The sequence below is a fragment of the Crinia signifera genome, chromosome 3, assembly GCF_055691185.1.
Source record: "Crinia signifera chromosome 3, ASM5569118v1, whole genome shotgun sequence".
NCBI classification, from domain to species: Eukaryota; Metazoa; Chordata; class Amphibia; order Anura; family Myobatrachidae; genus Crinia; species Crinia signifera.
In genome coordinates this window covers 179,040,960-179,185,138 of record NC_139219.1, presented here as the reverse complement: position 1 = coordinate 179,185,138, position 144,179 = coordinate 179,040,960, and positions in this window count along the sequence as shown.

Genomic DNA, 144,179 nt, shown 5'->3' with positions numbered 1-144,179 from the left:
TAATAGACTTGGATGTGGCTGAAGATGTTGATCAATGAAACTCAAATAGTCAATTGTGAAACTCACGAATAGCACTTTCAGACAGTGGCAGATCAATATTCGCCTGCCTGCAGACAGTTCCCCTTCACACAGGAGAGCAAACCAGGAGATTTGCTCTATTACACAGGTTTTTTCACCTGTGTGAAAGGATCGATCCGGAGGAACTTCTTCACCCGGGAATATCATTTTCTGTGTGAAATGGGTAGAAGAAGATATTTTTAAGATTACAGTATCTCTTATGTATTTGTCATCTGTTATTTGTTTGTTTGTTTGTTTGTCTGGTATGCATTTAGACACCATTGGACTGATTTGGACAAAACCAATGCCAGCTGGCTTGATTGGGTCCAGATTAGGTTCATGGCCACTAAATCCCCTAATCCAAACCCCATGAGGGTCCAGCCAATACACAGTGTGGGTCAAGGAAGCAAGATACAAACCCAAACAACACAGAGGATGGGAATGGAGGCAACAGGAAGGCCACATAATGATTGTTATATAGTTAGGGGAGCAGGGTCACAAGCAAAAAAGATAATATCATCACATGAGGGAGGTGTCAACAAGGACAGGGCTGCATGTAACAGTGGCACTGACATGATGTGAGGAGGGGAAGGAAGGTAGCAGGAAACCACATTTTGACAATTATATAGTGGGAGGAGCAGGGTTCCCAGCGGCAATGAGTATGTCAGGAGATGAGGAATTAGTCAGTGAGGACAAAGCTGCACATGACACGGAAGTGATATAATGTGAGGAGGGGAATGGAGGTAGCAGGAAGCTACAGACTGAGAGTTATATACTGGGAGGAGCAGGGTATCCATAGCCATGGTCTCTTTCAAATTTGTCATCTGTTATCTCTTACAGATTTGTCATCAGTGATTTGTCTATTTGTTTGTCCGGTATGCATTCGGACACTGTTCGATTTAGACGAAGGTGGCTTTATTGGGTCCAGATTGTGTTCACAGCCACAACGACATCAAATCCTGACCCCATGGGGGTCCAAAGGGGCCCAAAAAGGGGTAAGTCCAAATACAAGGTGGGTTAGGGAAGCAAGATATGGCAAAGTTGCATTACATATTAGGGGTAGAGGACATGGGGTTTAAGAAAAAAATGTGGTCAGATCCAGGAGCCGATCATAGAGAGGTGTATGACGGACACACTATGGGCATGGGAAGCATGGTCAGGGCCCTTCAGCTGGATTGATTTGGATGAGAATTTCAAAGCGGGATGGCAAATGGCCTGGGGTGCTTATTGAAGTGGCCAGGACCTCTGCCCGATGTAAAGTTAGTGTACGCTAGGCAGACCCGTGGAGCATGTTCTGAACCTGAGCAATGCCGGATACCTCAACTATTTTAAAATATTATCGAGTGTCTGATATGTTTGTAGAGTTCTTTAATCTTTTTAGCTCTCTTAATGCTACATCTTTTAGCTGCTGCTTAAATACATACAACCTGATAACATACCATACAGTTTGTAGTGCAACACATGTGGTCATATATTTTTAATTATATTTTGCCTGTAGCCTGCGTAAATCCCTTTGATTGTATTGAAGGACAAGATTCAAAAATAGAAAATGTGCAAAATGCATTATCTGGTTCATTTGTCCATGGTTATGTTGTTCTTTTTTTTTTTTTTTTTTTCAAATAGCCTGAGAATAACTGAAATTATTTGCTTAAACAAATAGAAGAATAAATGCAAACATGAAAGATATTTAGGGAAAACTCATTTGGACAAATCACAGTAAATACAAAGCTCTAATGGCATGAAAGCAATTCTGTTAAAATAAATAAAGGGATTGATTACTTGATGGGTTTCACAAATTCCAGGGCTCTACATTTTCAAATGCGCTACACATTTGTCCTCAACAGCAATGGACAAGGACAACAATTTAATTTCATAAAAATGTATTTGTCTCATACTTTGTTTAAAAGGGAACCTGTCAACACAAGTTAACATTTTCTGATTCAGTAGTGTAAGCAGGAGAAGTCAGGCTGGTTAAACCCTTTGGTATATTGCAGAAATGAAATAAGAAAAAACAACAATAGTTCCTACAGTAAATTCTGCAATGCTAAACTGGTTCACATAGGGCAACAAGACTGCACCGCTCATTTGGCTTGACATTGTTTTCTTTTTTATACATAAATCAGGGGAAGGGGTTTGGGATTTTAGTTCTGCACAAGATAAATGGGAAAAAGGTTTGTCGAAAATCCCCAATATTGAGTTACCGTGTTGAGATTACAGTTAATATGTAACTGGGGGTGCTGCCAAAGACAATAGTGGTCATACAAAAAACAGAAAAGAAAAGGATTGTCTTTGTTGCTGGCGCACTGAAGAAGAAGAGAAATTGTTTTGTATTAAAATTTAACTTTTAATTCTGTCAAATAAAAGAAAGCCATTAAGGTGAAATAATATTAACATACATGACTGACAAAAACATTGAACAATAATAAAAATGCACGTGCAGTATTTGTGTCGATAATCTGATATATAGTTCAAAATGTGAGTGTTATTGTTGGCAAGAAAAGTTCTTCACTATGGTACACAAAGTGCTCGGATCCGCAGTAAAGGTACACAAATATTTGCGGTCCAATATTAGATGTTATAGGTCGCTTGTGACAAAGGTCGTGTGGGTGGCCGGACGTTCAATCGTTGTCTGGCTCCTCTATTAGTTACGACTGTGTGGCAAGAAAAGTTCTTCACTATGGTACACAAAGTGCTCGGATCCGCAGTAAAGGTACACAAATATTTGCGGTCCAATATTAGATGTTATAGGTCGCTTGTGACAAAGGTCGTGTGGGTGGCCGGACGTTCAATCGCTGTCTGGCTCCTCTATTAGTTACGACTGTGTGTCTTGATAGTTAATTTATAGGATGGTTGATGTCCCGTGTTCAATATACAAGTCAAGCTTATGACAGTTTGATACGTGGAGTTATATATCTTATATAGACGTAAGATTTGTACGTATTTCAGCAGGTAGGTATAATTCTATGCCCTGCGTACATGAAATGTTAACAGGCTTATATTAAATCTTGTCTGATTGTAATTTCGATAATATGTTGCATGGGTGATCCATCAGTATGTATACTGGTTGGTCCCTCTATTCAACAATAGTTATATTGATATCTGTATACAATCAGGTCAATAGATATAACAGACAGATAAAATTATGTGGCCTGCATAGGTATTACTTGAACATATTGGGTACATAAATCATTAGTTGATTGCTGTTGATCGGCAAATTGGGAGAGAATTGTATGGGCGGTCTGGCAGTGTGTATACTGTCCAGATCCCTCTATAGTATTGAGATAAGATATTTTCGAATGGGCTGAGAAATATCTATGTATAGCTTATTTGAAGCACAGTCGTCACTATCAAGGATATCAAGAGCATATATAGCATTTATTTAAGCCACATTTATTTATTTGTAGCTATATTGGCTATAGTGATATTTTTTATTTTTTAGAGCGCGTTTAGCGTTCATATAGTCACAAGCGTACAAAAATGGATTTTTCAGAGCACGTTTAGCGTTCGTGTAGTTACAAGCGTGCAAAAAAGGGGGTTTAGCGTTTTGTTGGTCCAACAAATTGAATGGTGTGTATGTCACCCTAAAACTCTGCGGACATCAATTTACTTAATCAACTGGACCAGACAATTGCGGTACGTTATGTTTTATAAGAGCGTACCAATTTAGTGGGTATGATTTCAACACTCGTTTAGCAACATGCTTGTCAGTTTTGGAATAAATTTTTTATTAATTCAACAAATTGGCTAATGTGTATACCACCCCAAAATCAAACAGATATCGATTGGGTTGGTAGAGTATACCAATCAGGCAAGGCACATTGTATTTATGAGTCACAAACGTGCCGGAATAGGTTTTAACGTTTTTGTCAATACCAACAAATTGGATGGTGTGTGTGTCACCCTAGGGCTTTGCAAACGACAATTTGTTATATAAGCTAAACCGATCAAATAGGACACACTATATTTTATAAAGCGTACCAATATGGCGGGTGTGTGGCGTGCCCACTAACCCTATATAGTTTATAATGATCCAACAAATTGGATGGTGTGTATAACACCCCAAAACTGTGCGAGTCTCAATATGGGCAAGTGGACACAAAGATAAATAAAAGCTTGAGCCTTGCTACCATCAATTTATTTGATCAGCTGAACCGATCAAATTGGGACACATTTATATTTTACAGAGCGTATCAATATGGTGGGTATGTGGCGTGCCTGTTAACCCTATATGTGCCGGTTTTGGGGTGAATTTCATGTATTCGGTAATCCAACAAATTGGATCCTGTGTGTGGTACCCTAAAACTGTGCAAGTCTCAAATTAAATTGGTCAAACAGACCTAATCAAACAAAGCACATTGTGTTTATATGGGCAAGAGGGCACAGGAATAAGAGAAGTTCTATACCAACAGAAAATGGTGCATTGAGCTTATTGGTTTATCAGCCCTATTGCATAATTTTATAAGACCGTAGGCTGTAAATATATGCAAGATAGGTTATCTGAACACATAGGTGCTGTTTAGCCGATGGTTTTTAGCGTTTTACTGATCAGACAGATCGTATGGTATGTATGTTGCTACGATCTGTATAATACTGGCTGATTAGTCGTACATACGCTTAAAGCACATTATGTCTATGTGGTCAATAAATGGGGTAGAAGACATGAGATTGTTGCCCATAATACATACGCCAGGTTTTACTGGCTAAGGATATGCGGGGAGCAGGTTTTACACATATATTTGGATAAGGTGCCTCCAATCTTAGCGCATAACTAAAGTGTAGGCTTTATTGTCTGGGCGCTCGGCACATTAATAATAGCATTACGCTGAAATCAGTAGTATTGTTAATAAGGCGCCCGCTTCTGACTACAGTGCGCCGCCCGTCAGGTTACAGGCTGTAGGTCCTGCGTCAGGAGGTTAAGCACCGGCTTCGGTGTGCTATTCCTCCCGTCAGGTACTGATCGCAGCGTGTATTTAAGTTAGTGGACCAATAAATGGATGTAAACTCCAATATCTACCGCTCAATGTCTAATTTTCTACCTAAGCATTCAATACATCATTTTAACACATTATCATTAAATGAGCATTTGTATTATGTGAGACACATGTCAAACTGCACGTGCATACGGCCAACGCGCGTTTCACATAGGCTTTTTCAAGGCTGGATCAGAACAACCATGTCAGTGGGTATAAATCAAATGATTGAGCCAATCAGGTACTGGATTGCGGTCATCTGATGTTTTGTCAATCAGGACCTGCGATGATGTCGTTCTCCATGTCTCGTATTGGGCAAATTTGTGTATCTTGTGTTTATGTACATATTGTTGCCAGTCCATATATCTATTGTTAATAGAATGATGTTAGATGATCCCTGCGTGGCAGGTGTGAATTTAAAAACCGGATTCTAATTAATCATAAAGTAGATGGAAAAATATATACAGTATTCCGTGGGTATCTGACCTTGCAATAATTACATAAATAATATATAGTGATATAATTAATTATTTTTTAATTTTTAATAGTTTAAGAATTATATATTTATGTGTGATTTTTTATGTGATTTGTGTTTTTTGTTTTTGTTTTGTTATTTATTATTTATTTTTATTTTTCAGGATTGGAGTGAAAAAAGAAGAAGAAAAAGTGGGAATAACCACAGCAATAAGAAGGTGAGTATCAAACGTGAAAATAAAGTGGGGAGGGAAATAAAATCCCTGTGTTCTCCAATTGGTGGTCAGGAGATGAATTGAAGTACCATAAAATGGTGATGTGGGTCGTATGGTGATTAGTCATAAATACATGAAATATGAGAGTGGAGTGGAATAAAAAGTAAAAGAAAAAATGGATAAGGTGTAGGGAATAAGGTAATGGTATTGGACGTGATTGTATTAGTGAGAATGCCTGTGATAGGGTGATGAGGGATGGTTACGATTGTCATAACATTTTTAATTATGTGGTGGTCAGATAAACATGGATATAAATTATCAGAGATGATCTATAAATATGGTGAAAAGCTATTCGTTTCATTGAGTCCTGCCGGTTGCAGGCTATTCATCAAAAATATCATTTTTGTTTCCTGTTGGAGTAAGATCTTGTCAATGTCACCCCCGCGTGCATTCATTCTGATGTTTTTCATTCCAAAGGCTCTTAAATGCTTGGGGTCACTGTTGTGGACTTGTAAAAAGTGGTTGGCTATTGGTGTGAGGGTCTTGAATCTGAGTTTGTCTTGTTTGGAGTTTCTTATACTGCCAATATGCTCCAAGATTCTCACTTTCAGCTGTCGTTTAGTCTTGCCTATGTATATCTTTTTACATGGGCAGATCAGTTGGTAAACGACTCCCACAGTGGTGCAATCGATGTAAGTGTCGATTGTCCATTTCTTGTTATATCTGTCCACAAAGTGTGTAGTAGGTGTCATGTGTTGACATGCCTTGCATTGTCTGCATTGGTAAGAGCCTTTTTTGGCATATAGTGATTTTTCTTTTTTATACAGATGTGTCTACCGACAGCTGGGTTGTGTGAGACTCTACTAGCGTTGGATGTCTTTTTGCTAAATATGCATTACAGTGACAACACAACTAGAACACAGCAGGAGACTGTGCTGATTAGTTTGATGTGCAACACTTGCATAATTTTGTGCAACTGAGTCTCCGAATCTGTATATTAAGTTCAACAGTTGCGTCCTTTTACGTTGTTGCACATCTCAGCAATCATCGCATTAACCAGGTATGGGTCATTTGGGTTGACCCAATTTAGGTCGACATGCATTGGATTAGACCTGGGGTAGCCAACCCTAGTCCTCGAGAGCTACCAACAGTGCATGTTTTGCAGGTCTCCTCACAGAATCACAAGTGAGCTAATTAGCCCCATCTGTGTATCTTTTAAAATGTGTCAGTGATTAATGAGTGCAGCTGTGCAGCAGCTAGGTTGTCTGGAAAATGTGAACTGTTGGTAGCTCTCGAGGGCTAGGGTTGGCTACCACTGCTTTAGACCACTGAAGGTCGACAAGACTTATTTTGAAACCTGATATATGTCGACATGGCTAAAGTCAACAAGGTTGACAGTCAAAAATCGACATGAGTTTTTCAAGTTTTTTGTCCCAAATGTCCTCACATGGCTGGCTGCGATCAGCACATTTTTTTTATACTCCCACCATGCTGTAGTGGATGGTAGGACATGAAATACCACCTGCCGGCAAATGTCAGCTCACAAAAAAAAATGCGAAAAGTCATGTCGACCTTTTAACTATTGACATTGTCGACCAAATGCTTACATCAACCTTCCAACTCTGCTGACCTTAGCCACGTCGACCTATTTCAGGTGTCGACGTAAGCCCTGTTGACTTTCAGTGGTCAACCCAATGCATGTTGACCTAAATAGGGTTGACCTAATGACCCTTTTCCACATGTACCACCCATCCCATTGGAGCGATTTATGGATAGTGATGCATATGCAGTGGAACACCAAGTTTTTTTTAGAAAAAACATAATAGGAAAATAATGTATCCCCCCCCCCCCCCATATACATGCAGGTCAAGACCACTGGCGAATGACTCAAGCATAGGTCACATACATTTACACCCATATTTTTAACCATTTGTTCATTATTAGGCAACTGTTGTGATAAAAACATACAAAAAAATTCTCCATTAGTGGTGTTGGTGCTCATCATCTTTATTATGATTCTAATTTTGCATTTTCCCCCAGACCACCTGTAAGCTATATAGTTGTCTTTGGTGTATATGCATCAGTATCATGGTCTGCACTTGTTCACGATCATGCTGTTACTGCTCATAAACACGTTCTTACAGTACCCAGCCTATAAGGGCACACCCCTCTCTTTCCCTGTTAAACCACTTCATGCTCAGGCGGTGTGAGTGCCAGAATCACACAAATTAGCATTGGTCAATACACAGTACATACAGTAACATAGTAAATAAGGTTGAAAAAAAGACGTTAGTCCAGTGGTTCTCAACCTCGGTCCTCGGGACCCCTCAGTAGTTCGCGTTTTCCAAGGTAACCCAGCAGGTGCACAGGTGCACTCATTATTCACTGACACATTTTAAAAGATCCAAAGGTGGAGCTAATTACTTCACTTGTGATTGGAGACCTAGAAAATGTGAACTGTTGGGGGGTCCTGAGGACCGAGGTTAAGAACCACTGTGTTAGTCCATCGAGTTCAACCTATTTTACTTGTAACTACTGACTTGAGTAAGTCATATCTATAGGATTCCCTTAGTGGGCAAAAATGTATCCAGTTTTAATAGTCGTTGCTGTAACCAATCCCAATGGCAATGAGTTCCAGAATTTTACTGCTCTAATGGTAAAGAATCCTCGGTACTTATGTATTATCTGGGCGTCCATGTTAAATGCACCCCATTTTTTCATACCGCTACTATCCAACTACGCATGGAGTTGATTTTATATAGTGTGGCGAGTGCAGCGAGCCACTGTGCCCGAAGCGTGGTGAGCCCCGCGAGGGGACGCGGTCTCATAAGAAAAACGGGAGCCCAGATATTACATAAGTACCAAATTCTCTTCTTAACGCAGTACAGAATTTCTTTTCCTCAAGCTTCAGTACATGCCCGCGTGTCCTAAGTATTGGCCTGTTAGTGAACAAATGATCTCCCAGTTCCATATGATTCCCAATCCTGTATTTTAACATATAAATAAAGGAAAAAAAGAAAACTGCGCTTTGAGGGGCTCTCAGTTTTTATTTTTGTTTTAAAAAGCTGAAAGCCCCTCAGCATTCTCATTTTTTTTTGGTGGGGGGAAATTTTGAATAGACCTATTCCCGGAGACAGAGAGGCTGGAGGCATGGGCAGCAGTGCTGGCCATGCTCCTTCAGTTGTGGAAACGGAGATGTGGCCCTGCAGGAGTGAGACAACTTGTAGGCCACTACCCTGGTCACTAGGCCATATGCCCAATTCCATGCCCCACAAGTGCGAACGGCCTAGTGACCAGGGGCATGGCATAAAAGTTGTATAGTCCCAACCTGCAGATTTTAAAAAGTTGGGCGGTATGAAGAACCTACAGTACAGTATAGTAAGACATGTTAGGATGTGTACTTTCATAGCAGCTGGAGTGCAGCAGCTTGCCGGGAAATGGTTGTTAGGTCGACACAACTAAGGTCAACATACATTGGGTAGGCCACTTAAGGTCAACAGGCCTTAGGTCAACACAGATAAAAGTCAACATGCCTAGAGGTCGACAGGGTCATAAGGTTGACACATGCATTAGGTCGACAATGGCAAGGTTGACAGTCAACAGGTCGACATGGGTTTTCACCTTTTTTTGGAGCCAACATGTGCAGACAGGTGGTATTCCATGACCTTCCATCCACTAGGGCGTGGATGAAAAATAGAATAATGTGTTGAGCATAGTGAGGCACTGTGTCCATAACATGCTAGGGGGCGCGGTACACCCATACAGTGTCCATTAGGCATGTTGACATTTTGTCTGTATCGACCTACGGCCTGTCGACCTTCAGTGGTCAACTCAATGTATGTCGACCTTTATTTGGTCGATCTAATAACCTATATCCCAGATAGCCTACCCCCAGTCCTACATGAACTGCTTTATTGTGTTGTTTTGTTTTATCAGACCTCCCAGACTGAGTGCCAAATACACAAACTTGGCCAAATCGAATTATTTATTGCATCCAGAGATTTTGATAAACACCTGCTAGCACCCAGCCTGAAAATAATTTTAGTGTATTCTAAGAAATAACCAATATTCAATAAAAACTTAGAACATTAACAAGAATTAGAATCTATCTTCAACAAATGTGTGCCTATAGGACGGGGTCAGTAATGAAGTTTGTTTGAACGACGTGTACAATGTTAAATATATGAACAACTTCTATTATTATTTAATTCATTTCATATTGTTATTGTTTATCTCTGTCCTACACCTTCTCTGCATCTTTTATAGAGAAAATGGATAACAAAGTAATCATTTTGCTTTCACCACATGATTTATTTATCCTATTCTGACTACCTGCAGATGGTTCATTCATGTTTTTTCTGTCAAAATGTGTGTAAAATGATCTAAATACAACAAAACTAAATAATCTATATGCCATTAGCCAATACAACACTGCTGTAACTCCAGCCAGGGACAGCAGGTAACCAACAAAAATAATTCACTTTTCAGCTGTACCAAAAATTTCCCACCAACTGCCATAGCCACATAGGGTGTATACAACCAAATGCATTGCCTTACAGTATCAACACATTATAACAATATGACAATTGGAACACAAGAAGAATAAATTAATTAATTAATTGCGAACTTAGAAAATTAGATAGCACAAGAAAAAATATTGGTACTTGTTTCCTAGCACGGCCACCCCGATTTACATCGGGGTGGTCGTGTCGGAAAAATCGTGTCGATCACATCGCATGCGATTTGGTCGCATGCGATGCGATCGACGCGACCGACCCGATTTTTTGATTGAATGAAATGTAAATCGGGTCCCTGGGACCCGATTTTACATTGGATTCAATGTAAAATATTCCCAACCCCCCCAAATTTAACGGCGTAAACCCCACCCCACGATAGACGCCAACCCGAAGCGTGGCGAGCGCAGCGAGCCCGCGAGGGGCGGCGGTGCGCGTCCTCCGACCTTTTCATTCCCCTACTATCCACGTCGGCGTGGAGTTGAGAATAGAATAGTGTGGCGAGCGCAGCGAGCCACCGAGCCCGAAGCGTGGCGAGCGCAGCGAGCCCCGCGAGGGGACGCGTATACCTGTGAAGTTATACGCGTCCCCTCGCGGGGCTCGCGGGGCTCGCTGCGCTCGCCACGCTTCGGGCTCGGTGGCTCGCTGCGCTCGCCACACTATTCTATTCTCATCTCCACGCCGACGTGGATAGTAGGGGAATGAAAAGGTCGGAGGACGCGCACCGCCGCCCCTCGCGGGCTCGCTGCGCTCGCCACGCTTCGGGTTGGCGTCTATCGTGGGGTGACGACGGGGACATCTATAATGTGAAATGGGTCATATTGGCCCATTTCACATTTTTCACATTTTCTCACGATTTCAATGTTAAAAAATATTTTAACATTGAAGCCTATGGAAAAATCGGGGGCATCGCGTCGGGACCAATGTTAATGGTCCCGACCGACGCGATGCCCCCGATATTTTACCTTTCCTGACACGATTTCAATGTTAAAATATTTTATAACATTGAAGCCTATGGAAAAATCGTGGGCATCGCGTCGGTCGTGTCGGGACCAATGTTAATGGTCCAGACCGACGCGATGCCCCCGATATTGTGTCTTAGCCGGCAAAATGGACCTGATTTCAAAGGTACACGATCCACAAGATTGTGGCCGTGCTAGGAAACAAGTACCAAAATATTTTGCAATTTAGTTTAATTATGTTTTCAAGAAACCAATAAAGATATGTTTATTGCATGCAGAAATAGGCAGAATGCTGAATTTTTTGCCTTTGAATTTTAAGAAAAAACACAGATGACAAGAACCTATACTGTAAGTCAGCTTTTAGTGGTTTAGGCCAGGGTGCATCCTTGCTTGGAGAAAACTAAAGTGGAGAGAGATAAAGTAACAATCATCCAGCTGCTTACTGTAATTTTTGAAACACAGCTTGTAAGGGAGTTAGCAGCTGATTGGATGGTACATTGTCTATCTCTCTCTACTGTATCACTCTCCAAGCACTGATGCATGTGCCCCAATGCTGCAGTCTCCTTCGAGTTTGTTAGAGGTGTCGGTGGTTGCTAGGATCTGCTGTTCTCTAACAGAGGATGGCCAGTTGGCAATATGCACTACTGCACCAGTACACAACACCTGCCGGGAAGCTTGAATGTGCGCAATGCCCTCAATGATGTGTGCCCCTCCACCTTCTGAATGTTCTGCCAGGCTGCAGCACTGGAGTGTTGTGTTGTAGCTAAAATGGGATTAAAAATTGTGTCTGTGTGGGACGAAGGGTGGTGGGTGTTTGTACCATGAGGAGAAAGGACTGACTGCAGCTGCCTCTGTCCCCAGTCTAGCATACAGAAGAATGTGCTTGGATGGGGTAGAATGGCTGCTGTAGTATTGGCATTCAGTCCCTGCCAAAGTGCTGTGCTATGGGTGGCTTCCTGTTATTTTGTTCTGGATCCGCCCCTGATCTCACCTATACTATTACCGTTGCCGTAAGGTATTCTCATCTCTATCCTTTAATAGGTTTTGCCCTGCACTGGTACGTTTTACTACAAAGGGTGCATTATATGGGCCTTGAGACAACAGACATCTTTGTTAATTTCTACCCCATACTCACTTAGTTGTGGGCCACATTGATAATAATCATTTTGATCAGATAAGTCACCATAGATATACACTTGTATCCCTGACACATATCTTAGTTTCTAATTGCATCTATACATTATAGACATTTAGACATCCTTACTTCGTAATGGACCGTTCATATTGATATAGTTACTGAAGTAAGAATTTAAGTCTATATTGATACATCGTTAGTTATAGCCTATATAGTTAACATAGAGTTACCATGGCCCGGACTGTGGAACGGCATTTGCGTTCCACAAACCCGGAAGTCAGTTGCTGGAAATACACACGTGATGCCTGGAACGCAGCTTGCGGTCCATTCACTAGGAAACACGCACCGGACTCGATGTACGGCGCATAGCGCTGTAGAGTCGGTAAGAGGTGACACCTATGCTCCCCTTAGTCAACGGGCAGTTTTTAAGCACTTATATTAAATACTATGTTAGAATTTTTCCGTCTATACGTAGTAAATTCTAAGAATAGCTTGCACAGGAAACAGTATGGCCGCCATTTGGAACGCAGGGCGCAATTCCCATGCGTTCCACAACACTAATTAAGTATTTTATCACTATATATGTTATATTATAAGCTCACACACTTATAACACTATTATTTATATTGAAGACCACACCATGGGTATATTTAAACAATATATAAGGCCTTTTAAAACACTACAAGCACAATAGTAAAACCGCAATACTCATCATGCAATATGCTGCATATCGTAATGCCCTTTACACATCATGCCACACCCTGAAATGCATGTTACACATAATGCTACTCACCGTAATGCCCCTTACACATAATTCCACACACCGTAATGCACCTTACACATTATGCCACACATCGTAATGCCTGTTATATATGGGTTGTAGTTGGTTATAAAACTACAAAAACAATTAATAAATATACCAAAAAGATTTTATTTTGCAGACTCCACCGGTGCTGGCCTAAATCCACTACTGGGTCTCCAGGACCAATGTTATAGTAGTAGGAGTGGGTCGATCCGCACAAACAGTGCTGAAACATAAATTTAATTCAAAAACATCAAAATAACCAATATGTTGGACTACTTGAAAACAAATTTTTGTAGTCATGAATTGGTGCACCGCCCAACATTCAATAAATTTGATGAATATACAAGAATTTGTGTTCAAAGAAGCAAATGCAAGACAAATGTGCTTTTTGGGCGCAGTCTTAAAGAAACAATTATGGTTGTATAATGAGTAAATTTAAAACTTCATTTTTAATAGACTTGTATATATAAAAGAAAGAAAGCACATACCATATTTTTGTGAATTCAGCTCAATAGCCAAATTCCAACATTGATTTAATGAACATTACTTATTGACGCAAATCATACTCAAAAATTCAATTGATTAATTGGTAGGCAAAAATAAATATAGATTTAGTCCCAATTGTTCAAAAACACAGTAAATCTGTTTTTCAAAAACAGTAAATCTGCCTTGGCATTTGCATTAATTATGGGACTAGTTACTCCAGGTAGCTCCACACATCCAAATGTTTAAGACAACATGTATCAAAAGCAATAATTTCAATCATATTAGTGTAAATACCTTTCTGTTATTATCAACTGCCAAAGAAGAATAAAAAAGAGAATATGTTGGAGAATAAAGGCTCCTGCAGTAGGTGGCTCCTGAGCATCTGCTGTTTGAACACCAAATTGGTTATACAACACCAGCTATTCCCAAGGAGTCTCCTACTGGCATGGCCCATCATTTGTCTTGCATTTGCTTCTTTGCAAACAAATCCTTGTATAGGACCAGGGGCAGTATTTTCCCGGTGGGCTGGCTCATTTAAGTTAATATAAGGCCGCCACCCTCCCTTGCTGGGCTGCGGACCTCCATCTACGTGGTCAGCGGCCGCGGCCGCAGCACTATACCCACTTTTAAGAAGGCCGTGGCCAGTCCCTGCTCGCCCACAGTTAACCTCCAGTTATGATAAGCATAACTGTCAGGTAGAAGATGGAGCTGAGTGGGGGACATGAGAAATGGGGGACGGAGCTGCGGGACACAAGAAGCAGGGCACAGCGGCGTAAATATAGAGGGTGCAGTTGCTATGAGGCCCGGCAGGTTCGGGGGGGCCGCGGTCCCAGCAAGCTACCCCCTGCACCACCTCTACGGTAAATTAATGCTGACGCGGGCCCGGGGACACTACCCAGCCGCGGATAAGGGGGTCACTAACCTGCCGCGGATGCATACGGCCCGCGGCTCTGGGGACACAGTTCGCGGCCGCAGCTCTGGAGACACACTTCCTGGCCGCGGCTCCGGGTACACACTTCCTGGCCGCGGCTCCGGCGGGTACACACATCCCGGCCGCGGCACTAGTAACACTTGTGTGTGCGGCTCCAGGAGAGTCAGTTCTAGCCACCCCCTATGAGCAGCAGCGCAATGCCTGCCAGCCAGCACATTCTGCAGCAGGCCCCAAACAGGAGCAGTGCTGAGCTGGTTGGCAGTGGCAAGACAGGGACCCTGACCAAGAGCAGGGAGCGGGAGATGGCAGCAAACACCAGGGGTAAGCTGCTCTTTGTTGTTTGTGGTGGTGCCAGGATTAGTGGCTCCCTGGAGTCACTATTCATACAATGTGATATCAGTGTTCCTTGTCACAGGGGTGTGTAAACTATGTATACAGTAAGTATGCAGTCAGTATATAGATGTATGTATGGATGGGTGGACGTATGTACAGTATGTATGTGGGAAGCAGTGTATGGATGTATTTATGTATGTTAGAGGCAGGGTATGAACTTATGTATGTATGTATGAGGGAGGCAGTGTATACTGTATGTATGTATGTATGTATGTATGAGGGAGGCAGTGTATATGTATGTATGTATGTATGTATGTATGAGGGAGGCAGTGTATATGTATGTAGAGTATGTATGTATGAGGGAGGCAATGTATATGTATGTATGTATGTATGTATGTATGTATGTATGTATGTATGTATGAGGGAGGCAGTGTATATGTATGTATGTATGTATGTATGTATGAGGGAGGCAGTGTACTGTATATGTATGTATGTATGTATGTATGTATTTTGTATTGTAGAGGCAGTATATGGACGTTTGTATTTATGTATGATAAAATGATAAGCAACACGGCTCTAGACATGCCAACTCTAGTGAAGACCTGAGTTGGGGGGCCCTTAATTTTTTTTTTTTGCTATGGGGCCCACAAAGTTCTTGTTATTCCCCTGCAGGGAAGTCAGACGGAGCTGCTGAGGGCATTCTGGGAGCGGAGTGCAAGAACATGGCAAGCGGAGGGGGGACAGAACTACTCTAGTGAGAGCAAAGAGAGGGGAAAGGTTAAGCGGGGCGGGGGTGAGAAGGATGGAGCAGCTGCTTGCGGAGTGCAAGAGTAAGGCAATCGGGGGAGGGGGCGGAGGGCAGAAATACCGGGAGATGGAGATAAGTGAGGATAGATGGACAGAGCGGCAGAGTGCAGTGCGGGAACATGGCAAGCGGGGAAGCAGGGAGCTGCGGGAAACCAGACCCTCTGCCGGCCGGGAACAGAAAGGTGAGGCATTATCTCTACCTAGTCATACTCAGTCACCCACTGCCTCCCCGTCACCCATTCTCTGGCATTGCCTACTGCTTCTCCCTTACCCCCTATTGCAAGGCCTCTCCCATAAGAACTCCTGCTCTCCCCCCATGTCATGTCTGTAGGAAGAACTACTAGCCATGCCCCCACAGCTGTGAAAATGGGGCGTGACTGTAAAAATCCATAGACATGGTGTGATTTTAGCTATGGACGATTTTGACTATGCAATTTCCCTTGAATTACCTGGAACCCTGAACCTCTGATTTTGACTACTGTATATTTACTTTATTTACATGTAAGCAGCTACACATACGGCATTCTGTGTATAAGCACATGTCCTAGCAAGTACTTGTGGTTCTAAAGAGCTGGCATGCACCGTCAGGCATGGTTATGTTATTACTTCTAGTGGTTCAAAGGCCAGCATAACAAGCCACTAAAATGCGACCTGGGCAATCTTGGAAGTTTAGTACACCATAGAAAAAATATGATTTTAACATTTAATTTACTAACACATAGCAATTGCTCAGGGTTGTGAAAAGAAGATTCTTAGTGCTATAAATCCCAGATTTGTTCCTCAAGACTGGAGGCACATTTTATTCTCATGCCTTGAAAAACTCAAAAGAAACTCTAACCTCTGCTAATCAGACTTTGTACTACTACTACTACTACTACTACTACTACTACTCCTAATAATAATAATAATGATTATTATTATTATTATTATTAATAATAAAGTTGAAACTTAGAGCTTATTGTATTAAAGTAATTAGGTGTACTATATTCTGTTTGTTTTAGTACAATAAAGTAATTTGCAGAGTGAGAAAGATATATTGTTGATCATTAGTTCCTATCCAATATCCTTGCTTATTGCATAAGGTAAAACACAGACTTACTGTATTTTGCTACTCTTTTAGACTCGCTTTTATTTCTACAAGATTTAAGTGCTACATTATAAAAAGGTGAATTCTTAAAAATTATTTTATTAATAAAAAGGTTTATAATAATACAAAAAATACACTAAAGATTACCCAGAATGAAGGTCATTTTTGTAAATCCCCCTTTATTTTCTGAAAAGAAAGTAAAAGCATGCTAATTATATGACTTATTTTCTTCCCACAAACCTTCATTTCAGTTTACCTGCGCCAGCTGCAGATTTTGTAAAATGCCAAACTTCTGCGTTAAGTGCTGTAAATGTAATGTGGGCTGCCTAGTTGTCCTGATATTTGTGAACTTGTGAAGTTGCAAATCACAAACAAATGAAAGCATAACATATGTGCTTTAAAAATGTTTACACTGAAATTCTAAAGAATATATACATACAGTATATATATATATATATATATATATATATATATATAGAGAGAGAGAGAGAGAGAGAGAGAGAGTCGTAGTGTGCAGCACTCCAGCAAGAGTCGTCTGAGTATCAAAATAGCTTTATTAGAAACAACAACGTTTCAATATCCAATCGATATTGTCATCAGGTTAAAATACACCAAGTCAGTAGCGCACGCAGGGGGGGGTTCTGAGTACCCAGAAACCCCCCAGGAGTCTAAGGGCCCTCAGTTGAAAGCTCTCTTTCCATGGGTATACGAATTGTAAAAATCGTCCATTGGGAACCGGAGATATCTGACTTCAAAGCAGTGGTCACCATCCAAGCCTGTTAATTGTTATTCCCAGTCAGATATTTCAGGTTCTGTCTGACTTAGAGTTTTTTTAGGGTATATTCCAAAATCTGGGACTCTCCCCCTTTGATAGACACTAGTAGCTTGTATCTACTGTGCCCAGAACCAGAGATATCAGCCTTCCAGCAGCTGGTTACTGCTCCAGCTCCACACACCTGGTATGTAGTATTATATTCTCGTTGGCAGATTGCTCTGCCTCCTGAACTCTGATCCCCTAGTCCTCAGTACCATTTTGTAGGAGGGATTCTCTAGTTTTTAATTCCATTAAAATCTAAGAAATCTATTTCCGGGAACTGGAGATATTTGCAGTCAAGCAAGCTGTCCTCCCACCAGAGAATTATGAATAATAAGCCCACTCCACTATACACCCCTCCTCTGCGTATTAAGCATCTGTGGCAGTCCACCCCAGAGGTGTCCCTGTGCCCTCAAAGAAGGTAAATTGCAGCTAATGCTGCTCAGAGAAAGAACTGCATTTTTATAGAAACAGCAGGGCTGTGAGGGGTTAACAGACAGCTAGTGTCCCAGCTCCCCTGCACTTGTGACAGGAAACTGAGAGGTCAGAGGTGATCCCAGCAGCAAGGTGAGAGGGAGGAAGTGTGCAGAGAGTGAGAAGACATGCTGGGAGCAGGGTGAGACTCAGGCAGAGAGAGAAGGAGAAAGCCCAGCAGCGTGTGTGCAGTGAACAGAGAAGCTGTTCCCCTGTCCTGCACTGAAGAGGAGATCAGGTGCTGCTGAGAGGTCCCAGGCAGCGTTACTGGCCAGCAGAGAGAGACCCAGAGAGGAGTGAGACCCAGAGAGGAGTGAGACCCAGAGAGGAGTGAGAGACCCTGAAGAGTCATGACCAGCAGGAGCTGGCATCTGCAGCTGAGAGTTAAGGTATAGGAGCACCCCTACCCCCAGGCTGGCCTGCACCCCACATTGGCCCACTTTACCCAGCTATTGAAGTGGCTCTCCACTGCATAGGGGACAACTGTTATTTGGGTGCTGATCACCCTGCGACATTAGCAGCCCAGAGACACCTGCAATGCCCCTCTGGCTGCATGACAGATTTGCCACCACCGCCAAGCCTATATCTACAGCCTGTGTTGTATGTCTAGCAGGGAGTTGCCCTAGGTAACGGGGACTCGCCTGTACCCCGTTATAGGGGACCATTAATATTTTCTGGCCTTTATATAGTAGTGTGCACACTAAGGTAGGGCCTACCCTTGTACTTGTGAGGATCTTCCTTCGTGGGACCGTTTCTTCATTGACTGTTTTCCTTGCACCAGGGACTACAGTTCAGTATATACAGGGTGCAGTATAGTGTTATATGTGCAGTATAGTGTTATATGTGCAGTATATTATTCTAGTGAGGTCATATTATTGTCTTTAATATTGCTCTCTTTGATGTCATTGTCTTTGTGTTTTTTTATCTTTCTTATTGATGTTTGCATATGTGTAGGAGCATATCACAGCGACTAGTCCAGTTGTTTTTCTTTAATAAATATTTGTCGCTGCTAACCGAAGTAGCGTTGTCTTTTGTGGGTCCCTTGGGTTGTGCCGTTCCCTGCCACAGGTTCTCCAGCAGAAGCCGCCGCCGTCACCAGCTCCAGATTTAAGGTACGCCATCTTGCACCACACCGTACAGGGGCACTGTCACACTTGGCGTCTACTAACAGGATTGCACAAGACCCCTGTGAACGGCAAGATGTGGCGATCGCAGTACACAGAACCGCAGGAGATGCGAAGAACCGCCACTCCACCAGCGCAAGCCAATCAGAACTCGATTGGGGCCATCATTGGAGCGATGACCGAAATGACCAGGATGATCCGTCAGATGCGTCAGGAATGGGCGGAGGATGAAAAGGAAAGACAGCAACGTGAAGGTGGCAGAAGGCATAGACGGCAACAGAATCCCCAATGGAGGTCAGAACGACTACACACTGTGAGAAGGCACGGGAGAAGTAGTCCACCGGCAGTGTTCCAGAACGCCTCAAGAGCATCCGGTGTAACTCAGATGACCAATAGGCCGCGAACCGGCCCAAGAAGGATCACAGGTCGTGTCCTGTGGTTTGATGTGCCACGCGGATATGGATACATTAGACGTGCAGACAACGGGCGGAGCGTCTATGTCCATTACACCGCCATACAGAACGAAGACCCCCAGAATTGCTTCCGGAGCCTGAGCGATGGTGAAACCGTCGAATTTGAATTAACAAGCGGGAAGAAAGGCACCAAGGCCGCAAAAGTGACTGGGCCGAATGGAACGCCGGTGCTACGCAATAGACATGCCCCGGAACAACAGTGGCACTACCCGCACCGTAAAGAGCATCCACCCTACCACCAATATAGCGGAAGCAGAGTTGAACCGAGAACGGTCAAGCAGGAGAACGAAAGGGTCAACACCAACCCTCCTCGACCAGGACAGATGCCCCGCCCACCAGAACCTGACATCACGAGGGCAAGCGAGAAACCGGTCGCTTGGAGTGAGGCAGTCCACCAGAAGCAGCAAGCAGCGACTAGGCCTCAACTTGCAGAGCCAACAAGAGAGTACGTCCCCAGAATGGATGATGCCGATTATCGGGTGGCGAACCTAGGGCCAAGAATGGTAGACCAGCAGAGAAGCCCCGAGATCGTGGTTCAGATGGCTGTGATGCCAACGGTAGAGCCACCAGCAGCAGAACCAGTGGTGCCACAGCATAGATCCAAGGCCAAGGTAGAAGCACCAGAGAGAGAAGACAAGGCCAAGATCTGTTTCATCGGTGGGAAGCCGGTAACAAGTGGTGAATATACGACCATCTCAGGAGAGGAATTTGCCCTCAGAATCCAGCAAGCGATACAGAGGTCGAAGAAGCAAGACCGAGAGGCGAGACATGCCTAAAGATGCGTACATCGTGAGAGTGGGCGCCATCCATTGACAGCCTTGGAGAAGCTGGACCGCAGAGGGATGGAGGTCCTGTGGCAGAGGGATGGTTGACCTGGTGAGCCCACATTAGATATCAGGTGGCAGGAAGATAGTGATGCTTATAGTTGTTATTTAATGTATAATTGATCACACCTGTTTTCATTTAGCGTTTGAATGTTGTCATGGACATTGACAGGACTTTGTCAAGAACTTATTGGTCCGGGTAAGTTGCCTGCGGACAGGCAAATTTCCAGCAGGGAGGTGTGTGGCAGTCCACCCCAGAGGTGTCCCTGTGCCCTCAAAGAAGGTAAATTGCAGCTAATGCTGCTCAGAGAAAGAACTGCATTTTTATAGAAACAGCAGGGCTGTAAGGGGTTAACAGACAGCTAGTGTCCCAGCTCCCCTGCACTTGTGACAGGAAACTGAGAGGTCAGAGGTGATCCCAGCAGCAAGGTGAGAGGGAGGAAGTGTGCAGAGAGTGAGAAGACATGCTGGGAGCAGGGTGAGACTCAGGCAGAGAGAGAAGGAGAAAGCCCAGCAGCGTGTGTGCAGTGAACAGAGAAGCTGTTCCCCTGTCCTGCACTGAAGAGGAGATCAGGTGCTGCTGAGAGGTCCCAGGCAGCGTTACTGGCCAGCAGAGAGAGACCCAGAGAGGAGTGAGACCCAGAGAGGAGTGAGACCCAGAGAGGAGTGAGAGACCCTGAAGAGTCATGACCAGCAGGAGCTGGCATCTGCAGCTGAGAGTTAAGGTATAGGAGCACCCCTACCCCCAGGCTGGCCTGCACCCCACATTGGCCCACTTTACCCAGCTATTGAAGTGGCTCTCCACTGCATAGGGGACAACTGTTATTTGGGTGCTGATCACCCTGCGACATTAGCAGCCCAGAGACACCTGCAACGCCCCTCTGGCTGCATGACAGATTTGCCACCACCGCCAAGCCTATATCTACAGCCTGTGTTGTATGTCTAGCAGGGAGTTGCCCTAGGTAACGGGGACTCGCCTGTACCCCGTTATAGGGGACCATTAATATTTTCTGGCCTTTATATAGTAGTGTGCACACTAAGGTAGGGCCTACCCTTGTACTTGTGAGGATCTTCCTTCGTGGGACCGTTTCTTCATTGACTGTTTTCCTTGCACCAGGGACTACAGTTCAGTATATACAGGGTGCAGTATAGTGTTATATGTGCAGTATAGTGTTATATGTGCAGTATATTATTCTAGTGAGGTCATATTATTGTCTTTAATATTGCTCTCTTTGATGTCATTGTCTTTGTGTTTTTTTTTATCTTTCTTATTGATGTTTGCATATGTGTAGGAGCATATCACAGCGACTAGTCCAGTTGTTTTTCTTTAATAAATATTTGTCGCTGCTAACCGAAGTAGCGTTGTCTTTTGTGGGTCCCTTGGGTTGTGCCGTTCCCTGCCACAGGTTCTCCAGCAGAAGCCGCCGCCGTCACCAGCTCCAGATCTCTACCACCCTGTAAGTTGTGTATCAGGGCCCCTTCATTCAGCCCAATGCCCCTTTCTCCCACCCCATCTCCCACCATCTGTGCAGTAAAGGGGTAATTAGTGGAAATTACTAATCCAGGCCCTACATGCTGAGCGGTTGATATAATACCCCCTACCACCCGCGAGACATCGAAGCTTCCCCCACCCCTACCGCCCCCTATTATTATTATTATTATTATTATTTATATATATTTGGTCTATCTATAATACTTTAACTGACCCGGCATATACTGGGTCATCTAAGTGTAAATCTCTGTGCTTTGCTCCGCCCCTCTGGAAACCCCCTTCTGAAAATCCTGCGTTTGCCACTGCAAGTAACATTCACCTTTTTTTTTTTTTTAAACGTAATCTTTATTCAATTTTACATCGCATGTATATAAATGCCAATTACGGAAATTTGTACAACGTAAAGTTAATTTGGCAGGTTAATACATTTAATACAACACAATATTACAAAACCCGTCCCCCCCACCTCCCACCCCCCCGCCCCTCACCCCCCCCCCCCCCCCACCCCCCGCTTGGTTAGTCTGATATCCATACAGATCTTAATTATGCATTGTTTTCCCCGTTTCCTCTTCTTGGTCCTATCAGGGCGATGGGATTGGATACCATCCTCTGATACTATTATCGTAGCACGTTAGAAGTAGCGGCTCCACACCCACATTACTTTATATCTTCTACTGCATGAAATAAGTAATAGTAAATGTTTAACACCTAAATAAATCAAGTGAAGTGAAAGAAATATTAACTGTGTCTTTTTCTATCTTATTATCTGGATTTATTTATATATTCTGTATCTGTCTATTTTATATTTAATTTTTCTCTTTCTTCTCACCCCAGTCCTTGTTTCTATGTGTTTTGTTCCACTAAATCTATACGATTTATATAATATTAATAATTTAAACATTTGTGATTGTTTCCCGTGTCATTTTTGAACTTTATGTTCCTATATTAGGATATAATGCTTTTCACCGGTGCCAAATTTTATTGTGCTTATATATTACATTTCTATTAGTATACAAATATTTTTCATGCTTAAATGTGTAGTTAACCAGCCCCTTCCAACATGCTACATTGGGGCCTTCCTTTGCCATCCAGGACCTGGCAATTACTACCTTTGCCAGGGAGCAAAGGTTATTAATATATTGTCGATCACCGTGCTCCAACAATCTGATATCTAAAATATTTAACAGGCATCCTCTAGAGGTCATGACTTCTCTAGGTATTGTCATGAACCTGACTTGGTTCACAGTTATTTCCTGAGGTTTCTATGCCTGTTTGTTTCCTAGCTGCTGCTGTTGCAGCTGCTCTGCATTTTCAGTGATTAGAACTCCTGTGACGCTCCCTGAGTTCAGCACCAGTCACATGGTCCCAGGTAACTCAAGGCATACTTCCTGGTTCTGTCTGCTGCTGCAAGCTGCAGACAATCAAGCAATCACCTGGAGGAATATAAGCCAGCTTCCCAGAGTCCTCCTTGCCTTAAACAAATGTTCTTTCTGCTTCCTGTGTGGTTACCCCAGAGACAGAGAATTCCAAGGCTCCTGGCTATCCAGTCTCCAGCGATACGTTCTCCTAGTGTCCTGCTGCTACTTACCTGGTTCCGTTCATCTCCAGAGACTCCTGCTAATTCCATCACTGCGGTTGAGTGAGCAAGTTATCCCCTGCAGAGGATACCGCTGGCACTGGCTAGCAAATCCCCACTAGCTCCTAGGCTAGACCCCTTGGCTCCCAGGCCAAACTACCTTCAAACCCATCAGTGACTTTTTACCATCACAGTCCTGATCTGTCGACAGGCACTGTCTACCTCACAGTCGACACTCAGCTTCTGCCGTCTATCCCTGACTAACAACATCTGTGTCATCCCTGACGTCCATCAGTTGCTGCATCCCAGTATTGTCACATTATCGTCTGTTGTCGACATCCTGTGTCAACTGTTTTCCAAAGTGCCTCCAGAGACTCCGACATTCTCTCCTGGTTATCGACATCATAGACCAACGACTCCCAGGTCGTCATCTCCGGCTTCCAGGCCATCCTGCAGCTCCCAGGCTGCCAACTGTCATCACCGGCTCCCAGGCCATCTCGCAGCTCCCAGGCTGCCAACTACAACCTCGGCTCCCAGGCCGCCCCAGTGATCCCCAGTGATCCCCAGTGTCGGCTTCCAGGCCGCTCCAGTGATCCTTAAGTATTCCCCAGCGATCTCCAGTACTCCCTGTGTTCACCCTCGTGTCTTCTCCGGCTCCCAGGCCGCATCCCGTGGTACTCAGTCCCCTATACTGTGAACTGTCTGTTATATGCATCCCTCCGTACCCTCCGTGTTGCTGTCAAGCATTCAGTGCCATCGGTCACCATCGATGGTTTAAGTAACCCTCAACATCATTGCTCTAGAGACCCCAGAGTATCTAACCCTGCAAAAGCCACAGAGGAACCTGGGCAGAGGGCCGTGACCTGGTCGGCAGTTGCAGCTAAGTCCATATCCCCTTGCGGGGGTCCCTGGTGAATACCCTTGTCGGCTTAGACCCCGCGCCTCTGCTTTAGGTCTCAGCCAATCCTCTGTGTCCCCAGCAGGTCATCTTCCTCGATCCACCGTGCATGAGTTCCGACTACCTCAAACCTCCTTCGTCCTGCTACCCAGCGCCCTCCACTGGTCCACCACGGTCACAGCCGGGAACACAAGGAACCCCGGTGCTGACAGTTTGTTCAAGGCCGATGGACTCGGCTCACGACCCAAGTGTGGGACCAGCGGCTCTTCCAGATGTCTCCGCCCCTATGAAGATCCAAGAAGCCACTCAGCAGTGGATAACGAAGAGTCTCCAGGGAGTATCCACTCGATTGGACACTATACAGCAGTCGTTGACACCTCCTGCGTCGACTGTCCAAAAATGTTTTGCATCAACTGCTGTCACTTCCTGTTTGGACGATCTCCAGCAATTCCTGGGTACTTCTAGTCCTTGTTCCAAGTCAACTCCGGTTGTTCCAGTTTCCTGTCCCCGATCACCCATGAATTGTCCGCAGATTTCCCAGTTCCCTTGTCAAAGGGATTCTGAGCCTCTGAGTGTTCTTCATAGATTGTTGGAACAGCTGCAAAGTCTTCTGTCTACTATTATTCTGCTAATACCAGAGATTCTTCAGATTACACAAGTTACCGCAAGAAGTTCTGCGCGACCCACTGCAATTAAACAATCTCCTTTTATAAACTCCCTGAGAAATAATCCATTCTATTCCATGCAATGTGAAGACAAAGTCAGGAGATTCTCGCATCCCAAATGCTCGGAAGCTGAACGTCACCTTCGCAGACAGCTCCACCTATGCTTCTATTGTGGTAGTGCTAGTCACCTTATTAGAGACTGTAACCTCTGTACATCCAGGAAGGGTGACAAGCCTCAATGCCGCAGTGCTCTTATGCATAATACTTTTAAAACATCTGTATCTGTTTCTCCAGTTCCAGAAATGGCACCCAAGCCATTTACTCCAGGTCAGCCTTCTTCCTGTGCCATTATGTCTACACCCTGTGTAGTCCAGGTCCAAGATGGACCATCTGAATGTCCGGATTCAGTCCGTTCCGGTTCCAGCCCGGACTCTGCCTGTCCCAGTGTATATCAGCGTTCTCAATTTTCTGGAGTATCTAAACTTGAACAAGACCAGGCTCTCCAGGATCCATATATTAAGAGTCATCATATCTCCAGAAATAAAGATATTTCTAAACCCCGGTCCCTTGACTTAAAGATGGGTGTAATTTCACTCTGTCCTTCTGCAGGTCCTTTAAGAAATTCTAGTCCCATGGATGTACCAGCTAACATCACTTCTGTCCCTAAAGAGAAGTATACTGATCATTCAGAGTCTGCAATCTGTATTGGTTCTTCTGCTTTACATTATTTACAGGACTTTCTAACTGATACTTCCAAGAGAAAGGATCATATACGTCCATTAGAATTGGACTCAGATTCTGATTATGACCCAGTTCATGATGAAACTCCCTTCCCGGGAGGTTCTATCCTTCCCGACCATGTTTTTCTCCAGGAAGATATTCCAGTAAAATCAGTTTTTGTCAATGATGGATGGTCCACCTGTTCCGAAGATGAAAACCATGTTTTGCCTCAGGAAAAAATTAAATTGAATTCTACAAGTTGCTATCCAAAAGCCCCTGGCTATCTTACTAGATGCAACTTAAGCTATAGTGGAGTCCTAGCCTCAAGGGCCCGATCCTCCCGTCCCTGCCAAGTTCATTGGGGTGTTCGGAGTCCACCCCTAAAGGGGGAGGTACTGTCATGAACCTGACTTGGTTCACAGTTATTTCCTGAGGTTTCTATGCCTGTTTGTTTCCTAGCTGCTGCTGTTGCAGCTGCTCTGCATTTTTAGTGATTAGAACTCCTGTGACGCTCCCTGAGTTCAGCACCAGTCACATGGTCCCAGGTAACTCAAGGCATACTTCCTGGTTCTGTCTGCTGCTGCAAGCTGCAGACAATCAAGCAATCACCTGGAGGAATATAAGCCAGCTTCCCAGAGTCCTCCTTGCCTTGAACAAATGTTCTTTCTGCTTACCCCAGAGACAGAGAATTCCAAGGCTCCTGGCTATCCAGTCTCCAGCGATACGTTCTCCTAGTGTCCTGCTGCTACTTACCTGGTTCCGTTCATCTCCAGAGACTCCTGCTAATTCCATCACTGCGGTTGAGTGAGCAAGTTATCCCCTGCAGAGGATACCGCTGGCACTGGCTAGCAAATCCCCACTAGCTCCTAGGCTAGACCCCTTGGCTCCCAGGCCAAACTACCTTCAAACCCATCAGTGACTTTTTACCATCACAGTCCTGATCTGTCGACAGGCACTGTCTACCTCACAGTCGACACTCAGCTTCTGCCGTCTATCCCTGACTAACAACATCTGTGTCATCCCTGACGTCCATTAGTTGCTGCATCCCAGTATTGTCACATTATCGTCTGTTGTCGACATCCTGTGTCAACTGTTTTCCAAAGTGCCTCCAGAGACTCCGACATTCTCTCCTGGTTATCGACATCATAGACCAACGACTCCCAGGTCGTCATCTCCGGCTTCCAGGCCATCCTGCAGCTCCCAGGCTGCCAACTGTCATCACCGGCTCCCAGGCCATCTCGCAGCTCCCAGGCTGCCAACTACAACCTCGGCTCCCAGGCCGCCCCAGTGATCCCCAGTGATCCCCAGTGTCGGCTTCCAGGCCGCTTCAGCGATCTCCAGTGATCCTCAAGTATTCCCCAGCGATCTCCAGTACTCCCTGTGTTCACCCTCGTGTCTTCTCCGGCTCCCAGGCCGCATCCCGTGGTACTCAGTCCCCTATACTGTGAACTGTCTGTTATATGCATCCCTCCGTACCCTCCGTGTTGCTGTCAAGCATTCAGTGCCATCGGTCACCATCGATGGTTTAAGTAACCCTCAACATCATTGCTCTAGAGACCCCAGAGTATCTAACCCTGCAAAAGCCACAGAGGAACCTGGGCAGAGGGCCGCGACCTGGTCGGCAGTTGCAGCTAAGTCCATATCCCCTTGCGGGGGTCCCTGGTGAATACCCTTGTCGGCTTAGACCCCGCGCCTCTGCTTTAGGTCTCAGCCAATCCTCTGTGTCCCCAGCAGGTCATCTTCCTCGATCCACCGTGCATGAGTTCCGACTACCTCAAACCTCCTTCGTCCTGCTACCCAGCGCCCTCCACTGGTCCACCACGGTCACAGCCGGGAACACAAGGAACCCCGGTGCTGACAGGTATGCCCGAATCCACCAGTATTTGGACCACCTCCTCCCAGAAATCGACTATATACTTGCATTGCCACAAAAGATGAAAGAACGTGCCTTGGTTATTTTTACATTTAGGGCATGTTGCTGAGGCCAGGCCTTTGAATTTGACCAAGCGAGTGGCTGAGAGGTAGGCTCTATGAACATTCACCTTAAATAGACAGTGAAATCCACATCAGCTGGAGGCGTGTGCACGAGACTCGCGCCAAATGTGTCAATGGACAGCATCGGCGTTTGCCTCCGACACACGCCCAGTGGCGCAGATTGTATGACAACACCAAATACCATGGAAACCGCATAACATAAATGTCATGAAAACTAAAAAAAGGTCACACAACAAATAATAAATTAATATAAATACTTTTAAGGCAACAAGCAAGTAAGCATATGGTCGACATCAGGAGCTTGTTGACTCAAAACGACACAATGTCGATGAAAAACACAAAAAAAAATATATATAAAAAACAATAGTAAATGAAAAAAAATTAAATTATACCAGACACCAGAGGAAAATGGGAGAATCAAATATAAGAGAATATGATCAAAGTATATTAAATAAAGTAGCATGTAAAAAAAGTTAAACCATGTTGTAATCGAACTGTGGTAGAGGGAGTCAATTAAGGAGTGATGCAATGCCAGACTGCTCATTGAGCCCATTTGGAGTAAGGGTACCCAACCTTGCAATCCAGCGTGCCTCACATTTCAATAACATGAGTTTTCTATTGCCACCCCTAATAGGCACAGGTATGTGGTCTATCATGCGATATCTAATCGTGGCCAACCCATGTCTTGCCGTCATAAAGTGCCACGCCACCGGCTGATCACTCTGGCCGGTCGCTAAGGCTCCCTTAATGGCAGATCTATAGGCGGCCATCCTATCTTTGAAAGGTCTTTCAGTCTTGCCGATGTACGACAGTCCACACGGACAGATAATCTGATAAACAGTGTAGCAAGAGTTACATGATAGAGTATGTCTAATAGATAGACTCTTTCCTGTGCGTGGATGATTAAAGGTGGCTCCTGTTAACATAAATTTGCAAGATGTACAAGTGCACCGTACACAGCACAATCTTCTCCCTATAGGTTGATTGGTGAGAGGTGCGGCATTAGATTTAACTAGAAAATTGCCCAAATTTTTAGATCTTTTGAAACTTGGCAATAATCTTGTATTACCCAATCCTAGATCTACATCAGATTGGATGATGGGCCAGTTTTTGCGGGCAATTTTCACAATCTCAGGACTCAGCTGTGTGTAGGTGGTAACCCACGGTAAGATTTCAGGTTTAGTGTCAGTATGATTGTCAGGAGACAATAAGGTGGTACGATCAAGATTAATAACTTTGGCTTTGATAGCCAGAAGTTCGGACAGGGGATATCCACGAGCGATGAAACGCTCAATCATTTGATCCCATCTGATGTTCTGCCAGTTGTGGATCTGATACAATCCGCTTAATGCGCAAAAGTTGGGAATAAGGTAGGCTTCTGACCATTGCTCTAGGATGGCAACTAGTAAATTCTAGCAAGTTGTTACGATCAGTTTCTTTCTTAAAAAGATCAGTATGAATTATGCCATCTTCAAGTATTATGCGCACATCCACAAAATTGATGCAGGACTGGGTAAAAGTAAATTTAATGGGGTCTGTGCCAGCATTATGCTTGGTCAAAAAATTGCAAAAAATATCTGGGCGCCCCCTCCAAAACACCAATAAATCGTCTATATAGCGATTATAATAGACAATGTTGCTGGCAATGGCGGGGTCATCAAAAAATAAATGTTGTTCATACTAAAAAATTAAAGATATTTGCGTATGAGGGAGCGACTGCCGCCCCCATCGCAACTCCAATTTTCTGTAAAAAAAAAATTGTTATTGTAAAGAAAAAGGTTTTTCTCTAATACCAGCTGCATCAATTCCAGGATGAGGGAAATGTCAGGGCCTTTATAGTATGCGTTGTCAGTCAGAAAGTGTCTTAATGCTGCTAGCCCCAATTCATGGGGGATGGAAGTGTAAAGGGCAGAAACATCAGTGGAAAACATCGTAACGTTATCATCAACTCGTCCTAAATCAATAAGTTTTTTCAACAGTGTATTGGGTTATCCAAAAGATACCTCGGGTGTCCCCGTATACACAGTTGAAAAAGACAATCTAAAAGTACTGAAACATGCTGCATTAAAGAACTCCGTGCAGCCACAATGGGTCTGCCAGGGGGATCAATCAGACATTTGTGTACCTTTGGTAGACAATAAAAAAGTGGCACAATCGGATAACTTGGAATTAATTCAATGGAAATGACAACACGAGAAACAGCATTATGCAATAACTCACGTAATTCATTAGAGAAGGTAGCAGTCGGATCCCCCGACAACATGACATAAGTCCTTTGATCATCCAGATGAACCATCACCTGCAAATGATATTTGTCCATATCTTGGATGACAAGGGCACCACCCTTGTCAGCACCTCGAAAAACTAAAGAGTTATTCGAGGCCAGGTTTTTAATGATGTCCCGATCAGTTCTATTCAAGTTGTTGAAATGCGTTCTGGGGGATTTGGCCACCGTCTGTACTTCTGAGTTGAGCATCCTATTAAATGTCCATATGGAAGCATTGAAGAACTGTGGATCGTATGTTGATCTAGGTTGCAACCTCTGTAGTTGAATGGGCAAAGGATCTTTAGCTGGTGGCATAGATTTCACAATAGAAGCTTTATTTGAAATGTTCCTTTAAGCGCAATTGTCTCGCCAGTCTGTAATTTTCAATGTCCCATTCAATGTTGTTAAAATCAGCAGAGGGGATGAATGATAAGCCCTTAGATAATACTTTAGTCTCTGCCGCTGTAAGTTCGTATGTCGACAGGTTGATCACTAGCTCTGAGTTTTCGGTGTTTTTTTGCCCCGACCTCTGCCGCCGCCACTGGCCACCACACCTGGTGTACCGGCGGGTGCAGCGATTTGTCGCCTGGTCTTCACTCCTAAAGGGATTTTTTTGAAGTTAGTGGGTCTATCAGTCGCATCACTACTGGACGAATTAAAGTCAGTGGACGATTGGTAGTCAAGTTGAAATCTACCTCTATTTCGTCGAAAGAAGGGTTTTTTTGGAATCACCCTCTCTCTGGGGTACCGTCCTTTGATATTGTTAGGCGCCGTCCCAGGCACCGCCGCCGTCCTAATCCGTCAGCAGCATCTGCGCTGCTAGGACGGCGGCCATCTTCCTGGGACGCTTTACTGGAAGGCTTCGGGGACGTTGCTAGGCAACGCCCCGAACTTCCGCCGCAGCCGTCTCTGCAGGGGGAAGACTCTGCAGGACAGACCGGAGGTGACGTCACACAGGGGGCGGCAAATTCAAAATATAAGCCGGCGTCTCTTTCAGACAGACGCCGGTTATAGCGTTCTGTCAGCCTATGTCAGAGTGTGTTCCTGGTCCTGGTTCCTCTCGGAAGCCTTCCTGTTGTTCCACGCCTGTCCTGCCCTGCCTGGTTTGGTCCTGCTGTGCCTGGGATTCAGCTTCTGCCCCGCTTTACACTCATAAGCCCAAGAGATCTGCAAGTGCTTGTCTGGGACTCCATCATCTTCTCAGATAAGTCAGAGGTTACCCTGTCTTTCTTCTTACGCAGTTTTGACACACGGTGTCACTGGGCATTATTCCCATTTCTTTATATAACATCTCATTTGCATTGTTGCCATTCTCTTTATATAACATCTCATTCGCATTGTTGCCATTTTCATTATATTACATCTCTTTAGCATTATTGCCATTTCATTATATAACATCTCATTAGCATTGTTGCCATTTCATGGTATTATATCTCACGTGCACTGTTGCCAGTCAGTGTCTCCTGCTCAGCCTTATTACTTCTTTGGGCTTCTGGGAGTTCCCCGGTATAGGGATTTAGCTAGCTGGTTCCCCTTGCCCTCTCCTGGCCTCGGCGGACGTGTTGTCATTTCCTAAGACCTGCCTGTAGCGGAGTGGGGCGGACCTAATTCGCCCTTCAGCCGAGACGGGCCCAGGTGAAGCCTAGCACCGCACACGTCCGTCGATTCCAGTCAGAGGCAACGGAGTTAGGGTACCGGGGATACTCCTAGAATCCTTACAGATATACAGTATTAAGTTCGTAGTCAAGGTCGACTTTGATCTTCTTTTCTTTTTTGAACTTAATCAATTCCCTTTTGCAATTGTGAATTAAGTTTTTCATACCAGTCCACTGCTGTGTCGTTAGTGAGGTTAGGCTTATGTGCAGACTCAAATTGCGCAATTTTTTCTTTGCAGAGTTTTACTTCCTTGGTGGAGTGTTCTATAATCAATAGCATCCAATCAAGTGCACATTTGTTGGCTATAGCCACCCATTTCCTACAAAAGGTCGGGTCATGCTTGCCAATAGTTGGTGAATTTTTTATCCTCAAACCACGAGGAATTTTACCAGCACGGTGGTAGTCACTTAATGAGAGACCATGGTAGTAATAGTCAATTTCTCATTTTTTCAATTTCAATAAATCACGATAAAGTTCCTCAAGCGGTGTGGCTTCAGCCAGACCTTCAAATTCATCTGTGTAACGTATAGTATCAGCTTCATTAGCAGAATAGCTAAAAACGTCACCTGCTATGTAGGTCGTCCACTGGTAGCCACTTGCACTGCTTTCCAAAGGATTTGGCTCCTCCATAGTATTCTCCTCCTCACCACACGTGTAGATAGGTAGAAGACAGTTTTCGGGGTGCTTACACCCCTTTGTCAAGGTACAAGGGTGTACCTTGACAAAGGGGTGTAAGCACCCCGAAACGTTGGACACTATCTTTTGAATACACGTTGTTTGATTGAAAGACCTCCGAGTGCCATTGTATTTTTCTAACTAGCTATCCTGCCACAAATGGGCACCGGGGCCCCAGCACATCTAAGTAAGTGCCGGCTCGCCACAGTCTGCTATATATATATATATATATATATATATATTTATTTATTTGCTGGTGGGTTCTGGCACTCACTATACAATCAAACTTGGCCTGTTGCCATCCTCAATCGAGGGACCAACTTGTCCCTCAATACAGCAAAGACCGGCGGCACTCAGGAACCGATATCAAAAGAAACACAGCCTCAGGCGGATGTCAGCCAACGTTTCAATAAGTTTTATTATTTTCATCAGGGCAAGGATGAAATAAGTAAAACTAATTGAAACATTGGCTGACATCCGCCTGAGGCTGTGTTTCTTTTGATATCGGTTCCTGAGTGCCGCCGGACTTTGATGTATATACAAGTATATGCTTTATTTGGGATGCAGTGTAAATCCAGGCGGTGAGGATCCCGACGTTCAGAATCCCGACGCTGGAATCCCGACCGCTGAAATCCCGACCGCTGAAATCCCGACCGCTGAAATCCCGACCGCTGAAATCCCGACACTTTCTCCCTCCGGGGGTGTCCACGACACCCCCGGAGGGAGAATAAATTAGTGTGCCGAGCGTAGCGAGGCACCGTGCCCGATGCGTGGCGAGCGCAGCAAGCCCAAAAGGGGGGGCGATCCACGTCCCCCCCTTGTCGGGATTTCGGCGGTCTTTTGTGGAGCCTAGCAGTAAACTCCTGATTGACTGGTTGCCAAAATATTTTCTGCACGCCAAGAAATCTATTTCTATACCTGTATTTATCACGGCTGGTGGACACCACATTCATTGTCTATAAATCTATCGAGTTTCCACAACCAAAAAATTGTGCCTTCTAGGAAACTCCTAGTGTCCGACCACCATCGTTTGACCATCGTATTGCACCATGCCCCTGAGGAAGTCGTGTGTACGACGAAACGCGTTGGGCTAAACTGGCGTTTATGGACATCTGTCTATTGTTTATTTGTACAATTTGTTGTAACACCATCGGTTCACTGCAACTGTAATTGAACCTTACATATTTACTGCTATGCTCCTGTGAGCAACTTTTTAATAAATTGTTTTTTATTATAATTTGAATTGTACAGTTCAATCATATAAGGTTTTTAGCGCACCCTGAAAACCCTCCATTTTCTCCATATATATATATATATATATATATATATATATATATATATATATATATATATATATATATACACCTACCAAATGAGCAGCACTCCAGCCTTGAAGCAATATTTTTATTTTTAATCACAGCATAACAGCAACATTTCAATACATATCCGTATGTGTATACCTGGATATGTATTGAAATATTGCTGTTATGCTATGATTAAAAATAAAAATGGGTACTTATGTAATATCTGGACTCCCGTTTTTCTTATGAAACCGCGTCCCCTCGCGGGGCTCGCTTCGCTCACCACGCTTCGGGCACGGTGGCTCGCTGCGCTCGCCACACTATATAAAATCAACTCCATGCGTAGTTGGATAGTAGGGGTATGAAAAAATGGGGTGCATTTAACATGGGAGTCCAGATAATACATAAGTACCGAAAAATTTTGTTACAAGGCTGAGTGCTGCTCATTTGGATGGTATATTGCTGGCTATAGCGGGCTGCGGGCACCCGCCAGGGATTGTTTTAAGTGGAATTGCCGGACCCCTCTGCGTATATATATATATATATATATATATATATATATATATATATATATATATATATATCAAACTGTAGGCAGCAGCACTCAACTCCAAACTGTTGCAGGTGAAAACACATCCTAGTACATCCGATTGATGCAGTGAAAGGAGTCCCACAAGTGGTCTTTGATACCAATGTTTTAATGCTTTATTAGCATTTCGTATAAGCACCCTGATGAAAATGCTAATAAAGCATTGAAATGTTGGTATCAAAGACCACTTGTTCTGGCCGAGTGCTGCCATATATCTATTTATATATATAATCGGTGCTGTTTGCCTGCTACACCGGGTGGGGATATAAGGTGAGTTTTTACATTGTTTTTGCTGTTATATCCTGATGAAATTCAAATCTGAATGAAACGTTGCTAACCTAAGCCTACCTGACTGAGAGTATTTTCATTTCGCACCGAGTGCCGCACATTGCGCTTTCTATCTTCCTTATACCCGTGAAGGCACCGGGCGCAGTAAGGACTGTAGGAGAGAGTGCCGGACCTGCCGCAAATCTCTCTCTCTCTCTCTCTCTATATATATATATATATATATATATATATATATATATATATATATATACACAACATTAGGAAAACAAAGGGGGTGCTTCATAGTGTAGTATTTTTCTTTAATATTTTTAAAAAGCAATTTTCACACAGAAAGCCTAGAGAATGATATTTGAACCAAATAAATCCTCAGCTGTGGACTAGAAAATACCACAAGGTTATATCTACCAAGCAACGGCAAAAGTCAGCATACTGCCTCTCCTCCAGTGGGATACCGGAACAAACAGCCACGCAAGGTGTCCTCCATGAGTGACCCCGTGCATCGGGAACCTTCTCCTCAGTGTAGCTGCCAAAAGATTGCTGGACAAGACAGTGTTCGCGTCACACAGCCAAACTCCAAACATGTTTCGTCATTCAGACTTCATTAGTGGGCTGGCTTGTGTGATGCTCAATGCTGCTAAAATATCCCATATAGCATTCAGCAAGCCAGCCCACCAGCGAAGTCGGTATAACGAAAGGCATTTGAGGTGTGGCTGCGTAACGTGAACACTGTCTTTCCTGGCAATCAGTTTTTTGTCAACTACACTGAGGAGAAGGTTCCCTCTGGGTCATTCGTGGAGGACAAATATTTGCAAATTTTGAACAGAGGAACATTAAATGTTTTGTGCGATGTACATCAAACATTGTGAAATTTAGATTTTCAAAACAGAGGATGTTAAGCTGTAGAATAAGACTCACCATTGCATATAGCTTCAGCATGGGTAAGTTATCTACAGTAGCAGAACGTACATAAAAAATGCTTATAAATTGTATAGAATTACTGAATATTATCCAAATAGATTTAAGGTGTCCTAACACTTGGCCAATTTGGGACAATTTTGCCTGATCCGGACAGATCAGGCCAAGAAATCAGCCGAAATCGGATGTGTTTGACATCCCCTCCAACCCGATGCACGGTCCTGTGTGCATCGGGTGGGAGTGGGGAGGTTAGGTGTTCTGCATATTAAATCGGGAAGTGCTGCTGAATTTGAAAACATACTTTGAAAAGACTGGCTGGACACTGATTGGCTGAAAAAATTCAGCAAAACAGCATCCAGCCAGGCCCCCAGCCCGGATACCTGGTGCCTGGATGCCACTGTCTGGATGCCTCTATATGTCAGCAGGAATAGCTGATATATGAATGAAAGTAGCATAAAATGTAATTTATATGGTGCCTAATCATAAAATACAGGCACAATCAATGTGGAAAGCAGCAATTAGTATCAGAGGTACAGTAAATGCTGGTGACTCCAATCACTGTTACTTGATATACAGGACATTGGTAGTGTGTATATTGAAAATGCTTACAGGCTGGAAATGATAACTGTAAATTATGCAATTCAGGCACCAATAAGGGGGAAGGGTCATAGGGTTGACCGTAATTAAGTCGACAGTCAATAGGTCAACCACTATTGTTCAACAGTGGAAAGGTTGACATATGAAAAAGGTCGACTGGCATTAATTTCTCAAAGTTAAAAGGTCAACACAAGTAATAGGTCGACCGGGTAAAGGTCCACATGAAAACAATTCACTTGGGCTTTAAAAAAAAAATTGTGTGTTGATGTTGACATACTGTAAGTGGACAAGGACACTGTATAAGTGTAGCTTGTCCTCTAGCATGGCCCACTTTGCTTGCCATGCTTCAGTCATGGTGCCTTGCTACACTTGGCACATTATTATATTCTCCATCTATGTCCACGTGGATAGTTAAGTATAAAAAAAGTAAAAAAGACATGAAAAACTAATGTCGACTAATAGTGGTTAACCTATTGACCCTCCTATTGATCCATTTAGCTCCTGTTGAGGTCTGAGAAAACATTTTGATTGGCCTTACACATTGTTTTCCCTACACTTGCTTGTATCCAGCTGTAGCAAGGGACTGAATGGTTGTTTAAAGTATCCATGGTCCTGAACTGAGTTTGCAATAACATATAAGCACTTACTTTAATGCCTCTTGTGAGCATGATTTGTTGTTTTAACAAAAAATTGCTAATGCATCAGTGTAGTGATTATACCTTTCATTGGAAACCATTCCAGTGGCATAAAGATTCTTATAAAAAACATTATTGCAATTGTTGAAAGATAAATTGGCTGGTGGATGCAGGGCCACCAAGAGGGTGGGGAGCGGGTACTAATTACCCGTCCCCTGGTTTGCTGGGGGGGGCGGGCAGGGGCCCTGATCCGACACCCCACTCCATCCCTCCTGGGCAGCAGTGGCACACACCTACAGCATGTGATGTACACTGCTGACAGCAAGCTCAGCATGCGCATCTTACTGACAGTGTGAGAGCTCATGCTGAGCCTGCTGTCAGCACAACACATGCTGTAGATGTGTACTGCTGCCTCTGCTGCTGCTGAGGGGAGGAGGGACACAGTGGCGTAACTATAGCTCCGCAGCCCCCGCGTTGGCGGGGAGGCGCAGAGAAAGTTTGGGCGCCGGGGGTCTGCGGGGCTATAGTTACCCGCTGCTGTCTTCCGGTACCTGCCTGCCGTGCCGTCACAGTCCCGTCTCGCCTAGCGCTGGCTCCTGCTTCTATAATGAAAACGGACACTTAGAAAATGGCTGCCCCCATACTGCAGCGGTGGGCAGATCTGCAGTATGGGGGCAGATCTGCAGTATGGGGATCTGTGACCGCAGATGCAGCGGTGGGCAGGTATGGGCATGGGGGGGCGCTGGTGGGAGTGGGGGGGGGGGAAATGTGTGGCGGGGGGCGCAAAATAAGTAGTTATGCCACTGAAAATAACACTCCCCCCTCGACTTTAGAGTGTTTTTTCAACCTCCCCTAAACATATTGGGGGCATGGCCTAATCACAGCAGGTGGCCGCGCCTCCCGCAAATTAAGCCACACTCCCAAAATTTTAGCGGGCCTGACATACTTCTTGTCGGCCCTGGGTGAATATGTATAGTTGCTAGGACTTTGTGCATATTTTGCCTTCACTGCAGTATTTGGTAAATTTATAGAGATGCTGCCCTTCAGTATGCATGTTGATGACCATTAACTGTTTTCCCAGAACCAGTTCTCTGCTAGTCCAGCCAGTCTGATCCCATATTCCGTTTGAATAGCTTCCAAATCAGTGTTTTTGCAAACGAATGTTCTGTGAGCTGCCAATCCTATTCATAGCTGTTGTTACTATTTCAAGTTTAAGGTTTTTCTGCATCCTACTACAGGTAGTATCATCCATACATGTCTACATATTGCTCTGCATTATAAGTTCTTAGCTTCACATAGATTTCAGGTTGATGATTATTGATCAGTGTACTAGGCTGTACAGTATGCCATGCATATCTTTAAATCCTGCACTCTTAGGGGTAAATTTACTAAAATGTTTGTCTGAGATTAAAGATGGATTTAATCGAACAAACATGGATGCATTTTTTTAAGTGAAGTACAGAAATGTAATATGTTTCCATGTTTTGGGGTTCATGTTTTTTATTTGGTGTATGCAATAGTATTTTACATGTGTATTTCAGGCGAGAATCACCAAACATTCCCGTAAATGGTTAGTTTTAAGTGTGGTGTTTTTAAATTGCACCCATATTCAGGACAGGAAGAAAAGAGTTTGTTTCAATTTGGTGATATTATTAGTAGTAGTATTATTATTAATAATATCATTATAAAAAAATGTTTTATTCTAAATACCAATTAATCTGTCATTAGAGGAATGTGCCTGTTATATACAATTACATATAGTTCATACATAATTATCTATCAATGGTGTGTTTTTAATTAAAGAGAAAAGAGATTGTAAAATATATACTGAGTTGTACTGTTATTGTGTTTTATGGTTGAAAAGATCTTTAACACAGATTTTATGTGAAATAAGGTTAAACTAAATAAAATTCACAAATACCAACAGTAAAGACACTGAGAAGAAGTGTTGGATTCTCTGGCTGTAGTGGGGGAAGATGTGATGATAAACCATGACCGTGTTACACCACCAATGCCATCTACACCCCCAATACACATATATAATTATATAAACACAATTTAATTAATTTCATATACAATTTATTAAATATCGTAATAACAAACTTTTGACCTAGGGGGCTGTGGATAAAATTCTGATACTATAGGGTGCCATGAGACTAAAAAGTTAGGGAATCATTGAGTTATTCTATTGTGTATGTGTCATATTAGTGTTTTTTTGGGGGGACCAGGCTGAGATTTTGAATTCTGACAGAATTGGAATTTGTAGTGTTGTAGGCAGGGCATTAATGGTTGGGATGCTAGTAACTAGTGAAAGAAATTGACATGACTCAGGAGAGGGCCAGAGTCTAACACATTAGGTGGTCTTCACCATGAACCCCCGCAAAGAGGTGTGCACTTCAGAGGCCCGCAATGTGCAGGTCGTGGCTCCCTGTCTGTTCTCCCTCACTGAATTGGCACACAACAGGAGATGGATATGAGCTGATTGTAGTGGAGTAAAGACTAAAGAATATTACAGAGAAATATCAGACTAGTGGATTGGACCAATTCCAGAGGAGTAACTGGGTCGACTGAACGTCAGCTGATTCCGAAAAGCTCATGGGAGCTCAGGACACTGCTGCAGATAACCCGATTGATAGTGTTGCACTGGCATCAGACCCTTGAGGAGTGAAAATATTTATACATCCAAGTGTATGTTGATTGGCTGACAGTGGAAGCAGAAGGTATTGGTCACGTGATCCGGCAAGATGGCAGCACGCAGCAAATGTAGGACAATGAAGCCTGAATGGCAATACCGTCTGGTTCGTCCGGATGTGTAAGTGCCTGAGCTGCTTAATTGTGACAGTAAGTGTGTCACACTGGTGCTATGCAACCCTAAGGGTCACACTACTGAGCATTTACCATTATTAGCCAATATTATCCAAGGTGCATACCCTGCTATGTGGGGTATGGCACCTATTCACCTGTGAAAAAACATTGTTTTGTGTTCAATAAAGCTCAATATGTGCCATGCAGCACTTCATTTTCTTACTGTAAGAGACCTGGGGCCATGAAAGTTTTGCATTTTTATTGATCAACTCAATCACGAGTATCCCAGGAATCCTGTCATTTAGACCTTTTCAATACTGAATACTGGCATTGAAGAAATTAAGCAGGATTGGTGTCCCTACCTCCAATGTGGCGCTGAAAGGATCCTGTCTGCACTAATCCCATATATGCTTCTAAAGACATTGATACAAAGAAGTTGCTTTAATCGATTTGTATGTTGAGACAGATTCATTAAATGGGTTTACCACAAAAATAGTCATCCACACTGCAATTTGACAGTTAAAAAAAGAGATTATAGTACACGTAAATACAACATCTGTACCATATATCAATGTATTAGAGGTTTGTTTTATGATTGATTTAAGCACACATTTGTTCACTCCGATTCATAAATATTGGATCTAAAATCATTGCACAGTCCAAAACATTATATAATTTACAATTAATTCAATAAGCTTTGTCTTAAAATTAACAAAAATTGTGAAATGCCCAGAGAAAAAAAAAAGAATCAAATATTTTCCATGAAGCTGTTTAGAAATGTAAGCTGATCCTCTTTAAAATGGCTCCTTTGAACAAGACTATGCTTAATTGGAAAAGTCCAAACATGAACACATTTTTAAAGGAGTTTTATATTTTAAGTAGTTCTGTGCTCAACCCTCCTATTGCTACAAGGCCCATGGTGTAATAAAATTGTGCTTGGAAATACCCTAACCACCTGCCCTGACGTAAGAGGCTTTAAGTCTATGATACTCTCATGGCTAAATATACATATATTTTGGTAAACTCATGGAGACTTTACATTTATATTTTTGTAAATAAAGCTCTTCTTTTATTAAAATCTAAAATGATTATAAAAGTAACTTTAAAAAATAAAATAAAACAATTTTAGCGCTATTCAATAATTGTTTTGCTTACTTCAGATTAAACCATTTTTAATTATAACATTTTTAAATATCCATTTCTTTGAATATGCATGAATTATTGAATTGTGCAGATGTATATTTCAATCAAAAATATTTAAAAATAAGAATGATAAAACACCTGTCTATAGCCATATACTAAAATGCATTACTCACATCAACAGTACTATCTGACCTGTACAGTACTGTAACTCAGATATATAAAGTGTTGTTTGAAATTTCTACAAATTCACAGCTTTCTCTTAAAGATAAAAATAAACAAAAACATAAAACATAATAACATCTGTCTGCTTTGCATAATTCTAAATCAATTTGTTAGACTTTCAACGGTGCTCACTTGGGTTTCAGCTACGGCGAATCCCTATAAATGCTTCACACTACAATATGCTTGTGCTCCATTTTTCGCCTTTTTTTTTCTCTTAACCTCCATATGTTAAAAACATTTTAATAAGATGCAAACTACTTTTAGCTTGTTTAATGTTTTACCCATAGTCTTTATTTCATGTTACATTTAGTCTTCTTTCGCCCCTTTCTCACACATGGAAAACTCCTGCTGTTTTCATTTGTTTTTGATCTGTCTCATTAAAAGACTATTGATAGTTTTAACTATTGTGTTTGCTTAGGTGCTGCTTTACAAGCACTAATATCTGACTGTGTTAAGATTTCTAGAATCTCATGCAGTTTACAATTATCCCTAAGTCCCTTGACCACACAGGTAGGAGTATGGCAGGGGTCACGCTGTTCTGACAAGAACTCCAAAGCAGGCTTAAACCTAAGAACGATTTAATAGGATTGAATTAGTAATAGGATTTGGCAGCTCTACTCGAAGTACGGTCTCTTTTTATTTTAATACACACTCATTATTTCAGAAAATAGGTCCAATAGTTTATGTTAATGAAGAATGATCTAATTCAGTAAGTCTGGTAAAAAATACATTTAAAATTTGAATGAAGCTAACATGCATGACAAATATAGGCATTTTAAAGTGGCAGGATGTCCATAAAAAGAAGGGGAAATTGTTGCTTTAATTTACTTATATAGTTGAAAAACAATACATACAGATGATTGCAATTGAACATAAAAAGAATCTGTTTATTTACGTGCAAAAATACATCTTCATATTTACAGAATGTTTAAATTCTGCTAGATGAACCTTAGGATAAGAACAACAAATAGTGTATAGAAGCGCCACAGGGAATTCTTGTAATTCATCATCATCATCAATTTGTATACGGCAATCGTTTTATTTTTGTATGCTCAAAATCTGAATTATGAATATATTTCTTCAATATGTTTAATTAGTAATAAATGCAATTTGAATGGCTGTGCTTAACTTGCGTTTTCATGTCCTATACTGTATTTTCAATCTTCACCATTACAAGGAGCCACTTGTCTCAGATATGGCGCATGCATTTAAAAAAAACAAAGCAAAGTTGCTGAGCAAATGCATAACTCCCCTGGTTTATTTATCAAAGTCACATTGTATAATGATTATATTAATTTATATCATTTGTTCATGCTGGATGTCAAATATATGTCATATAAAGTGCACACGGACAGCTGTAGCACCTACCAATTAATTCTAAAAAAGTTAAAAATGAAAGAGAATTAAGCACTGATTGTAAAGATTTACATTGTGCCCTATTTTATAGTGCATGTGGATCAACAATGTTATGGTTGGCAGTCATTTTGTCGACACCAAATGATCGACATGTATTAGGTTGATAGGTACAAAAGATTGGCAGATAAAAGGTCAACAGTGCTTAACATTGACAGGTGCAAAAGGTCAACATCACAATGGTTGACACACATAAAGTTGATGCGTGTTTTTTTTTTAGTTTTTATGCCAAATCTTGTATACAGTATTTCACATTATTTAACCACCATCATTACAAATATGTACCCCTACAGAGCAAAATAGTTTGAGAACCTGTTCTACTGTATCACTGTTAATTCAAATATGTTGGCAGATCTACTAAATTGCTTACATTTTGATTTATGGAGCAAGGCAAAAATATAATTGACATGGTAGTCACACCTAATACTTACAAATATTGTATTATTTATTATGAATCCATAATGCTAATCTACATGCATGGGTATTTAATAACAAGTACAGGTGCCTACAGAACCTAGGGTTCCCAATAGAACCTACTGTAGGTGTTGGGAAGGTTGCATAGGGCTCTCTTAACTCAAGGTCCATGTGCACCATCCACTCTGCAACCATTTCCTGTACTAATCGGGAACCATTATTTATTGTACAGTAACTTAGAACTGCAGTGGAGATGCAAGATAATTATATAGGTGAGCTTAATAACTAAGTTCCTGATTTCTAGCTCACATTTTATACAGTAGTTGGAACTCTGTTTTATGAATGGACTTTTTGTTCCTGATACATACAGCTCTATTACTACTGGCAAATAGATTTATAATTCACTATTTGATTCACAACCTTCCATATCGTGTCTTCATGCTGTATATTATTTTGTGTTGTAAAGAACTAGATTTTAGTTGACACAATTTGAACAATCCATTATCTGATTTTTTCACTACACTAGATTCTAATATATGTTGTGTCTGATTACTGGGGATGATGTTATGTGTGATTACCAGGGGTGGTTTAGTATATTATATGATGATATATATTGTATCATATTTGGCTGGCTAGTATAGTGTAAAATATGCCCATGGTAGAATTTGTGTTGCCTATCACCTGGTATTTTTTGTATTATTAAAAACATTGTCTGTACTGTAAATGATAATGCCATATTATATATTAGAGATGTAATGCAATATAATGGCAGGATTCATGTAGAGTAAACTCACCTCTTAGTCATTGGCGAGAGACTTTAGCAAATGAGATTGAATGCCTGCATTTCAATGGATTGCACATACACAGTATTTGAATGGCTATGTGTGGTTAAAATTGGGAAGTAATAGGTTATAAGGAGAAAATAAGGAAGCAACAATTTGGGAAGAAGAGGGAGAAAGCATTAAGTTAGGAGGATGAGATGGGAAAGTTGCAGGTCAGGAGGAAGAGTTGAGTAGGCTGCAGTTATTGAACAGGTGGGAAAACTTTAGGTTGGGAGGAGGAACTGGGAATTGAGAGATCAGTAGGAGGATGTGGGAAAGTGACAGATTGGGAGGAGGAGATGGCGAAGAGTCAGCTTGAGAGGAGGAGGTGGGAAAGTGATGGGTTGGGAGACTGAGATGAGGAAGTGAGGCGTTAAAAGGACAAGAGGAGTAAAGCTGCCCATAGACGGTCCATTCCCGGACCGTCCGTTCTGTACTATGAGATGCGCGCTCCCGCGCATCTCATCGTATGGTACAAAAAGTATGTGCTGCACATACTTTTTGTACTAGCTGTTCATCACATCGCATCGCATTGCATGCACACTGCATGCACAAGGCATGCGATGCGATGTGTGCTATTTAAGTCCCGAAAGTATCCGTTAAACGGACCGTGTATGGGCACCTTAAGACATTGGTTGGAAGGAGAAGATGAGAGTGAGAGGTCAGGAGGTGAATATGGTAGACCTAAAGGCCAGGAGGAGGAGGGAAAGTGACAGGTTGGGATGAGGAGGTGGGAATGTGATGGGTTGGGGGAGAGATAGGGAAGTGAGTTGTCAGGAGGAGGAGATTAGTAAAATTGGGCTGGAAGTAAGAGTTGGGGAAGCAAGGGGTCAGGAGGAGGGGATAGAAGAGCTGCAGGTCAGAAAGAGGAGGTGTGGAAGTGAGAGATTAAAATGAGGAAATGAGTAAAGGATGGGTCGGGGAGAAGAGCAGTAAGTTGCAAGTTGAGGGAGGGAGATGGTGAAACGATGGGGTAGGAGAAGGAGAAGTAGAAATGATGCATCAAGAAGAATTGCATTGTATGGTGATCACTGTTAAGCCCTTTGTATTAAATAAAAGTCACTGTGATGTTATATGGATTATAATGCAGTCTCTGTGGTATTCTTTGTGTTATATGGCAATCACTGAACTATTAAATTGTGGTCTCTGTAAACTGTCTGTATTATCACTGTGAAACTCTTTGTATTACTGTATATGGAGGTCACTGTTATGCTTTTTGTATTGTACGATTGTTACATGGAAGATTTGTGTATCATATGGCTGTCCCCAGGATGATCTCTGTATTGTATGGTATGCTCCATTGTATGGCGCTTTTTTGCAAGTAAAGCACATTACAGGGTAAACATAATAATAAAGCCCATGGGGAAGATGTACTAAGCCTTGGAAAGTGATAATGTGGACAGATATAAAATACCAAACAATCTTACGTAATATAGGCTGTGTTTAAAAAATACAGTTAAGTGCAGATTGGTTGTGTAATAAATCTCTTTCCACTTTATCACTCTATAAGGCTCAGTACATCTACCAGCAAATACGAATTAGTGGGCATTAAAGGGAATTTCAGTGATTGAGTTAGGTGATGATGATTGAGGACCATTTCAGTTGGAGCGGTATTTGGTGAGCAATACGAATGGCTGAAGCCATGTGAAGATGGCACTGACTACTGAGGTACAGCATGCTTTGAATCTCAGGATATATCTCTGATATTTGCTGTGGTCCTTTGTACATACTGTATATCTATATGGTACTTATGTAAAGGTAGTGCCTGAAAAGTACAGTAAATGACATAGTGGGGGAAATTTACTAACACAAATACACTTAAAATAGGCGTATTTGTATTAAAAAATATATTCATGGCACATTCATATTCATATTTACCAATAGGAATGTATATGCCATTGAAAGAATATGAATAGGAATCACCATTCAAAAGAATGGTGATTCCTAATTTACAAATTAGGTAATTGCCGCGAAAATACCCCAGGAAAATACAACTCATTTTCCATGCGTATTTGGCTGAAGCATGCACGGCTTCAGTGTGAAAAGAATAGAGAAATCATTTAAAAATGACACCCCCCCCCCCCCCACCACCCCCAAGGCTATAACCAGCCACGGGCTCAAAGAGCTGATCCTGGTTCTGAGAATGTCGCTGTGGCCCATGTAAGAAATTAAAATTATTTTATTTAGGGGGAAGTCCTCTGTTTTGTATAGATAGCCAGAACATAGAAAAGCATGCACTACACCGCAAATTGAAATTTAAAGAATTTTTTCATAATCGTCCACCAGACAGTAATAAATCAAAAAGGAGGAAAATAAGCTGTCGGACAAATTTAAACAGTTCTCTCCAACATCTACTTTCGACCCCTTATCTAACAATGCCAGTATTAAGATCTTCACCAGAATGTTTGACCAAGATGTCCAAGAACATATACAAGGGTCCAATATCCAGGGTTCAAACTTATCCCCATTGGAGAAAGAAGCCTTAAAAACATTATCTCAAAATAAAATCTGATAATAAGATCGGCAGGTAAAGGGGGCGGCATAGTCCTGCAGGACTTAAAGGATTACCGTAGAGAAGCGGAGCATCAACTACATGACACTGCTGTATATATTCCACTTTCTGAGGATCCCACAATTCAATGTAAAAATAAATTGAAAGAGGTGCTCCATGAAGCAATCGTCGTTGAGCTCATCTCAGAAGAGTGGATGTCCTCATTAGCACCAGAGTTTCCTATGGTACCTCTATATTATACTATTCCGAAGATACATAAAGACAGTGTCAACCCGCGAGGAAGACCTATAAATGCCGCGAAAGGCTCTCTCTTTCAACCTGTCGCCACCCTGTTGGACTCTACTCTCCAACCACTCATTTCAGAAGAACCAAGTTATCTAAGAGATACTGGACAATTTCTACAAAAATTAACAGATATCCCAATTTTTCCTAAGGATTGCTGGCTCATTGGAATCGATGTGGTCAGCTTATACACATCTATCTCCCATGAGTATGGGTTAGATGCTGTCAAGAAATTCTTATTGTGTAAAAACATCTTTACTGGGGGTCAAATTGAAGTAATCATCAAAATGTTTAGACTTATTTTGTTTAATAATTATTTCATTTGTTATGATAAATTTTTCTTGCAAGCACTGGGCTGCGCTATGGCATCGAGCGCAGCTCCGTGCTATGCTAACATAGTAATGTACATGATAGAGGATGAGTTACTGTACAATCATCTGGCAGCTTTAGAATACACTCCTTTAATAGGTATATAGATGATCTTTTCATGATCTGGGTGGGCCCTAAAATTGAGTTTGAATGGCTCTTAAGTGAGTATCATAACCAAGGAGGTTCCATAGTCTTTACCCATTCGATGAATCAAGTAGAAATGAATTTTCTGGATGTTAATGTAAACATAGGTGTTGGTAACTTAAACACTATGGTCTTTACAAAACCTATGGACCGCAATTTATTACTGCAAGCCAATAGCTGTCATCCCCCGTCCTTAATATGAGGGTTCCTTTTTTCTCAAATGGTGCGTATATGATGTATTAATAATGACCTCTCCATGGCCATTACACAAATAGATTCTTTAATCACCAGATTATTAAGTTGGGCTTACCTCACAAACTTTATTGCAAAAGGCAAAAGCCAAAGTGTTAGCGTTGAATTGCATTGGCTATTTGATGCATGTTTAGGAAAGGCAATATATAAGGGTTGAAGGATCACATTAAATGTCTGCATCTTTATGTTGCAACTGAGTACACCGTGATGCATCTCAGAATGGTATTTAAGACATGCCAGGCCTGCTTCGCTACATGCTAAGAAAATTATAGATATACTGTATGAGGACACATCTGCTTTTGTGTTGGTAAACAAGTGTTTCTCCCCCTAGTATTCAAGATATAAAGTGTTAAATAAAGGTGCCCATACACGGTGCGATAGCACCGCGCAATGCGGTGCAATGCGATGCAATGTGGTGCGATGTGATGTGCACTCCCGCAGGCACATCGCATCACACAGTACAAAAAAGTATGTGCTGCGGATCGGATCGCATCACATGCAAATTGCATGCAAAACACATGTGTTGCACTGCGATCCATGTATGGGCACCTTTACAGTATCTGCCTGTAACTGCCTCTGGTGTAGTTACAGTTGAAAAGAAAAAGTTGAAAATAAAAAGTATGTGAATCCTTTGGAATTACCTGGATTTCTGCACAAATTGGTCATACAGATGGAGCACCCACCTTTCAGCCAGTGCAGGGACTTGCCAGAATGCCTCCACTGACGAGATGGTGCTCCATCTGACTAGGACGCGCGAGTGTCCCACACGCACGTGTGTCCCAGTTTTGCCAACCCTGCCTGTCTCTGCTTCAGGGAGACTGGCATAGTTAGGGGGTACGGGAAGGTGGGGGAGTACAGCGGGGACTAATGGGGAGCTCCATTGGAAGGGGGTGCACACGTCCCCTTCCAGCGGATGGCGAACTGACCGCAAGCCCCCACTGGAATAGAGCAGCTTCATCTGTAAAATGTGTTCTGATCTTCATCTAAGTCACAGGCTGGTCAGCTTTGGAAGGGGGTACACCGGGGGAATGGGGACCTCCCCAATAAAGGGGTCCCCCCCAGGCTTCACCCGTCCAGGGCTAAAGCCCGGGGCTGTCACCGGCGTCCGTGGCCAGTGGATGGCGGCCTGATAGGATTAATTCACACATTCCTAACATTGCACAGAGACTAGCGCTGGACCCTGGATTGGTAAGTATGTTGGTGTAAAAGTGAGGTGTGTGTTTGTGTGTAATAAAGTTATACTTTTCAGTGTGTGTGTGTCTTATTTTAACATTCTTTTCACAGGTGGACTACAAGTCCCAGCAGGCCCATTAATGCCCGCATTCTGGGACTTGTGGTTTTCCAAGTCCCAGCATGCGGGGGAGGTCTACTGGCACTTGCAGTTCTACTGCATAAACAATGTTAGGAATGTGTGAATTAACCCTATCAGGCCGGCGTCCTCTGGCCACGGACAATGGTGACAGCCCTGGGCTTAACTCATCCAGGGCTTTATTGGGGGGTCCCCACTCTCCCAGGTACCCTGTCCAAGGCTGACCAGCCACAGTGCTCATGTTTTGACCAGGGGGACCTTATATAAAAAGTGTCCCCCGGCTGTGGCATGACACAGCGGTCTGTTGGAGCCCGGTGCTGGTTTCAAAATATGGGGGACCCCCAGATATTTCCCCCCCCCCCCATATTTTTGGAACCAGGACCAGTCCAAGAGTCGGGGGCTGGTTTCAGAAATACGGGGGACCCCTATGCTTTTTGTCCCCCATATTTTTGGAACCAGGTCCGGCTCAATGAGCCCGGGGCTGGTTATGGTCAGGAGGGGGGGACGCCACACCATTTTTTTATTTAATTTTTACTTTTACACATATTTTAACACATAACCATACACAGTTCTCAATGATCTGTGCATGGTTCTGTCAAATTTTCCAGTCAGAACCTGGTTTATTTTTTGGGCGATTTTTAGACAATTTTTTGGGCAATTTCCAAATTCGCACCCCATTAAATTGACAATTTCTATATTTTTCAATGGGAAAACATCTGGATGCGAACTGAGAAATCGACACTTCTGAATGTGCGATTTTGTGGCAAAAAGTGCAATTTTTGCCGCAATTCGCATCCCATTAAGTTGTCAATTTATGAAAAAAGTGCGAATTAGGCCGTTTTTGCGGGGAAAAAAATCAACAAAAAAAATTACACCCTATTAAAAGTCACCGAGTGTGCTGGTATCTTGTGGATGCAGCAGAGAGGTGCAAAGATGTGTAGACAGTATGGTGTAAAGGTTTTTTAAATGTCAAGGAACCTATCTATTTATGATTGTGTCATAGCTCAACAGAAAGCGGAAAAATTAAAGTATGTTTGTGAGAAACAAAATAAAAAAATAAAGAATAAACAACCATATATACCAAAATACTTAAATGATAACATAAAATTTAGGCTAACTAGCAATCAAGTGTGTACCCCCCAAAAAAGCTGGACAAAATATTTATGACATTTTTTATATGTGTACGTTATTTTATCCATGTCAGCCATGTTCATTATCGAATAGCACATGGGTTTATCATCAATAGATTTGTTTGGTTCATTTTCGTATGAAATTGTGATATTCTACCTTAAGCATATTAAAACTTCTGCGGCTTATACTTTACAACATAAAATACTTTAGTGAATACAAAACATCAGCACCTTAATAATATTGGTTTAATATTATTTTTTATTAAAACTCACAGAAGGGAAAGATGACTCTCTTTGTTGGGGCACAACTTATTAAAATCAAATATTCTTTAATGATATGCATTAAAAGAAGGACTCACAACACACAAAACATTTAATGTTAATGCCACTCAGTAGAGGGAACAGGGAGAGCGACTACATTTTGCTTTGTTTGAAAAATTATTAATGAAAAATATAGGTGAAAAATTATTAGTGAAAAAAATATATGTGTATCAGCCTCAGTCAGAAATGATCTCAATGTGGGGATATTCTCCCATGAAGCATTATAGTCGCCTGGCTATAATAAAGTGCAAATAATATAATTAACAAGTGACATAGTGCTCAGCGGCGCTGCCCGGGGCTGGGACATAGAGTGGTGGGTTTTTTTTAGGTAGCGCCCCCCCTAAAAAATTCGCCCAGTGGGGAGCACTACCTTAAAAAAAAAAACACCATTGAAGGGCTTAATAGTTTCTGGACACGTTACTGTAGAACATAATTTTTGGTGTAGCACCAATGTTCATAGTGATAGGAGCTTTCAGGAGATGCAGCAGAAACAGACCAATGAGCTATCTTATTACACAGCTATGCATAATATACAGAATTTTTTAAAATTTTATTTTGAATTCTAATTTATCTTAAGTTAGATTTGTCTGTATGTTCTATTTATATTCTATTAGCATACATTTGGCATACAACAATTTTTTTTTTGTATGTCAGATAAAAGATCTAGTATTTTAAAGTCTAATTAAGTTTAAAAGTATTTTTATTTATAGTGATATTGACACTGATAGGAGCATTATGCATGAAGTTAGATTTATATGACTCTATGCTAGTCAGTGATTTTTATGACCTCATTAACTGTTGTAAGGTAAGGCAGCGATAACTGTAAGATTCATGACTTCACAATTTTGCATACCCGGCACACCCCGAAAATTTATAATAGCTAATAGTGATCATGTTTCCTAAGCTAAAGCTGACAGAACATAATGAGACTTTAAATTACGAAGAGCATATTGATTTTGTTAAATATTTTCTCTTTAAAATGTAATTAATTTTTAACAAATTAATAGGTTGAAGAATCTATTGTACACTGACAGCCCTTTCTGCTAATATCTGCTTAAATCTTCTTTCTGGTCAGATTTCTATCATATGACCTTATGTGACACAAAGTGTGATATAATTAACCATTTCTTCAAAGTGGTGTGAATGAGAATGAAATAACCCTGAGAAATGGAACCGAGAATATAACTCTAAGAATATCATAAATGCTCAGACTGCCACTGCTGTATGTAAAATTGAGATTCAAAAGCTGCAATTTTTCTTTGCTAATCCTTTCATCCAATATTTAAGGTTGGAGACAGTTCACAATTAATGAAAAAACCCATTAACCTATCCACTGTGTGACTAATTATAATTCAATTCTCATAACTTTTTTCATTATTTGTACACTTTTTATGGCTTTATACTCATCTGTCTGATAATACATGTTTTATTTAAAAAAAAGTTTAAAATTAATTTATAAAAATGTATTATTATTATTATTATTATTATTATTATTAGTAGTAGTAGTAGTAGTAGTAGTAGTAGTAGTAGTAGTATTAATAAAAAAAATAAACCATTTTCAAATGTGATTATTTCACTAGCAAATATCCAACTGATTAGACTATTAAATACAAAAGCAAATAAGGGAAAAATAGCTTATAAAGAAAGAAAATATCAAAATCCACAATGTTTTGACCTAAATTATCATACCTGATATTATTTTAAGAGAAGAGGAGGCCCATGTGCAGCCTCCTCTGCCTGGGCCTCTCCTCTCCGTCATCATTGCGGTAAAGTCTGAGCGCTGGAGGACTCAGACGCAAATGCACACCATTTTCTCTGTAATGTGCGCATATATATTGCTGTCATCTGCGTGCGACTGTGGAGGTTTAAGTATTTCAGAAATGTGTACAGCGTATTTAGTGCGGGACTACCCTGGACTCAGGAGGCCCCTTTGCACCACACAAACTACACCCATTTTAAATATGCCAGTGCAGCAAAGACCCTAAAGCCCTCTCAATCCTATTGTCTTATCATTATTTGTATCCTCTAGAGCAGTGAAGGACAACCTTGACGCTCCAACTGCTGTTGAACCATACATCCCAACATGCCCTGCATCAGTTTTACTAGTTGGCCATGTTAAAACTGATGCAGGACATGCTGGGATGTGTAGTTCAACAACAGCTGGAGTGTCAAGGTTAGCAATCACTGCTCTAGATTGTACATTCACACTTGCAGGTTTATTTCCGCAATCGGTTTCACATCTGCAATTTCTTTGCCAACACAGTAATGAAGTAAAATCTGATTGGTTGCTATGGGCAATATCCCATCTTTGGTAGAACTTCCATCTTAGTAAATGTACCCCTTTGTGCATGCACAATAGCAAAAATCACTCAACTGTGCAAACATCAGCACTGCAGGGATTGAATCAATTCCAATGTCTTCAAGATAGAGTCACCTTTCCAGGTAATGTAAAATCACACACACAAACTCATTTTTAAATTCAATACACTTACATACTGTATAAGGATCAATTGTATTATAAGTAATTCTTTTAAATGTATAGTAACTATCAGAACGTTTTGGGCCCGATCCAAACTATAAACATAACCTCCTTATTCTAGTGACTACAGTATACTGTAGTTTGATTCTAAGGATTAATATTCAATATTCTTGTGGCAAATATCCAAGACTGAGCTAACGTGACCGGAAAAAAAAACATAGCCCAGTCTGGTCAATGGAGTAGGCCATGGAAGCATCTCCAATATAGTGGCTCATATACAATGGTACAATGACTTATTTTGTGCGCTAGTATAAAAAACATAAATCCATACTTAGCACCTGTATCCAAAATATGACTTCTCAAAAATCAGTACCTTTTCTGGGAAACATATCCACACAATTATGAGCTGAGATGTTAATTTAAAGTAAATGCAATCAGTATTATCTATTTTAAACTATATATTCAATTCAAATACAATGTTATGCTTCGGCTACACTTGGGCCCTTATTCTGGTTAACTCACAAGTCTCCCAGACCTGTCCACCGAATGCCAGACCACCCTCCCCACCCCCCCTCGCATGCTGGGTTTGTTCGCATGGCCTGCAAATGGATGTCTAACATAAACATCCATTCGCAGCCTATGTGGAAACCGACCATCGAATGATGTGGAATGAGCACGCATATCTAAGTGACTCTCAGGTCACTTATATTTGCTTGCACACTCCACAGAAACTGTGCGGGCAGCTGACATTCGATAATGCCAGCTGATGATGATGCCCGCACCCACAGCCAATCTTCTGTTTTCCCTGTTCATATATCTATTTCCCAATGGAAAAGATTTTTTTTTTATCACGGGCCTCCTCCTCTCTGACATACTTGGGTATAACTTTAACAGGAAACCCTGTGGATTTGTAAAAGATAACAATACTAGGGCAATCCAGATTATCTCAGAGCATTTGGCTCTTTCATAACTGGATAGAGCTAATCTCATTAAAATGATCATATTTCCCTGATTACTATATATTTTACAAGGTTTACCTCTTGCTTACATAAAAAGATGTAAAACAGATTAATACTAAATTGCAATCTTTTATTTGGTAAGGGAAAATATTATGTATCAGTTTACTTTAATTGTGTCAAACAAATCAAATGTTGGAATGAACTTCCCCGATATTGTAAGATATAGTCATGCAGATCAATTGCGCTTCTTAATTGATTGGTTTCATGGCAAAAAATGTTTATGTAAACACTTTACTTGAGTCTCAAATTTTTTTTACAGCATAGGTCTTCCTCGTTTTCTTCATATTCAAGACCATGATATTCCATTCTATCTTCAAGATACTGTAATCCCCTCCTTTGGAATATGCAAAGAGCCTGCCATATTTTAATACATAGCTACGCACTTAAAACACATTATTTCCTTTGTTTAAGAATACGAGTGTTCAGGGTGGCATGGATTCCCAACCCTTCCACAAAGAAGGCAAAAGGTCACTCTTGTATTTAGAAGCAGTGACCAAATTTTAAATTCTTTAAGTCTATATGGTGGCATTCCTCCAATGACAGCATTATATTTCCACTGCGATAAGGGAATTTGGGAATATAGATTGGGGTAATACTATGGAAAAATTTATGAAGCATGGACCCTCTAGCAAAAAAGTAATATCCTAGTATTATGTATTTTTGGAAACTCCATTTGACCACACTGCCTCACAGTCTGGGATGGGTCAATGGCTAGTCCCTTTTCCTTCTCTCTCAACTCAGGACCTCTTGCATTTCCTTAATGTCTCGTGCAAGCTCCTGTCTTCTAGCATGTATCAATAATTATTCTACAATATCATACATAGAATTTACCTTTCTACTGGGATTAACCTCATCAGACAAATGTCTTAAGTGTCAGAGGGAATAGCAGACTTGTAACATTCCCTATAGGATTATGCAGTAATTAGGGCTTTTTGACCAGTAATTATATTCCATTAACTCTGCAATGGGCCATATTTGGGTTCTCCCAAGGACCAAACGCAACACCAAGGAGGGTAGGAAGATTTTATGAGCTGTCAGTACTGCTGTAAGGTAGAACTGGGTGTGTGTGAACCCGGTTGTAGTGACTCTATGGTCCTGCTGGCCTCCTGAGGGCTAAGGCTTCACCAATAACAGCCGCATTCGACAGCTGGTTATGCAGGCTCCACCCCTGATGCCGCCTGGTCTTTAGTGTGACAAGGTGGCCCGCAGGAGATAGAACACATGGCAAAAATGGTGAGCTTGCAATCACACCCAGTCTACCAAGATGCAGGGAAGAATAACCCCATGGGTGCAACAATGCACAGTGGTGATATGTAACATAAAATAAAATTCCAGACTCCTGCACAGGAAAGGAATGACCCCTACAAGGCAAACCTTAATAACTGCAACAATGCAGAGATGGTACCAAATATAATAATAAAATAAGCTGCTGCAGGGGAAGTCCCTGAGTTATCTGTAGTGTTGATGATACTGGAGACAGATCTCAGGAGACTGCAGCGCAGGCAGACAGGACCGCTGAATGTGACCAGGGACATGGATGGTGTGACACAATTCAGGCTTGGGTCACAGGACGCTCAGCAGGAGTGCTTAGCTGGAGTTCACTGGGCTGTAGCAGGATACCATGAGGCAAAGGCAAGGCTAGCGCAAACTCCCACAGAGAAAAGGAGCTCAGAAAAAGCAGACTTGCACATACAGATGGGGCCGGGCTCATCTTTGCAGGGGATGGCGATGGCGACGCCATTCGCCATTCCCTGCTCCCGCGCCATCTGTGTGTCGGAAGGGGACGCGCGCGCACGAGGTGCGCGCGCGTCCCCTTCCGACGGTGCTGCCGTCCCCTTCCGACGGTCGCCCGGTGCCCACACCGGGCGCCCGCACCCCCCCACAGCCTCCTCGGGTCCCCCCAGCCCCCCTCGAGCGGGAGGCGGACAGTATTGCGTCCGCCTCGCCCGCCGGCCGCCCGGATACTGAGACGCACGTGCGTGGGGGACGCACGCGCGTCTCAGTCAGATGGCGCGCCGTGTTGCTGGCGGATCGCCAGCAGCATGCTGCTGGCGATTCGCCAGCAAGCATAAGGCCTGCCCTATCTGTAGCACTTGGAACTAGGAACTATAAGCTATGACTGACAGGTTTGTACAAGTCAGGATGCCTTATCAAGGGCTCAGGTAATCAACACAGCTTTGACCTCCAGCCTAGCAAGGATAATGAGATCACACTTGTGCATAATTAATCCACAGATGACTAGGCTGAAATAGCACAGGCTCACCACTGGAGGCCACCAGAGAGTCGATTACCAACATGGACTGAGGTTAACCCATGACAGACAAGACAGATAGGAGTCATAAATAATTACTCCTAACAACTGCAGCTAAAAAAAATGTTTTGCAAAACTGGATACATTCTGGCCCTTCATTATATTTCCGGGTGGATTGAGTTACTGAATTATCCATGGGGTTAATTCAGACCTGATCACACAGACGCTAATTTGCACGGTGGCCAATTATCAATACGCTGCGCGTGCATATTGGTCACAATGTGTATGCACAACACTGGGCAGCGATGAATGCCTGCTACTTGTTTTTATCACTGCACATTTGAAAGGTGATTCACAGGAACAAGTGTGTGACCAAGTGCAGATGTATATACACTGAATCTGCTGCTGTCCTTTAATAAGGTAGTACTCCACCTTTTAGTAACAAGAAAAACGAGGAGTGCCAATCTAGATATATTTGTGAGAATTTTTTTTTTACTAAAAATTTTATATTTTTACAAACAATACATTTAGAACAATCACTGTCCGGTAATATAAAATACACTAATTACATTTAATAATAATTAATTTAAAACATATAGCTAACCAATATTATATAACTTGTTAGTAGAATGGAAAAGCAATTGATGGTAATATGTTAATATGAGTACAGTCTTGGAATTAATTAGTAAGCTCTCTCACAGCTATTAGTTGATTAATATGAATTTGCATGCCAAGAAAGTATGGTTATTTACCAATGTTTACCAGTTCCAGATGAATTTGAAATAAGGCGCAAAGTGGTGGAGTTCAATTGAACTCAAGCTGGTCTTTCTCGCTCCAGTGTCCATGGTCTTACCGTGGTTACCTGGCTGCTGGTGCTTTATCCGAAAATGCAGCTGTTCAGGGTTCCTCCACGGGACGGTTTATTGGGTAGCGGGCGATAGGCGGCTGTATGGTTACTGCAAGTGGCAAGGTAACAATCCTTTGGGTAGCAAGGTAACAGTCCTTTAACGCGTTTCTCTGCATTGATTGCTGGCGGCTTCCACAGAAAGGTGTGTCACAGTGGGAGCGCTAAGAAAATGTTATCTCTCCTAAAATGCATGGGAATTTATAATAGTTTGCAGTTAACTTCTTGGTATGGAATGAGAATGTTGGAGAGCGACCACCTTTTCGTTATATAAATCATTTGATTAAAATAACTTTAATTTTGAATGGAAATCGAGTGCCACATATTCTAGTCTATTGTTTTCAAACCTTTGATCAGCAAATTTATACTTCAAATTATATTCTTATTGTCATTGTCTTTGAACTAATGAGACATCACACACTGTAATTTGTGAATAATATTTGGTTTATTGTAATATTTGTATATTTTTTTCTTATGCATTGTATATTCTTTTATGCTTCAATAAAAAATTGTTTAAAAAAACAATATATACATTTTTTATAAGATTGTATATTGACCTCATCAACAGTTGCACATGTGATTTAACAAATAATTCCTTAATATTTTTTTTTAGTTTAGTATTGTTTACAAACATACAATAAGTAAAATGTTGTATTTTATAGCACTTTCTTTATATGATATAGGAATTTGTCTAAAATAGAAAAGAATATCAGCATAGTGTGAGAGCTACACTTATTTTCTGCCAATTTATGCCTTTAATCAATCTTTACAGTAGTTCATCCTTATTATGCAACATAGCCTTCAAAACTGCATATTTAAGCATTCTGGATGAATATCCTCTTTCTCACAGGAAATCATTTTCACTAGTATAATTTCTCCAGTTCCCCAATACAGCCCCAATGGGATCTTTTTTATCAATTACCTCTGATTTTGCCTTTTTGCCTGCAAAATTGTACTTGTTGCACTGGGTATTCTATGTAATACAGTGGAAATCAAAACCTTTTTACCAACTGAAATGTCCTAAAATGTAATGATAAATTTGCGTACACTTTGGGCTAAATTAATTGGTATTCAGCACTTTAGAAAAATAATGATGCTTACTTGTATAGCATCTACAGGGGCAGATTATCACTGGTCTTTTCCTGCTCCTGTCTTTGTATCCTGGACATATGAGTTTACCCCTCTCTGATGTTAATGGGTCCAATACTGACTAATCCTTTTGTGATCTGCTATTAACCATTGGTTGGCAGCTGCTGTTATCCCTCTTTCACATGATGCTGGTGTCAGACCTATTGTCCATGTTCAAGGATTAATTTCTTGAGGCGCAACTCGGAGACCACATAGGCCACAAATCGTATTTACAGAAAACAGGCCACTGGGAGCAGGAAGAGGAACTGCTCAGGTGTCCTGGTGCTATTCTGTCCCTACTAGCTCAAGATGGCAGCTGGGCAGTGACTTGTCTGGTGTTTACCCTGGAGCACTCCACACTGAAAACAGTTGGTATTGGCATAAGGTCCCTCCTGTATTCTGCAAACAGAAGAACCTGGCACAGACTGCACAGAGAGTAATTTGCACTGCACATACTCAGACAGAGACTGCACAGATTTGAATATACTGTACATTATGCAGACTTGCACCATATGCAGCTGGTGATGCATAAGGTACTGTAGGCAAAGTATGGTAATGACATGTGTGCACCATTTCAGACATACTTGTTCTGTCCAAATATTTACTCCTTATTTATCCTTATTTAAATTCCACACCCCTGCATTGATGCTAACAAAATGTTCAAAGGGGGGAATTTACTAAGATAGGAGATCTATTTCACAAAGGATATTGCTAATGGCAACCAATCAGGATCCACTTCTTATTTATTTAGCACATTCTAGAAGATATTAGATAGTATTTGATTGGTTGCCCATTGCAACCCATGTGAAATAGAACTTCCATCTTAGTAAATTCCCCCCTATCTACCTATATAAATAGATTTACAATGGTTTTTCATGAACATAAATCAACCAACATTGGTCTACATATTTAATATCTTTCACTATAAATGGTTCTGCTTCAAGCTGTATTGGATGCTACTAGGCTACACATATCCATGAGCATTTTAGCAGGGGGTCCTCAACTCTTTATCTAGTGACAAATTCAAGGTTTTATGATTAAGTAACATAACATCTCCTCCTCCTCCTCCGTTTTTTTTCATTTGTTTGCCTTTATTCTATTGTATGTACTTTGCAGACTTGTAAATTATGGGATTTATTGCTAATATTAGCAAGGATGCACAATATGGTTGACTAGATGGTGTTCATAATCTGATGGGTAGCGTTTAAAGCAGACCTACAGTATACTAAACATTAATTCTACTCTTTAGTCTATAGCAGTCTCCATGTCTGGTAATTAGTGTATAGCAGACCCCTAATGTGTGATTCATGTATAGTAGATCTACAATATGGGGCTTACTAAAGAAGACCCATTATTAAAATTCTTGTTGTTGTCCTAGACTTGAGCTATAATACTTTTTATAACAACTTCATTAGGATAGCAACTGGAGTTGTCACCAATATGTTAACAGATGCTTCCAGTGCTCTGATTTGTTAATAGTATTAGATAGGAAACTCTTGACTGGAGTGTACTTGAGTGGACTGTAATAGGCTGCTGAAGTTTACTGTCTACTAGATGTTACTAACCATGTCTGACAGCTCTTACTGAACATATGGTGAAATGGCCCTTCCTAATGACAATTCTTCCAGGGAAAATTACCGAGCTGTTTCCAATAGAGCCTCAAACAAGTCCAATATTGTTTAAAATAAGAAGGTGCTTCCTGACATGTTTAGTTGCCAACTTGCAACTTTATCAAAGCACACATTTGATAAAGTTGCAAGTTGGCAACGAAACATCTCAGGAATCGCCTTCTTATTTTAAACAATTTTGTACTTGTTTGAGGCTCTATTGAAAACTGCTTTATCTGTAATTTCCCCTGGTTATTGGTCCGGAATAATTTACCAACTCTACAATTCTGTTTGTTGGTATACCACCACCTGCACAATTTTTGGATTACAATTATCGCAACATCGTGAGGATGCCTCTGTGACTGATGACTGCAATACCCTCCAGCGATACCTACAATCCTGCAAGGTTTATGGTCTCCCTCAAGCCTAACAATACCAAGTACGGATCCACACCAGGGAACCAATTATTTGCCATTTACAGAGCACAATAAGAACAAGTGGGACTCCACACCACATAAGTATACAACCTCTCTTGTCCAATATTTTATAAGTTTATTTTATTCATAGTTATATTGTACAATACACTTGCTGCTATTTGCTTAGTTTTATGCATCCCCTTGCGGGGATCGCTACGCTCACCATGCTTCGGGCTCGCTGCGCTCGCCACACTATATAAAATCAACTCCAAGCCGACATGGATAGTGGGGGTATGAGCGTACTTACTATAGTGGGTGCCCAACTAACATATAAGTACCAATTATTTTTTTATAATTCAGAAAGTTTATGTGTATAAATAAAATTTACTGATATTGTAATGCCTAATTGATCCAGTTAATTGAGCGCTCCACCATTCTTTTACCTAATTGCATTATTTTGGGGATTTGACACCCCCCTAGTGGGAGCTGCTTGACTTAACACCCCAATAGGCGCCTGTTCTTTTTAGCCTTAGGCTAAAAACACCATTTCTCTTTATCTCTGTGAGAAATGTGCAACAAATCTGTTAAAAATACAAGTGTCGCTCACATTTGTTATATAAATGTTTGTTAAAAAAAATTGTTAAAAAATGTGAAAAAATTTTTTTTTTTTCCTATATAACTTAAACATTACAGATCCTTATGATGAATACAAATTTTCTCTTCGGCAATTCTCACACCTATTTTGACAAATTCACTTGGCGCTCAAAGGGTTATTATCCATATTGTATGGTCATGGGATCCGGGGAGTTCAAAGGAAATCGCATAGTCTAAATAAGCCTTAGCCAAAATCTCTCTGTGTGTTTGCATCTTTAGACATATATATTCAATAATTGTGACAGCACTGCTTTATTCAATAATGTTGTTAGCTATTTTGTTTGGGTAAATCAACTTATACTTCTTAATTTTACAACAGCTGTGTACATTTTTTTAATTTTCTTATCATTTGCAATATTAGAATATAAGGTACCTACAGTATTTACTTTTGTTCCAAAAGTTTTTAAGAAAAATCTACGCAAAAAAAACAAAATTTCCTTGTTGAATGATAACTTCACACTATAACTATGACAGGAATTTGCTTGTTTACATAATATATTAGCAATTTTCCCCTGCGGTAAAGTGCTTAAAAACCTCTGGTGTGATTGAGATTCCAAATCAACTTTCCATTTAGGTTTCTTTATCTATTTTAACAACTGTCATAAAGAGAGTGCAACAGACTTAATCACCTTCAATTAGTGTCACTATCCTTGCTATGTAATACTTGTGTGAGCTGCATAATTTGATTTCTTTTGTACAAACAGTTTTTCTGACATCGCACATTTAGTGAAATTATTGATTATTACACATTTCCATAAGAAACTTTTTTGAAGGTTAAAAATAAGATTATGCTTTTTAGTTACCTTATCTTTCTTTGACTTTTAAAACAAAATTGCCCATTTCCTTGTTTTTATGAAGGGTTTGTCCAGAATGAATAATAATTATCCACTTTTATGACACAGCCTGTAATGTTCTATTATACACACATATATATATATATATATATATATATATATATATATATATATTTATATATAGGTACACAGTAGGCAACACTGGACAGGCTTGATGAAGGTGTTAAAAGTTTATTCCAACAGTTTCGGGGTTACCCCCCCTTCGTCAGGGAAAACGATACATACAAGCAATGGTGTATACATATCAAATAAATACCCCTGCAGGTACACTCCCAATGATTTCCCCGCCCACACACAATCAGGACATTACAGAGCTCAGCTGTGAAGACACGGCTCTCAGCTTGGTCAGCGCGCGACAGCCGTCACGCCTGCCTTAGAGGCAGCATCTAAACAGCTGGGATATATATATATATATATATTTATATTAGAGTTGACAGCCGGAACTCAGCTCTGGACTGTTTGTGGGCCTTGTGCCATTGATAGTGTCCAGCGGCGCTGGCAGGGCCGTCTTTTCGTATGGGCTTAATGTATATTGTACACACCTGACCATGGTAATTAATAATCCATCAATTGAAACAAAGCAATAAAATTATTTACATCTCCTCTTTATTAGATGTAAATGATTTTATTGCTTTATTTCAATTGATGGATTATTAATTACCATGGTCAAGTGTGTACAATATTGATTGTTATGAAGGGTATTTAAACCCAGTCGGCTGAATGCACAAGTCACCTTGAAAAAGCTGCTGAGGGCAGCGAAACGCGAAGGTGCATTACAAGTGACCTCAGATCCTTTCTACACCCGTTGCCAGCTGTATTTACCACTCTCCAACAAAGTGGAACAAACAGAGGCCCACAGAGGAATTTCTATCCACCTTGTATTTGGGACCATTAAGCTCTCAGGATTCACCAACTGGTCCACCCACCATACTCCGTGGCACAAGATATACTTGGGGGTACGCCACCTCCTAAAGGCCCGGCTACTAATTTGGGGTTGAGGATGCAGCGCCACCTGAGTACCAGCTTTCCTAAAAACACCAGGATTACAATTGTCCCTTTAAAGTGTGGTTCCACATAACTTACTTTGGAAAATTTCACAAACTGGCTTCCTGGAAAATATATGGGTGACTATTGATCTGAACATTAATTTTATATTTTATACTTACAGTTATTTTTTTATTTTGTTATATATGTTTTTTATGTAATATACATTGTTGCATAATTAAAACTCTTTTTTCTGTACACACCTGACCCTTCCCCCCTTTTTAAAATTGATTTATCTTAACTAAATCCTACCGAACCTCAGCGCAATCAAGCACTTTTCTTCTTTGCTGCATATTGTATTGGGGCTGACCCCCCCTCTTTTAGATTGCTGGTCTAGCCAAGCACACTCACACCAAAGCGCCTTTAGTAGATATATTCATATATCTCTTTTCTTCCTAGTGCATTTAAAGATTCAGCTCCTGGACTAGGAAGTTTCTCTAAGCAATGTTGCTACCTGACATTTATTCCTGGACACTCATTGCTGTTTCCTGCTTCCTGCATTTCACCTTCATTGAAGTTACATCCACCTTGTCATCCAGTGTTCCTCATTAGCATGATCCATTAGCATGATCCGTTGCTGTTACTAACTTCTTCATCTACTCACCAATGAGCACCTTCCAAACTACTTACCAGATGCCACCAGTTACTGTGTCATTGTACGACCTTCTAACTGCTTAATTTAACTGTGTCTTAAGCTCTGGTCCGATTCCTGTTTAGTCTACAGTATACAATATTCTTTAGCCTTAACAACTTCATTTCTTCAGACTGCACCTCCAGTCTGTTCACTGGTATATCCTCCAGATCAAGTCAACTGTTCCCTCATTCTCTAACCCTGGTTCAATCAGTCTGGTTAGTCTTCCAGATCCTGTCTTTATTTGCCAAGTAGGCCTTTTTAAGTTATTTCTTAATTTCTAGTTACTGATATACACCAAATAGGCTATTCTAAGTTTAAAGTTATCTTCAGGGTTTTGTTTAGCCAAGTGGGCATATTTAATTTCCTGTCACCCCATGTCATCTTCTCCTGTCATTCTACTCTGGTACATCATTCAATCACAGCATCATCGTAATCACCCAACATCCACCATCTGACCACTCCAGTCACAACTGAGTCCATGCACCCACCTCGTGACAGTAATATTTACTAAGTCCACACATCCTGTCTGAAAATTAACCCTTGGAGTGCTGGCATAAAGAATATGAATGATAACTCACAAAACTTTTCTTTCTCTCATGGCCATCCTCACCTGTGATCTGTTTGCTTGTAATCAGTGTGTATGCATAAAAGGACAGTGAGTTTCTGGTCTCCTGAAAGACCCTTGCATCTTTCATCCAGTGCTGAATTGTCAAAGGATCTGCGAGAAAAGGTAATTGGGTACTTATGTAATATCTGGGCTCCCGTTTTTCTTATGAGACCGCGTCCCCTTGCGGGGCTCGCTGCGCTCGCCACGCTTCAGGCATGGTGGCTCGCTGCGCTCACCACACTATATAAAATCAACTCCATGCGTAGTTGAATAGTAGGGGTATGAAAAAATGGGGTGCATTTAACATGGGAGCCCAGATAATACATAAGTACCGGTAATTGATCTGTATAAAACAGAAAAGGGATATAAAAAGACATCCAAGCAATTGAGAATGCCAATCAGCAGTGTTCAAACTCTAATTAAGAAGCGGAAAATGAGGGATTCTGTGGAAACCAAATCACAAATATTTCAGCCACAACTGCCAGGAAAATAGTTTGGGATGCAAAGAAAAATCCACAAATAACTCAGGACTCTCTGAAAAAAAGTGATGTGGTTGTTTCAAGATGCACAATAAGGAGACATTTGAAGAAAAATGGGCTGCATGTTCTCAATGGACCTGCACACTGTTGGTAATATAAATGATTGCATGCAGTTTGAGAAGCAGTTATCAGACTATAGTAAGTAGGATACTTTGAATGATCATAAATGGTTAACCAGCATTAATGATACTGGTAGAAGAAGATAGCACACTGGTGTAATAAAGTAGAACTTGAAAATGGCAGAGTTTCACAGATGGTATAACACAATGCAGAGAAGATATATAACAGATCACTGGACTGATTACTAATAGAAATTGTAGTTGGTGCTCACTGCGAGAAATCAGGGAGAACATGCGGGAAGCACATATGTCTGAAAGCAGAGCCTCTGATGTATGGACCAGAAACTCAAGTTGAACTGGCAATCATTATCTGCATGGAAAAGGTTTAAATAGGGTGCAATGAGTTGGGATTTGATCCTGGAGTCAGGTGGAATAAAAGTCTCTTGTGAATGGCCAAAAAACAAGTCAGTTGAATAAAGCATGATGATGGTACCCATAGAGTGCCTGACTGTAGGAACACCAAAACAATACACTAACATATCACAACAGGGGCATCATAAGAGGAATGACAAGCAGAGGCCAACCAACTGGGTATCCAGTAGCACCAGGTGTGTTAAGAGGGACCGGGATGTTGGTTTCTTATGGTCAGTTGAAGGGAAAGTTGAAAAATTGAGAAAATCAAACATGCTTTATTTTCTCAAATAGTTGGATTGAGTTTTTTTCAAATTTGTTATGTAAAGCAACTGAACAAATATCTTTTGCAACCATAATTATCATTCCTATCAGTCAACTACTGTAGCTGGCTCATAATATAAAATTGTTATATGGCCAGCTTTACAATCTTCACCAAATTTTGAAAATTATTTTATTGGGCAATTGACCATTTTTTCTATTGAGCTCCAGTTGCCTCAAACAATGCATAAAGTTCATTCAGTATTGCATATATCAAATAAAATATGTTTCATTTTTCCCACATTCATTGGATTTACACCATGCCTAAACCAAAAAATAACTCTCATTTTTCTCCAGCTTCAATTCTAGCAAGAGCTCTAGTTACTGGGGCCTAGCTTCAAATGTACTAAAGCAGCACTATTATGCCAATCACGTGATAAATGGTCTAACAAGCACTTTATCTTATCACTTATTAATTGTTAATACTGATTTTATATAAGTTTAATTATTATGTCCATTAAGAGTAACCATGTAAATGTTAAAATCCTATTTATTTTCCAAATATACTAATTGTTTTATAGGTTCTCTTTGAAAAGTTTGCAAAATATTGAATGTAAATAATGAACAGTTCATGCTATTTTCATATTTGCAGAATGACCTTGGTAACAAGATGGTTACATTTGTTTTCACCTTTCATATCTAAAATATGATACTTGTGAAAATAAAGCAGCTCTACTGAAAGGTTTGCGCTGTATTATATGTAAATATACAAATGATGTTCACTTCTCCATTGAACATTCATATCCTCTAGAATTATTGGATATGTAAAGCTTTGTTTTATACTCATTCCCAGTGTTCTTTTCTCAAAGGCATGTTTTTTTTTTATTGTTTTATACATTCTGAAAGTATTGCATTAAAGTTCACTTATGCCGTGTTCTCACTGCGAGAAATACACGGCTTTTCCCCGGCATTGAAATGCCGGGGACTGCCGCGCTGGACCCCCGTTCTCACTGCAAGGCAAATTCCCGGGTGAAGAAGTTCTACCCGGGAATTTGCCTTTTAACACAGGTTTTTTTCAGTGTGAACGGGTCAACCCGTGTCTGCATACCCGGATCTCAGACACGGGTAAAAAGAAGGGTTTTACCCGTGTCTGAGATCTGGGTATGCGACCCGTTCACACTGCCAAAAATCCCGTGTTAAAAGGAAAATTCCCGGGTCCACATGCTAGACCCGGGAATTTGGCTGCAGTGAGAATGGGGTATCAATGTATATTTGTACATATAGACTCTCAAAAATCTGTGTTGGACATCTGTCAGCTTATTAAAAAGTGTGATTGTAAAAAATTACTAATAACTGCATTCTCACGTTGCGTTATGAATGTCAAAATGACAACAGGGCCCTGCTCGCAATTTTACAATTTATAGGATTTGCTTCTATATGTACCAAGCTACCGGGCTTCTATTCATACTTGTCAGATCCCTCCCAGAACCCTGCACAGCACATGCTTCCCAGGGGCATAAACCAGAAGTACTCTAGTACTCTACTCATCGAGAGGGCTTCCCTTTGTGAAATATCTGCATTACCATTGTTTAAAATAATATTTTCATTGTCTAGTTTAATGTTTCTACTGAGCACTTTTTAATATAATTTTTAAGAATCACAAAGGGTTTTATGTAGAAAAGTGCAGGCTATGATTTACTCTGATTTCAAAGCTGGATCTTATTGGCTATCCAAATCACATGACCGTTGTTGAAGTTGATAGCAAATAAGATCCTGCTTTGAAATCAGAGTAAATCAGAGTAAATCAGAGCCTGCACATCTCTAGATTTATGTCAGATACACATACGTGCTCTTTATTTTTTACATGAAAATGTATTTGATGAATTTGTGCTGAGGAGGTTTTAACAAACCCAGTAGAAACTTAAGAGCTGGACATAAACATAACTTTAAAACACCACTCATACCTACTGGACACCCCAGGGGTGTCATTTACTCTGATGACAGGCCACAAAAAAGGGGCTTGGCCTTGTGGTAGGGGCGTGGCTTTGTGAGAGGGAAAGTGACCTTGCAGCCCAAAGACCTGTTTTTGTTACTCAAGCGGTTAGGGAGATGCAGAATGTCCCTGTTGAGTGTTGTGGCTCCTGCACGTTTACTATACTGTACATAATGGGGCTGACTCTGGATAACACATAGTGATCCGAATTCATCCCCTGACCCGATGGTTGGGGTTTGCGCCTGCATATTTCTGTGCATGTGCAAACCTTGACTGCGAACAGCAGCATCAAATTGCTAACTCATCAGGCAGAGGGGGGGGGGGGGGGGGACAGGATGTGTACAGGGTCAGGGGAGTCATGTAAATGCTGGGTGTTCCCTTTGGGTGCATGGGCTGGCCAATACCTGCCGGGAGCGGATGGCTGATGTCACATGGAAAGGAAGATCTTGAAAACAGGGAAAGACATAATTGTCTTTGGATACAAAATATTCCAGAATCAGTTGCCCCTTGGGACTTAAAACCATACCAACAACCATTATTTCTGATGCTGGTAGCTGTACTTACCACCCCAATCTCTGCTTTATAAACTGCCTACAGCCGGGAGCACGGCGGCGGCAACGGAGGTGGGGCCCGCAATGCGGCAGCCCCCTCCTCTGCAAGGGAAAGAGCCGCCACTGCACATATTACAGTTTTAATTTTCTGCAGATTTCTTTGAGAATTTTCCATCTTGAGATTCATTGTAAATCAATTAACCATTCAGATGCCAGAATTGTATTATCACAAATTTATTAAAAAGCATATTTCATTAAACAGTTGAAAAAGGTACTTTTGGACACACATGACATACAACATAAAACATATTTATTGAGGCGAGGCTGAGTTTAGCTTTAAATGTATATAGAATTCTACAGCTATTCCTGCAAGATCCAACAAATTAAAAACGGCCCTGTGACTGGTAACTATGGGGGTTATTCTAGTCCATTCTTTCTGACAAAATCCTTCTTAGATGGACAAAACCATGTGCACTGCGGGTGGGGCAGATGTAACTTGTGCAGAGAGAATTAGATTTGGGTGGGGTTTTTCTTCAAAGTGAGATCTATATTGAAGTGTAAAATCATGCAGTCAGTATTTACCCAGCACAGAAACAAAATAACTCACCCAAATCTAATTCTCTCTGCACAAGTTACATCTGCCCCCCTGCAGTGCACATGGTTTTGTCCATCTAAGAAGGATTTTGTCAGAAAGAGTGAACTAGAATAAACCCCTATAATACAAAAGCCTCTGTGATATTTAGAACAATCACCTAATAACAAAAGCCTCAGAGGGGCGTGGCTTGGCGGCCATCGGGAGCAGGCCTGCTTCGTTAGAGCTCTCCCTGTTCTGTGCCCTTTCCAAGCCCAAAACCCCGCTTACAACCCCCCAGAGACACCAGGCACACTCCAGGGCCCTTCCCTCACCTGTCACTGCGGAAGGGGTAGCCGTCGCGGAGCCGGGAGGGACCCCCTGTCCCTCTGCGGGTTGCGGCCTACCCGCTTCCTTAAAGCCGGGGCCTGGAGTGACAGCCGAAGCCCGGACGCCGGAGAGGAGGTCACCGGAAGAGTTCTGGGACCCGAGGACGCCGGCTAGCTGGGGCGGGAGACGAGGACGGAGCCGACACTCACCCGGCGGGAGCTGCTTGCTGACGCTCGCGTCCTCGCTGCACACAGGCGCCTGCGGTGCGGGGGAGAGGGGGGGCGAGTACTCAGGAGGACGCGCTGCCAGAGCTAAACGGCAGCAGCGTCCAAACATATAGGGCAGCGGAGGGTCCCCTACAACACCTCACCTCCCTGCAGCAGAGGTGAATGCTGGGGAAGCTTTGGGCCCCAGCAATTTGGAACACACTGATCCCCAGTAATTAACCACATACTGACCCAGGGCTGTGGAGTGTCCTCTGCCCCCTACTCCCTGCAGCAGACATTTAACCCAACATTGTACCACCTAACAGTGGGCTATTCCCTGCAGAGTGAAGGCAGGGCTGGGACCAGCTACACCCCAGAAGGTGATACTATCACCAGTTGAGACACCTACACAATATAACAGGACACACTGGGGAGACAGTGATTACCCGAGGCCATCACCAGCTGCACTTCCCCAGCTAATTCCAAAGACCAGCTATACAGACCTTTTATAGAGCATAAACCCCGTAGACTCAAAAAGACCGGAACTACAACCACCAACTTGTCATCTGGTTCGCCTCCCCCCCCCCCCCACCCTGGGGGCCATTGGGGTCCACGGCTGGACCTATCTGCTTTCCTAACCCTTATAATGGGCAAGTAATGGCTTCGGACATGTGACCGCCAACCTCTGGGGACCAGCGATAGACGGGGAACACTTTCAAATGAAGTGGTGATACTGCCACTATCTAAACACCACGCACGCTGTAGTTGTCTCTGCTGGCTGGCGCAATTGACTATACGAATCTTTCCCTGCGTACCATGGGCAGAACAGGGAAACCTGCTCAAAAGAGAGACGCCCATCCACAAAAAGGAGAACCCACACAAACAAACCTGAGACCCTACCTCCTCACCTCTCAAGCAAGTCAAGAACCCACACAAACCACCCCGGGGTCGCCTCAGCTCAGCAACCCACAGACAAGCCCGACCATGGCGGAAGACTCGGCGTCAGCGCCAGTCCACAAAATGGGCAATGATATCTCTGAAATCCTGTCATATATTAAGACTCTACCGACAATGAAAGCCATCCATTCCGCTATCAGAGAAGAAATGGCATCGGTCAAGCAAGACATGTCGATTCTGGCAAACCGCCTTGAAACGCTTGAAGACAGTCAAGATAACACTGACAAAACTGTGGCATCCTTGACAGAGATAATCTCGATGCAATCATCCGAAATACAGCTTCTTAAAGCCAAAATGGAAGATTTGGACAACAGAGGGAGGAGGAATAATATCCGCGTCAAAGGCTTACCGGAAGAAGTCACAAACTCTGATCTAACAAATGCATTAACAAAAATATTTAACGAAATATTAGGCAACGATCCAAACGAAGAAATCACATTTGATCGAGCCCATCAAGCTCTAAGACCCCGCGGCTCTCCCTCCGACCGACCAAGAGATGTCATCTGCCGGCTCCATTATTACTCTCAAAAAGAGGACATCATGCGCAAGACCCGCCACTTAGATGGAGTCAACTTCAACGGCGACACAATCCAAATCTACCAAGACCTATCCTGGTCTACCCTACAGCAACGCAGGGCACTTCGGCCGCTGACGGAGGTACTACGCAAGAGGCAGATCAAGTACAGATGGGGCTTCCCGTTTAACATTCAAGTCACGCATGCAGGGAAAACACATTCCTTGCATACACCATCACACCTCTCTTCCTTCTGCTCGACTTTGGGCCTCCCAAACATCGAAACGCCTGACTGGATTGATCCTCTATCTCAAGCAATCAACTCAATACCCCAGAAACCACCGAACTCCTGGCAGATGGTCCGTGGTCCCGGTAAACGCCACACCGCCCCTTCCGAAGGCTTGATCTCCACAGACACGTGAGACTTTGTATCTTGGTCCAACAGTTACCATCATGGTATTTTATAGGATAACTTCCGCTCTCCCTAGGATAGCGGATTATAACCCACGTTAGGTTATTCATGGGACCTATTGTTTAAATACTTCTAGTTACGCCCACAACCGAGTGGATTTATATAGATTACAATGTTATATCTGGTATTTTCCTACCAAGTTCCCCACATAGTATCTCATAATACTCGGACACTCACTGAGAGATTCTACCACCATATTTGACACTGTCTTAATATGTCTTACTATGTTCCCTGCGTATCATCCTAGAGGTCTAGCCTGGATAGTATCGGGTTGTTACCCCACAATACTAGGAAGTTATGATAGCTTTAGTAAATTGTTCCGCTTTACATGTTATTGTTTACTTAGGTTTAATGAAAAAGTTTTGATTAGTGGTAAATACACACGCTACTTTCTTGCATGTGAAGAAGTGCAAATTGCCTAGGACGTTCATCCACATATGTTATAGCAATATTCTCACCCCTGAAATCGCTGGTTCCCTGTACCCCACCACCCGCACCTCTCTATGTTCACTGTGACATCGGTTCTATGTTCCCTAACCGATGCTCCAGTCGCGGGTAATTTCAATGTTTGCTATGTTACATTTCTATCTCTCATCTTCCTTCTTCCTGCACCCCCCCTCCAAAACTCCCACATCCCCACATCCCAAGGCCACGCTACACGACCTTCTAAGAATCCACCATGAATACCATAGAGTCACTTAAAATTGTTTCCATTAACGCCAGAGGTCTGAACCTACCCGAGAAACGTTCCACCCTCCTTAGAACCCTTTGGACAGAAAGGGCTGACATAGCTTTAATCCAAGAGACCCATTTTAAAATCAGCGCCCGAACCCCTTCCCTTGCAAACAAACGCTTCCCTATGGCGTATTACAACAATACCCCGGATAGCAAATCCAAGGGTGTCGCCATACTATTTTCCTCCAGGCTACATGTCACCGATATTACATTCCACAAGGTAGTACCGGGCAGATTGCTCCTGATAAATTGCTCTATTTTCAACCAACAATATACTATAGTTGCGATCTACGCCCCTAATCAAGACCAACCCTCCTTTTTTAAGCGACATCTACCACCTCTTGCACCTTTGCTGAAGGGGATAGTTATCTGTGGAGGGGACCTTAACTGGGCTCTGAACCCACAGATAGACTCATCAAACCCATCACCTAGGTACTCCAATCTGAAACACCGCCAGGTTAGAAAGGTTTTCCATGACCTCCAGTTAGCAGACTCTTGGAGGGCCTTCCACCCCTCCGATCGAGACTACTCCTTCTACTCACACCCGCACCAGGTCTACACGCGACTAGATTATTTGTTCATTAGCCACTACCACCTTCCCTTGATAATTCAAACATCCATCGGTTCGATCACATGGACAGATCACGCCCCGATTTCCCTGACAATAAAAATTTTCCCCAGAGCTAAAGGCCAATGGTCATGGAGACTAAATGAATCCCTCCTCCAAGAACCATATTGCAGAAGCGAAATAGAAAAGACCATCCAGGACTATATTGACACTAACATAACTGACGATGTCTCTAGAATGGCGATATGGGAAGCACATAAATGCGTTCTTCGGGGCAAGTTTATTCAGCTGGGATCTTACATCAAGAAACAGAAATCAGATCAAATTTCTAAGCTCTTAGAAACTATAAATTCTCTTGAGTCCCAACACAAGGCCTCGGTAACAGGTCCATGCCTGTTGGAGCTTACAGAGGCCCGAGACCGATTGAATAGACTTGTGTCGGATCGTGTTAAATTCTCTTTACGTAAATGTAGAGGCAAATACTATCAATGGGGCAATAAACCAGGCCGACTATTGGCTAGTGCTCTCCGAGCCCAAAGATCAGTATCCTTTGTAGGCTCTATGAAGAACCCATCTGGAACCATGTGTTCCCAAACCCCAGAGATAGCTTCTTGCTTCCATAGCTATTACTCCGCCTTATATAACTTGAGACAACCTAGCACAGACCCTGATAAATCCCCTACTACATAACAGATAAAATCATACTTAAATGCAGTTTCCTTCCCGACCATCCCCGAAAGCGATAGAGAAGATCTTGAAACACCCTTCACTCAACTAGAATTAGATAACGCTATCTCCTCTAGCCCCACGGGTAAAAGTCCGGGCCCGGATGGGTTTACTATCGCCTATTATAAGATGTTTAAAGAGAAACTCGCACCTATCCTCCTATCAGCCTTCAATTCTATTTCTAAAAGTTCCTCTCTACCTTCCCAAGCACTTGAGGCCCACATTACTGTCCTACCCAAGCCAGGAAAGGATCCGGCTGAATGCTCCAGCTATAGGCCGATCTCCCTTTTAAATGTTGACCTAAAGCTTTTTGCTAAACTAATAGCGAACAGGCTTAACAAACTACTGCCCTCATTAATACATAATGACCAGGTCGGCTTTGTCTCCGGACGGGAAGCCAAGGATAATACCACTAAAATTCTGAGCCTTGTCCACTTAGCATCAAGTAACCGAATCCCTACAATACTCCTATCTACAGATGCCGAAAAGGCTTTCGATAGGGTTGACTGGAGATTTATGCGCTCTGTGCTGGAGCATGTTGGCCTAGGACCCATAGCCTTGCATAGGATACTGGCCCTATACAACTCCCCCACTGCCAGAGTCCGAGTCAACGGCTCCCTATCAGCCTCTTTCCCCATAAACAATGGCACGAGACAAGGATGCCCATTGTCGCCCCTGATCTTCGTGCTATGCATCGAAGCCCTAGCTCGGGCGATTCGTGCCAACCCCAACATCTCGGGTATCAGGGTGGGGGAGGAGGATTATAAATTGGCAATGTTTGCGGATGACCTCCTGGCAATACTGACAAATCCAACCACTTCCCTCCCACATTTAATGCACGAGCTAGAGTCGTTTGGCCACCTCTCTAATTTTAAAATTAACATGACCAAATCATATGCTCTTAACATCTCTACCCCCCCTCACATCGCAGCGGGCATCAAAAGCTCTTTCCCTTTTTCCTGGAGCGATACATTCATAACTTATCTAGGTATAAAAATCGCCAGAGACCTCTCTCAACTCTTCTCTCTAAACTTCCAACCGCTAATCCGAACACTCCGCTACGACTACAGCAAATGGCACCATAAACAACTTTCATGGATAGGCAGGATGAATGTGGTAAAAATGAACACGCTCCCCAAACTGCTGTACACCCTCCAGGCTCTCCCGATCGATATTCCGGAATCTTGGTTCCGCACTGTCAAACTCCTAATCCAACAATTTGTCTGGTCCCGCAGGCGACCAAGGATCAAATACTCCACACTGATCAGACCATCAAATCAAGGTGGTTTTCAACTGCCAGATATAAAACTATACTACCAGGCGATCATCCTTAACAGAATTCTAGACTGGACTAGAAACAGGACTTCTAAACAATGGGTGGAACTGGAGGGTGTCTGTCTACAGCAATTCCCCGAGATATTCACTTGGTTGCCCAGGCTACCCAAACCCAATCTTCCACATCCAACGATATCCCCCACTCTCTCAGTTTGGAAACATCTGAGAAAACTCCCCCACATCTCTTCTGAAACTGGTCCTTTAACCTCTTTCTTGGCAAACCCTGACTTCACACCAGGCCTACACTTAAGACATTTTCACAACTGGGCCTCGGAAGGTCTCTTCAGAGCAGGCCAAATGGTAAACTCCTCTAAAACCAAACAATTTTCCGAACTTAGGGATAAATGGAACATCCCATCGTCTGACTTCTGGAAATATCTTCAGGTGCGCCATTTCATAGGTTCGGGGACCATGCTTTCTTTGGCCTCCCGAGAACTCACATCATTTGAAAAATTATGCATCACAACAGGGTACCCCACTCATATAATATCCACTCTTTATAAACTACTTTTAAATAACAGCTTCCAATCCCTCCCCTCCTACACACAAGCATGGGAAAAGGAATTAGGCCTGACACTAACAGAGAAAGATTGGGAAAACATATTTTTAAAGACTGGGAAGAGCTCTGTTTGTGTGCCAATAAGAGAAACCCAATACAAAATCTTAATGCGCTGGTACAGATGCCCCAACACGCTCCATGCTATGTTCCCCTCCCTCTCAGATAGATGCTGGCGATGCCTTAACTCCAAAGGCACGCCATTACACATATGGTGGGAATGTCCAGCTATTCGTCCATTCTGGAAAGAAGTCATTTCAATCTCACAGACCATACTGTCCAGCTACGTTCCCTCAGACCCAGCATTCTGGCTATTAAACCATTCTACTATCCCAATCGCCCAATTTAAAAAATCCCTGATTGGCCATCTGGCTAACGCAGCTCGAGCTTCCATACCCAAGCTCTGGAAATCCCCACTCCCTCCCTCGATCAAAACTTGGTTCTCTAGAATTGATCACTACCTATCTATGGAGGATATTCTGCTAGCGGCAAAAGATAGGACGCCTGTATTCTCCGAGACCTGGCTTCCCTGGCTCACCTACAAGGAAACAGACCAATATAAGCTCTACATAACCAAAGGTTCCTCGACCTCGACCCAAAAAACAATATAAAGCCCAGAACTCTCTCTATATTTTACCCTACTCAAATTACTCTATGCCCCCCCCCCCCATCCCCCCCCTACCCCCCCCCCGCCCCTCTCTCCTCTTCTACCCTCCCCCCTGTTTCAAATGACAGCACAAAACACTCGTTTAAGAAAGAAAAAATATATACACAATAATAATAATGTATACTCAGAATGGTGTTTATTCAAATTGTCTCTGCATTATGTTAACAAACTTGCTGTCATTTCACTGTTTGCTACAATTTCAATAAAAACAGACTATACAAAAAAAAACAAAAGCCTCAGAGTATATACATTTAAAGCTAAACTCAGCCTCGCCTCAATTTATATGTTTTATGTTGTATGTCATGTGTGTCCAAAAGTACCTTTTTCAACTGTTTAATGAAATATGCTTTTTAATAAATTTGTGATAATACAATTCTGGCATCTGAATGGTTAATTGTTTTTTTGGTTAAGCAGCGCCACCTAGGTGTACCAGCGTGTAGCTGGATACCAAACATATATTCTTGATTCATAGAGGTACACAATTCCTCTGAATAGGAGGCTGCAGCTTGGCTAAAAAGGCCACCATCCCTGTTATAACTGTGTGTAAACCAGCGCTCTTGGGTGACCCTAGTGGCCACAAAAGTATTGTCATTGTAAATCATATCTAGGAGAACAGAGAGTCGAAAAAAGGGGGAGAACAGAAAGGAAAGGGCACATACTTATATGGGAAAGGCAGTTTTTTTTTTTTTTTTATCTCTTCAGTTGTATGGTTATTCAACCAATTAATATATTTCATTGTTATACCAATTAAGAGCCCAGATTATTCAATTCAATAGATTCATTAAATCCTAACGGGACCAATGAACTTAGAGAAAAGATCCATAATGCCTCTCTTTTGCACAGAGTATTGAACCTATCACCCCCTCTATTTGAAGCAGGTATTCATTCTTTTGCCTATTGTTTTGTTGTTCTATTATTTCAAAACGTCAACGTTCCCTTCATGTTTTGATTTCACATGTGATGGTGATCCGGTTAGCATTGCTGCCTCACAGCACTGAGGTCAATGGGTTTGATTCCCAGTATGGCTCTAACTGTGTGGAGTTTGTATATTCTCCCCATATTTGCGTGGGTACTCCGGTTTCCTCCCACAATCCAAAAATATACTGGTAGGCTAAGTGGCACCCAGCAAATTAACCCTAGAATGTCAGTGTGTGCGTGTACATGTAGTAGGTAATATAGACTGTAAGCTCCATTGGGGCAGGGACTGATGTGAATGTTCAAATATTCTCTGTAAAGCGCTGCGGAATATGTGTGCGCTATATAAGAAACTGTTAATTAGTAATAAAATAAATAAAGGCAGATTGATAAATTATACTTTATTTTTTTAATCATAATTATATTACTTTTATTGATAGGGGCCCCCACAGATGTGTTGTCCAGGGCCCCGCAGACCTTAATCCAGTCAAGCCCTTGGGGAACCATGGACACTGCCCATCCCTAAAATGTAATGTTCTTCTCCTGTGGTCCAGCGTAATCATAAGGGTGTCTGTCAGATGGCTTGGAATTAGAGGTATTTGTGGCTGCCATCTTTGGTGTAGTCAATATACAGCTTAAAGAAACTAAGGAACAAAGCAATCATGAGGCCCCTTACCTTTATCACAGCAGTCCATTGGTTTATCCACAGTATTATTGTTTACACTCCATCTCTGCAGCTTGTTCTATAATACCTCTAACTTCCTAAGTATAACTTCCCCTTTATACATAGCCCACCCCTGGCTACATTTCCAAAATACATTTATTTCTCACACTCTTTCCCATATGTGATTCTGCTTACTCGTTGCCCATGACTGTGCTTTCCTCTGTCTGTATGTAAATCTCACTTGTCCATGTGTCTCTGCCCACCCTCTGTCCATGTGCGACTTTGTCATTTTTTTTTTTACTCAGAAATGAACTTGATGTAGGCCAATTTAGAATGATTTTAACATGTATATTAAAATTGTCCTTTAGTAAATATTCTCCATACTGTAGTCTTCTTTATGGACACAGTCTATAACAAGACTAGAGATTATTGTAGAAATATCTGTTTTATTGGGAGCAAGTCAAAATGTTTACATTCAGAATGATGTCAGCACCAGTATATCGACAGATTCTGAATGCTGACAGAATGTTAACACAAAAAAACATTCACAAATGTTGACACAGTTAAAATGTCAACAAGTTCATTATGTCAACATTTAAGAGTGTTGACAGTACATTTTTGTGTTATTTTTAGAGTCAGGTTAAAAATATGGAAATCATTTTCAGCTCAGCAAGTGTCGACAATATGAGCGTGTTGATATTAATGGATGTCGAAATGTTTCTTGTCGGCCTAATGACCACGTTGACTTTTTGTCAAGGTTTCAAAACCTTTTCACATTCTGACTGTTGACTTTTCAAATCAGACCCATTTTATTTTATTGCACTGTGGAAAAGAATAATTTATTTATAACATTCAATTTAACCAAGTACTCTAAGGAATGAAACTTTAAAAATAAACGGTCACAATCTTTTCTGCTAGTCTGTCTTATAGAATAATAATGATCGTATAGTACAGTAAACTCTTGTAATTGTATTGTGATGTCAAGGTCAGTGTAATTGAACTTGGTATGTAAAAGTATGTTTTCTCAATTGTAACAGAATTATGCAAAGCATAACATAGTTTAGGTAAATCCTGATATTTCGCAGTTAAGCTGCATATTGGTTTTCAGAGCTACTGTTTTAATTTGCTCTTTTTTTGGACAGCTCTGTAAAGGGAGTCTGGTTCACTGGTTCTCCATACTAATGAGACTCATCCATCTGCTTCTGTCATTGCTAGCCTCTCCTTTCTGCTGGAAGTCAGAGATGAACGCTCAGGACAGGTCCTTTCCAGGCTGCAGTACTTAATCATTCCTAAACACGCTAGATGGCCTAAGGCAGAGAATGCAACAAGCATTTAACCCAAGTTTGCCGGCTAAAGCATGTACATAGCCAGCTTCACAATGAGAAAGGGGCTAAGAACTGACTCTTTAGCAAGATATTCATGCTTCATGGGAAATAAACAAACAGATAAATACAATACCACCTAAGATTAACCACTGCATGATTATTCTCCAGCACTTTTAACGTCCAATTTTAGTCACAGTACAAACCTTTTAAGCAAAAAGTATATCGTATAATAAATGTGTCTTGATATTTATAATATACTTTTATTTTCAAATGCAGGTAGTTCCGAATATTTTTTTTCCATCGTTAAAAGAACACTTTACTATATATAACTTGTAAACTAAAATTGTAACATCACCTCTTTCCATTGTTAGAAGCTTTAGTAAATTGACACCTTAGATTGTCTTCCTTTTGTGCCTTTTTACGGTTAAAGTGGTGAAATGGTGAGAGATGGGGTTGTGTTGTTGTAGTCCAAGTACAGTAAGACTTGAAACATATAGGGAGGAACAGCCTCACATACTGTACAGCTCATAGGCGGTCTACTCTATCTGTAGATAGCATGGGCCTGGCATTACTAGTAAAAATAACTAGCTAAGAAAATGCCATTACATCGCTTCGTGTGTAGGGCATAGTGATAGCGATGCATGGCTCCACGCTTCGCTATCCCCTGGTGATTAATATCCAGCATGCCGGATAAAACTAGTTAATTGCCAGTGTCCCCGGGATCATAATATATGAAGCCTGGTGAAGAGATAAAGTGGAGATAAAGTTGGAAGGCGATAATGCACCAGCCAATTAACTCCCAACTGTAATTTTTCAAACACAGCTGATTGGCTGGTGCATTATAACCTTCCACTTTATCTCTTCACAAGGCTTAAAATCTGCCCATTAGAGTCAAAGGCAAACACAGAATTTTTAGAGGGGGTTTCCAAATATAATCCAAAATCTCCCACTCTGCAGGGCATTGGAGTAAGTACGTGAGTCTGGGGTAGTGGTAACAGCCCTGAAAATTAATTATACACTTCTTATTGAAGATTGTATGGAATACAATATTGTTTATTATTTATTTATTTTACAGTTTTTACAGTTTCTTAAATAACGCAGCATATTCCATTGTGCTTTACATTGTGTGTTACAGTATTAATATGTAACACTACAGCTGGTCTATAGAATAGGCTGTTTCAAACATTTAAATAAGATCAGTGGTCAGGAAAAGGTTAAACACATAATAAAAAATAAATCTCCCACTTCATGGTAAGGCTCCTTTCTCTTCCTCCTGGCAGTTACGCTCTGGTCCATTGCGATGTTTGAGGCCTCAGATCCACACATACAGTAAATGTGGTAGAAGAAGCTGGTACACTAGGGATGTGCAGCAGCTCTGCTCTGTCCCTTACACTGCATGGTGTGGTGGCAGCTTTACTGATTATATTATATACCAGTGCTATTGTTGTCATAAGTGGAGGCACTTGCCAAGAGGAGGGGTTTTCTGGGCAACCACAAAGCTCCCTAAATTTGACTATGAAAGCGGAGGCATCTGAAGAGCGGTGGTCCTGGTAAGTATTATTCCCATATCCGTAATCCTAATCTAAATTTTAAATCCCTAACTTTCACCTCCCTGCTCTCACTAGTACCTAAATTTAACACCCCTTCCCCCTGCAATGAATCCCTACCCTTCCACCACAGCCTTAACCTAGCCCTCCTGCCTAATCACAAGCAGAATCACTTCACATTACATTTTTAGATATTGACAATGGGAACATGTCAACATTCTGAGGATGCCTGTTGACATCTTAACCCATTTTAACATTGTGGTGTCAACATTATAAATGTGGCAGATTCCGAAATTGTAAATCATTTTATTATAAATAAAAATAATTCCACATATATCCATGTTTACCAATGTATTGCTCACCTACAGTTAATCAAGCAGGTTAAGGATGTTCTTTTAGATAGGAAAAAAAAAACCTTAAAAAAAGATGACTTATGGGAACTTTGGGCCTGATTTAGACATTCTCGGCAACTAGAGATTTTGCAAATTAAGCAATTATCAAATGACATGAGTACCAATGGCCACATGTGCAAGAGGAATTACTGACAGAAAATGCGTACGAGCAGTAGTCTTAATCGTCTTGCAGTTTGACTGACTGAAAGCCAGTGTTTGGGGGTTAAAACCTGCCATTTTCTGGGTGTGTCTGAAAAACCACAGGTATGCCCAGCCATTTTGGAGGAGGGTCTTTGATGTTAGCGATACCCACTGCCAGCCTATATCGATTTAAGATTAATGGAAGCCTCAGGTCTACTTAGATTTGCACAGACAGTAAAATGCCTTTGATGGTTCATGAGTTGCGTATGGATTTGCAAGTGGATGCATGCTTAGCGATCCAGTCACAATTCTCTCACAGTTTTGCAAAGGGTGTTTACTCTTTTTGTCTGGGTGGCAGGTTACTGCTCGAAGCCTAAAGGGGAGAAAAGAGGATATAGAAAAACAATATCAATTGAAAGGCGCTTGGTATGAGTGTGCTTGGCTAGAAGCAGCAATCTAAAAAAGGGGGAGTCACCCCAATACAATATACAAGAAAAAGAGATATATATATACTGTATATATATAGAACAAAAGTGGGATAGACTTTCGTTTGCGCTGGTTGTTATAGCAGCACTCTATAAATCCTCCCTGTTAGTGGAGGATGGAATAGATAGAAGAAAAAGATATAGGGTGCGCTTGATGTGATCCACCACCTCAATCAACAATTAAATGGTAGACCATACAATTAATCCAATTCTTCAAAAAAATGATACCCGACGCGTTTCATCATAAATGACTTCATCAGGAGTTATGTTCTCTAAACCATTTGAAGTTAGGTTTAAAGAGTTCTTGATGGTGTTAAAGATTATGGAAAATAACTCTTTTCCCACAGGATAAGAGAATCTCAAGTAGGATTAAAGGATGATATTTCCACTAGGTATAGTGCAATAACCTGGATCAATGATCTAGCTCCTGTGCTTCCAGTGTCTGAATGCAGGACACCTGCATTCAGACACTGAAGGGAATAGACACTGTGTGCATGCACACAGCGTGTATTCAGCATTGCAGAAGGGTGGAAAACGGGGATGTGGCCTGAGGACAAAACAGTAGTTACAGGAAATGTCAGCTCATATTTTCATTGTCACATTATAAATTGTTTACCTCCAATTCTGATACAATGTGCTGCCACAAGGATTTCTTAGATCTTGGGATCACATCTGATACGTACATCATATCTAAAATATGCACACTATACATTGCATGCAGCCCAGCCACTAGGGAGCTGCTGGGTGAGTTGGAGTGGTATGGTATGTGAGGTTCACATGTGATACCTCTAACCAGTGGATGGGGGCCTTTACAGTGGTTATAAGCAGCGGAGTCTTGTACCTTACAGTATGCCTCTGGCCACGAAGCCGGCAACCCATACCCCCCCCCTTGCACGTCTCCAGGTCCCCGCCACAGCATTCGTGTTCTGAGCCCCTGTACTATGATGACAGGCACCGGGACTGACGCATGCACATAGAGGGGAAATCACAGTGCCGGCGCCTGTATAATACAGATGACAGGCACCGGGATCGGTGTGTGCACAGTACCGATGTAGGTACTATGCATGCGCAGACCCCGGATTTTATGGGCTGCTGCTCAGCAGCCCATAGAGAGGCGTCCCGGAGGGAGGAAACGCCTCCCAGTGGGACTGCCTTCTGTGACTGGCAGGTCAGACTTCCAATAGGAAGTCACTGCCAGTCACAGTGAAGCCAGTGCAGTTTCACAGACTGCATCTGCCATCACTACAGTGGTGGATTTAACCCACGGTTGCCTACCCTCCTGGAATGGCCGGGAGGGTCCCGGAATCGGAATAGTAGCCCCACCCACCTTTGCAATTCCTGGAGTACTGCCATTGCAAGGCGGAAAGGGGGGTGCTTCAAGGACGCAATCACCCTGGCCATGTCCCCAATCGTGTCATACCTTTTTTTAGCACCTCCCCATCCTGCCCCTTTCCTACCTCATCAGCTGCCCTGGCCCCCTGCCTCACGAGAACTAGCTGCCCTCTCCCAGAAAGGGCAGCCCAAAGATAGGCGACCCTGATTTTACCTGGGGGGGGGGGGGGGGCTGTAGCCCTGCAGCCCATAGGTAAAAAACAAACACCAATGGTTATAAGACTGTTATAGTAACAGCACCAACTTAATTTTGATAAAATGTTAGGGCTGCAATCTTTGGGGACTATCTATGTCTATAATCATGATACAGTACAGCATATTGTTCTCAAAAGGATTCAATAATCTTTGAATACATAGTGGCTTGCAAAAAAAAATTAAATCAAAGAAGTTAACATATTTGCTGCCTTTATTACAAAAGACACAAATATTGTTCCAAACCATATTTATATTATAAAACTGTTGAGTTTTTAAAAAGAAATTCAAACTCTTATTTTTCTGCAGATTAAAAAAAAGTAAAAGCTGTAAAATGCCACTTGCAGAAATATTTTATGCTGCGGAAGCTCATGTTTGCACAGATGAAAGGTATTGCCTTAATAATAATTGGCTTTCAATTAGCCTCTACCTGTGAATAATGAAGCCACAGAGAGGCCAAATATCACTTTATAGTTTATTCAGAGTTCAGTGGCTGTGACTGTAATGGGTTTGGATGCTGTACACATACATCATTCGCTCGTTTCTACAGAATTCTGCAAGAGACTCCCTGAAATAGCAGCAATCTCCCTCTCTCCCTGATTAGTCTAGCAATCCCCCACATTTCACCTATCCACATTATGTAGCTGTTACATTTTTGGGAAAAAAAGGGAAAGAGAGATAGATACATTTACATTAAATCATCAGTGCCATTTCCCAGCATTGGTGATAAAACACAATGATCCCTATGGCTACATGCATGTCTTGTGGCCATTTATATGGAACCATGTGTAAAACACAATAGAAGAACAATCCCTGACACGTATCAGTGACTTTTCTTTAGCAAGTATTTTTACTTTACTTTTATTTAGTTCACTTTTTAACTGCTTTGGGCTAATCTACATTTGGATAGAAGTAATTTGAAAAGATTCCTCTCAGATGTAGCAGTGCACACCCACGCTTCTAGGCGCTACATTCACAATCTCTTTTCACAATCTCTCTATATATCGAACTAGACATGGCCTTTGAATGGAGCATGACAGGCCCTCTCAATGGGGCGCTGTGCAAAATTATTCTACCAACCATAATCTCCATGCAACTAGTTTTCAAAAGTAGGCATTTATGTATATATGATGGTATATCTAAAATAATAATACTACTATAACTAACCAAACACAGGTCCAAATTGCATATTTCTAGCTCTATTTTTAGAAAAAAATACATTCCAAAACCAAAACATGAAGATGAATATAGATCCCAAACCAGAACATGAGAGTCAGTTCACATCTATAATAAATATTGTTTTCCTACACTGAAATTCACCAGCGATGCCCAGCAGGTTGTAATAGATGGCAAACCCACTGCTTAGTAAATTTACCCCCTAGGGTCCATTTGAAGTTAAATGTCTAGCACAGAAAGGAGCTGTATCACAAGGTGCTGTCTAAGCAGCTGTTGTTGAAGGGGGTGTAAAAACCGTCCAGAAAATTGTATAACAGGCAATGGTGGGTGAACAGTGCTTGGGGTCACTGAAATAATGGTGTAACATACACATATAAATTCCTCACTAAATATTTATTCTTCACAGAAGCTTAAATTCACAATAAATTCATTATGTACACATTTAACAATTACTAATATTTTTGGTTAGAGAGCTTGCCTCCTTAGAGAGATGGGATTTGAAGGGTACACACCCTGATAATTGGAGAGTGGTATAGGCTGGTCACTGCACAGTCATTGGTACAATTGAGCATCTTTGTAGGTTTGTGGCTAAAAAAAAGATTGATCTGTTGCCCAATAGTGACAAAGCTCTGCTATAATACCCAGCAGGGGTTGGTAAGTACCCAATGTGTGGGGTGAGTCCCTCTTTGTGTAGTCCATGAATTAGCAAGTATCTTTGCATGTGCTGGTAAACAGAGACGGTAAGAGAAAATGAACTTAGTGATGAAGGAGCTGGTCTGGATCAATGATTCTTTAGCTTAACACATTTCGGTGTGTTGGCTCACACCTTCCTCAGTGTGAAAGTAAGCATCCAGGATCTTGTATTTGTACCCCTTTGAATAAGATAATTGGGTCAAGGGGTGAGGAATTGTGACATCATGATTGTAATAATAAACAATAAAAACAAAAAAAGTATGCATAGGAGACAGCTATATCTTTGGATAAAACATACTCATACTACAAAATATAATTTAATAGATCCAGATATATAGATTTGTAGAAGTGACCTCCTGGTTGTGTGACTGAAGTCCGATCACGTGACCCGGGAGTCAGGAAATCAGACAATACTATTTACAAATAAGACCTCTTTTGGCTCATAATCATCAGGCTATATCCAAATGAATGCGCTGTCTAGCGCTATATCAAATGGCCCAGGTATAATATTGCAATAAGTCTCTGAGATGAGACACAGTATTATGGACCCCAGGGGCAGAAATACATAATCGCCAACCACATGGTTGGTGGAACTGGCTTCCATGGGTGGAGGGCAGAAGTGTGGACCCCTAGCATCCACGAGCAAAAGTTGACCTCAGCAAATCCCTTGTCTGGCAGCAACACCCTCCCCAGTGGTTGTGGACTTTTAGGGAACCTAGTTGGCAGAAAATAAAAACCAGTGAAACACGTGGTTGGTGGAAATATCAATCCGTTAATCTGGATGGTGGACATAGATATTCCTGATATTGATCAATAGATGCACCGCAGGAAATCTTTATATATTAAGTAATTGCACCAAAATTATATATTTCTCTACCATGTAGATACAACAAACAGATGTAAAGGCAAAAAAAAAATGGATTTATAGTTTACATAAATATTATCAATATGTAATTTTCAAAGTTAGAATATCGATGAGATAGTTTAAAACTAATAAAATAACAGCATATGAGATTAAATACAATACAATATAATAATAGAGTAAACATAGAGTAGGTGGAATATATAATCATCAAAATTCTATGAGTTTATTACCATGGAAGTATATTAAGGTCTATAAAAGTCAAAAGACTAAATCTACACAGCCTTTCACTAAGAAATGCTATTGAGCTCTATTTTCTCGTTAAGACCATCTGGAAACCTTCTGGAAACAGGAAGTTGGTTCTGAAAATCCAGAAAACCTCCTTTCGGCATAGGTTTAGGAAATGGTCCCCTCCCCATGAGGTGGTGGGGACGCATTCCAAGCTCACTATCTGTAAGCTTGAGGGATCACTATGGGGTGTCTTCAGAAAGTGTTTGGAGCCACTGTGTGTAGTAATATTATTGCAATTGTGTTCCATAAATCATCTTCTATCCTATCCTATCCTAGCATAGGCCACTCTCACAAGTTAGAAAACATATCATACAGTATATGTACAGTCACAGTTGGAGAAGGAGTGGATCACCCTCTATGTTTAAGGTAATGGTAGTACTGTACATCTGTGAATATGTAGGGACATGGTGTTTCCTTTTCCCACCTCAGTAAAAACCTGGGGGTCTGGAGGTAAGCCAGGTGTTGTTTTCATTAATGCTGGAATGGGTAGTTTTCAGATGGCTGGGGGCCAGGAAAGATTTGAGAGATTTATTCTTCTGGAGACAATGGAGGGTCTAGGAGGAAGGAGTGTTTTCAGAATATTTTCTTGTCTTAGGACCTTGTAGTTTCTCTGCATGATTTGTCTGATTTGGTAATGTGCCTGATTGAATTTGCATATGTAGGAGATTTCTCTATTTATGAGTTTATTTTGGGGGATTTTTTTGTGTATCTCCTGAAATATTTTTTCAGTCCAAGGAACTGACGTCACTACAGATGGGGCAGGTACCATCTTGGCAGGGGATGGCGATGGTGATGCCAGCAGCCATCCCCCGCCAGCGCCATCTGCATAGCGAGAAGGGGACGCGCGCGCACGAGAGGTGCGCGCGTCCCCTGCCGATGGCACTTCCAGCCAGTCCCCCGGGTCACCGCCGCCTGCCCGCACCCCCCCCCCTAACCCTGTCCATCTCCCTGAGGCGGAGACGGACAGGGTTCCCATCGCCCCGCCGACGGAGATTGAGACGCGCGTGCGCGTGAGACGCACGCGCATCTCAGTCAGATGGTGAGGCAGGCTGCTGGCGCATCGCCAGCGCTGATGTTCTGGCGATTCACCAGCAAGGAAGAGGCCTGCCCCATCTGTATATGCCTTTTCTAGATTTGGGTCAGGATAGCCTCTCTGATGAAATGCTTCCATCATTGCTTTGGATTGTTGGTCAAAAGTTTCTTCTAGGGTACAGTTTCTGCCCAGTCACATCAGCTGTCCCTTCAGGATGTTAGTTCTCCATGACTTTTGGTGAGCACTTCTGTAGTGTAATATGATTGTGTCTACATTTTTTATGCAGTTGGAAGTGATTATAAGTGAATCTAGTATCTTAAGTGTTATGTCCAAGAAATCCATGTGCTAGTGATTGTATGAATGAGTGAACCATAATAAAAAGTGTTCTGGTTCAGCAACATGCAGGGGATTGTGCTGAAAGGAGGTCCCCATCCAAAATAATAAATAGATCATCAATATAATGGCCATAAGAAGACCAGGTTTACACTGCACTTGCTACTTAACACATGGGTGTCCTCAAATTCACCAATGTATAGAATCGCATAGATTGGCGCAAACCTGGTCCCATGGCCGTCCCCTGTAGGTAAAACGTTTCAGGAGAAAGTTGAATAATTATACTGCTGACATAAGGAAAGCCTCTTGTCCCTGGGAATAGTTCCCATCACATTTTATTTGACTAAGGGGGAGATACTAATCTTCTTGCATTGCTGCAAGTTTGACCCCATCCTAATGGTTGTGGGACTACGCATGTGCATGCCCCCTTTGCGAATGGCTTAGGGGTGGGCCAGGGGCAGACACTGGCGAGATGGGGGACGCCAATGGGAACATCCAGACTTTTCCAGGGCATCCCCAAGTCTACACGGCTGGGACGATATGTCCCGGGGTGGGCGGCTGACATCCTGTCTTTGTCCCGGCACTCACAAATCAAAGTCAGTTTCCACTGACTTTTATTTGCGAAGCTAGGAGAAATCATACCCAGAATGTGTTGAGTAAGATGATATTGTCTTGCAATAATACATACATTTATAACATATTTTCTATTAATCTATAATTGTAATTGCAGACAGTAGATACTTCTAAACTGATGATTTTTCAGATCAATTGGACTATGCATTGTTTTTGCACAAGACGGAACTTTACATCAAGATAAAATATAAAAAAAGCTAGATTTCACACATCTCTGTTTGGTAAATTATCCCCAGGGGAATACGGTCATTGGGTCACCAGCAAGTTGTGAGACAGTAATTAGGTTGACACCATTAGGTTCACAGGGTCATTAGGTCAACATGAGTTAAATCAACAGTCAAAATGTCGACATGGCATTTTTTACTGTTTTTTGAGCCGACATGTGCTGACAGGCGGTAGTTCATGCTCTACCATCCACTAGGGCGTGGTGGGAAAATAAAATAGTGAATAGCCTGAAGTATGGTGGGCGTAGCGAGCCATGCGAGGGGATGCAGAGCACTTTAACCTGTGTCCATGTCGACTGTGCCAACATTTGGGTAAAAAAAACTGTGAAAAACCCCATGTGGACCTTTTGGCTGTCGACCTAACCCATGTCGACCAAATGACCCTGTCGACCTAACCCATGTCGACCTAGACTTGTGTCGACCTTCCTGCATGTTGACCTAGACACATGTCGACCTAAATGAATGTCGACCTAATTTTGTCGACCTAATGACTGTCTATTGACTGTTTTACACCACCCTGGTAGCAGCTCTCACTGCTAAAGTACCCGATTTTGCACAGATGTCCCGGGAACAGCAGCATGTTAGCTATGCTGAGGTGGAGGTGGGCCGCCTCACCCCGGTGCAGACGTGGGCCACATAGTGCAGGCAGCCATATCTACCAAGCGGGGGTCCGCAGTCATAGATGCAGGGTGCTACTGGCCATGTACTGTATGATTATGGAGCTGGGGGTGCCTGGGTCCCAGGGCAGGAGGCGCTGGTAGGCAGGACGTGCACCACATGCGGTTGAGGGAGGCGGGTGGGGTTTGGCTCGGCATAGGTGTGTTGGCAAGTGAGCCGGTTCTGGGCATTTCATTAGCAGGCAGCGGGTGTGCATGCAGGGTGGTGAGTAGGTTGTCCGGGTGATGCTGTGCGCTAGTAATGAGTGATGTTGGTGCCAGGGCTGGCTGGGTTTTGGGGCAGGAGATGCTGGCGGGCAGGAAGCGCAGCACATGTGTAGCGGCTTCAGCACCCACACCTGCTCCCAAGTGATGAGGGTGTACGGCATGCGGGGGTGTATGCAGTGGTACCTCGGGTTGTGGAGGAGCGGGTGTGTGCAGGGGTGGTATTTGTGGGGAGGTGGCAGATGCAAGGATATTGTGGCTCAGGTGCGGGTGGGCGTAGGTGGGGGAGAGGCATTGGTGGGTGTCTCGGGGTGCTGTAGGTGGGGGAGGTGCAGGGTTTGGTGGGACATGAATATATAGACATTATTGTGGCCGTGGACTTCAGGAGCACGCTGATAATGTCTCCTACAGCATTGCAGGGACACTGGACAATGGGGGTTATTCAGGTTGATTCGCAAGTTTGCAAATTCACAGCCTTGCAAATTCACCAAAGCCCACCAGGCCAATGACCGACCCCTTGCAGCACGGGTTTGCCCGCACAGGCTGCACATGGATGTTAAGCATAAACATCCATTCGTATGCCGCGGGTAACCTCCCACATCTTTCGATGGTCGCCGACCATCAGAAGATGTGGAAGGTACACGTATATAAAAGTGATTTTCAAGTCACTTCCATATGCGTGTATGCTGGGTCGGATATGGGCGGGCAGCTGACATCCGGTGATGTCAGCTGCCAGCCCCCCGCACCCTTGTCACAGCCTCATTACCATGAGAATGCCCAGCATTCTCATGGGAACGCCCATGGAACACTGGGCGTTCCCATATGGTAATGAGGCAGCCCGGCGACCCGGTCCTTCTCTGCCCCCTGTCTAGGGTGCGTGCCCCCAACTAACCAAAGTTTGCAGTGGGTACATGCACCCTACATCTGCGCAGATGCGCAAAAACGGTCCTCCATGCGAAGGCATGTAGGAGCGAAGGAATAAGAATAACCCCCAATGTGCGCTTGGCGACAAATGTAAAAATGTGTTGGGGGGGGCAAGTGCTGAAAGTAAATGTGTGGGTGCGAGTCAATGACACCAGTCCCCTCCCGTGGCTACCTTTTGTTTGCACCCCTGGGTGGAATTGTCAGAGGGAGGCTGCAGGGTGCTGGGAGCCACTGCATTCTGGGAAGCAAGCCGACTGTTAGGTGGTGCTGGCCAGCTGAGTGACGCGCTGACTGCCTGTACACAGGGAGATGTGACAGGTCAGGAAGCTGGGGTAGTCGGGTGCTGTATCTTCCAGTGTGCGGCGTTGGAGGGGGAAAGGGGGCACTCGTACGCTGCAGCCCCGGGTCAGCCCTGGTGGCTGCAGCGAGATTAACATTAAACCCCCCATGTGCTGGGGGAGGAGGCAGTGGCAGGTGGCATGGGGAGAAGAGGAGCGGGCAGCATGAGCTTGGGTGCACTGCAGCCCCGTGCTGGGGACTGTAGTGAGTCAGCCTGAAATTTTATGCAGGCAGGTGCCGACTCCCTGTCCGCAGGGAGATGTGATGGGTTAGGGAGCTGGGGGTAGAGTGGACGCTGCGGCTCCCAGCGTGTAGCGTTGGAGGGGGGAATGGGGCACTGGACAGGGGGAGTGGCGGTGGCTGGGGTGGTAATGCTGTGCTGGGGGGGATCTGTGTGTGTGTGCATAAGATTGGGGGGGCGGGGGGCAGAATATTCTAAGTCAATCTGTTAATCACTCTGTGTGTATAATGCTGGCCAGGGGGGCAGTAACTCCGCCCAGCATTATACACACAGGTGATTGACAGATCTGGCTAAATATATAGGATATATATATATTTATATTAATCCCCCCCGCAGTTACCCATTGGCCAAGTTTATACTGCCTTTGCTCTGTGTTTTGACAGTGTAATATTCTCCCATGCAGTTTGCAGCCAGTAATGACAAGTGGGAGGGGGTTTCCCTGATTATGTGTGTATGCCTGTATACACACACACACACACACACACTCACACACACACACACACACACACACACACACACACACAAACAAACACACACACACAGTATATATAAATTTCTAGCCTTATTGGCTGCTGTCTAGCTGATGTTTAACTGCATGTTACAGGCTTCCCATCCATGGCCCTTCCTTTATTCCTACTGTATGTCCCTATAGGTGAGGCAGCATTCATGTTATGTCTGCAGTCTGCTCTTCCTTCCCTTTGTATTTTCAGAGCAGTCATTGAGAACTCCTGAGATCTCATCTTTTTACTCTTAATATTATAAAAGCCAGATTGCATTATAATAGCTGCTATCATTTGCTGCATTCCAGATATTGCTGAGGAAGAGCCTCCTCATTTGTCCAAGACATTCTTGGCTTTCAGGCTTCCAGGTGTAAATTAGCACTTCTGGGGTCTGTTGTGCCACAGAGCATGCACAGTGTCTTCCTGCACTCTGTGTGATCCTCTGGGCATGTCTGAACAGGAAGCTGCCCTGTTAACCTATCAGCATCAGCAGATGCAATGCAGAAAGGAGGGACATGCCCTTGCACCTTTCACACCAGCCAGCAGTCTCGGAAGGTCCCAGGAGCAACCCTGCTGACTAGCAGAATACAATTCCTGGCAAATTGGTCCTGGGAACTTTGCCCCAGACCCTGTCACACAGCGCTAGTCCCAGGTTGTTCCCGGGGCCAACCCGGGAATTTTGGCTGGTGTGAAAGGGGTATCAGCTGCATCTCGATTTACACAAGGAAGATTTATTTATTTTTCTCCCTGGCTTCCATAACAGACTTAATGTATTCATTATATTGAAATATGCAGTAGTTTTTGCTATACTTTGTTCAGTGTGTGTTATAGTTAAAATAAATAATTATATGCTTGAGGATTCTACAGACAAATAGCCGCTGAATTCCCTTGCATATCACAAAGGCATGTAAGTGGTCAATTCTGATAGTTTTGGATGAAGGCCAACTCCATTAGTATTTTATTGTTCTCTCCTAGACATGTGCAGACATGTGACGAAGAATCATGTTTTATCCAAAATGGTAATTAGAATTTCCTCCTCCTATCTCGAAAGTTTCTGCAGAGCCAATAACCAGAGAGCACCACAACTTGGATAGTCCTGGAAGGTAGGTCTACCCTTAAATAATGTGTGACTTTAGGAAAAGGGGCAGCATATGTTGATTTGTGAATCTAGACTGATAACTTACGGCCAGATGTATCAAGCTTCAAAAAGTGATAACTGGAGCGTGATAAACAGGAAGTCAACACCTCTAAAGTGACCATAGAAAGATACCTTGATGAGCTTTGAATAAACCATAGATGAAGTGAGTTGGGGTACACAATCATAAGACCTACTATAATTAGAAGAAAACAAAATATGAAACCTTGCTCATTGAAAGTAACTTAGGCACATCCAGATAGGTGTCTCCTAAAGAAAGTGGAGACACTATATAGGCGGTCCAGCAACTACATTCATGGAGGACATCCATTAACGAATTCTTGTTGGAGTCAAGGGTTTTGACTACACAACGATACCTCAATATGCCTGAAAGAACGCACATTCCACCCAGGTTGCCTGTTTTCTGTTTGGAACCACTTTTAAACTATAGCTGTAGCCACGCTCATCCATCACATAATGCATACTCTATGTATGTATGGGGTGACTATTGTACCAGCAAAATGGAATAACCGAAGCACTGCAGATAGTGCAGTATTCTGCCATGTGTATACGGTCATCTATATCTTCTTTAATTAAGTAATACAAAATGTATACTTTATTGCATTTCATTTCATCCAGACTTTATAATGTTTCCCTTGTCCTATGTTGGAGTGATTTCATTCTGATGAATTAATTTCCTTCATCCTCGGTTGGCATTGGTGATTTCATTCTAATTTGATGGACACGTCCTAAAATTACCCCTTATACTGCTGAGATTGGCAATCTCTTGAAGGATATATTGAAGGCCCAAATTGAGACTGTAGATGGCTTTGATGGGGCTTCTAGTACAGGAATTCAATAGCACCCCTGCATAATGTACTGTACATGTTCTCCATTCTTCTACCCAGTCCCCCCCCACCTGCATCCCCACCCTCACATGCATTTGGTGAATGCTCAGACAAGTTTGATCAAATCCATGGTTGATGGACTCCTTTTCATCCTCATTCTACTTCTGACTTCTAACCTTTCTCCTCCAAAATGTACATTAGGGCTATATTTAGGGCTTCATGTTAATATATAACTTAAGATTTATTACTCAGTCCATCCAGTTATAGAGGAGCTCAAACATCTTCTTGGTCTGTGCCCTTTACTGGTAGTGCCTTGTTGAGTGCCCACATATTCTGTATTAAGTGAATTACATTTCTGTACTTGTTTCTCTGTACTTGTTTCTCTGTACTTGTTTTGTAGGGAGCAAATCTGCATTGCTCCAATGTTGGAACAGTTGTTCCAGAACTTTACACAGTCATTGTTTACTGCCCATGGGCAAACAGAGTTAATTCATTTGTGCTGCCAGAGGGGGTATGAGGCCAAAAGAGGCAACCCGGTTCGCCTCTCCATGGGAATGAGCAGGACTCTGAGAACTTACGTGATCTGAAGATGCCATAGGTCCCACAGAAATACTTCAAATTCTTTCAATTTTTGGAATCTGATGAATTAATTATTAATATAACTATTGATATGGTGGCCACAATATATGCACAATAAATGTATACAAACAGAGGGGGGGGGGGGGGGGGCATTCAATTCTGTTGCTCTGCAGCAATTTTAGGGTCCACAGATATGTTAGACTCTGCAACACTGGGTCTATACCAATTCTGTCTGCATATGTTCAGGAACTTTATTTAACCACCTAGTTGCCCAACACACAGCTTCCATTTCTACTCCAGGCTCTGATACCAAGCCAGGAACACAAACTAATCAAGCTTGGCGTTATGTACTAAAGTGTGAGATATTAGAAGTGAAAGATGTTGCCCATAGCAACCAATCACATTTTACATTTCATTTATCTAGCACCTTCTAGAGCAGCGATGGCTAACCTTGACACTCCAGCTGTTGTTGAACTACACATCCCAGTATGCCCTGCATCAGTTGTAACATGGCCAAATAGTAAAACTGATGCAGGGCATCCTGGGATGTGTAGTTCAACAACAGCTGGTTTCAAGGTTAGCCATCACTATTCTAGAGGATGATAGCTTGAATGTGATTGGTTGCTATTAGCAACATCACTCACTTCTAGAAACTTACACTTTAATAAATTTACTGCTACGTATACCAAGTGTAATTGCTTTGATTAATCATTTACGGTATTTCTGCAAAAGATAATATTATGTAGAAACATGGGACAGATCACATCATTCATTATTTCTTGTTAAAAGGTTCCCCAAACTTTTACTTCATATCTAAAGATTAGTTATTACAAAACATATTTTTATGGCTATAATATAATCTGTATTTTAAGCCATACACTGTACTTATTACCTATAGGGTGATAACATTGTATTATTATTTTAATTTTTTTTTTTTTTTTATAATAGGACTAAATCAGAATGTACTGCACATTACACGTTTGTGAAAAGCCTACAGCCGGTGTTCTCAGACTGCCACCAGCACAAATGTAACGATAATAAAGTTACCAGCTTTCTAATTAATGTGAGCAGCATTGCTCCCTGTGCTCAGTGGGCCCCATTGTTTAATGAATTGCTTAATGTGCTTGATTACTGTTACATTGTAGACTGAAGGAAATGGGCAAAAGCTCACTGGAGGATATGATGAAAATGAATTGGATCAATAAGATCTTTTTGCTCATCTCTGAACAGCCTATTACAGACTCTACTGACAAAGCCAGGGATAATATAATTCTTTGGCTTGTTTTCTTTTAATAATTTACAAATATAAATCTTCTATGACACTGAGTTTTAGGACTGGCCTTCGTGGAGTTATAAATGATCCCCCGGCTCTAGTTGTGGTTACTCACATAGACAGATAAATTAATTCAGAAAACTTTTATGCCAATTACTTTATGCCCTTGGCTTTTGGTTGTTTCTGAAGAGCAGTAGCTAATTAAAGATATGATTCATAATTACTGGTCGATCGAGTAGTTGGTAATGGAATCAGGAAATGGTCCAAAAAATGATCAGATCACTGCAAATTGTTACATAATATAAATATGGAAAACTCAAATTCAGGGTATTGATTTTTAGTAAACATATTTCCTTAAATAGTTTAGAATGCATGTCACATGCTTTTTGTAGAAAAGTACATTTATTTTTTAGAAAAAAACCTTCTTATCATAAGCATTTATATTTGCATTTGTTATTTCCCATTCATATATGTATTGGCTGTTCTATTGCCAGGCTTTTAGCACTATAATGGTATGTAGTCATGAGATCGACAGTCAAAAGGTCAACAAATATTGGTTGACACTCAAAGGGTCAACAAGGTTAAAAGGTCAACAGTCAAATGGCTGACGTGGTCAAAATATCTACATGGTCAAACTATCGACATAGTTAAAAGGTTGACAGTCGGAATGTCGACATGGGAAAGGTCTACATGAAAATGGTCGACATAAGTTTTTCATGAGTTTTTACAGAAAAAAAGCCGGTCATACTTTACCATCCATGTGGGCCTGGATCTAGATTGTAATAGTGTGCCCGAAGCATGGCGTGCCCAAAGCATGGCGAGTGGTCAACCTTTTGACTGTAGACCTAGACATTGTAGATCTAAATATACCATAACCCACTATAATATAGATGGGACATTCTAGGATGCTGAGAGGAATGAATAGCAACAAATGAGTCACTTGTTCTATAATGTACATTTTTATTATGTCACTAGCTTTATTCTAATTGTGCAAGCAAGACCATGTACTGTATTTGCCATTTTTGTTTCACTAACACTTTCTGTACATGCATATTCAATAGTTCATGGTACCCCTGCTTGCTGGTGGCACAGCAGAGTGGCGTTTAAGTGAGCATAGGGATAAATAATAGTGTGCCAAGCCCAATCAGCATGGAGAGTGCAGCAGTACACTTATACGGTGTCCATATTGACCTATGTCGACATAGAAAGCCCCCCCCCCAAAAAAAAATCATGTTGACTATTTGACATGTCCACATTTTAAATGTCTTCATTTAACCATGTTGGTATAATGCAAGTTTGCATTTTGAATGTGATGGTGTTTTGACTGTCTGCCAATTGTGGGTGGTATTTTGATTGTCTGTATTTTGACTGTCGAGAAATCACAATTATCCTGTCTTGCAATCTGTGGCAGTTCCATATTAAACAATATCTTAGTTAAAAAACATTGCTCTATTTGGCCCTAGACAGGGGCTGTAGTGCAAAACACCATTGGAAGTATACACATAAGTATATTATACATTTTATATAATTGAGTGATACTAACTTGTGGATCTGAGTGATTCCAATTTACAGTTATCTTCCCAGAAGACCACGTCAGTCCCACATAGGCATTTGCTTTTATCAATGGCTCTGTTCATCCTACAATACAAAATTAGTTAAGAAGGACCGTGGGTCTAAATAAAGTGAGGGTATAGTGCTTCATGCAATGCTGGAGCAGGACAGGTAGTAGTAGTAGTAGTTTGTTTATTTCTAAGGCACCACAAAGTGTCTGCAGCGCCGTACATAGCAAACAAAAAACTAATTACAATGTAATGTACAGGGTGTGTTGATAAAATACAGCATAAATAGGGGTATAGCTGGTAGAACTAATATCAGCATCAGTTCTGAAGTAGGTGTCAAAATTGTCGAGGAGACTGAAGATGAAGTAGAGGAAGGGAAGAACAGGGCAGGAGCGCTGGTGAGGTAAAGAGGTAGGGTGAGTACGTGAGGAAGGAGGGCCCTACTCATAAGAGATAACAGACTAAAAGGAGGTGGGTGGACGAACGAAAAACAAAAGGATTAGTAAGAACGGATGGGAACGGATATAGGGGTAGGGTAGGCGGGATAGGAGGAGCGAAAGAGGTTAGGAGGAGGGATAGGCTAGTCGGTAGAAGTGGGTTTTGAGGGAGCGCTTGATGGAGGTAAGGGTATCAGAATAAAAGCAGCAAGAAGTACAGACCTGCCCAGAGCAACTTCAGGATGCTCCAGGTTGCTGTACACTACATATGGCAGGGTGCATGGAGATTCCAAAAGATGGTCTGGGCAGACTGGCTGTAGGGTGCCAATCCAGGCATCCTGCAACTTAAATGAAGGGGATGATTGACAGTGATGGTACTCACCCAGGGACCTGTGTATCCAAAAAACTCATGTCCCAAGTTATGGCTCTGACTAGGTCTTATTGAGAAAGGTAGGAAAAAAGAATGGTCTCCTCGTACAGTTGACCAAGGCAGACTAACCCATAAAATTAGTATGCACAGATAGGTAAGCTCATCCTCTCATTATACAGCATATGATGCTGCTAACCCAGAGCAGGCAGCAATATCACAGATGTGGGACTTGCCACAGTTCATTTTGAAACCAAAAAAGTACTCTAAATTACATAGCAATTTAAACAACCTTAAAGCAGTGGCATCATTAGGGGGTGCAAGCTGCACCCAGGTGTTACCCGCAGAGCCTGTGACACCATACAGTATGCCCACTTCTGCTCAACAGGATCTGGTGCCGCACTATATCATTACATGAAGAACTTTCCTGTTCCTGTGTATGAACTGGCACTTCAACTATGGTACTCTCCAGGGCCAGCCCAAATCTCCAGGAACACTGCAATGATGAAAACAGCTACAAAGTCACAGCACAACATGCAAGGTCATGCCCATTACCGGCGAGGCCAAGTATCATTTTTTCCATGTGCAGCTTCACTGTATGGGCTACACATGCTTCCGCGCCAGGTGTTAAACTAGGTAGGAGCCCCATTACGTTAAAGAAGGAGGACCCAGGATAACCGCAAAAAAAGAAAGGTTTCATCTGGACACAAACTTTTTCATTAATATCAGCCAAGCTATTGGGTGAATACACATGGCTGGTGTCATGACAACAGTTATTTATAAAGGGGAGGACGTCGTCATAGCATTTATATTATCATAGCATATATATTATCAGAATAAGATTGATTATCAAGAACATTAAAGGGGTTAATTAAAAAAATCCATTATTACAAATGCAATGGTAGAAGTGTGGGTATTCTGAATAACTGATATAATGAAATGTATAATAAAGTTCAATTAAATGTATTTATAAAATATGTCTGTTCTTAAATGACCTTTATACAGTGACATAGCTGTTTGTGAATATCCACCAATTACAATAAACAGTTATATTGTACAGTCGGATAACTGTATACTGTGAGCAATGATTGCAAAATAGTTAATTTGCTATAGTTACATGTTCTAAGTTAATGTTTAAATATATAGTGTTACTGTTAAACAAAAATACATTAAACAATGTTAATAATATCCCCATATATCCCCATAATCTTATGCTGCTTTCCCACTGCAGACCCGTTTTAAGTTACAGGTAATCTTAAACGGTATTTAGCATTCCCACTGCAGCAGATTACAGTTTAAAATGCCATTTAAGTACCATTCCCATTGCAGGTAAAACGTTTTAGCTCTTCAAAACGTTTTTACAGCACAAATGAGTGCCTGTGACTTTAATGGGCTTTTCAGGGTTGTGGGGAGTGTCACAACACAGGCAACAACCAATCGCTTGAATTGTAGCCTGTTTACATTAAGAATACCATTTAAGATGCATTCCCATTGCCTCTTAAACGGTAGATTACCGTTTAAAACACTGCTTCGAAAACGGGTTGAAATACCGTTTAACTTTAAACGGTATTTCAACTCTGGCGCTTTCCCACTGCAGCCTTAAACTGTATTTTGCCCTCAAAAATCGGCAATATACCGTTTTAAGGCTGCAGTGGGAAAGGGGCATTAGAGCATAGTCATGTTCCTCTGTTGCTTTAAATATTACTGTCACATGTTCATTAGGTATACTACAAGTGTATAATGGTAAGTGATATTGGCTTGTTGGATCTGAACAGGAAATACCAGGACAAATTGAGATGGACTTTTTCTTTGTATCTATCTCTTTGTATATATCCTTCTTGTCTTTTCAAACAAGAAATATGATGCTTCCAATTTCACTGATTACTAGTCTCAGTATCCTTCTTATCAGGACAATCATAGTCCCTCTACAAATGCTCCTCTAATGTTATTTTTCTAACAATTGTAGGCGCTGACCCAGAGTTGATGGAGATGTTGGAAAAGAATATATCGTATTTGTCTGCTATCTGTATTTGGCTTGATAGCTAGTTGGTTAATTTAAGGTAACTGAGAGCCTTTATTCAAAATGAATAGCAAAAGTGTTCAGGTACTGAGGCTCACTGTGTACTTATCAGGGCTGCAAGTCATTTACATGTGACTTACGTGGTTTGGGCAACTGATATCTACATCATGGATAATACTAATTTGATATATAAACCATGTTGAGAAAATGGATATAGCTCTTTGTAGGAAAAAGAGTTTATACGGACTGTGATGGAAGCTAGTTTTTATCAGACTCGATCGGAACTAGTGCAATGAAAAATATCTATTTTTCTATTTGTGTGCATTTATTCCACTGTATTTGTATATCTGTGAGGATATTAGCCAGGAGATAGGAACCTGCGGCTTAAGCAGGAAATCACACAGGTTGCTTTAGGGCGGAGCTTAGAAAGGGACATGGGGCCTAATTCAGACCTGTCAGCAAGGCTGCAATTTTTTTTCAGACGGACAAAACCATGCTGCACTGCAGGTGAGGCAGATGTAACATGTACAGAGAGAGTTAGATTTGGGTAGGCCTGCAGTGGTTCTCAACCTCAGTTCCCAGGACCCCCACACAGTGCATGTTTTCCAGGTCACTAGCAACTGCCCTCTGTATCACCAACTGTCACATTGTAAAAATGCACAGAAGACCTGGAAAACATGAACTTTGTAGGGATCCTGAGGACCGGAGTTGAGAACCACTGGGGTAGAGGTTTTTGAAAATGAACATTTTAAATTTTAGTGTAAGACTAAAGCCAATATTTAGCCTGCACAAAAAAATAACTCTCCCAAATCTAACTCTCTCTGCACATGTTACATCTGCCCCACCTACAGTGCAGCATGGTTTTGTAAATCTGCAATAATTGCAGACTAGCTAACAGATCCAGGCCCATTGTATTTTATTCCTAGAAGACTGTGTTAAGCTAAGTATCAGAAGTACTGACCTTTTGTAGAGTTGTATCATATGTATTGTACAGATAGGGTTACGAGCGTGCACAAAAATGAAATATAGTTCACATAAATAAGGCCAACAATTATTTAATTAGTCAGTTCAGTCTGGGACGTGATTTATAAGGCTGGGGTACTACCTGGATTTTAAAGATATTAATATTTTTAGCAGGCGTTTTTCAAAAAGGATGTTGAAAGACAGAACAGAGTGAAACCTCTTGTTGGATTGTTTAATAATTTGTTTAGAAAATATATCTTCCTTATAAAGAGTTAATTAGTAATGCCTAGGAGGGGAAGATAAACGGAATCTCACACACTAAGCATTATCCTCCATGTTAACGTTCCTACAGGCTATAATTGTTACCTGAGACGTGATTAATAGAGCAGTAAATTGCATGTTTATTATAGGTTTTCATGCAATAAATGTGGGAAAATATAAAAAGTAATATCCAATATGTCCTCTACAGGGGGAATTCATAAAATAAAGTAAAGGATAAATATGATTACTTAATCCCTGGAGGACAGACACTGTTAGGTCAGTAATACATGTAGTGGTGTTGCATAAACAGTAATGGGAGACTGCAGGTCTAGAGGCAAGGTACTAGACAGTAGTTAGTACTGTAAGTATCATAAATTCAATATAGATGTAGGTTGCTCGGCGGCAATGCCCCACTTTCTGTAATAAAGTCATATAGTTTAATACATATTGTTTGCATAATTATGGATAGAGAACCCGTGTGTCTTTGTAATGTCACAGTACTGTGTATTAAAGTAATTGGGCACAGCTTCTGCTTCTGCGTCATTTGCAGCCACATTGGATGACACAGTGAGGTGGCTGCATAGTGGTCCCATTGGAAAATATTAAAGCATGTCTCTGCTGCATGTGAGACACCGCAAGATGGTGTCAGGTCAGACCCAGATGATGAAAGTACGGAGAAGGAAAATGTACTTGTAGAGCGGTAGTGCTGTGTTCAGCCACCAAGAACTTTGAGGGAAAACCTGTTCTATAGTAGAACTTATCTTGCAACATTCAAGGAATGGGTTTTATTGCATTTACAAATTTACTTATTGAATTTACTATATTCAAAAAAAATTGAAAATAATGACTGCACCTGGAACACTGCCGCACTAGATCCTTCCCGAGACTCCTTGAATCCCACACAACTATACAGAACAAATGGTGATCTTTGGGCGCTGTATTCCCCTCTATTACACTGATCGAATTAACTCTCCAGTGCCTGCACTTCTTCCGTCTGTTCGTTCCTATTAACCACTAAGAACTGACCTGGGATAAGTGCCCTATGTGTACGTAGCAATTTCTTTTAAATCTTTTCTATGTTCAGCATACAGGTGAAGAGAAGCCAAACATGGACCATCAACAGGTGACCATTGAATTGTACTCTTACAAAGAGTAGGTGCCCTATGTTCATTGAAAGGTTTCTTTCACTCGGTCACTCCTCCTCACAGGATATATGCGACTCGCTCACTCCAGTTACTTGTACAAGACTTGATTTATTTCCAACAGCAAAGTTCCATATAAAAAACAATCTAAAAACAGGGAAAAGACACCTGAGGTGAATGGTGGCCTGGGTTACCTCCCTATCCGGATGGAAGGATCCCCCAATAGCTGAAGATGAAACACAGAAATGGTCCACAAGCCCCCTAGGTGTTTTTCTTCCTCCAACCAACACGTTTTGGGCTACAAATGAGCCCCTTTTCAAGGTACCTTGAAAAGGGGCTCATTTGTAGCTCAAAACGCGTTGGTTGGAGGAAGAGCAGATTGGTAGTTGCTGGATAAAAATATAAATAAAGAAAAGGATTTTGGTACTCATATACTTTTGATCCTAGTAGGCCAGCCCCCTACTTAAATGAAGCTTTAATCATACAATCATGCAGCAAATGGATTGTATGATGGATTGTATGATGGTTACATTGGGTGAGATTTAATAGGATGAGAGATTCAGAAAGTGAGAGATTTGGGAAGAAATCTCCAGGTTTTTTAAAGCGGCAATCATTTACACTGCAAAACCAATTTGAATTTGTAGTGTAAATGATTGCCGCTTTTAAAAAACTGGAGATTTCTTCCCAAATCTCTCACTTCCTGAATCTCTCATCCTATTAAATCTCACCCATAGTGTCCAAAAACCACCAAGGACTGCAGGGGAATTGAAGGTAAATTGGACACAATCATGATTGTAAAGGTGGCCATACATCAGAAAGATTGTGTCCAATTTACCTTCAACTCCCCGGCAGTCCTTGGTGGTTTTTGGATGCACAATGTACTTACAATCTGTCATACAATCCATCATACAATCCATCTGCTGCATGATTGTATAATTGAATCTTCATTTAAATAGGGAGCTGGCCTACTAGGATCAAAAGGATAGGTATACTAAAAATATATTTTTTTATTTATTTGTTAAATTTACAGGTTGCCAGCAACTACCTATCTGCTCATATCTGCTGTGTTATGATATTATTAAATAGCCTGAATGCAGCAATCCTTTGAAAACTGTTTTCCGAGTAGTGATAGAATTGGGCAAAAGGATGTCCAAAGCTCTCTTCAGCTGCCCGCCCATCTGCCACTGGAAACTTCTGCGGCTCCCAGCATCTTCACTGCCACGGTCCACCCGGAAGCTGCACCTCTCTTCTCTGCTAGTTAGGGAGGGAGTGTCACATGACTCTGGTTGTACGAGCCATCTAAAGACAGATTGCATGTACTTAAAAGCACATGCAATCTGCTGCCAATCTTAACTGATCTGACGTGCAGCATGTCAGATCAGAGGACCAATCCTCCAATCTCCCATGGGCCAGGAGATTGTGTGATTGTATGATTGTGTACACATGATGTGCACAAAATCTGCATACAATCCATTGAGATTGTATGGTTGGGTGCAATGTCTTTCTGAAGTATGGCCACCTTGGTCTTGGGGGGGGGGGTAGATGTAACATGTGCAGAGAGAGTTAAATTTGAATGGGGTGTGTACTTCAAACTGATATCTATATCACAGTGTAAAAATAAAGCAGCCAGTATTTACCCTGCACAGAAACAAAATAATTCACCCAAATGTAACTCTCCGTGCACATGTAACTTCTGCCCCACCAGCAGTGCACATGGTTTTGTCCGTTAGCAAACCAAATGGGAATGAACCTGAATCAGTGCCTTATAATGTTACGCAATATGATCTGGGGCAAAGTAATGTGGCACTATATGACGTGGAGGCATAAGTAGAGTGATATAATATGAACTAGCTGCATCGTATGTCATAATGTGAATTGGAGTAACACGGTTGCATGATGTGTACTGGCAACTCTATATTGTAACATAATGAAAACTAGTAAACAACTGGTTCATAGAATTTGAGGAGTGTATCTGTGACTTAGACAGTGAGCGCTATGATCAAAAGAGTGGTACTCCCCTGTTTTGATCATTTCTATTGAAGCTCCTCAGTGGTCTTTTTTTTTGGAGGAGCCATATATAAAAAAGGAGAAGTAATACCGGCACTTTGTGCAATACTGATAGGTTGATTACAATATTTGCAGTTGTTTGGGGATGTCCCCTTAATCTTAATGTGTATAATATGACAGAATAAATTCGGGGAGTTCTCCCCTTTCCAATTACTCACAAGTGTTGAAGTAAGTCAGGTGTATCACGATATCTTTGGTCTGCCTTGTCCAGATTATGGATAAAGAAGGTTCACAAGCCACGACTAAAGTAAAAAAGTTGACTTTTAATGAATTTTGTTAAAACATCTAGTATTAAAAAAGTGGGGTACTCATCTTTGGGATTTGCAGAGTTCAGCTAAAGGATGGAATAAGCCAGGAAGAAACGGGGCCCCGTTTCCTGGAATGGTCAGTGGTCCTCTGTCCCAAGTGATGAGGTCACCCAGAAGGTCAGTCAGCACCCTCAATCAACCTATCAGTATTACAATTGCATTGTTTTAAACAACATGTGCACAGAGTAAAGATTACATTGTTTTAAACAACAGATGCACAGAGTAAAGAATAGGCTCTGTTTATTTACAGCAGTGTGAGCTTCTAGAAAGAAAATAGCTGCGTGGCTGTACCAACTCTGTCACATAAATATTTTATATCTCCTATACCTCCAGGGGCTGGTATTGGATGATATTGAGTCTGAGCCAATAAATAATTTATGCTAAGTAGCAATTTAGTTGTTTGGCTTGGGGTAAAGAAGTGTAAGAAATTCATAAATAAAGTTGCCATTTTTGTGCTCCAAAGTTAATTTATGTTTCTCTGCAATTATCTAACATTAACGTAAACAAAAACAAAAATGACAGTCCTAAGGTGGAAACACATGATCACACATTTGCTGTATGTTAACAAATATTTTGTAATACATACATCTGCTGCCTTTATAGCTAATGCTATTTTAGATTGTTTTAAATGTAATTCTAATTTTTAAATATTAAAATGTTTTGAGGCTAATACTTTTCCCTTTATGAGTTATCTATTTATTTAATTAAAATTTAGAAATGTTGCATGAAATCTGTCTATTTCTAATCCATGAGTTGGCACTCACATCATTTCAAAAATATGGGGGTTATTCTGGTTGATTTGCAAGGCCTTGCGAGTCCTCCAAACCCCGCCTTGTGAATGGTGGCCTGGCTGCCACCCATTCGCGGTGTGTGTTTACATGCACTGGCTGCGAATGATGGATGTTTTACATACACATCCATTCGCAGCCTGCGGGGAACACCCACATAATTCCATGGTCGCCGACCATGGAAAGATGTGGAAGGCACACGCACATCTAAGGTTGCTTAGAGCAATCTGTTCATCGTGGACACACACACCCGGCATATGCACATGAGCAGAAAAACCCTAGAAACATAGAATTTGCAACATAGAACTTGATGGCAGATAAGAACCACTTAGCCCATCTAGTCTGCCCTATACATGCACATACACCCACCATCGATGCCCTTGCGAATATTCTGGTCCATGTGAATGAACCAGAATAAGGGCCTACATCTGCTGGTGTACAATCAAGCTTCAAACCGAACAATGGTACCACCACAAGACAAACTAAAATTTGTCAAAGTAGGCACAGCTTAGATTGTATCTATAAAGTGTGTCATAGATCGATGTTTTAACCATGCTTGAGCCTTTCTCAAGACCTCCCCAGTACTCAGTAACAGATGGAATGAGCTATACAGCATAGCAGTGTGACTCTATATACTTCCCTAAACATAAATCGATAAACATATAAAAAAATCAATCACATAATAAACGTTATAGCCATATCCAGATTTAGGGGAAGGGCAGGGCTGGATTTTCTGGTCAAGCTGCCCACAGGCACACAATGTTTGGCCGCCCCCCCCCCCTCTTTTTTATAATTATGGTGGGTAATTGTCCTGCCCAGGGTGCCAGTGTATGGGGAGGGGGGTGTGTTACCCTAACACGGTGCATGTGTAGAGAGGACCTCTCTTACCATCAACCTTCAGCACTGCTTCCAAGGACACTTCCTCCTGGCAGCAGCATGGTGCGTGCCATGTTCCCACTGCCGCGCTGCATTGTTCTGTTGTTGTCATGGTGAGTGTGACACGCTGCCCCAAACCCGCCCAGAGTCCGACGATAGAAGGTCCTTTCACTGAAGGGGAGGTAGCCGCTACTCAGTCTGTGCCTCCGGTGGCAGCGGCAGCCTTCCTCCGCAGTGTGTGCCTTCAGCGCCATCATCAGCTGCAGCGGGTGGCAGGGACATCCCTTCCCCTCCTCCTTCACAGTGTGTGCCTCCAGCGCCAGCGGCAGCCTCCCTCCGCACCCTCCACTCCCTTCTACTGCCCGTGCGTGCAGGCAGTCTGCAGCAGCTTTCACACTGGGCCCGGAGGAGGCGACATGGCCCTGTCTGCCGCCCATAATAGGTGCCGCCCCTAGGCCTGTGCCTCACGGGCCTAGTGAGAAATCCGGCTCTGGGGAAGGGGTAGCAGGGGATTCTGTACAGGTAGCAGGAGAACAGTGCCAACGTCTCTGTAACCCCCCCCCCTCCTCACAGGACAGCAGCAACTACCTGCAATCCGGAGGGCAGAGGCGTCCAGGCAGTAAACGTTCAGGAGTGTCCTCAGTGGGTGTCCCCTTCAGCCACTACAGGGGAAATAGGAAGCCACCTGCAGGGTCACAGGAGAGAAGGAGGCCACGGTGGCGCAGCCAGGAGCAGAGGCTGGAGCAGAGAGAAGCAGGCTGCGCACTCCAGCGCTGCACCTACACTCTTCGATCCCCCGCCGGCAGGACAGTCCAGCCAGGCATCACAGGGAGGCAAGCCCCTACAAATAGCGTTGCGCTGCCCGGGGAGAGGAAATTTAGGTGGATTTTCAGTCCCCAAGCAGCTGCTCACCAGCATGGTCCTTCTTAAGGTGTATTTTAATGTTATAAAATAGTTTTCTCAATTAGGTGAAGTTATAAATAGTACCCATACATTGTTAAACTATGAGTTTAAATCTATCAAACTCCAGTTTTTTTTGTATATATATATATATATATATATATATATATATATATATATATATATATATATATACATAATCCATACCCCCAAACCTGAAGAATTCCAGAAGGGACAAAAGTGGAATACAGTACCAACTTACAGTATACAGTTATGGCCATTATGTAGAGAATAGTAATCAAGTAAATAGTAGTAACAAGTTTCTGTAATGTATGTACCATGTGTAGAAGTTTTCATTCTGTCTGACCAGTATACTCTACATTATAGCGCACAGTGGGGGAAATTTACTAAGATGTGTATTCTACTTCACATGTGATGTTGCTATGGGTAACCAATCAGATCCTGTCTACTGTCTTCTAGAGGGTGCTCAATAAATAAGTAGATTCTGATTGGTTGCCCATAGCAACATCACATGTGCAGTAGAATACACATCTTAGTAAATTTCCCCCAGTATGTAAACTGACCTAAACCACCCTCTTTCAGACATGTTTGGTTCTCTTGAAATGTCCTATTTCTTTTCGTCATGTTAACAATAATCATGTTTATAATTTTGCTATTCTTTCTCACAAAAACATAACAGTACTTCTGTATTATCATGGCGCCCACTAAGAAAATAGCTTAGTGCCCTATTCTGCGTAGTGAGAGTGCATCTGATCGCATGCGATTTTATCAGGTGTGATGCGATTTACCACACCCCCACTATCCACTTCACCCCGAAGTGTGGCGAGCATAGCGAGCCCCGTGAGGGGATGTAGAACGCATGGAATGCGGACAGTGTGGGTATAAAAAGGTTGGGAGGACACGTTCCGCGTCCCCTCGCGGGGTTTGCTGCACTCAACGCGCTTTGGGGTGACATGGATAGTGGGGGTGTGCTAAATCATGTGATCGCATGTGACCTAACAACCCATACCCGTTTATGGTGGCCCAAATTTGTACAGAGGTAACCCATTCTTTGTAACCCATAGGGTTACAAAGAATTTTGTGCAAAGTTGGGATCATTTCAGCCTACGAAAGATGTGAGTTTGGGTGCCATTGGAATGCTGCGGAAATGGCATATCCCTCCCTTTCAAACAATAGGAATGTGTCACTTACATGCATCTACTGTATGTACCTACAGTATACATTAGGCACATTTAAGGATCAAATATTAATATGTGTAATAAATGAATACATGTGTGACAGTCTTTATGTTGTGAGGCAGTGTGTGCCGCTATTGAGTGTTATTATACATCTGCCATTTGAAAAACTTGTATTACACGATGTAGTGACACGCCAGTATACTGTGACTTGGCACTACTTCATTCACCATCACAAAAGATGCCTTACACATGCCACTCTATATGGTAGAGATATGATTGGTAAATGAGAACACTCTGCAGGAGATAAAGGACACATTTGGACACTTTTCACCGACTTTAACACATCAGGCCGAGATATTGGGTGAAAAGTGCCCAAATCGTATGTGCTTAATCTCTGATTCCAATTCGATCTGAGAGATCGCAAGGGCTGCACATAGGATTTGTCAGATCCCACAGTCCTTGCTGGGATTGTATATGAAATAATGGGCCTGATTTTGTTTGACACGCTCCCTTGCGTGTATTCGCAGGAGAGCCGTGTTTGACTAATATGCATGCGAATTCGCTGGGTGCGAATGGACACGGCAAACTGCAAGTTCACAATCAACAGTGCGGGCAGGGGGCGTGGGGCAGTGGTGGATAAATGTGCCCATGAGAACGCCCAACGTTTCATGGGTGTTCCCATGACAACGCTGGGCATTCCCATGGAAATGAGGCAGTGACATGGCTGCAGGGGTCGGGCAGCTGACACAAAGGACGCATGCAAACCTAAGACACCTGAGAATGTCTTAGTTTTGCGTGCACATTCCACATCATTAGGTGGTAGGCTGGTGACAATGCGAGCAGTGGGCAGGCTTAAAATCACATGCAGCACTGCAAACTTCACAGCGCTGCGTGTGAACCCGAATAAGGTCCATTGTGTACAAAAGGACAGTATTCAGTATATCAAATGCGATCCTGCTGCCTGGGAGCTCTCCAGCGAGCAGTTGACAGGGTATCGCTTGTGAGGGAGGCATGCGATACCTTGCTTAAGTGTATGAGAGCCTTCACCATTTAAGTGCCAACATTACTGTGCGAGATGTGCAAATTATCTGCTAAAAATGCCAGGGCTCTAGTCGAGGAGAATGAAGCTATTTAGTTATTGCTGGTAAATGATCTGAAGTCAATTAATTCAAGTTTTGTTAAATATTGTGCTAATAAAAAGAACAGTCGGTGAGAGCGACCCTGGCATTTTTAGCCGATATTTTGCATAGCTCTCACAGCAACATTGGCACTTAAAGGGTTAAGCAGGTCTAGATGTAGTCAGCAGCAGGGTGACTAGAGACAGACATATGGCAAATAGCTGGGGTGTGCGTCTATATGTAGTCAGGCGGCTGACTACATCTAGACACGCACCCCGGCTATTTGCCGTATGTCTGTCTCTAGTCACCCTGACGGCTGACTACATCTAGACGCGCACCCCAGCTATTTGCCGTATGTCTGTCTCTAGTCACCCTGCTGACTGACTACATCTAGCCGGCCAGATACACCGTTCTTCAGAGCGGTTTGCCGAACTTAACTTTTTACGTGGCACTACAAGTACCTGTGCAGCAGGGGTGTTAACCATCATGCAATGACAATGACAATTGAGAGAGTGACTACATGCTATAGTCGCAAGAATGGCCAGCATATCGATCGAACGTGCGTACACACTGCACTTTTGTTCCGATATGGATCCGGCCGGTCGGATGAAAATTAAATAGCAATGAACCTTCGACCGACCGAGTATGGATGGACAAGACCGTTTTTGGCCGTTTATCGCTCATACGTGACAGCATACACACCTATACAATTGAACGGCCATCCCACCCAGAACGGAAGAACGGCCCGACGATTGCATGTATGTGTATCCAGCTTTAGACACCCCTGTTCTAAGTTAATTCTGGTATTTTAAGCATCTTCAGTTCCAGCATGTGTGAATAGATGCTGTGCGCATCCGTACAACATTTACTCCCTGCTGCTCTAAGCAGAGCAGTGAGTGACAAGGGAGCTCTCAATTGCCCCCCCCCCCCCGAACACCCCCCCCACCACCACCACTGTCGGACACTGCTGTCCATGGGTGGGACAGTCCTACGAAAATCAGGAAACTTGGGAGGTATGCTGTACAAATGTGAAACGTGCACCACCTGGCAAAGTAATGTGTGTACGCATAGGAAGAAACCTGTGATCAAACCTTCTCATACAGTATATACAGATCTCTGTACTATGCAATAAATGTAGGACAGGCTTGCCTACCCTCCCGGAATGGCCGGGAGCCTCCCGGAAATCGTGTCCTTCTCTCAGCCCCCCGGGAAGGTGGGCAAGTCTCCCGCATTCTGGTAATTGCCCCTGATCCCCCCCCTTCCTCGCCCGCTGATGTAATTACCTGAAATCACGGGTCCGTAGAGAGAGGGCGGGGCTAAAATGATGCGATCGCTGCATTCCGCGTCATTTAAGCCCCTCCCCGCGGCCCATGAATCACCGAGCTTTCCGGTGTGGGGGGCAGGGCCAAGTGATGTCAGACATGCTCCCGCCCCCCTGACGTGTTGTCTCTCTGGGCTTCTCCAGGAGAGGTGAAATTAAAAGTAGGCAAGTATGATGTAGGATATTCCCTTATTTCACTCTGAGATTTCTAATGCTCCCAGTAGTTGTGTATAATAATAGTCAAGAAGATGACCTGCCCAGCATTTGGTGACACTGATGATTAGCACAGCACTATGCTGTGATTTTGCATTCTTTGTCCTCTTCTGCTAAAGCTTAACTTGCGTTCTAAACACCCTGAAGGTTAAAAAAAATCATAAGGATGATTGGGAATCCAGATGAGCTGGTAAGGAGGGAAGATTAGAGAGATGAACAAAGAAGTGCATATACTGGATAATGTATATAGAATGCATTTAGAATAGGCATTTGAAACAGAAGAAGACATGTCTGTGAATTTTTTTTTTGACTGTGCTGAGTTATATAGTAAAGAAACAGGTCTGTAATTGTCCACATATTTCTGTACGTTAACCACATCTGTGGTTCATGCATAAGATGTGATTGCCAGTTGTTTAAAAGCATTCAAACATGCTAATTCTGTTGTTGTTGTTGTTGTTGTTATTATTATTATTATTATTATAACAGTTGGGGAGGATTACAAACGGTAACAACCATGTATTATATGCATTTAAAATATGAGAGAAAGGGTCAAGAGGGCTCTGTCTATGCAATGTAGAATAGCTAGAAGCATACATAAGTCTGGTTGCGGCTATACAATTTGAATAAAAAATAAAGTACAACCATTCATTATTTTCTTTTTTCAATGGTGGTATTACATTTCTGGCACATATCCCTTTGTCTTTGGGCAGTATTTAATGGGGTTTTTTGCCGTCCACAATGAATCTGTTTTTTGATTCGCTGTGGACTCGCGGTGTTTTTTGCAAGAATCGCCATGCTTGGCGATTTGCTTTCACCCTTCCCTCCGCCCTATTCAACGTGATTTTTTTTGTGTTTCTGCTGGTTTTTCATGTGTTTTTTTTTTTTGCAGGGCTTGGTGAAGAAGCTGGAGAGGGAGAAGAAGATAACACCCCTTTCAACACTTTGGATAACAACGTATTAATTGAATACGTGCAAAATACTACGAAATTTTTTTGGTAGGGCGGAGGCAGGAGACCAGCTACAAAGAAAGAAAAAGACTATGGTCTTATATAGCTGAAAAGGTACACATAGCGATATTTCACATTTAAATCCTGCCACTGCATCATGAGCAACAGAGGTTTTTGCTTTTATTTTAATAACTTAATAATTTTGCTTTCTATTTCCCTTTCAACATAAGTTACAGCAGTGAGTGGCAACCCCAAGGATGGTGATAGATGCCACAAAAGATAGAAAGACTGTCGCCGACAAACCAAGTGGAAGATGGGACTGGAACGTCAACATGCGTTGGAGACTGGAGGGGGATCTCGACTCAACATCATTCGGCTTCCATGGGAACAAGTCATACAGGCCCACATGAACCTCATCATGGTGGAAGGAGTCCAAGGGGCTGTGGAGTCATACCCATGCAGGGCTGCAGCCTTGAACGCTCAGGCAGAAAAATCTCCACCAAGAGCCCAATGCAGAAGGCAAAGAGAGGCACCTCCATCCAGGACTGGCAACAAAAAATGTGGGGCCCTGTACACTGATATTTCTGGGGGCCCCCAGCCCCTGCTTATATATAATGCCACCTGTAGTGCTCACTCACCACTCGCTTCACCGCTGCTGCTTGTTATTGTGAACTTGAAGGAAGTTGCCAGTTGCCAGAGTGTTGGGAGAAGCCTGATCTCCTCCACATCGAAGCAACATCAGCGTCTGTGAGGGCAGTGCAATGGAGGCAGTCTGCAGGGGCATTCGTGGGTATGGTATTTTGGGGTGAATTATGTGGCCTTACAGTGTGGGTTGTCTCTATCTGCTGCACCCATAGGAAAGATAGCTAACAAGTAGACTGGTGGCGCAACATATTTGCTTAACAATTTTTTTGGACAGTGGTGCCTATCAGCAAGGAGCACCAGGAGAGACCCAGTGCCACTTAGCATTAGGCCCATACCCTCCAGGTGTAGGCAGGGCCGGTGCAAGTGCTATTTGCGCTCCACGGGGGGATGCGGCTGCGGGCTCCACGGGGGGATGTGTGGCTACCCAGTCACACACTCCATGATGCGCCCTGCCACTCGATAGGGAGGGGGGACAGTTGCATGTGGCCGCCGACCTGCTCCATTTGCGGGCTCCACGGGGGGATGTGCGGCCACCTGGGGGAAGGGGGGGTTGGATGCAGCCACCAATCTCCTCAGGGGGGAGGACATGACATGGCCGCTACTGCCTTCTCCAAAGGGAGGGAGGGATGGATATGCTGCCAATCAGTGGTGTCCTGAGAGCAGTGTTGCCGGCACCTGATGGAGTTCTCCAAGTGGGGTTACACCTGCTCATCGGGTCCTGGTGTTGGGGTCCTGAGAGAGGGGTTTCCGGGTCTGATGGGGTCCTGTGATGCAGCAATGTCACCCTCCACAGCGGTGTACCTGGGTGGCGGGGAAACTGTCCACTCGGGGAAGTGAGTGAGTTGGGGCTGCAGAATGTTTCTGGTTGTACTTTGTTGTACCTCGTTCGGCGTGGCCACAGCATCTGTGCTTCTGGTCCTGTCGGCTGTTAGAATAGGCTGATAGCGACTTCCGAATTAATGACTCATGGCTGTAGCCTTGCTCTGGGGCCCCTCAGATTGGTGGGGCCCATCATAGCTGTCACCATTGACACCCTCTGTTGCCGGGCCTGCCTCCAGCAGGAACAATGTATTCACAAAGACGACGGGAGGGTAAAATTTTTTACATATTTTCGCATTTGTGAAATTTGTGACGCTCTGGGCGTGTGAGATGCACGCGCATCCCAGGCAGATGGAGAGCCTCTGCGGAGACATGCTGGTGATCCCCGGCCAAAGAAGAGAGATGCTCCATCTGTGAGGGACATTTCACAGGGCACAATTCCACCCACCTTCCCCAAGTGGAGCGACACTCACCTGAGAAATGCTCCAAGTCCCAGGTAGGATGCAGGAACACATCAGTCTTCAGGCACAACACAGCAGGGGTTCCACACAACTGTCCAGATAGAGCAGTTCTCCACAAAGGTAATCCTCTGGAAGAAGCAGAAAGAAAAGAACAAGTATAAATTACATTTATCCTGGCACAAATCCACACCCACCCCCAAGTGGAGCCATACTCAATAGAGACAGGCTCAAAGTCGCAGAAGAGCCATGATTCAAAACGGAAAAGGACAAACAGGGAAAAGGGTCCAACTGGGACTAACAGATGTTGAATGTAAAACAGCAACATGCCGAATAATAAATGCTCCCGCCAATAAGGAACACTGAAAAATGAAAAATACAGAGAAAATAGCTTGTAATTCAAATAAAATTTAAAAAACAGTAACAAACATCAACTTTGGAAAAATAATACTCACAGCGGGCGAAATATGTCCGGACAGCGGGCGAAATATGTCAAAATACGGATCAGACAAGCTCTCACATCATCTCGTTCATTCATACCGGTGTGCAAAGCTGTAGAAAAGTCCCCATGCCAGAAAACCGCGGCATCTACAGTCACCGGCAAACGGTTTGTGATACAAATGTTTTGTAGAACACAACAGGCATTCACTATACCGCAAACCTAGGCCGATGAGTTTAAAAGGGCTCCACCGGTCTTGTCTAAACATCTGAACCGGCTTTTAAGGACACTGAAGGTTCATTTGATTATTGCCTTTTGGTAACTTTAGGCAGCTTCACCCACCGGATCAGACAATGGGGTCAGGAGCCGATCTTTGTCGGGATAACCACCATCACCTATTTATAAAGCAAAAATATAAATACAAAAAAATTTGAGACATTTTGGATTAAATAATAATAATAAAAATAGACAAATATATGAAAAAATCTACCTTACCTAACAGCCAGCCATCCGGCATTTGGCTATGCTCGAAATCAGCATACAGGGCAGACTGGCTCAAAATAAACGAGTCGTGGGCCGAACCAGGAAAACCCACAAAAAGGTTTATGATCTTCACCTGCACATTCATCGAGTGAAAGTGTTTTCGGTTACGAAAACATTCCTCAGAATCACATGGTGGTCTGAACGCCACATGGGTGCAGTCGATCGCGCCCAGAACATTGGGGAACTTCCATTTTGAAAAAAGCCAAATTTGATCTCATTCCATTCGCTGTCTTGATAGGGAAATTTAATAAACTGGGTCGTTAATTTGCGGAATACCTTAACGACCTGGCCTATACAGTGCGAGAGCATAGGCTGTGAGAAACCACAGGTTTGGCTCAAAGTGGGCTCGACGCAAAAAAATGCAACACACCGAACAGTCTCTGGAAACCGGTGAGTGCGTGATTGCCCCATCCCCGAAGACCAGGTCTGGCTCCAGAAGATCATACTGCATATGGATTGCCTCAGATGAAAGGTGAAAATTTGATATCACTTCCACCTCGGTGAGATCACCCAGTTCACGTCTAGTACGATACTGGCGTGGACGTGGGATTGAGATCCCGCACTGACTCACCTAATGGAGCTATAACTGGAACATTAGTGCCATCGTCCATGTCTGCCTTCTCCTCCACACTGGCATTCAGCATTAGCAATAGTGTCCCTAAATAGCTCCATACTGTAGGCAGTGGTAAATAATTGCAGAGAAATGCAGAAAAATGCAAATTACCCTGAAAAAACTATTCCAAAACAGCAGACTGCAAAAGCTGTGTGTTATCTCCTGAAAGGCCAAACGAAGGAGTGAGGTGGAGAAGTGAATCATGGGTAATTGAGGTCAATCATGGGTAGAAAAATGCATTCTGCCTGAAAAAAAAAAAATCCCATAAAAAATAAATATATATTTATATGGCACTTGTACAACATTAATATCATAAAGGGCCATCAAATTATAAAATATTACACTTGCACAGTTGCTAAAATCACTGAAAATCATTTATTTCATAAATCCTGATTCCAGTTCACCGTAAAAAGATGGAAAGTAATTCGCCATCTGAGCATTGAATACACTCACGGCGAGTCACGGCAAATCATGGCGAATCACAGTGAAAAACCCATTGAAAAACCACTGCGAATTTCGGCGACCATCAGATGGTGAATTGTCCGTCTTTCGCCATCGGCGAATAGGGCGAATCAGTTTTTCAGTAAACAGATGTGCCTTGGACAGCGAAAATAGCACACATTCGCCGTAATACAAGGCGAATCAGCAGCATTATTAAAAAATGTGGCCCTCTTTTTTTTGTTGGCCCTCCCTGGATTTACAGCTCCACCAGTGTGTATTTGCTCTGGCAGGCAGATGTACTATAACAGCACTTATCATTCCGCTATCTCTCTTGCCGCTTTGCCTCTTATTGAAGCAGCACATCCTTGCTGCTGGATTGTAGGACAGAAAACTCTCCTATTTTGGTGATCTCTGCCAGAGCACAGATCAGCTTAGTTCTAATGTGTTGTGTCTTTCCTCCCAACCTATGTGAAAATGCGCAATCTCGCATATAGTACATGGCAATATTTTTAAGGTACTGCATGGTCTCCAACAGACAGGGATTATGACAAGCCACAAAAGTGTGCTTATCATTTTTGATTACATCGGAATAATTTCCATTGAATAATCAGATGTTTGGAGACACTGTAGACATAGACGAATCCAGGGGCATAACTAGAACTTTGTGAGCCCCATAGCAAAATCTTAAAAGGGCCCCCCCAGTGATATAACAGGAAACATATTGAGATGTTAGTACACATAGCGTATATTATCTGTGTGTGTTGGTGTGGGCAGAGCACATATTGAGAGGGACCATACACAGCACGGCATAATGTGTGTGTTGTGTTTGTGTTGGGGGGGGGGTTGTCACAGTGGACAAATATTGGGGGGAGGTGTTACAGAACTCACCCTGCACAGTGTATGGGGGAAGGGGTCAGAGGACATATTAGTGGGTGATGGTCAGTGCTTATCCTGGAGTGTAGATGGTGGGGGGTTGTCACAGTGGACAAATATTGGGGGGAGGTGTTACAGAACTCACCCTGCACAGTGTATGGGGGAAGGGGTCAGAGGACATATTAGGGAGTGATGGTCAGTGCTTATTCTATAGTGTAGATGGGGGGGGGGGGTTGTCACAGTGGACAAATATTGGGGGGAGGTGTTTCAGAACTCACCCTGCACAGTGTATGGGGGAAGAAGTCAGAGGACATATTAGGGGGTGATGGTCAGTACTTGACCTGTAGTGTAGATGGGGGGGGGGGGGTTGTCACAGTGGACAAAGATTGGGGGGAGATGTTACAGAACTCACCCTGCACAGTGTATGGGGGAAGGGGTCAGAGGACATATTAGGGGGTGATGGTCAGTGCTTATCCTGTAGTGTAGATGGGGTTGTCAGTACTCATTAGATGGGGTGGTCAGACCACATATTTGCGGTGGGGGTTGAATGTGAGTGCTCAACTTGCATAGTTTGTACTAGGGGAGAGTGTTTGGTGGGGGGGGGGGTGGGGGCAGTACTTACCCTGCATCTTATGAGGTGGTCCTAGTGGTGGTGGGCTGGGGGCTGGAAGCCGGCATGCTGAGACAGCAGATCAGGGCAGGCTGGTACAGGAGAGCAGGCAGAGCAGAAGACAGGGGATCCGAGTCTGGCCTTTTAGTTAAACGCAGCTCTCTCCTCAGGGCCTGGTCACCTCTACACTTCGTTCCCATGTTGTAGTAAAAAGAGGGCAGGCTAAGCTAGAGCCTCCCTGCTGCGGCGCCGGCAAATGTCAGGCTGCTAGTGCATCTTGGACTGCACACTGGTGATACTGCACCGCTCAGCATGGGGAAGTCCCGCCAGAAGTGGCGGTGGTCTCGAGGGGATCATGGTCTGGTAAAAAGGATCCCCCCTCACTACTGTGTGGTGTGAGCTCCCCACAGCCAATGCCCACCTGCTCATGAAGCATGAAAATAATATATTCATTAATTAATGGGTTGCACGGGGATAACGGGTGCACTGCAGCAAAGGCTGAGAGTGGTGCAGAGCATCCCTGTCACCTCCAACTTCTTACTCCTCGGTGTGTTCTGGGATGTGTAGCGTATTGCTGGTGTCACCCCTTCATGTATGACTGGGGCAAGGGGAGCAGCTATGGGGCCCCTGAGGCACTCCGGGCCCCATAGCAGCTGCACTCCCTGCAACCTTGGTAGTTACGCCACTAAGCGAATCTAGAAATATGATAATGGGTGATCCCAGATCCAAATATTCAAGTAGGCTGAACCCTTGCGTGGCGAAGCTGCGTGCTGAAAGGGGGCATGGCCTCATGGAAAGGAGACGTGGCATCACAAAAAGGGGCAGAGTATTACACATTAGATCACACACCATAATGCCCATTACACATTTTAGCCAACTCCATAATACCCATTACACATAAAGCCACATGCCATAATGCCAATTACACATTGTGCCATACATCATGATGCCCATTACATACTATATAACAAACCATGATGCCCATTACATATTTAACACATACTGTAAGTGCCGTTTACCTCATGCTCATTGTTAGGGGTTCTTGCTTGATGGCAGGGGCTTCATGCTCAATGCCAAGGGTGCTTCGTGCTCATTGCCAAGGGGGAATACATGCTTGTTGCCAAGAGAGAGTTAAATGCTCATTGACAAGTGGGAGTGAAATTGAATGTTGCCAAGGGAGGGGGGATTGCTTGTTGCCAAGATGGAGTGAATTGCTCATTGCCAAGGGGGAGTTAAATGCTCATTGCAAAGGAGAGTGAAATTGCTTGTTGCCAGGGGGGGGGGTTGCTCCTTGTTCGGGGGTGCAGATTGCTCAATGCCAAGGGGGAGTGAGATTGCTCATTGCAAAGGGGGGGAGGGAATGACTCATTGCCAAGGGGGAGGGAATTGCTCTTTGCGAAGTGGTAGTGAGACTGACAACCACTGGATGCACAAAATTTAAAGAATCTATGGAAGTACACCTGATCACCTTTTAGACCGTCGGCCGCACACAATTTAAAGAAATGACAGCCGAGAGAGCTGGGCGCTGCGCAGCTGTATAGTCTAAGCAGGTCCGTCAATATTTTCAATATTTTCAATACTCCCACTGCACCACAAGCCAATAGTAGCCAATCAGGAGTGGCAATGGTATTGGTGTCCACTCCTGATTGGCTGCTAGACTGCGAGCTCCTATTGGCTTGCGGTTCAGTGGGAAAATTGAAAATATCAATGGACCTGCTTAGATTAAAGGAGTAACTGTGCTTTTGAGAAAAAAATTGGTATATCACACAATGTACGAATATAAATAAATGTAATAACAACATACAATTCTAATACATGATTGAAAATGTTTAAAAATGAAAATTCAAATAGTGATCATTAGCATTGATTAATGAATATATTAGGGAATAGACACCCCTTTTTAGCCACTTATTGTGGATTACCATTCCTATAATGGACTTGTACCATAAATTAGCAATATGTGGAATTGAGCTTGGACAGTTCACTCACAATTCTTGGGAGTAGTCCTGCATAGCAGAGTATTGATACCCTGTGGAGTGGTGGCAGCTGCTTGTGGTCCTTAACTGGTGAACTTTAAACCACAAAATGAAGTCTGCAAGTCCTGGTTCGGGTGTCTATAAAGATTGTAATCCACAGTGGAGGATAAATAGAGGAAGGGGTGTCTGATGGCATTAGACGAATTACATCTAAAATAAAACATACAGTTATCTATCCTAACTTGCCCTCTGCAATGAGGCCTGTCTCACTGTACATAGGGCCTGATTCAGACTCACTCGTGATTATCAAAAGACCGCGAATGGGCATGGTCCGCAGTGTGCATGCGTAGGGCTCCCTACGAACAAAGCCACTGATGGGGGTGAAATGCCGGAGTGCCCCGGAAATGCAGACATTAGCATCTGTGCGTGTGGGCGGGATTTCACGTGGGGGTGGTGTTTACCTGATCCCTGGGCTCTGAACACTCACAGCCCAGCGATCAGACTTGAATCAGGCCCATAGTGATATTCTGATTTTTGTGCAAGTTTTTATCTTTTGTCGCTAAATACACTAATGCACTTTGTAAAGAACAGGTTGCTGCCAGTGAAACATGGCTGGTGCACTAGGTTTGCCACCCTGACTGCAAATTGCCAGTCAGCCTCTGATTAGTATATACACCAAAAATGTTGCTTATAAAAGAGTACATTGAAATGTGTTTCATATACCGTTAATCTATATTGAAGCTGACACAGTTAAAGCAGCAATGCTGTCAGAACAAATAATATTGTTAGTAATGTGTTTTTCTCCTTTGGGCTCTATTTCGATCTGACTTTCCTACTTTCATTGTACCCCAATACAAAATGAAATATTTGGTTTGCCAAGGATCTGAAAGCTTGTTCAAATGCCTGGAGATGATGGGTAAAACAGACCGATCAATAAAACAAACCCCCGGTGCATTGCAGTGGCTTCGAGTGATGTCCCCTCTGACTGTTCAGGACCTAGCAAGTCAATAACCTATTACTATCCTACTCTGCCAGGGTCAGACATCAACAAGGAACACAAGTCTTTTTTAAGCCTTAGCATCTAGTTTGTACTTATAAAAAAAGAGCAGTTTAAAACCATTACAATTTAGATAATTGTATCTATTTCATTTCCTAGTAACACTAAACAATTTTTGGACAGTAAAATAGTATCCAATTACTTATGTTAAAAATATATTTCCAATAAACATGTGTTGGTCACATTTCTAGGCAGGACACCCCTGAACTCTTTAGGACATTAACTCAATAAGATGCTGAATCCAGGAAACATTCCTTATAGATTCTAGTCTGATAGCATCACGCAGTTGTAGCAGATATGTAGACAATGAGGCTACACTTCCTAGCGCAACCAGAAATACAGCTTATAGGATATGCATGTGAGTAACCTTGGCAACCAACTAGACATACAATAAAAATATATCAGTGTGTATAAATAAATTATATATAATAGCTATACTTATCTATTGCAGTACTTTGCATAAAGACAAAGTTCTACAAGAGAGAAGTATTGCTATTCTATTTAATTTTTATCTAATTTATTTCAAGCTCCGGTGCCAAGCGGCTTATATTCTCTGGTATCTTGTAGTTGTAGCAGAGATGGTGGCCACAAATTCATGCTGAAAGTCTGGCATTCTGCAATATCCTCAAAATGCTATATTGGATTGTGATCTGGAGGGCACTGGACTGCACTCATTTCAGGGGCGTAACTAGATATTCATAGGTCTCAGGTTTGTAAGGACCCCTATTTAGCAACTGAAGGTGATACGTGTACATTATGTAAAACATATTACATATTACTTATACAATAAAGATGGGTCCCTTTCAGCTCTGGGCCACATAGCAGCTGCACCCCTTGCACCTATGGTAGTTACACCCTTGCTCATTGTCATGTTTGTGGTAGCAGATTGAGATGATGCCTTCTTTATAACATGGTGTGTTATCTTGCTACAAGAATATATTAAACTGTGACATAAGTGGATGCAAGGGGTTAGCACAATGCCTGCATAGGCCATTATTTAAACATTCCTTACGCCGGTAGTTCAAAAACACTGTCCTCAAGGCATCTTAACTGTCCATGATTTAAGGCTATCCATTTGTGTGCACATTTGGTATAACCAGACTTATGCACTAATTAAGCCACCTGTGATTTAGCATTGATATCTTTTAAAACTGGACTGTTAAGGTGCCTTGAGGACCATTTTTAGGAATGGCTGCCTTACACCATTTTGCTACCACCATCAACCTGAGATGCTTATTCAAGGCAGGATGGATAAACATAAACATTGGTGTTTATACCAAATTATGATAATATCATCTGCATGAACAAGTAATAGTTGTCCACTCTTCAATTTTCCAGATTTGGTGATGTTGTGCCCAATGTAGCCTCAGCACCAATACATTAACAGGAGATCCTTTAAGTCATGTAAGTTGTGTGGGGTGTATTTGGAGAACACCATGAACTCTTTGTAATGTTTCCCAAACCAAACCATTCTGAAACATGTTTGTAGTGTAACAGGCTACATTATCTTAGAGGGGGGTTATGGTTAGGCTCTGGGGGGAGGGTTAGGATGTGGTGTACAAAGGTTAGGGTTAGGCTGTGGGGGGAAAGCCAGTGCCGATGCTGGTGTCGTAATCCTGTCAGCTAGTCATCCGTATGTGAAATATATAGAATGTAAACTGCACTCGTGGAAGGAGCAGCTCTAATACTGGTTTAAGAATTTTTTGTGGATTAATAGAGCGCTAGAAAAATCAAATGTAATGAGTGAAACCTGTAAAATAAAGTGGTTAGTTAAAATGTTTGTAGAGAATTTGTTTAGGAGAGGTGGCCGTACTGTCCCTACGTTACCCCAACCTTGAGAGGCAGCGGTATTCCTCAGCAAAGCGCTGTCCGCTTGCAGATGGAGCTCTCTGTTCGGCTTTAGTCCTCGGACGTGGCTTGATGACGTCAGCAGCTGGCGTGCATGTTACTTCGGGTGGCAGCAAGGCAGCTTGTTCTCTCCTCTCATCCGTATGTATTCCTGCTGCTTAGCCTATACTATGTCACCAACATGGACTGTAATGAAAGTGTATTCAATTACATATACTTTAATATAAAGGTGGTCTCCCCTTTGCATCTATAACAGCCTCCACTCTTCCACAAGGTTTTTCAATTTTCCTGTGGGAATTTTTCCCCATTTATTCTGTAGAGCGTTTATGAGGTCAGACACTGATGTTTAACAAGAAGACCTGGCTCTCAATCTTAGTTACCATTCATCCCAAAGGTCTTTGATTGTGTTAAGGTAAGGACTCAGTGCCGGTCAGTCAAATTTCACACCAAACTCATAAACCCATGTCTTTGTAGGCCTAGCTTTGTGCACTGGGCCAGAGTCATGTTGGAATAAAAAGGGCCTTCTCAAACCGTTGCCACAAAGTTTGAAGCATAGCATTGTTCAAAATGTCTTTACATTACTCCATCCGACATTTGGCAATGGATTTGATAATGTGAGGATTGCTTGTATGCATGCTAGGCCAAGGAAACCCATCCCATTAACCTTCCACTGGACAGTTATGTATTTACATTAATGCCAGTGGAATTTTGGAACTCTTCAGCTATGAAATCAGCAGAGCTTTGGCAACTCTTATGCGCCATGTGCCTTAGCAGGAGTAGTTGACTGCACTGTGTGATTTTATGTGAAAAGCTGCCGGGAAACACGGCCCTGTGTAGCACCTGAATAGGAATACTTGTTATTTCCCAACTTTCTGCTTGTGGCTAAATTACATAGAACTCTATTATCAATCCTTACACATTCCACATTACGGAGACAGGAACAATTTGTAGAACAAAATAATTTCTACAATGTAAAACAATATACATAAAATGAATTTGTAACAGCTTCTGTTTTAATTGAAATAATCCTTTTTAAGATATTAGAGGCAAATGCTAATAAATATTCAACTGTCCTCATTTTGTACCTGTCAACATAATGGTGTTCACAATTGATTAGCGATAGTATCATTGCTGACATTGTGACCTCATACCTCTACAGTACATACAGGGCCGGTGTAAGGCTTCTCAGCACCCTAGACAAAACTTCAACCTACTCCCTCCACATCCCCCCTCCCCAAAAAAAAAAAAAAAACACATGTAGTCCGCCCAGCCCGCCCGGGAAAGTGGGCAAGTCCTCTGCTTTCCCTGAAGACCCTCCCCTTTGCCACCCACAACAGAGTACAAGGAAGAGGGGGCAGCAATGTAGGAAGTATGTCTCAAGGGAAAGTATGGAGGTGAGGTCTTAGAAGTTCCACAGTCGCCACCTGCATTAAGTAGAAAAAGGATCCTCATAGACATCCTTGATTTTTTGATTTGCAGACTTGGTGGCGCCCCCCAGATCCCGGCTCCCTAGGCAGATGCCTGAAGCTGCCTAATGGTAGAGCCGGCCCTGAGTACTGTACATACACCATTTCCACCGCCAGCTTCAATAATATTCCCACTCATATATCAGTAGTTCTTTGTTAGATTTTAAATTCAATTTGTTAAGGCCAACGTTGCATTTCAGAGATAATTCAGACTTGCTTGCTAAGCTGCATATATTCGCTGTCTAGCAAGCAGGTAAACGCTGCCCTGCCAAGTGCACCCACCACCACCACCTGAATCCCTGCACTTCCATGAGAGCGGATGTGTACGCACATGCGGTCGAACAGAGGAAAATCATTCAATGGTCGCTCCCAATCAAATCATTATTCCTCTATTTGTTATAAAATATAAGCCAGGACTTACTTTTCAGATAAATGGTTTCGGACGAATTGGGGGTGTACACTGATGTCATCCACTCGCCCTGAGCAGGCAGGGGCGTGTCTGCATTCTGACGGGCCGCCCCGCGTTTCTCTGGATGCACCCACTTTTTTTTTGTTAGGGCGAGGGTTTGGATTTTGGGAATCCAAATACAGCCAAACACCCCCGATCTGAGTTCAAAACAAGGGCACTGTTCAGGTATTTCACTCCAGATTCTAAGCGCAGAACACGGCAAATGTCATCATCCTGCTTGAGATCTCGTGCCATCATCGGCGCCATCTTGATTCCTGCACTTGATTGCAGACAGCACGAATGTGTGCCGTGCTGTCTGCTACATGAAGGATAAGATGTGGCTTCTACAATGGGGAACACCTACAGGGGACAAATACTATGAGAGAAACTACTACAGGGGACAGGTACTAAGGGGGGGGAACTACTATGAGGGACAGCTACTAAGGGGAAACTACTATGGGGGACAACTACTATGGGGGAAACACTAAAAGTGTACTATTATGGGGGCACTACTAATACCCCTTTCACATTGCAGCTTTAACACGGTCTATCGCTGTTTTTTTACCGTTTTAAAATGGGTACAACTGCAGTGTGATAGCTCCATTGTCAATTTACCGGTTACAGAATACCGATATTTTGAAATGTGTTAAAAGCAGGTTCCCACACGTTTCTGAGCCATTTTCCCTGCAGTCTGAACAGCTCAGAAACTGCATTTGCTACAAATGATAACCACACAAGGGTGATAGGTTATTTCCCTGCATGATCCCCGCCCACAAGCAGGAAAAGGCCATTTAAAATGACATTGTATGGCTTTCTATGGGTGAAACGGGTTGAATCTGAAAGGTAAAAAAAGGTATTGAAACTGCAATATACCATTTACAACATGCAATATGAAAGGGGTTTAACTGGTTTTTGACCCGTTTTAAGATATGTTTACAAAAACTGGTTGAAAGCAGGTTTGCAATGTGAAACCAGTATAAGGGGGCTGTGGGCTAATAAATGGGGATTGCTGTATATTTGAAAAATATATATATAAAAAAAAAATTCTCCTGTGCTGCCCAGTGTGCCATATCAGTCCAGGGGTGCCACATGTGTCATGTATAATTCCAGGGGTGCCCCATGTGTTATACATGATTCCAAGGGTGCCCATGTGTGCCACATAACTCAAGGGGTGCTGCCATGTGTCGTACATAATTCCAGGGGTGCTCCCATGTGTCATGTATAATTCTAGGGGTGAGCCAATTGTACCGTATAATTCATGGGGTGCTGCTAAGTCTGCCGTATAAGTCCAGGAGATCTGTCCTTATTTTTAATATAAAAAAAATAAAAAATATTTTTTGTTTTTGTTTTTACTGCAGGACTGGTGCATGTGTGAAGTATAATTTCTGGCGTGCCCAAAGTTGTACCGTATCAGTCCAGGGGTACCCCCAAGTGTGCAGTATAATTCAAGGGGTGCTGTGATGTGCACTGTATAATTCCAGGGGTGTCCCATGTGTACCGTATCAGTCCAGGGGTGCCGTCATGTGCTCTGTATAACTTGGTGAGCCAAGTGTATGGTATAATTCATGAGGTGCTGCTAAGTCTGCCATAACAGTCCAGGGGAGCTGTCCTTTTTTATTAAAAGAGTACAAAAGTTTTTTTTAAAATTTTAACTGCAGGAGTGCCGCCATGTGTGCTGTATAAATCCATGTGTGCCACCATGTGTACCGTATCAGTACAGCGATGCCGCCATATGCGCTGTATAATTCCAGGTTTACTGCCATGTGTGCTGTATCAGGTCAGGGGGGCCACCATCTGTGCCGTATAATTCCTGGGGAGAGCTGTCTGCTTTAACATTTCTGGGGTGAGCCAAGTCTGCCGTATAATTCATGGGGTGCTGCCAAGTGTGCCATATCAATCCAGGGGTGCTACTAAGTGTGCCCTATCAGTCCAGAGGTGCTAGTAAGAATTCAAAATTCACCAAAGGCTCTCGCTGAATGGGTTTGCACATGCGCATTGTTGCTCATGCACATACCTCCACCATAGGGGTACGGGGTCAAATTCACACTATTAGTTTCATAATCCATTTCAGTATTTAATGGCAAGTAGTTGCCCAAACTGGAAGTTGAAGTTGATTGAATGGAATGCAGTCAAAATCCAGACGGTCAAAATACAGACAACCATTGACCGACAGTCAAAATCCCGACAAGGTCAAAATACCGACATATAGAATGTAGACAGGTTTTTTCACTGTTTTTAGACCCGACATGTGCCGACAGGCGGTATTTCATGCCATACCATCCACTAGGCCGTGATGGTAGAATAAAATAGTGTGCACCGTGCCCGAAGCATTGCGAGGGAAGCGAGCGATGCGAGGGGCTGCGGTTGACTTCCAACTGTGTCCAAGTCGACTGTGTCGACATTCGGGTCAAAAACGGTGAAAAAACCCATGTCAACCTCGCGACCTGTTGACCGAAAGTCATGTTGACTTTTTTCACCTGTCTACATTCTATATGTCGGTATTTTGACCTTGTCGGGATTTTCACCTTGTCGGGATTTTAACTGTCGTTATTTTGATCATGTCGGGATTTTGACCTTGTCGGGATTTTGACCGTCGGTCAATGGCTGTCGGTATTTCATACCGAATCCGATTGAAAGCCAATAGTGAACACTTTTGCTTATTTTATTAAATTGAACAATATAAAATCACAGTGAATAACGCCAAAGGACAAATTGCTCTTGAGATTCATTAATTTTTATGGTATTTTAGTAAATCGGATTAAGACAAAGGAGAAAATATTGCCATAGGCAGTTTTTATTGTACCAGAGTTCCCTCTGTAAATCAATGAAAAATGTTATTGAGCTGTATGGAAATACCGCTGTTCTTTTTTTTCACTTCATATATTAAGCATTTGTTGGAAATTTGAACTTTCTGTATTAAATTTTTTTTATTTAATGGTTTATTATTTTTTGTATTTCAGAGCAGCTTCAAAAACTGCTTCTGTGTTAGCTCAGGCAGTCTTGTTGCCTTTGGCTTTTATATGGAAGGAAGAACTGCAAGTTGCAGTACAAATAAAAATGGGTGGTAAAAAAAAAAGAAAAAACAACTACACTTATTTCACCCTCCTCTTTAAATTATTGAGCTGGCATGTGTATTTAGAGGACTTTAAAAAATACATTACCAAATAATAAGACCCTGCAGCTACTTGAAAAAAATAGGCACTAAAAGAGCTTTTGAAAGAAAATTTACAGCAATCAGCCTGCTCTTGGTGAATATGTGATGTGTGCCATTGACAACATTCCTATTAATTCCCACTTGTCTTGTATAGCCAGAGACCAACCTAATTTCTGTTCTTATTGTGCTCAGCAAGAGTGTACAGAACTGGTGTCTGACATGCTTCATCTTTAAAACACAAAATAATTGCCTGCCAGGGAGGCACAGTATTAAGTTTTGCCTTCCTTTACTCCTTTATGCTAAATTTTACACTATAACAAACATATAAGCATGTTCTTTAAAATAACTCAAGGTCACTCTGTATGAAAAAGAAAGTGTTTTATGTGTGTGTGTGTGTGTGTGTGTGTGTGTGTGTGTGTGTGTGTGTGTGTGTATATATATATATATATATATATATATATATATATATATACATACATACATACATACATATATAATGATGGGGGTTATCGGAGTGTGCTACAAATGTGTTACCACCTAGCCAATCAATATATATGGAAAGAAAAAGGAATACTGTAGGTGTGCGCCCTAAGTAGTTTTTTTCACCTCTATATTAAAGCAGATTTTTAAAAAGTAGTTTTTTATTCAACACATTGATTTACAGTTCAAAATAATTTTACAATCCAGAAGACAATAAAATATGAAGATCCAACATCAAGTGATGTTCACAATGAGGATTTCACAGATATAACCCTACGCGTTTCGTCCCTTGGGACTTTCTCATGGGTGATCTGGATCATGCGTTGTACGGATGTTCTTAGAGGTCGCAGATAGAAATAAGGACCAAAAAGGTAGAACGTTTGCTACAGAATGTTACGTTCTTTACGTAGAACCTTTTTAACATGAAATAAGTTCCAGGGTAGCCAGGGGATACATCAAATCTCGCATACAAGGATAGTCCACTTATTGGTGAGTATCGCGTTAAGGCAGCCTTTTTAGAAATATATTGCTTCCAAATGGGTAAAACAGTCCATGATACAGGAAAGTAGTGTCTCCAGATGAAAGCAGTTCTATGCCAGTGATGTCCTTAATCTGGACACAGGTTCTATGTGGATGATGTCCTCAGCTAACCTGTCGTATAGAGGTCTTAGGCGTAGGGACTGCCCACTCCTAAAATAGTCACGGGGCAAATACAAAGTGGATGGTTCACCACAAGGCAATGAGCGATACCAAAGCTCCAGCAGGCTGAGACATATATATATATATATATATATATACAATCCAGTAATCCCAAGATATGGGATAATAAACGGCACTCAGAGATTCACAACTTTTGAAAACACTTGTATTGGGAAATCACAAGTAGGGCATCACAGGTGACGTTTCGGGGTATCAACCCCTTCTTCAGACCCTCCTACAGCAAATAACCCACAAGAAAATAACACATTTTATACCTTACCCATAGCTGACACGCTGCGCAGCGTCTTCCCGCCGCGTCATCTGCTCCCGGAAGTCGTCAGCACACACTTCCGTCTCAGGACGCCCCGGACGTTGCTAAGCAACGTTCGGCTTGCGTTCCATTAGACAGGAAGTGTCAGCCCGACATCACAGGCAGCAAGACGAGCGGCTTGGTGACCACAGCACAAACGTGCCAGCCGGGGACAGAATACAAATATAAACAAATAAAGGCTGGCATCCATATAAACAGAGGCAGTGTGACACTTACAGAGCAGCACCATCGTAGATTAGTCCCATACACTCACCATACAGGAGTGACCGGCGTCCAATCATGATGTGCGTCACTGCTTGTTCACACCCACCTCACAAAGTCACGGATCACCAGAACCTAAATGAAAAGAAAAATATAAATACATAAAAGAGAACAAGGTATACAATAGGATGAGCAATATACAATATAACATATACATAACGGATGATATTCATATCAGACTATTCAGGTTGATCTTCTCATTGAGACCACCAGGATAGATGGTACCCAACCTGAAGATCCACCTGGATTCAAGTAAGAGTAACTGTTTGGCTCTATTGCCACCACGCATCGATTCAGGCACATGGTCAATCATGAAGTACTTCAGGGAACTTAAGGGGTGACCCATGTTCTTAAAATGACGGGCTACAGGTTGATCAATCTCCCTACCCTTAATGGATAGGTTGATTGCCGACCGATGTAGCCCCATTCTCTCCCTGAAGGTCCTGGTGGTTTGCCCTACATAATACAGATTGCAGGGACAGTAAATGACATAAACCACATGTGTGGATTTACAGTGAAGGACATGCCTACTGTCATACTGTTTAGTGGAGTGCGGATGTTTGAAAGTACTGCATTTGATAATGTGATCACAGGTGGCACAGGATAGACAGCTATAGCAGCCCGGGGGTTTGAAGGTGGTATTAAGAGGTTTTGGGACACCTCGGCCAGTAATGTCAGTATGCATCAACCGATCCTTCAAATTAGCACCCCTCTTAAATGCTGCTAATGGCCTAAGTGAACGAAGACCAGGCAAATCCTGGTCAGTCTTAACTATAGGCCAAAGTGCATTGGTTGCATGTCTAATTACAGGGCTAGCAGTGGAGAACATACTGGTCCATGGTAGGACCGATGTACAGTAGTACTTCTATCCTTTGCAACAAAAAGTTGAGCTCTGGGGAGACCAAGGACTTTTTGTTTTTGCTCCTCCAGAGTCCCAGGGTCATATCCTCTCTGGATGAATTTGAGAATAAGCTCATCCAACCTGGTTTCTAGGCTCCCTCTGTCACTCATAATACGCGAAATGCGCATCATCTGCGACAGGGGCAAGCCACGTTTAAGTGCAATGGGATGATGGCTAGTAGCCATAAGAAATGTGTTCTTTTCCACATCTTTTGAATACACATCAGTGCTAATCATGCCATTTTCAACCTTGATGGTGACATCAAGGTACAGATGGGGCCGGGCTCATCTTTCCAGGGGATGGCGATGGCGACGCCATTCGCCATTCCCTGCTCCGGCGCCATCTGTGTGTCGGAAGGGGACGCGCGCGCACGAGGTGCGCGCGCGTCCCCTTCCGACGGTGCTGCCGTCCCCTTCCGACGGGCGCCCGGTGCCCACACCGGGCGCCCGCACCCCCCCACAGCCGCCTCGGGTGCCCCCAGCCCCCCTCGAGCGGGAGGCGGACAGTATTGCGTCCGCCTCGCCCGCCGGCCGCCCGGATACTGAGACGCACGTGCGTGGGGGACGCACGCGCGTCTCAGTCAGATGGCGCGCCGTGTTGCTGGCGGATCGCCAGCGGCATGCTGCTGGCGATTCGCCAGCAAGCATAAGGCTTGCCCCATCTGTAGTTAGCTGTAGAAGTACTCCATGTCGCTGTATATCGAATGGTCGACACAATGGAGTTGACATGATTTATCAAATCCTGCAATCTCTCCTCACCTCCGGTCCACAAAATAAAAATATCATCTATATAACGAGTATATAGAAGAAGGTACTCACTAACACCAGGGCAGTTAAGGAAACTCCTCTCCTCCTCGACGAACATAAAAATATTCGCAAACGAGGGGGCCACGGCAGAGCCCATGGCACACCCCCGCTGTTGCAAATAATATGCTCCGTCGAAGAGGAAGTAGTTACGCTTAAGGGTGAGACTAAGCAACTGAATAAACAATTGATGGTCGAACAACTGAGGGTCAAGATATTGATTAATAAAATTGGATGCAGCCTCTAACCCTCCCTAATGAGGGATGGAGGTGTAGAGGCTGCATACATCCAAACACACCATTAGAGTCCCAGGAGGGACAGTACCAACCCTTTGAAGCAACAATAGGAAACTGGTAGTATCTTTTAAAAAAGATTCTTTAAGCGGCAAGAGTGGTTGCAATAGAGAGTCCAGCAATTGGGCCACTGGTTGGTATAACGAGTGGTCGACCCCGTGGAGCAGGCAGAGGCCGCCCACCCGTCGGGGCAAACAAAATCTCCGCCGCCAGGCGAAATCCGGGACGCCGGGTGGACAATCGGAGACTGTAGTGGTGAATCTCTCCCAACGTATCCTGACCACCACTGAAGCTCAAGTCCTGAATAAGGGCTTGTCTTATGTCCCCACTAACTCCCATGATCCATTCCTGTGGAAATTAGATCACCACAAACTACTACGAAAAATGAGACTTAAAGAATTTTTTCAAGCACATCCCCAGCAAGCTTGTGATGGTCCACTCGATAAATTTCTGATGAGCAGATCAAAATCTACTTTTGATCCCCCCTCTCAAAATCCCTCTATCCGGACTTTTGGCCGCCTGCTAGATGAGTCCGTGACCAAGTTTTCCCTTGCACCTGCGAAGATACACAAAAATTTGACGTCTGCTGAAATACAGGCATTGAAATCTCTCAGCAGTTATGAGGATATCGTCATAAGGCCCGCCGATAAAGGCGGGGCCATTGTTATCATGGACATTCAGGACTACCGTCAGGAACTTTATGTACAACTTTCTGACACTGAGGTATATTGCAAATTACGCCTTAACCCTACCAAGCAATACCAATTGGAACTGAAGCATATTCTATCGGAGGCGGTTGAGAGTGGTAAATTGTCATCTAAATTGTTTAGTGCCATGTTTTCTGAATGGCCTAAGGTCCTGGCCTTATATTCCTTACCTAAGGTGCATAAGAGCCGAGAGCACCCTCCAGGAAGGCCCATCATTGCGGCCTGTGACTCGTTATACCAACCAGTGGCCCAATTGCTGGACTCTCTATTGCAACCACTCTTGCCGCTTAAAGAATCTTTTAAAAGATACTACCAGTTTCCTATTGTTGCTTCAAAGGGTTGGTACTGTCCCTCCTGGGACTCTAATGGTGTGTTTGGATGTATGCAGCCTCTACACCTCCATCCCTCATGAGGGAGGGTTAGAGGCTGCATCCAATTTTATTAATCAATATCTTGACCCTCAGTTGTTCGACCATCAATTGTTTATTCAGTTGCTTAGTCTCACCCTTAAGCGTAACTACTTCCTCTTCGACGGAGCATATTATTTGCAACAGCGGGGGTGTGCCATGGGCTCTGCCGTGGCCCCCTCGTTTGCGAATATTTTTATGTTCGTCGAGGAGGAGAGGAGTTTCCTTAACTGCCCTGGTGTTAGTGAGTACCTTCTTCTATATACTCGTTATATAGATGATATTTTTATTTTGTGGACCGGAGGTGAGGAGAGATTGCAGGATTTGATAAATCATGTCAACTCCATTGTGTCGACCATTCGATATACAGCGACATGGAGTACTTCTACAGCTAACTACCTTGATGTCACCATCAAGGTTGAAAATGGCATGATTAGCACTGATGTGTATTCAAAAGATGTGGAAAAGAACACATTTCTTATGGCTACTAGCCATCATCCCATTGCACTTAAACGTGGCTTGCCCCTGTCGCAGATGATGCGCATTTCGCGTATTATGAGTGACAGAGGGAGCCTAGAAACCAGGTTGGATGAGCTTATTCTCAAATTCATCCAGAGAGGATATGACCCTGGGACTCTGGAGGAGCAAAAACAAAAAGTCCTTGGTCTCCCCAGAGCTCAACTTTTTGTTGCAAAGGATAGAAGTACTACATCGGTCCTACCATGGACCAGTATGTTCTCCACTGCTAGCCCTGTAATTAGACATGCAACCAATGCACTTTGGCCTATAGTTAAGACTGACCAGGATTTGCCTGGTCTTCGTTCACTTAGGCCATTAGCAGCATTTAAGAGGGGTGCTAATTTGAAGGATCGGTTGATGCATACTGACATTACTGGCCGAGGTGTCCCAAAACCTCTTAATACCACCTTCAAACCCCCGGGCTGCTATAGCTGTCTATCCTGTGCCACCTGTGATCACATTATGAAAATGCAGTACTTTCAAACATCCGCACTCCACTAAACAGTATGACATTAGGCATGTCCTTCACTGTAAATCCACACATGTGGTTTATGTCATTTACTGTCCCTGCAATCTGTATTATGTAGGGCAAACCACCAGGACCTTCAGGGAGAGAATGGGGCTACATCGGTCGGCAATCAACCTATCCATTAAGGGTAGGGAGATTGATCAACCTGTAGCCCGTCATTTTAAGAACATGGGTCACCCCTTAAGTTCCCTGAAGTACTTCATGATTGACCATGTGCCTGAATCGATGCGTGGTGGCAATAGAGCCAAACAGTTACTCTTACTTGAATCCAGGTGGATCTTCAGGTTGGGTACCATCTATCCTGGTGGTCTCAATGAGAAGATCAACCTGAATAGTCTGATATGAATATCATCCGTTATGTATATGTTATATTGTATATTGCTCATCCTATTGTATACCTTGTTCTCTTTTATGTATTTATATTTTTCTTTTCATTTAGGTTCTGGTGATCCGTGACTTTGTGAGGTGGGTGTGAACAAGCAGTGACGCACATCATGATTGGACGCCGGTCACTCCTGTATGGTGAGTGTATGGGACTAATCTACGATGGTGCTGCTCTGTAAGTGTCACACTGCCTCTGTTTATATGGATGCCAGCCTTTATTTGTTTATATTTGTATTCTGTCCCCGGCTGGCACGTTTGTGCTGTGGTCACCAAGCCGCTCGTCTTGCTGCCTGTGATGTCGGGCTGACACTTCCTGTCTAATGGAACGCAAGCCGAACGTTGCTTAGCAACGTCCGGGGCGTCCTGAGACGGAAGTGTGTGCTGACGACTTCCGGGAGCAGATGACGCGGCGGGAAGACGCTGCGCAGCGTGTCAGCTATGGGTAAGGTATAAAATGTGTTATTTTCTTGTGGGTTATTTGCTGTAGGAGGGTCTGAAGAAGGGGTTGATACCCCGAAACGTCACCTGTGATGCCCTACTTGTGATTTCCCAATACAAGTGTTTTCAAAAGTTGTGAATCTCTGAGTGCCGTTTATTATCCCATATCTTGGGATTACTGGATTGTCTATTATCATCATTCTGGCACCAGAGTATGCTGTCTTCATTAACCCCGGAGTGCCGGCAGATTTGTATTCCTATATATATATATATATATATATATATATATATATATATATATATATATATATATATATATATATATATATATATATATATATATATATACTGTATATATATATATATATATTATCGAAGTTGTTTGGCACTCGAGATAATTGCAGCAATGCCGGGGTGCCTTCCAAATGGAGAGATATACAAACGTAGGTTTTTCTTCCACTACCCAGCCGGGTGTTCTGTCAGAAAGAAGAGGCGGCACTCGTCGGACTTTAAATAGGTGTTATATTGGTACAAGTAAAAAATTCATTACACCAGATTAGGACGACGTTTCAAGACCCATATTGGTCTTTTCATCAGGTCTCAGTGCAAGTGGTACAGTGCAAAATCACAAATATATATATATAGATCAGACGGCACTCTTGGATTTCAAATGCAAAAAAAAAAAAGTGCAAACTTTAATCCAACATGTTTCGGGCTAATGCCCGTCCTCAGGGATCAACTACACACACATAGAGAATACATTATATAGCATAAAAGAAAAATGACCCCCCAATCCTGGGCAGCCCACTATGGGATCACTCACCCGCTGCCTCCGTTGCCGGTCACTCCCTCCGCCACCATCCATCGCTGTCCAGAGCCGCCGAAGATGCTATTCATAGGAGACCATCTCCTCCGGCTTCCACTTCTGACATCATCCGCTCTCCATGCATAGCGTGGGTAACTTCCGGGGAGCCAAGCCTCACACTGGATGCCGTGCTTGTGGTTTCCATGGGGACCAACACGTCTATAATAAACAACAAAAAGTGCAACACATCTATTATTGATTTAAGAAGCTTATTGTTAGCCATATAAGAAGCCAAATGGGCCACATAAACCCATGAATAAATACGTGAAATAGACATTAAGGCAAGACATTAAAAGTTAAAAATTAACAGATACAGTACAGTACTAGTTTTTGACAGACCAATAGGACTAAATACATAAAGCTACATATATATATATATAGTTCATAAAGATAATCAAAAGTCATTTAACCTATTGTGTAATAACTGACTTGCTCCCCAGAGGCATCACTGTGTCAGAAACCCTGGTTCTCATGCTGCTCGCCTGCGCCCCTTACCGGCACGCTGGTGTACTCTGCACGCAGATCAGCTGTTAGCACACTCTGCAGCCCCTGGCGCGATGTCTCTGTGTCACAAACCCTGCCCGCTGTCAAATAGTTTAGAGGGCTCCAGGTGTATTCCCTGTTCTGATTGTGCAGGTCACATGATATAGGTAACTCAAGCATACTTCCTGGTTCTGTGTACTGCTGCTGCAAGCTTCGGCTAATTAGCGATTACCTGGAGGAATAAAAGCCAGCTTCCCAGACTCCTCCCTGCCTTGAACAACTTGTCATTTCCCCTGCAAGTTCTCCAGCGTCAAGCTCTCCAAGGCTCCCAGCATGCTCCAGAGATCTGGTTACCTGTGTCCTACCGTTACCTGCTGTTACCTGGTTATACCACTTCTACTAGAAGACTCCACTCTTCCATCTCTAGTGTGATCCAGCTCTCTGAGTACAGTCCGGTGTTATCAGCACGGTCTCCGGATACCTATCGATTCCAATACGATCAACTTTTCGGCTCCCAAAGCTGCACCATCGAATACCATCGTCCGGCTTCCAGGACGCATCATCAGTATCCAGTTATTCCACTGTGGATTCCTTGCTTCAGTCATTTTTCCCCCTGTGTTGCTATTCAGCATTCAGTGCCATCGATCCACCATCGATGGTTGAAGTACCCCATTACCATCAGTGCTCTACCAGTTTCCTGAGTACCACTCCTGCCGGTCACAGAGGAACTCGGGCAGAGGGTCACGACCTGGTCGGCAGTTGCAGCGAAGTCCATACGCCTTGCGGGGGTCACTGGTGAAATCCACTGTCGGCTTAGACTCCGCACCTCTGCCTCTGGTCTAGGCAATTCTCTGTGCATCCCGCAGGTTACCCCCATCGTATCCTAGTGCATGAGTACCAAGTACATAAAACCCCCAAGCTTCCGGTTTCCTGCACCCTCCACTGGCTCACCCAGGTCATTGCCAGGAACACAATGAGACCAGCCGTGACACATTGTTATTGATCTTTATAAGAAACTTAGTAACCCGTGTTGCTCATTTAAGCCTCTAGGTGCTATTGTGTCTAGCAGAAAGATCCATCTGGATTCTTCTTGCAAGAGGAGTTTACCCCCCTTACTCTTTGGGGGATATGGTCAACTATCTTGGACCTAATGCTTGCTATTCTGTATACACAGCACAGTGTTTTGCTACTGGCTGATAGCTGGTGCCAGAGCTTATCGCATGTCTTATGGCCAATCAATGATTCACCATACGCTCTTTAAATTGGCATTCTGTTTTGCCCACGTACTATAACCCACATGGGCAAGACAGGACATATACCACAAACCTGGTGGAACATGTGACCAAGTGTTTAATCTGAATTTTACAGCCGGTATGGGGATGACATATAGTGTTTCCAATCAACATTGAGCTACAAGTAATGCATCCAACACATCTATAACACCTCTTAAGGCGAGTCATAAAATGTGCTGAAGCCATTTTTCTATTCAAATTTGTAACATCCACCTTAACTAAAATGTCAGCTAAATTTCTTCCCCTTTTATATGCTGGCATGATCTTAGAGCCATGTAGACTTTTCAGATATTCATCTGTGGCAACCAAGGGCCAAATACTTTTTACTTGTGTTGTAATTTCTTTACTTCCATCTGCATGCTGCATTACCAAGGGGATCCTATTATTTAGCTGTTTCTTTGTGTTTTTTGAGACAATGGAGGTTATTTTGTTTCACTCTTCTGACAAGTTCCTTCTGAGATGGACAAAACCATGTGCACTGCAGGTAGGGCAGATGTTACTTGTGCAGAGAGAGCTATATTTGGGTGGGGTTTTACTTTAAAGTGAGATCTATATAGCAGTGTAAAAATAAAGCAGTTAGTATTTTCCCTGCACAGAAACAAAATAACTCACCGAAATCGGATTCTCTTTGGGCATTTTACATCTACCCCCCCCCCCCCCCTGCAGTGCACATGGTTTTGTCCATCTAAGAAGGAATTTGTCAGAAAGAGTGAACCAAAATAACCCCCAATATTACGAGGTGAATCAAGCACTTTTTATTTAATTTTCAGTAATTCACTGCTCTGTTTTAACTGCATGAGATCTAGATCTCTCGTGGCTTGTTCTTCGTCACTGGAGATTCTTCTCACCCATAACATCTGAGAGTACAGGAGACCATTAAGCAGATATGTAGGATGGCAACTTTCATATCTCTATACTGTATTGCAATCGGTCTCCTTAACGTAGAAGGATGTGCTAATTTTGTTCTTTTGTATGCAAATCTTAACATCTAAGTAATTGATCATCTCATGACTTATATTATATGTGAGTTTCGCTGGACACCCACTGGCATTGTGACCTTCAAGGATCCCTATAAATTCTTCCTTGCTGCCCCTCCAGAAAATAAGCAGGTCAAGAATGTAGCGAAGGTATAATAACATCTTCCCTACATATGATGTTTGATAAATAAGCTTCTGATCTACATGTGAGATGCAGGTATAAAGCCCCACTACATCAACACTACACATAATTGTATCATCTGGGAGTGTCCCCAAATTTTCCAATTGTTCTAACAACATGTTTGTGTCTTTAAGATAGGATCGTGTCAATTGCACACATGGATTGAGAAGTGCATCTAAGTACGTAGAGACTGACTGGTAAAGAGACCCCGTGGCTGAGATGATAGGCCTGCCAGGGGGCCTTTCCATGCTCTTATGCACTTTTGACAATGTATAAAACATTGGAATAATATGAAAATCAATACTAAGTGTCGTGCCTAATTCACTCGAAATAGTCTTACAATCAACAGCAGACTGTACTGTACCTGGCTATCCAATTCTCGTTTATAACCTACTGTCAGATCATTTTGTAAGCATTCATAGACTTCTATATCTGCTAATTGTCTTGAACATTCCTGCAAATAATCAGATAAGTCTTGCACCACCGCCGCCCTTCCTTTGTCCGCTTTGCGGATAATTGTCAGTCCTGTTTTGTAAATCACGCAAAGCACTTCTCTCCAATCTGGACAGATTTGCAAAAAATCTTGGATCTATGCTTTGGTTTTCACCAACTGATTCCATCATTCTTGAGAAAGTTTTAATAGAGGGCTGGTGGTTTGCAGGTCAAATTTGATTTGGGCTGTAGGTTTCTCAGCTTAGTAGGAATGTTCCCTCCCTTTAAACCACTGATGGGTTTTTCATGAAAAAACTCTTTCAGGAGTAGAACTCAACCAAATTTGTAACAGTCCACTCTTTATTCAAATTTGTTTGGCAAGTGGCTAGGAATAAATGGAAGTCCTTTTGATAAGACTTAATGGGATCTTTGATATATTGAATACCAGATCTTTCATCAGCGGCTGCTTTTGTGTCCTGCTTTGCCTCTCAGTCTCAGCATCCACCTCTTCCTCCTGGTGTTGGCTTTTGACCTGTCCAGGTTGTTACCCCTAAAGGGAGAGCATTTTTGGATGTGGTAGTTGTTTGATGGTCTGTATCACTTGCAGATGTGCTTGTCCTGTTGGAGTCAGTAAATGTATGTTGTTTGTATCGACGTTGTCAACTTGGGGCCTGGGATGCTGTTTGAGGTCCCACTGTGCTCAGCCATTGATACAAACTTAATTAGTTCTTTTTGATATTGGTCGATGTGGTTTTTCAATTTCAAGTTCCAGTTAGTGCCGGTATCACTTGTTAGCACTGACATATGTGTGATCTCAAATATTTCAATTTTATTACGCACTGACGCCAATTCCTTGGATGATTCGTCTACCACCAATAATAGCAAATCCATGCTGCACTTATTTAAGATGCTAACCCATTTTTTGCAGAAAACCACATTCTGCCTTTCAATGGTGGGTACGTTACGTACCCTGAAGCCCAGTGGGATTTGCTTCTCTTTATAATAGTCCAAAAAGACTGTTTGACCCGCAGTTGGTCAGGATGGCACCCCCGCTACATTAAACAAACAATAATTAGCGGCTAATTGCTCTTTCAATACAGGGCATTTATTGATTCTGTGTGCAGAATCCAAAACCTGTACTTCTTTCTTTATAATAGTCCGCCAGAGTAGAAGCATTCAGCAGGTAGTCATTTTCCTTTTTCTTAAGAAAGTACCAGTCTTTGTAAATGTCCTCATTTTCGATTACCGGGGCCTGTGCTGGTAGTGCTGGTGGGCAGCATGACAAAAAAGCAAACAACCAAATGCTTCCTTTTTGTTCATCTCTGGGTGTTTGTTTAACAACCAATGGCAGGTTTTGCCTATGGGCTGCAGGACTGCACAGTCCCAGCAAAATCTGCCCCCATGCTCAGAATTAGTGAAGCCAAACGCAGTCCCTGACACTGCACTGGCTTCACCGTGACTGCCAATGTCTTCCTATTGGAAGTCCTACCTTCCAGTCACCTGCAGTAAAGGCAGTCTCATTGGAAGGTGGATCTTCCATCAAAGTCTACCAATTTATGCTGCGAAAAAGTAGTTACGTTTGTCCTTTATAGCCATAACAATATCAAAGTCTTCAAATCCTTCTACTTTCCAACTTTTTCTGCTTCCATCACACCATCAAGAAGTGAGTGTTCACTTATTACCTAATATATGCCACCCCTTGACAGGATCCATTGTAACAAGGTAATTAATGTAATTCACTTCACTTGGCAGTGGTTTGTTATTAAGGGTGATCAATACATGTAGGACTTGGCTTTAAAAAGAGAAGGCTTGATTGCTTCATAAGCTGTGATATAACACCATAGTAAACAGATGAACATGGCATAGTTTTACAAAAATAACACTTTTGTCTATAAAATTGTCAATATGGTAACAAAAATAAACAAAACCACATCAACAAACATGGACATTTCATTTAGATCTCAAAAACACAGTTACAAGTTATGAATGAATCCAAAAATGTTTTTAGAAATATACAAGTAATGATGCAATGAAATAAAATGTACAATGATCATTAATAACAACGCCTGTCTCTGTGGTATCAATGAAATATTGTGGCAAAGCAACCAACATTTCCACCTACTTATATTTTATCAAAATCCTTCTTTACATGCTCTTGGACTCTGAGACCAATAGAATGTTTATGTAATCTTTATACCTTTCATAATCAAGTACACTGTTTGTTTGTACAGTAGACCATGTCTATCTAAACTCTGTAAAGCTCTATCAAAGTATGTATTGCCATGGTACTTATAGCTTTGACAAAACCAGATTTTAATACCATATTTAGCATACTGTATATTGCCCATTTGAACTGACTACACACATAAACATACATATGAAAACATACATATGGTAATGCAGTCAGATGGTCATATACTGTATCAATATAATAAACAAGCAGGTTGCCAATATACACTACTGGGTCAGTGGTGCATATGCCATGACACACAGCCCATGCCCTTGGGGGTATAGAATTTGTAATAATTGTAAGGTACTGTATATACTTTTGTAGTCTTCACCAGGTGAGTGTCTGATACACTGTATTGAAAACAGCCTCACCTAAAGGCGAGAAAACAATGAGTTTACCTGTGGTTGAGATATAGCAAAGTGTGTGTGTGTGTGGGGGGGGGGGGGGGGGGGGGTCTGCTCATTGGGATGCTGCTGTTCAAAGTGTGTTACAAACAATCGGTATGATGTGCAGACCCTGGGGGTGATTCATACTAAAAATGGGGTGGGTGTATCTGTGGGGGGAGGGTTTAATAATCCCCTAAACAGCTTGTTACTCTAAGTATTGCACACTGTGAAGAGCTGTCCTTTTCAGCTTTAAATGCATTTGTGCATGCCTGCTGGTGTTATTAAGACGCCATGCATGCAATCAGTGATGGGATGTATCATATCCAAAATTTAATGCTTGATACATCCTCTATTTAAAGTTTATGATGAGGTGCTGGAGTTGGAAGGATCTAGAACAAGCATGGCAAAACTGCGGCCCTACAGCTGTTGTGAAACTAAACATCCCAGCATGCCTTGCCATAGTTTGAGCATTCCATAATAGCAAAACTGTGCCAAGGCATGATGGGACTTGTAGTTTCACAACAGCTGGAGGGCCTTGCCTGATCTATAATATGTGTTAGTTTGGGAAAAATTGTGCATGTGCAGGTTTTCACTGCAGGCACCCTCAGAAACTTGCATAGTCTCCATGGCACTCGCAGTGGGGGGGGCAAAAAGACGTGCGTTTCCTGGGTGTACCCATGAAAATGCTGGGTGTGCCCAGGAAAACACTGGGCATCCCCATGCGAATGGATAAAACAAGAGAAATGGCACTGTTGCTGAAAGCCCTGGGGAAGCGGCAGCCAGCAAAACACATTTCTTTATTTAATATTTTCTTTACAGGTGGACTACAAGTGCCAGCGAGAATATCATACCATAGTTTCACATCATATTCACTTTACAGATTTATTAACCACACAGTAAAGGCCCCCATACACTAGCCGATTTTGGTCAGATTTCAGCCAGATCAGTCGGATCTGGCCGAAATCGGACCAAAATCGGCTAGTTTTGATGTCCCCTCAGATCCGATGCGCGGTCCCGTGCGCATCGGATCTGCATCGGGTGGTCGGACCTGCTGCACGTCCGACCACCCGACTTGGGACCTAGTGGGGCGGGGCGGCGGTAGAGGGAGCAGGGGGGGCTGGGGACGCTGCGGGGGACACAGGCGGCATAGAGCCGGGCAGGGGGAGCCGGCGGGAGCTGTCAGTATTGAATAAAAAAAAAAAGCCCATACAATGCATGGGCGGCCTGTGATTGGCTGAGCGCTCTCTCAGCCAGTCAGCAATTGGCTGAGAGAGCGCTCAGCCAATCACAGGCTGCCCATTCATTGTATAGGCTTTTTTTTTCTAGCACTGACAGGTCCCGCCGGCTCCCCCTGCCCTATGCCGCCTGTGTCCCCCGCAGCGTCCCCAGCCCCCCCTGCTCCCTCTACCGCCTCGCCGCACAGACGCTGTCCCCCGCAGCGTCCCCAGCCCCCCTGCTCCCTCTACCGCCTCACCGCACAGACGCTGTCCCCCGCAGCGTCCCCAGCAGCGGGGGACACAGACGTGTCCCCCGCAGCGTCCCCAGCCCCCCCTGCTCCCTCTACCACCTCGCCGCACAGACGCTGTCCCCCGCAGCGTCCCCAGCAGCGGGGGACACAGACGTGTCCCCCGCAGCGTCCCCAGCCCCCCCTGCTCCCTCTACCGCCTCGCCGCACAGACGTGTCCCCCGCAGCGTCCCCAGCCCCCCTGCTCCCACCAGCTCCAACCTCTGTAGCCCCCCCCCCCCCTGCTCCCCGGGTTTTTTACATGTGATAAATCAAGACGATTTATCACATGTAAAAAATGGCCAATCTAATCAAGCTCCCCCGGGGATCAGCCGGGGAAGCTCAGGGGGAAGTCGGGGGCGACTTGTCCTAAGGACAAGTCGCCCTAGTGTATGGGGGCCTTTATTGTTGTTAGATACAGTCACAGATAAAGCACAATGGAATGAGCAAAATATGAGGAAAAGCTATTTGGTAAGACAAGCTTAAATACATGCTTTCTGCAGACGATTCCTGGCACACTTCTTGATATTCTAGTTGAGAAGAAGGAAAGACATAAATAGTGGCATTGTCAGCGCTCAAACAATGAAATTAGCATTGAACATGCAAGATCCTGCAGATAGACACAACTTCACAGCTAATTGAGGTAAAGTCTGTTTAAAAACCCACAAAATGAGGTTACACACTAAAAAAAAAAACTGATTGATGGGGAAAAAAAGCTATTTAAATTGAATAGCCATACCCTTTACTGTGGGGATTTTTTACAACAATGATTCCTCCCCCTACCATGCTTTTTTTTCTTCTGAAGTATTGCCATAATAGTCTTATGTAGCACCCCTGATTTCACTAGTATTTCTTTATTTGGTATTTATAATACTAGGGTAATACATTTTTCTTGAAATACTGTAACCCATTTCTTTTTCTGTACCATTAATATTCTAGTTGCCAGTGTGGGTTAGTAAGGAGGATATTAATATTTTGCATAATATTTATATAGTACAGACAGAGTACACACACATACACACACACACACACTCACACACACCTAATCATACAGGGATTTCAAGAACAAGTATAAACAACGTAATTAATGTAAATAGAAAGAAATACTACATATCTTTGAAATAAGATAAAGGCTATTACAAAATAAGAGTAAAATCAAAAAGTGCTGCAATTTTGTGTCATAAGGTCATCTTCCAAGGTTGTGTTGGTTGTAAAGCATTGTATGGAGCAGCCCGTAAGAGCAAGCAATGTTGGACTGCACTGGAATATTCGGTAAGCTTAATGTGCCATTATAGTATTTTCTTCTTTTTTTCTAAAAACATTTATTCATGTTTCCTAGCGTTTACTTTGCTGCATGAAAAAAAAAGAAAAATACACATTCTGTGTTAGGTAGTCTTCAATCTGCAGGTTTGAATGTATCTAACACTTAACAGTATCAAGTACATTGTCCAGCTTTTTAATTGAATTGGTTTCAGTTACTCTGAATGGTAAATCGTGTTTCATCCAGTTTCACATTAATTGCTGGCATAGCTTTCTCTAGAAGATGCCCTCTACAAAGGGATGTCCAATAATGATCAAAAGCACTAGAGTGTTCTCATATGGTGCTTGGACCAGATGCAGCAAAGGGATTATTGCAGCTGAGTCGCCCACATGGAATTTGTAAACTCAACACCCCCCACCCACCTTTACATAGTCTATTATTCCTCTATTCCAGCCTCCTCCACTGTCCCCTCGCTGCCCTTATCTGGAGTAGTTTAAGAACAGAGAAAGAAAAGTTCCAAAATGTGATTCCATTAGTGATTAACTATGGAATTTTCAAGGACATAACATTGCTTTTGTGAGGTGTCAGTGCAAACACTTCTATTCCAAACTATAGTCCCTGGCTGAGCCATTTATACCATTAAGTACTGTGAGGCTGAAGGAACTAATAAAAGAAGTAACATGATTGCTGCATAAGGACACTTATAGTCAACTTTAAAGAGTTATTTCCAATATATTTTTCATCTTTGCGAATTCTTACATGTCAAAATAACCCTCCATAAAACTATTACTACTGGTCGCTTCACCTCATCCAAAACAGTAAGTAAAGACAGGAAACAATGATGCGGGGAAAGAGTCATGCCCTGTACACAGTGTTAGCAAAGCAACAACAATTGGGTTAGTACAAAGCTAGTTTGTTAATGAGAAGTGTGTAGTGAGCCTGAATTCACAGAAGTCCTGTGTTACCATGTTGTCAGAGGTTTTCTTTTTATGCATTTGAAACAGTTGTTAATTGGTTTTCTGAAAGCCTACTGCAATAGCTGCTCTGATAAAAGCTCTGGATGCCCCATCCCCTTGTTTTCCCTAGCTTTAAAAAAGAAAATGCTGTAAAAACTTCAAAGTCTTTTTTTCCAGTATGTATTTGAAAAATCCCAGGTCTTTTGTATTCCCTGTCCTCCGCTGTGGGGGCCATTGTGCATTGATCACCGGTAGTAGACTTATGCCTGGGTGCCAAGGGGCTATACTGCCTGTTCCTGGCATACACTGTCATTACCATTTCATTCCTATTTCAAGCAACTTACAAAAAATGTCTGAAAGACTGTTCTCCTTAATGGGATGAATTATGTTGTGCAAAACTACACTACCATTTTAGTAACCTTACAGAAAAGTAGCTCAGACACAGCATTTTACAAGAATTTTGAGGTAGAGGCATATTTCATTTTGTTCTCTCCTGGCATAGCTGATACAATTATTGTGAAGGAAAATTACATTATTATAAGAGGTGTATTTAAAGAAAATGCACTTTACAGAAGGAGCTTAGCATGTGAAAATGTGCTTTTCTTAACATAAAACCTTGTTCACCAAAATAGGAAGTCAAAGAATGACTGTCTGTCTCATCAAAAATACATTTCTTTCAGTACACTGAAGGCTGGCCATCTTACATTGCAGAAAAATATCTGAACTAAAAGCATGCATTAAGCATAAATTGACAATTGCTGATTTATTTCTTGTTAATAAAATATTAAGGAAAAAAACGTGATCTTTCCATGTGTTTTCAGTCTAACACATGTAAATTTAGCACCATGTTGTAACTCCCTTTTTAGTAGTTACTTGTAAAACAAAATATTCATAATATGTAGAAACGTGTTATGACCTGTTAAGATTATTATATTAACAATTAAAATGAACAGGGGAGAGCTTTTCATCTGAGCAAAAAAGAGCTGGACTGAACTTTAATATTTAACATTGAAGCAGGGCACTACACA